Raw genomic sequence first — 138,656 nt, 5'->3', positions numbered from 1 at the left:
GACCAGTTTTGTAAGAGGGATAACTCAGTGTGAAAGTACTATTTTATTTTTCTCTATAAAAACAGGAGTGCCCCCACTTCACTGCTAGAGGGTACTTCTACAGATCTGTTCCTCCCAGTGTTATGGGGAAAATCAGAACATTGAGGACTAGTTATGGTTATAGTAAATATTAATTATACTGTTAATTATGATTGTCCTTTTTGTTCAAAGAAAGGACATACCAACCTGGCTGGGAGTCGTATGCCCTGGGACCTGGGAGTCACCCTTGGAATGAGTTCCATCCTCATTCAAGAACTGCCCATTATCATGGAAGCATTAACCTTGTTGCCCAACCCAGCCTACATAGCTTATTTCCCCACATTCATAACCCAGGAAAGATAAAGTCACTAAAAGATAGAAAGCCAACATTACATTACAGCCACACAGATAGAAATCTCACTAGCTGAGAGTTTCTGGTGGCTAACACCCTGAGAGGGAGAGCAGGAAGAGTCCCCAAGATTAAGGATTCTTGGCAGCTGCTGGGCCATCCTTCAATCTCTGTCATGCGTTCAGCCTCACCACACATAACTGGGCTTCCCCAAAGCGGGACTTGCCCCATCTTTAAACAAATTAAACAAACAATAAAGAGACATAAAACATCAACAGAAAAATTCTTATACAGGCACACACAACACACTAAAAGTTTACACTACAGAATCCCCTGCATTAAGAACCACTAAAGCAGAGCAATGTCTTCTGTCCCTGGTTCGGGAACTGCCCCTCCCCAGAATCTCAGCATTCTCTCAATGGACTATTTCAGGGGAATGTATTCCCTAGGCCTAGAATTTCTGTTTCCCATCCTCAGCAGGACCTCTGTGACTATGTACTCAACCTCCCATGTTGGAGGTTTCTCGTACTCCCCGAGATCTGCTTCGTCCCTCTCTGGCCACTTCCCTCGCAGGAGAATGGAGCCACAGATCAGAACTCCACACTCACTTTATGTCCAACACACATCCCAGTCACATATACCTGACCTCCAAGGATACCCAATCACCAAAGTAGTACTCAGTCCAATTTCCCACCTTGGCTCATGCATGAGGTTACCTGACTGCCATGGTTCTTGCTTGGGCCCTTCATGCGTTGCTGGCTGACTCTCGATCCTGAGCTCATAGTCGGCCCAGAGGTAATGGCTATCCCTCCTCACCGAGGCCACCACAACTTGGCAGTGGGGTGCACTTCCTCAGAAGAGGGGTCCAATTTCCCCGTGGTGACAAATGGTATCTTGGACAAACCCCCAAATTGTAAGAAATAAGGCGAGTCCCCAAATTCAGGGGTCCTGGTAGAACACAAAACATACCCGGGAGCCAGGCAGCAAGGCAAATACCTTTACTCCTACAGGAGGGTGGCAGCACGTAGTCTGGTAGCATGCACCCACTGAGCAGGTGGTCTGCTCGGCTTTTGAATCCTGACACACATGACCTGTCCCTCACTCTTGATTGGAGCTCAGGCTCACCGTCCTTTGAGATTGGCTAATTCCAAGGGAGGGGTTGGCCTTTGCCATTTCAAGATGGTGGACCCCAGGGGAGCTGCAAGTCATGCAGTCCAAATGATGGCTGTCTAAACTGTTCTTTGACAGAAAGGATGACTTGTTTATTCTCACACTTAGTCTCCTCAAAACACCCACGGGTGAGCACATATATGTGCGTGAGGGTGAGTGATGGAGCTCTTTACCTGTCAGCGGTTAGGAGTGCCATAGAGTAAGGCCTGGCTACTGAGAACTGCCCACAGAAATTCACAAATCCAGTAAAAATTGCCCTGATTTCCAGGGGATGAAATGTGGCCCTGCAACATTTGATATGTTTAAATCATATCTACTCAGGCTTAGAGCAGCACCTAGGAATTATATAGACCTCTTTGAAATGTAAAGATGACTACAAATCTTCTGAACCTGTATTTTGGTTGTTTTTCTTAATCCCTTTCCAGAAACACTGACTCCTTCCCTCAGGGCAGTTTCCTGTTCTGCGTGGATAATCCCATCTGGAGTTTCCTGCAGAACCTTCCTGTTCATCTATGTGGTGTTCTCCATTATCCACCCACACAGGAGGTTGCATTGATATCTTCAAACTTTAAGTAACAGAAGGACACAAATATTAGTTTTCTCAGAAGTCGTTGTCTTTGAGAAAATCTGTGGGAAATCTCTTTTTTTCTGTTTCTAAATTATTTCGTTTTATTTTCTTTCCTGGGTTTTGTTGGGGAGCAGGGTGGGCCTTGTGTCCGGAGATAAGAGAATCAGCACTGAGATATGCTGATGTTAACCTGAGGGGGGGTCAGGTGCAGTTGCTGACAGTAGCCATGTGTTTGTTTGTTTGTTTGTAATATATTTTTATTGATTTCAGAGAGGAAGAAAGAGGGAGAGAGAGATAGAAACATCCACAATGAGAGAGAATCATGGATCGGCTGCCTCCTGAAAGTCCCCCACTGGGGATCAAGCCCACAACCCGGGCATGTGTCCTTAACCAGAATTGAACCTGGGACCTTTCAGTCCCCAGGCCGATGCTCTATCCACTGAGCCAAACCAACTAGGGCAGTAGCCATGTGTTTTATGCTCGTTTGTCTAAAGGCATGTATGAAGACAGCATGAACGTGACGTGCGCTAAGCCTGCCTCATCGCTTTGGCTGGGTCTGAATGACACTGTTGGGATGAACCTGGTTATTAAATAACTGGAAAGGAGCACAGCGAAGGCCAAATTTTACAGGAATGCCATTTGTGCAGCTTTGCCAGACAGCTGCAAGAGAGATGCAGGCCCAGTAAAGTCAGGGTGACCTAGGGAAGGTACCTGTCTGTCCGTCACACCTGGGAACAGGTCAGTGGCCAGAGCAGACTTGGCCACTGCAAGTGCAGGAAGATTGAGATACATAAGCACCTAAATTAAGGAATTCCCTCTCTTATTGCTCTTGCTCTCTTGCTTGCTCGGGCCTGACACCTGGCCTGCAGGACTCTCACGCACCTGCATTCGCCCACGGCCATGTGGACCCCACATAATGGACTAAGGACTACAATTAGCCTAATGCTACACCGGACCCAGTTCTACCATGGAACGGAAACTCTGGACACTGGCTTCGCTTTTAGCTCTGCTGAATCCCCAGCTGCCCATCTTCCAGGATGGTTTAAGGGAAATGGGACTTTGCAAACCTAGAGATGTAATTCCATGCAAATAAAGATCACTCATCCTCCCATGCAAGTCTCAGAAAATATTCTTTCTCGAGATATCATAAGAACCCAACCCCCAGCACTCAGTGCGGAGAGGGATACCCAGCTTCCACCAATAACATGAAGACAATGTTTGACAGAAAAAGAAAGTGTGTCTCATGTCTTGGGCACTCTGAGTCTCTGCATGGGCCAAATTCTCTCATTCCACTCTAAGGTTTTGGGGAGACCAGATCTGTACCCTTCATTAGCCAACCAGTGGGGTCTCAGTGGAGAAGGAGATTGGCTACGAAAATGCTGAATCATTGGTTTGAATGCTGAGAGTCACAGCCTGGCTGTACAGGGGTGGCTTTTGTATCCACCTCCTCCAAATGTTTGCTTCTTGCCTGATTGATGAGAGATCCTAAGACTCATGGCTGGTGCTCACTGAGCTGTCATCCTGCTTGGCTGTGTAGGCAGACAATACGGAAGTGGGGAATGGAGCTACTAGCATTAATTACCTGATGGAGAGCCAGCCTTCACGTTTTTCTGACATGTATTGAGTGGATAACAGAGAAAATCTCAAAAGGAATTAATGAAATAAAAATAATTTTACCAAAATTAATGAAAGCTCACATGTCTGCATTTTACCATCAATTTGATGGCATCCTTAGAAAATTAAATTTAACAGAATAAAATTGAGTATGGACTGTATAGTGGGGGTATTGTATCAAAGTTAAAAATCTCTGATTTTGATATTTGCATTGTGGTTGTTGGAGAATATCCTTGACCATAGGAGATATATACTAAAGTTTACAGGTATGGAGGGGTAAAGGGTTATAATGTCTGCCACTCACTCTGGAATAATTCAGCAAAATAATAATAGCGATAATATGAGAGAGAGCATGCATACAAATTTGGACAGATGTTAACACTCATAGAATCTAGGTGAAAGATATGTAGGTATTTGTAGATCCTCGCAATTTTTCTGTAAGTTTAAAAGTTTTCAAAATATAAAGTTAAAGAAAGCAAGGCACAGTGATTCCTCATCAAAGACATTTGATTGAGAACAGTCACACAGACAGATGCAATCAACTGGAAGAGGCTCCCCAGAGTGCCCGGTGCATGCTCTCTGGGCCTGTTTCTCTCAGGATTGTCTTGAAAGGTCCAAAGTACCTGTGGACAGAGGCATGGAGTTAAACGTTGTGTTCCATTAAAAGACTAAGAGTTCTCCGCCCTAGCCAGTTTGGCTCGGTGGATAGAGCGTTGGCCCGTGGACTAAAGGGTCCGGGTTTGATTCCGGTCAAGGGCACATACCTCATTGCAGGCTCGATTCCCGGCCCTAGTCCGGGTTCATATGGGAGGCAACCAATCAATGTGTCTCTCTCACACCCATCTTTCTCTCTCCCGTGCCTTCCATTCTCTAAATATCAATGGAAAAAGTATCCTTGGGTGAGGATTAACAACAAACAAAAAGACTAAGAGTTCTCAACCAACACACTCAGCCCATGAAGTGGGGCCCTATCTGCTCAAGGGACCACCTGGGCCAAAAGACACCATCCACTCTGGGAGCGGCTCTGCCTTTTCTCCTCTCCATGGAGAAGCCGCTCAAAAGCCTGCTCTTCTGGGCTGGCCTGCAGCTTTTATGCTATTTTTTGAAGGTTCTTTAACCCACCAGCAGAGTATAAACTGTGTATCAAAGGGATCGATGACTGCCAACTGTCCAGCTCCTTAACTTCTCTTATCTCATTCTTCAGCTTGTTGGCCTTCTCCTTTACCCAGAAAGGCAAGCTGTAGGGAGGAAACGACACCCTGAGTTTGCATTTGTCTGATGCAAAATTGATCAGCATAATCAGTAAGAAGGCCTTCAATTTAGGAGATCAGTGTCAAATAAAACACCATGCTAATTGTTCACCATTTGCCCCCGCCCCAAACCCAGATCTTTTTTCTGCCCTTCTCAGTCCAGGAAGCTGACCCCTGCAGCTGTCATTAGCTTGACTCCTCTCTGAGCTAGGCGTGGCTCATGAGAGGCACCAACAGAAGATGAGAAGGTGAGGAGACAGGGTGGGATATTTCTTACCTAATTCCTGCCCTGTGCCCTGAGATACCCCAGTTCTGGCAGCGGCCACATTCTCCACTGCCACAACTCCTTCTGAACAACCCTTCTACTCCCACTGCTCTGCAAACCATGATTCCTCCTCTTGCTGCTCAGACTTCAGAGTAGTAAAAGCTTCCCACTGTCAGGAGCCCCTGGTTGCGTCACCCTCCCAGGTGAGTTCTCGCAACTTGTTCACACATCTGTAAAGTCCTTCGTTAAGCTGCCTTCAGAATCCCAGCTGAGTGTGCCTCTGTTTTCTGCCGGGACCTCAGCTAATGCAAACACCCAGGGTCCTCCCGGTCTGTTGAGCTTTGAAATGACATATGCTGGGCTGGGTTGTGTGTGCAGCTATCAGGCAGTGAGACTCCTGGGATGAGTCGAAGCAGGGAGATGGAGAATGTTTTTATGTTTTGGTAGCTAGAACTTCCATTCTTTTAAGGAGAAATGTACCATGGGTGGGGGAAAGCCCTGATAAACCTGCTGAGGGTAGGGAAGTCCCTGCAAGGAGGAAGAGGAGTACCATGCAGACCAAGCATGTCAAACTCGCGGCCCCTAGACCGCATGCGGCCCACAACGAGTATTTTTTTTCTTTTTTTATTTATATTTTTTTAAATTGATTTTTTACAGAGAGGAAGGGAGAGGGATAGAGAGCCAGAAACATCGATGAGCGAGAAACATCGATCAGCTGCCTCCTGCACACCCCCTACTGGGGATGTGCCCGCAACCAAGGTACATGCCCTTGACCGGAATCAAACCTGGGCCCTTGAGTCCGCAGGCCGACGCTCTTATCCACTGAGCCAAACCGGTTAGGGCCACAACGAATATTTTTGCAGCCCAGCCAATATAACGGCATGTAAGAAACGTTTTAATAAAAATTTCGTAACTTAATTTTTACAATATCCTGTTATACATAACTAGAGGCCCGGTGCACGAAATTCGTGCATGGGTAGGGTCCCTAGGCCTGGCCGGTGATCAGGGGGGCCCCCGCTGGCACCCGCCTTGGCCAGCCTGGCACCACCTGCCTCTGGTCGCCTCCCGCTGCAGGGCTGGCCTGTGGGCTGGGGGCAGCTCCTGCATTGAGCGTCTGCCCCCTGGTGGTCAGTGCAGCTGTTCTGCCAGTAGTTCCACTATTCAGTTGATTTGCATATTAGGCTTTTATTATATAGGATTATTAATAACGAACTACAACGTTCGCTAATGACCGATTACTATAATCGTGTTGCATTCATTTCCCTTACATGCCTTATGCACAGGTGCACCATTTCTCTCCACTAATACTAGCAGCGAATATTTTAGCAGCCGATTGCCACGTCATTAGTCTTTACTGACTTGTTTGGTGTGCGCAACAGGAAATATTTTGCTTTCAGAGAACAAGAAAAATAGGTTTATTTGCGTTATGCTTATTGATTTGTGCAGTTATCCAGTGTCTGGTAAGTTAATGTTCAAGAAAAATATTAATTTTTATTAAAATGTTCTATTATTTTATGCCAATGATTACTCATTTATTTCAGCCCTTTGAATTCAGCATGTCTCTATCGAAATAAACCTACGTTTCTATGAAAATTGAAGCTTTTTTTTTTTTGAGGCCCACATAAACTTAAACCTTGTTTATTTGGCCCATGTTAGCCTTTGAGTTTGACATGCTTGATGTAGACAATAGATGGTCATCAAGGTTATCATTTAAAGCTATCACTTACAGACAAACCCAATTAATAGAAGCTCAAGTAAAACTAGCAGGACGAAAAGTAATATACTGACACTCTTTCTAGGCTGGAACCTTGCTTCAGTAAACAAAGTTCAGAATGGGACTAAGCAAAGATATGAGATCCGATGAATGATACTTTCTTCAAATACAGGAATACTCCAATGGCTTCCTCTCTGCCTTTTCACACTCTAACCATCCTCCCTGGCTGCACTCATTTAAGCATGTGTCTTTCATTGCCAACAATCTCTTATGTTTCAGAAATCAGCATCCTTGTCTTTTTGCTCCATATAACGCCCCCACACACACACATAGTGCATACCTAGCACACCACCTGGCATCTGGTAGTTTGTCAATCATATCTTGTGAGCAGCCCAGCTGTCAGAATCCACAGAGACTTGCCTCCAAGTGTCTCACCAGCAACCCTCTATACACACTGCCCTGCCTACCTGCTGGGATTCAAAAGGTCCCTGTGTGTTGGGTGTCTATGAGTTCCTCTATAGGAGAAAATAACAATGGATATTTTCATAAAGATCCTATATAATAAAAGCCTAATATGCTAAGTGTCCGGTCGTCCGTTCAACCAATCAAAGAGTAATATGCTAATGATATGCTAAGGATGCTAAGGCCGCTCAACCGCTTGCTATGATGTGCATTGACCACTAGGGGGCAGGCACTCAATGTAGGAGCTGCTCCCTGGTGGTCAGTGTGCTCCCACAGGGGGAGCGCCACCCGGCCAGAAGCCAGGCTCACAGCTGGCAAGTGCAGTGGTGGTGGCGGGAGCCTCTCCCACCTCCGCGCCAGCGCTAAGGATGTCTGACAGCTGGCTTAGGCCCACTCCCCAAGGGCCTAAGGACATCCCCCGAGGGCTCCCAGACTGTGAGAGGGCACAGGCTGGGCTGAGGGACCACCCCCTCAAGTGCACAAATTTCATGCACCAGGCCTCTAATAGGATAATAAAAAACAGGGTGGGAGAACTCACTTGGGAATTTGTGGAAGAGGCTCAAGTGGAATAAATGTATCATATTTCTTTTCATAAGGCACTCTGAAAAACAGAAAAGGTGGTCATAAAATGGACTTGCTTCTACAGCAAAGAGGTCAATACATCATTGTGTTCAATAAAATGTCTTATTTTCTCATTTTAATTGTCATCTATGGACTTCAAGACTGTAAGGGCCATAATTCCTATTTTATCATTTTTAGTGAAAATCATTAAATCAAACAGTTAATTTTTAATTGGTATTTTTAACGTAATACACCAACTGTTTTTCTTTTAATTTAATGACCCTCCCTTTTTCCTTAGTCACTTTGGTCTAAGTTTAGTTCCAAGTGTAAGTGAACCCAACTAGTAGTCACTAATCAAAAACCTGATTCAGTATGAAAATAGAAAAGTCTTAAAAGCTTTGGTAATAATAATAGGAATAAAATTAACAACCACTTTTTCTAGTAAAGATCCTATGTATAATTTTAATTATATACTCACATGTGCGCATACACTAGCGAACTACATATGGACATTTTTAAGAATTTTCACCAACCATGTTTTGTTGAGATCTACACTTTTTAAAATAGAATTTATATGTAGTAAAGAAAGATACAATTCCTTTAAACTTAACTATTTAGTTTACCCTGGTATTAGCATATACTTACAATGAAAAATTCACTGGTGGGAGAGTTGCTCCCACTTTGTAGAAGTCCTTACTCTGTTCTGGGTACATATATGGATTATCTCCTGGAGTTAATGTTGGGATTCCATTCCTGGGATCAATATCTGTGAACGATGTTTTTAAAAAATCATTAAAATGCCTAAAAATGATCTACAGATTTGCTTTAAGTATTGATGGGATGATGGAAATAAGATAATGTAGTGCTTTATTATGAGGTACATACAGGTATCTTAAAGTTCTGTTTATAATTGTCTTCCCTTGAGAAGATGACAAAAGTGTGAGCCTATGTTGGAGACATTTTCTAAAAGGTGTTATGATTACCTCATGAAAATATGGGAAAGAAGAACAGCTGAGTTTTGGATTAAAGTGAATGATGAGTCAGAGATATCTCTGTAACAATGAGCAAAAACTCTGACTTAGCCCTGCTGGCATGGCTCAGTGGTTGAGCATCAACCTAGGAACCAAGAGGTCACGGTTCAATTCCCGGTCAGGGTACATGCCCAGGTTTCGGGCTTGATCCCCCGTGTGGGGTATGTAGGAGGCAGCTGATCAATGATTCTCTCATCATTGATATTTCTATCTCTCCCTCTCCCTTCCTCTCTGAAATCAATAAATACATATATATATATATATATATATATATATATATATATATATATATATATATATATTTTAAACTCTGACTTAAATCTTTTCATCCCTGAGCATGAGAGCCCCGTGAACCCCTGAATCCTATAAAGTTTGAGAAGCAACTGTCTGGGGCCGTGCCTCTCAGGAGGAAGGTAGGTAATGAGAGTCCTGCTCCTCCTTCTACTTCAAGGACTGGGGCCGTGCTGCACCAGGAGGTGGCCTTCCCCGTGAAGAGGAGCCACACTGCTTATTCAGCTAGAACTATGACACCCAACTCAGCCCCTTCCAACACCCGGGAACAAGTACCAGATGAGTAATCACTGGAGCTCGAAAGGAGACAGCTGGTACAAGAGAGTCACTTAAACCACCTATCTGACACCAGATGCGAAAAAGAACAAGCCTGGACCGCAAGACGAACCGGCCTCGGGAGCATGTTACGGGCCCCAGACTGAAGTGGTCCGTTTGTCTGGGCGCATCAAAGCCCAATAAGACACGAACAGGAGTTTGCAGCCAAGAAAGTAAGGATTTATTAAGGAGATGGCACCATGCCCAAGAGTCACAAGTGAGCTAATGCTCAAAGACCTGGCTCCCCGATGGCTTGCAGGCGACGGATCATATAGGGGAAAAATCATCAATCATGGTGGCTGAAGGAGTTAGGATCATGGTCTCCACTGATGGGTTGAGGCTAGGGGTAATCGATCGTTGCATCTGGTCCTGATGTTAGCCATGGAGGTGTTCTTTCTGAACTTGCAAGGATTTGTTCAGTGAGATCTGTTCTGCTTTTCTGGGCGCTGAGCTAACAACTGAGGCCAAGACATTATCTTTTTTTTTTTTTTTAAGCAGCTCTCTTTTTTTATTAATTAGTTATTTATTTGTTGTTGTTAATCTTCACCTGAGGATGTTTTTCCATTGATTTTTAGGGAGAGTGGAAGGAAGGGGGGAGAGAGGGAAACATCGGGGTGAAAGAGGCACATCGATTGGTTTCCTAACGCCAGAGCCTGCAACTGAGGTACATGGCTTTGACTGGAATTGATGCTCTTTCCACTGAGCCAAACTGTCGAGGGCTAAGACATAATCTTTAGTTTGTCTTACTCTGTAGTCAGTAGACCCAAGACCTTGTTCCTAAGACTATTGGATGCTGACCAGAGCCTCACTGTCTTGAGGGCTTAATGAGTAAGCAACAGAGAAGGCGGTGGGTGAGTCAAGGCGCTGGGTGAAGCCAGTTTGAGTCGGGACAGGGTGGGGGGCGGGAGGAGGACAGATGAAAGAAAATAAGGTTTCTGGGCGGTTATAATTAGAAGCAGGGCTGGAGGCACGTCCTCTCTCTTAGCCCACACACCCAGTGAACAGGACTCATTGTCTTCCTTTTAAATGCTGGTTTGATATCACTCAATTCAACTGTATCTATGAGGCAAGCCAAAGGAAGAGCTAGGGAAGGTTTTTGATAAGCTGTTTCCACTTTCCCAGATTCCTCTCCCGAACTCAGAGAAGCCACCTCCCAACAGGTGGAAGTACTGGAGAATTTAATTGTTTTACCATTCTCTTTCAAAAGCCTTTTCAATTGCTACGATTCTTCATCTAAACTTACTAGCTCTTAAGAGTAATACAGTAGCATCAACCACACCCCTGTGTGGAGTGCCTGATGGGTATGAGGGCAGAGGGTTCCAAGCGGGAAGAGTGGAGTGACCCGCCCAAACCAGAGCACTGACACGTCAAGAGGAGGCGACAGCAAGGGGTGGTGAGAAGGGTTGGGACTTTGGAGTCAGTCCTGCCTGAGTGCAAATTCAGTGCTGCAGTTTCTAGTTCTGTGCCCTCCAGCTACCTATGTAACTTCCCTACGCCTTGTTTATAAATTGTCTTTCAAATGTCTACTTTGCAGAGTCATCGTGAATAGTAAATGAGAATAATCTGGCCCCATAGTAAGCACGCAAGTAGCATTTGTTATTATTATTGGAAATCAGGACTAGGCTAATAGCACCCCCCATTTGACATCTGTTTTTTAATTTGGAAAATACAATTGCCACCTAGCAAAGGTATAAACCTTTGCCTAGGGAAACTTATCTATATGGGGAAATAAGACGTGTATTTAACTTTAGGAAGTTAAATAACATTGTATTAGGTGGTAAGTGCCATATACTATAGGATAGTAATCCTAACATTCTAGCATACCTCAGCATCCCCAAGGGAACTTGTTAAAAATTCTGCCTCCTAGATCCCAACCTAAGAAATTTTGTCTCAGAAGATCTGGAATTGTTCCCAGAACCAGCATTTTTTAAAAATATATTTGTATTGATTTCAGAGAGGAAGGGAGAGGGAGAGAGAGATAGAAACATCAATAATGAGAGAGAACCATTGACCAGCAGCCTCCTGCACAACCCCCACTGGGTATCAAGCCTGCAACCCAGGCATGTGCCCTGACAGGGAATCGAACCCTGACCTCCTGGTTCATAGGTCAATGCTCAACCACTGAGCCACACAAAAATCAGCATTTTTTAAAAATATATTTTTATTAATTTCAGAGAGGGAGAGAGAGATGGAAACATCAATGATGAGAAATAATCATTGATTGGCTGCCTCCTGCATGCCTCCTACTGGGGATTGAGCCCACCGCCTGGGCATGTGCCCTTGACTGGAATCAAACCTGGGACCCTTGAGTCCGAAGGCCGACGCTCTATCCACTGAGCCAAACCAGCTAGGGCCAGCATTTTTTAAAACAAGCTCTCAGTTGATTATGATACAGGTGGTCTGAGGCCAACTTAGAATCTACTACATTTCACAAGAAAATGTCAGCAAGCAAAAAAAGAACCAATGGCTTGTATTCAAGTATAAGATGTTACTTTTTGGGAAAATCTTCCAAACAACACCTCTGAGATCATACGCTTGTTTAAGTTATCTATAATAATAAAAGGGTAATATGCTAATTAGATCTGACGGACAAAGCCAGAGCCGGAGGGAAGCCTGTGCTGGCAGCTGGGGGAAGGAAGGCCTACTCTTGCAGGAATTTCGTGCATTGGGCCTCTAGTTAGGTATATTATGGGATCTTGATATAATTTCTGAGTATTCCACAAAAACAGGTATCAGCCCAAAGTGCTGGCCACTGTGTATCAACAGCTGATGGATCCATAATACATTGTGCTTGTTTATGCTTTCAGGTAAACCAGCCAATCTCCTAGCTATAAAGATGTGCAGGAGGTAGAAAATGGACATACACATTACAATTAAAGATCCATATCAAGGAGCAAACTGAAATCAATAAAAAATATATATTTTTAAAAAGGCCCTGGTCGGTTTGGCTTCGTGGATAATGAATCAGCCCTCGGACTGAATGGTCTGGGTTTGATTCTGGTCAAAGTTGCAGGCTCGATCCCTGGCAGGGATTGGGGCACATGCAAGAAGCAACTAATTGATGTGTCTTTCTCATACCAATGTTCTCTCTGTGTGTCTCTCTCCATCCTTTCCACTCTCTCTAAAAATCAATGGAAAAATATCCTCGAGTGAGGATTAACAACAAAAAAAGAAGTCATTGCACAGTCACCTTAGAAGAAGTAATCAAACTAAGACAAATCAGTTATCAGTTTACAAGAAATACACAGGACAGAGGAACCTGCTAAATATATCAAGGGATGTAATCAGCTAAATCCTGGCTGTGGCAAACTCTTGACTAGGGATAAATAACTGAGTTTCCTCACCAGACAAATTGCAAGGGAAAAAAGGAGGGGGACCTATATATTATTTAATCCTCACCTGAGGGTATTTTCCCATTGATTTTTAGGGAGAGTGAAAGACAGAGAGAAATACCAATGTGAGAAAGACACATTGATTGGTTGCCAGGCCAGGGAAGAGTCTGCAACCTAGGTATGTGTCCTTGACCAGAATCGAACCCAGGACCCTTTGGTGCACAGGCTCTCTATCCACTGAACCAAACCAGCTAGGGCGAAACCTATCCTACCTAATAATAGACAAATATGCAAATTGACCGTACCTTCACTATGCCCGCGATTGGCCAGGAGGCGCGGGGGGGCGGAACTCGGGGGGGGGCCGGGGAGGCCGATTGGGCCAGTGGGATGCTGAGCTTGTGTCGCCAGTGGCGGCTTGAGCTCAGCGTCTGCGCCATGGCTGTGCTGCGACACAGAAGGGGCCTCTGGGGCAGCGAGCTCACGTCCCGCCGTGGACCATCAAAAGTGAGGGAGCTGGGTGCCTGTCCGCTCAGGCACCAGGCCTTTCAGAAGCCTCCGCTGTGCCGAAGGCTTCTGAAAGGCCTGGTGCACTAGCGGACAGGCACCCAGCTCCCCCGTGATCGAAAGCGAAAGCGTGTAGGGGACCCTACACGTGCATGATTCAATCATGCACTGGGCCTCTAGTATATTAAAAGAGACTTTTAAACTAATTGCAAAGTGTGAACCTTATTTAGATCCTAATTGAGACAAACTATAAATATTTTTTAAATTATGGCATTTGTGAAGCAATTGGATATTTGAACACTGAATATTTGATGATATTAGTGAATTGTTGCTGTTTTTTTAAGCTATGAGAAGGGTATTGTGGTCGTGTTAATAAAAATAATCCTTATTATTAGAGGTATATACGATATTTACAGATGAAACTATATGATGTCTAGAACTTGTTTTAAAATAATTCCTGGGGGAGAGGGGTAAAATGAAACAAGGTTAGTCACATGTTGATCATTGTTGAAGCTAAGTGATGGGTACATCTAGTTACATTATGCTCTTCTCTCTACTTTGGCACATGTTTGAAAAAGTCCTTACTAAAAAGTTTTCCTTTTTAATGAAGGTAATCAGGTTAGCACTGGAGTAGGGGGAAGAAAGATGTTGTATTTAGGGAGGGGCCTCTTGGAGGCTTCAAATATAAAGATAATATGCCATTTCTTAAATGGAGTGAGAAGCATATACATGTTTTGAAATTTTATTCTATATAGTCAAAAAATATACCCCAGTATTTATTTATTTTTAAACATCAAAGGAAGAAAAGAAAAGGAATAATCACAAAATTTAGGATAATTTTGAGTTAGGAGGGAAGTGATGGGTTGGGGTTAGGACTTGGATCATACTGATAATCTCCTTCACTTCTTAAAAAATATGTTTTTACTGATTTTGAGAGGAAGGGAGAGGGAGAGAGAGATAGAAACATCAATAATGAGAGAGAATCATTGTCATCTGCCTCCTGCACGCCCCACACTGGGGATCGAGCCCACCACCCGGGCATGTGCCCTGACCAGGAATCGAACCGTGACCTCCTGGTTCATAGGTCGATGCTCAACCACTGAGCCATACCGGTCGGGCTCCCATTCACTTTTTTTTTTAAAAAAACTTTAATATATGATATCACGCTATGTTTAAACTTCCACAGCTTGCTTCTTTTTTGTTGTTGTTAATCCTCACTGGAGGATTTTTTTTCCATTGATTTTTAGGGGAAGAGAAAGAGAGACTGATGTGAGAGATACACATTGAATGGTTGCCTCCCCGTCGCGCCCCGCCCCCCCCCCCCCCCCACCAGGGCAAATGAACCTGCAACCCAGGTACGCGCCCTTGACCGGTAATCGAACTCGCGACCCTTCGGTGCGCTGTCAGACGCTCTACCACCGAGCCAGGCTGGCAGGGCATCCCATTCACTTTGGCTATATACTGTCACTGGCCCAGTTCTGGTCAGTGAGACATGAGTGGAAGAAAGTCTCCTAAGGACCACATGGTAAAACTTTTCCTTCCTTCTAAAAGGGGAAGGAAACAAGAGAGTTTCCTCTTTTCCTGGTCGTAAATATAGACATGATGCTTGGAACGGCAACAGTTATCTTGTGACCATAAATGATAGGCATTTTTTATAAGACAAAACCCAACACTATTAAGAATGACAGTGCCTAAAGACAGAATGGGCCTATGTCTTCGATGACATTACTGGGCAACTAGACCATACCAGCCACCTAGATTTCAAAGCTCCTTGTTAGATACCTAATAAATATCTTATGACTTAAGCCTCTGATAATTTGGCTTTTCTCTTACTTGCAGCCAAGAGCATTCCTAAGTAATATACACCTAAACTTGGTCCCTTCTTGGTTTTTCTCAGTTGTTTCAGATTTAAACCAATTAAGTAAGTCCTTCTTGTTCTCCCCTATGGCTGCATCTCAGTTGGGAGTGGGAAGCAGGGGTGTGCACAGCAGGCTTACATGACATCGGGGCTTTAGTGGAGGCTTTGGGTCCTGGGCTACTGTCTGCACACCACACTGGTGTCTGCTGCTCGCCTTACCTCTGCTCCTCTCTGAGAGCTGGCATTTATTTCTGTTGTCCACTCAGAGCCTCGGGAAGCCATCCCCTCCACAATTCATCAGGTGAAGCATAAGTTTATTCTCGTAAGATCCCTGGCTTGACGGTTCATGCTGCATTACACTGTGGCCTCCCGGCATCCCAGGGTGAGCTCTCCTGGCTTGTTCTCTCTCTTCCTCTCATTCCCTCATTCCTTCGCTCTGTCCCAACCTCCACAGCCTTCACAGGGCACAGAAAGGCAGCTATTCTTCCGCACCTCCTGGGTGGGTGAGCCCTGAGGCTGGCTTTCTGTCCATTCATTGCTGCCCACAGCTTTCACTACTATCCAGCTCAGAGTCAGGGAAGATGCCACTTCCCTCTGAGGCTCGAGGTCATCCCCCAGCCACACTCTGAGCAGAAGACCCCGCTGTTTTCATGTTCAGTCACCCACTAGATTTTGATCTCAGGAGTTGGGCTCCTCAATGTCCCCCTATCAGTGACTACCCTCCTACCTCCTCTTAGTGTGGCTTTTCATGTATTCTCTACATAAACAAAATCCTTGGGTTTCAAAGCTATTTGTTGCTGATATGAGTTTTAAAAGCCTATTTTAAAACCCCAAAATGAGAACTTTCTATTTCTTTCTCTTTGTAGTCCTGCTACAGCGATTCTATTCATCCCTGAAGCTGTGGCTGCCTCCCACACTGGTATTTCTGTAGAAGAGTGTGCCATAAAAGGTCTGTTGGTACTCAGCAACACTTTAGGGTCTTTAATAAATTATGGGACACAGAACTCACCAAGTTAAATGGGTAGATAGATATGCTCATGACAATGACCTTTAACTAAATAAGCTATGAAATAATATACACTTCAGGCTAAGGTGTATGGGATGTTTTTCTTGTGAAGAATATAAAGTACAGTGTAAATGCATGTGACAGACAGCATCTAACTGAAACATACATGCTTTTCTTCAAACTTCCATGAAGGTTTCTATTAATAAGTATCTGAGAGAACTTATCTGATGGCTGAAATGTCACATTAGCATTTCATGAGATTCAGAGAAAAACAAAAATGTGGATCAGCATCTGCTGTGAGTTCTTTGCTGAAAAGTGCAGCCTGCCAACCATCCCCTTCACTTGCCCATCATCCTGGCTGCACTAGGCTGGCACGGCGGCCTCCCCCAGCCACGAAATGCTGGGCCTGCAGCATTGCGACTCCAGGGTGTTTTCAGGCACTGCACAGTTAAGGTCCAGGGGGACAACATTACCATATTTCTTCCTCCCAAGGCACTTGTCTACCGTCCTCTCCGCTAGAGACCTCCTGTTGCCGAGGAAGACCCCCTTAAAGAAGCACTGCTTTCCAACGTGGTAGGTGTGGATGTTGCTGCTGAGCCTCGGGTAAAATGTCCACTCAGGACGCTGCCCGTCTTCTGCAAGACATCAGAAAGCCTCCCATTACCACCGCTGCCAGCCCCAGAATGCAACGGGGTGACAAAAGGTCGTGAAAACTCCCCAGGCACCCTCTGGCTGTACACCCTCTATCCACACGCATCATCCCTTGGCCCTCCATCAGGGCAGGTTAGCCGCTGTGGGACTAGACACGAAAGGAAGGGAAGTGGAGCTAAGAACCAGGTTTCTGGGCGGTTATAATTAGAAGCAGGGCTGGAGGTAGCTATTTATTTATTTTTTCCTTTTTTAACTTCTTTTTTATTTAATTTTTCCTTTTTAACTTTTCCTTCAAAAATGAAGCCAATTTTTACGGCTGGAAGTGATGTATGGGTTGGGGAGCTCAGAGACAGTTTTACAAGCACCTATGGTCCAACCTTCCCTCTGATAAGCGGGTAGGAAGAAGAGAATGCCCACCAACCCGGGAAGGGTGGGCCAACCGGGGCAACTTAACTGGGTGGAATAAGGTGTTGGCAGCAGCAGTGGCATAGGCATGCACGACAGTGACCCTGGAATATGTGTACATGCGATTATGGCAAATGAGAAAGGCTGCCGTGAGACCTCAGGCAAGTTACTGAACCTCTCAGCGCCTTTGTCTCCTCACTCTATACTTTTCCTATAAAATTGCTAAAGGGATTTTACACAACAGAAGATCCCCTGAAAGCTCTATGGTTGCCTGAGAAGCACTTGGGCTCTGTGGTTGCCAAGAAAGAACAAAGGCTTTGGAAGCAGGCAAGTTTGGGTTCCGATCCCATCACTCTACTCCCTCGCTATGTGGACTTGTCTGGGTCACTAACCTCTCCAAGCCTCAGTCTCCTTCTGTATAAAATTACGAACCACATAGGTCTATATGTATTGACACAGAAAGAGCTTGAGGATCTATTTACTTTGAGTGAAAATCATTTGTGTACTATTCTCTACTAGTGAAAATATGGTCGAATACTACCGCCCATATATCTATACATGCAAACATATACATTCCACATTTTTGGAAGAATAGTGTATATATTAAACTCTTCACAGCTATGGGGCAGAATTGGGATATTGTTGGAGAACACTGGGGAAGCGGTTTCTTTATATATTTCATATATTTATTTTTTATCCTTACCCAAGGATTTGTTTTATTGATTTGAGAGAGAGAGAGAAAAAAACATTGATGTGAGAGAGAAACATTGATTGCTTGCCTCCCATGCGTGCCATGACTAGGGATCGAGGCCACAACCGAGGTATGTGCCCTGATGGGGAATCAAACTCGCAACCTTTGGTGTATGGGACAATGCTCCAACCAAATGAGCCACCCAGCCAGGGCTATCTACTTTATTCTTTTAGCATTTTGATACTGTTCTTCTATGGTTTTTATATAAAGGCATCTTATTTTGGAAGAACGTGTAGTGATGTTTTTCCCCAGCATAGCTGTTGTGAGAGTTAGAGATGAAGCGTGTCAAATGCCTGGCGCCTAGTGGGTCTTCAGTGCATGACGCCCAACAGTATGGCGGACTTCTGGACGGACCCTGGGCTTGGAGGCGCGTGGAGGAGGATCTAGGGCTCACTCACTTGTCTGCGGCTTTAGCAGGCTACACTCCTTGAGATATTTATCCTTTTGGATTTCAGGCAAAGAGGTTTCAGAGGAGTGGTCAGAATGTGAGCCGGAGGGTTTCAGGTCCAAATCTGCAGCAGGGCTGGCAAGGAAGCAGAAGGGTTAGCGTCTTCCAGGTGCTCGGGCTGGTATTTAGAACCTGATCTTGTATATCTTACACTAGAATTACCCTCACTTGTGATAATTAGGCCTACCCTTCCATACACACCCATGGGCATATAATTTATTTATTCACAATTTGAGAGACTAAAACATATTCAAAGTTGCATGCTTAAAACAGTTTGGTGGGTTCTCAAAAAATTTAATATAGAATTACCATAAAACCCAGCAATCCCACTCCTGGGCATTTAGGGTTTACCCAAAAGTATTGAAAACAGAAGCTCAGTTGGTTGGAGCATCATCCCATACACCAAAAGGTTGAGGGTTAGATTCCCCATCGGGGCACGTACCAGATTACAGGTTCAATCCCCAACCGGGGTGCATAGGGGAGGCAACCGATCAATGTTTCTCTCTCACATTGATTGATCTTTCTCTCCCTCTCAACATATCCTCAGGTGAGGATTTAAGAAGAAGAAGAACTGAAACAGAGACTCAAACAGATATATGTGTACAAATATTAATTGCAGCATTATTCATAACAACCCAAAAGTAGAAAACACTCAAATGTCCATCAACAGATGAATGGATAAACAAAATGTTGTGTATACATACAATGGAATATTATTCAGACATGAAATGGAAAGAAGTTCTGATATATACTACACATAGATGAACATTAAAAACATTATGTTAAGTGAAATAAACCAAAATACAAAAGGACAAATACTGTATGATCCCACTTACATGAAATATCTAGAATAGATAAATTCATAGAGAGAGAAGGTATATTTAGTACCAGGGGCTGAGGAGAGGGGAGAATTGGTAACTACTGCTTATTAGATACAGAGTTCCTGTTTGGGGTGGTGAAAATATTTTAAAAATAGTAGTAATAATTGTACAACATTGTAATTAATGACACTGAACTGTACACTTAAAACAGATAGCCCAGCCAGGTTTGGCTCAGTGGTTGAGCGTCAACCTATGAACCAGGAGGTCACGGTTCAATTACTGGTTGGGACACATGCCGGGGGTTGCAGGCTTGATCCCAGTAGGGGGCATGCAGGAGGCAGCCAATCCATGATTCTCATCATTGATATTTCTCTCTCTCTCTCTCTCCCTCTCCCTCTCCCTTCCTCTCTCTGAAGTCAATAAAAGCATATGTTAAAATAAATTAAAAATGGATAAAATGTAAATGTTCGGCTATGAATATTTTACCACATTTTTTTAAAAAAGGGACAATGTACTGATACATGTTACTACATTGATGAACCTTGAAAACATGGTGTTAAATTTTAGAAGTTAGACACCAAAACCCACATATTGGTGGTCCCATTTATATGAAATGTCCAGAATAGGCAAATCTGTAGAGATAAAAAGTAGATTAGTGGTTGCCTAAGGCTGGGGGTAGCAGACAAAAAAAGATGCATGTTCAATAAAACCATTAAATGGAAATTAAAAAGCAATAACTATAAAAAGAAGAGGAGATAATCAAAAGCAAACCTAGATTGAAATGGTCCCATAATAACGGAGCAGTACGTTTGGTACTGAGCCTCTTGGCAGTTGAAAGGACCTACAACAAGGTACTGTGGGTGTCAGCAGAAAAGGCAGCTGGTGTAAGCAGCTTTGCATGGGATAGATGGCCTTGGCCAATGTTTTCAGGTATCTGTTATCAAATCATAGGCTCTTTTTTCATAAGATTACATCACCCTTGTATTTGAATAGTTTCAAAGCAACTTCATATGCTTGTGTTTGCTCCCTACTAACAATCTTGTGGTGCAGGTTGGGCCAATAGAATCATTTCCACCTAAAAAGAAAATGGACCTTCAGAGAAGTTAAGGCTAAAACACACCTAGGAAGGGTCAGAGCTTGATCTGCAGTCTCACTCTAGACGATGTTGCCTAAAAAATCATAACAAACCCTAGTACAATAACTCACAAGTTTTAAATAAACATATCTTTGAACTTTGGTAGTGTGCAGATAGAGAAAAAAAAAAAAACAAACACAAACAAACCAATAACTCAGAACCCTTAGTTCAGAACATCTGATCAGTTTGACATTGGGATAAAATAAATCTCTCCTAAATATTTTTGAAAAGGCTTTGCTGAACAAATTGCATAAAAAGATTGCAAGGATAAAGGAAACTTTCTAGAAGAACTTTAGAAGTATTCACCTACTTCGTTTGCTGAACAAACATTTATCTGAATACAGTTTGTGGTGGGCAGTGTTCTAGACACTGGGGATCCAAACACAGTCCCTGGTCTCAAGGAGCTTAGAGTCGAGGGGCAGAGGACATGGACAGATAAATAGATGATGGTGGAAGAGTGAGTAAATACAGCATGGGAAGAAATAGGTTTTAAAAAGAATAGTATAATATGATCTTAATTGTGTCAAATAAATGTATATTTATATGAATAAGAAAGAAATCTAAGTTTTATTCTTATGCATATTAAAAGCATCACTATCTATCCAAGCGATCGTCCAATTGTTCGACTGGTAGCTATGACATGCAGTGACCACCAGGGGGCAGACAATCAATGCACAGGCATGGAAACGTGGAACAGACTGATGAATCTTAGAGAGGTTTCGGGACGGGGGAGGGGAGGAAGAGATTAACCAAAGATCTTATATGCATAGTTGAGGCCTGGTGCTTGGATTCATGCACCCATGGGGTCCCTTGGCCTGGCCTGCAGGGATTGGGTGAAACCGGCAATCCAACATCCCCCAGGGGTCCCAGATTGCGAGAGGGTGCAGACCATGCTGAGGAACCCCACCGGTGCACTGTCAGGGCTGGGGAGGGACATGGGAGGTTGGCCAGCTGGGGAGGGACCGGGGGAGGGCTCCAGGGCATGTCCAGTCTGTTTCGCTCAGTCCCAATCAGCCAGACCCCAGCAGTGAGCTAACCTACCAGTTGGAGCATCTGCCCCCCGGTGGTCAGTTCACATCATAGACTGGTCGACCCGTTGACTGTCCGCCCCCTGGTGGTCAGTGCATATCATAGTGCACAGTTGAGTAGCCTTAGCATATCATTAGCATATTACTCTTTGATTGGTTGAACAGATGACCAGATGACCAGACACTTAGCATATTAGGCTTTTATTATATAGGATTATTGATATCAGAGAGGGAGGGAGAGGGAAAGGGAGAGGGAGAGAGAGAGAAGAGAGAGAAACATCAATGATGAGAATCATTGATCAGTTGCCTCCTGCATGCCCCACACTGGGGATCAAGCCTGCAACCCTGGCATATGTCCTGACCAGGAATCAAACCGTGACCTCCTGGTTCCTAGGTCAATGCTCAACCACTGAGCCATACTGGCCGGGCTATTGTGATTTTTTTTAATGCTGGTTTTATATTTTCAAAATTTTTACAATGAATCGAAATTACTTTCATTATAACAAAATTTGTGAAAATAAGGTTTTCAAAATTTTTACTGTAGTCCTGATTGGTTTGGCTCAGTGGATAGAGCGTCGGGCCATGGACTGAGGGGTCCCGGGTTCGGTTCCGGTCGAGGGCATGTACCTTGGTTGCAGGCTTGATCCCCAGTAGAGGGGGTTCAGGAGGCAGCTGATGGATGTTTCTCTCTCATCGATGTTTCTAACTCTCTATCCCTCTCCCTTCCTCTCTGTAAAAAGTTAATAAAAATATATTTAAAAAAAATTTTACTGTACAAGATATATACATAGAGAAAAATACACAAAACATAAAATATAAACATACCATTATAAATAATTATAGAGCCAACATCCAGGACAAGAAACAAACAAAGCAAGGCCAGCCCTCCCCGCCTGCTCCCCAGAAGCCATCGGAGTGCTCCTTTCCCAGAGAGGACCCTCATAGTAATCATTTCTTTGCTTTTCTTTAAGATTTACCACCTATGTGTGTACGTATGTGTTCCTAAAAAACATAGTTTCGTTCCACCTGCTTTTGAACTTCATAATAGCAAGCACTTGCACAGCACTGATTATGTGCCAGGGAGTCATCTAATCACTTGCCCAAATTCACACAGATGCTAAGTGGTAGAGCTGGGATTTTAACCAAGTCTGGCTCCAGAATCCATGTTCTTTCCAAAGATGTCAAGCTACCCATCAGACTGTTGGCTCCCTGGTCAGAGATGGATGGCTCTTCCCTGGATCCTTACTTACTCTGGGTGAGCAGACACACTGCAGGGGCCCGGAGGCTCACTGACACTTGGACCTGTGACAACAGGAGACGAGGGGCTGACCTTTTGGCCAGAGGATGTTGTGTTGTGTTGGCAAAGCATCCCTTAGATTCCAGAGAATCCTTGTGTTTAGTACCTGCAACACATAGATATCACCATTTGATTAATTAATGACAATACTAGTACTTTCCACTCTATCTTGTTCCCTAGATTGTAATTTTTAATTAAAAATGTTTAATGTTGACATAATTGCAGATGTCCCCCTTTTCCTTGCCTTTTGCCCACCTCCATCCCCTCACCCCCCCCCAACCTTTCAACCCCTTGACCTTCACCAAACTATTGTTCATGTCCATGGGGTATGCGTATATGTTCTTTAATAATCCCCTCACCTTCTTTACCCTGTCATCACCACCACCCTCTCCTTGAGCACCGGCTAGTCTGTCCCATGTATCCATGCTTCTGGTTCCATTTTGTTTGTCAGTTTATTTTGTTCATTAGATTCCACATATCAGTGAGATCACATGGCATTTGTCTTTCTCTGACTGGCTTATTTCACTTAGCATAATACACTCCAGGTCCATCCATGCTGTTGCAAAGGGTAAAAGTTCCTTCTTTTTTTAATTAACATTTTTTGAACACATATTGTGTACTGGCTATTATGTTAACATCTTACACACATTTTCCCTATTTAATTCTCATAACTACACACAGACGTAGGTATTGTTATCCTTCCGTTTTACAGATGAGGAAACAGAGGCTCAGAAGATTAAGCAACTTGCCTAAAACCACATAGAAAGTAAACATCTTGGCCCAGATTTGATCACAGTTCTTATGACAGCACAGTCTGAAATCCTAACCATTATGCTATATTACTGGCACCTCCACATAGTCCACTCTGAACTAAGTGAGAGAGATAAGATCTGACTTGAGCTATATGTCACTGTACGTTTACTGAGCATCTCATTACCATTCTCCAAAGGATTTGTTCATGGAAAGACTAATGAGTATTGCTGGGGATCAGAACCCAAAGAACTGTCCTCAGACACTCCCATGGGTTTCCCCTCACACAGTCGTGTCATCTTTCATTTATATACACAACTTTCCCACCAGACTGTGTCTTAGCCATCGTAGTAGCTCAGAACACAGCCGGACACAAAGTAGATGCTCCTACCCAGCACTGCATTCCACCCTGTCCTAAGTCTTGATTCCCAGCTGCACAGTATTCCCCGCATTTGCTGGTCATGAGAACCACCTTGGGGTCCTTGTTCGGTAATATGCAGATTCCAGGGCTTTGACCCAGACCTTCCAGGAAAGACCTGGGAATCAGTGTGTTTAAGAAGCACCTCAGGCCCTAGCCAGTTTGGCTCAGTGGATAGAGCGTTGGCCAGCGGACTGAAGGGTCCCGAGTTCGATTCCAGTGGAGGGCGCATGCCCTGGTTGTGGGCTCAATCCCCAGTAGGGGGCATGCAGGAGGCAGCCACTCAATGATTCTCTCTCATCATGGATGTTTCTATCTCTCTCACCCTCTCCCTTCCTCTCTGAAATCAATATAAATGTATTTGAAAAAGGAAGCACCTCAGGTGTTTGATTCTCTGGGCCAGCCAAGTGTGGGAAGAACATACTGTTCTGGAACATGCTGTGGGGCCCAGAGCAGCTGCAAGGACAGTGAAGGTGTGAGTAGTTGGGATAGAATGGAGCCCAGTGGAGGGTTGAGAAAGGAGCAGAGCTGTGAAAAGGAGAGCAAAGTCCACAGAAGCTAAAGGAATAACCACCCATATACTGAGCCTCAAAAGTAGTGTCAAGAAATACAAAATATTCCACACTCTCTGACCACAATGCAACACAATTAGAGATCAATAATAAAAAGACAGCCAAAAGCATCCATAAGCTTGAAACTCTCCCTCTCCCTTCCTCTCTGAAAGCAAGAGTTAATAGTGATGACAAATTATGAGGTTGTTGTTTTTTTAATCCTTACCCAAGGATATGTTTTTATTGATTTTTAAAGAGAGAAGAAGGGAGAGAGAGAGAAAGAGAGAAACACTGATGTGAGAGAAACATCAACCACACACGCCCTGACCAGGGATCAAGCCAGAAACCTTTTGGTGTATGGGACAAAGCTCCAATCAACTGAGCCACCAGACCAGAAACAACCTGAGTTTTTATGAATGTATAATATTAAAATAAATAGCTGAAGATAAAAAAATAAATGGGCAAAAGATATGACTGGGTATCTATATCTATAACTATATCTATATCTATATCTATATCTACTAGCAGCCCGTTTGCACGAAGATTCGTGCAATAGACCTTCATTCACCTGGCTGCCTGCACCAGTTTTCTGCTGGCACCGGGGACCCAGGCCTTGGCTATGGCCACCTCCTTCTGCCTTCTTTCAGGGTCGGGGCTTGGCCCCGGGCGGCGGCCTTGGCTCGGCCGCACCCAGCGTCCCTGCTAGGGATCGTAGGAGCCGACCCCCTGGTCGTTGCCTGCGATCCGTGCAGGCTCCCGCTGGTGCCCAAGGCCGGGAAAGCCTCCGCCCAAGGCTTTCCCGGCCTTGGGCTCCGCCACACCCCTGCAATGGTTTCCTGGTGGGCGTGGTTGGTGGGTGTGGCTTGTGGGTGTAGTGAAGGTACAGTCAATTTGCATATTACTCTATTATTAGGTAGGATATAGAACCCTAATATGCAAATAAACCAAACTGCGAAACAACCAGTTGCTATGACGTGCACTGACCATCAGGGGGCACATGCGAAACATGGCAGGTGCTGACCACAGCGGGATGGTGGAACAGGTGAGGGGGGTGGCGCCAGACCAAGGTGGGGCGCCGGTCGCTGTCATCAGGGCGAGCCTCTGGTGGTTACTGAAAATTCTTTGCTCCCGTGTGCCACGGTCCCGCCCAGTGCTCGCATGCGCAGCCAGTGCTGGAGCTACCGCTCACACGTGCTGTTGGCACCTGGTGCCGGCCCCAATCGCTCAGTGCCATCAGCAGTTTTGAGCTGTGGCCGCTGGCCCCGATCGCCCCTCAGGGCTTCTCCACCTCCCCTGCTCCTGCTCCCTCTCACACCCGCTGCCAGCAATAGCCCAGCTCGCACCCGCAGCTGGTGCCAGAGCCGCCGCTCAAACCACTGCCGGCGCCAGGCACTGGCCCCGATGGCTTGGCACCACCAGCAGGTGTGAGTGGCAGCTGCTGGCCCCGATCGCCCCTGAGGGCTTCTCCTCCCCCTGGTGCTCCTGAGGGGCGATCAAGGCAGCAGCTACTGCTCCCACCTACTGACTGTGCTGGCCCCGCTCCCACCTGCTGCTGGCGCTGGCCCCAATTGCTCTGTGCTGGCAATGGGTGAGAGCAGGGCCAATGCCATCAGCATGTGGGAGCAGCAGCTGAGGGCGGAGCTGCCGGAAGATAGGGGACTGGGGGCCGTGATGGAAGGGGCCAGGTGGGGGTGCGGAGGATGGGCCGAGACCTGCCCCTGTGCCCACCAGAGCCTTGTGGCCCACAGTTCCTTTCAAAGTGCACGAATTCGTACACTGGGCCCCTAGTTTCATTAAATAAAATACACACACATACATAAATTTGGGGGAAAGTTTCATCTTTCCTAATAATCAAAAATCTGAATTTAAAATGAGATACTATTATTTGCCTTCAGTTTGCAAATACCCTAGGTCCGTGGTTGGCAAACTGCGGCTCGTGAGCCACATGTGGCTCTTTGGCCCCTTGAGTGTGGCTCTTCCACAAAATACCACGGCCTGGGCGAGTCTATTTTGAAGAAGTGGCATTAGAAGAAGTTTCAGTTTTAAAAATTTGACCCTCAAAAGAAATTTCAATCGTTGTACTGTTGATATTTGGCTCTGTTGACTAATGAGTTTGCCGACCACTGCCCTAGGTTGTTCCCGCTCGGAGAAATGGCATTCTTGTACATTGCTGGTGGAAACATCTCCATCTTACTAAGGAGCCTTTGGCCATAGTGTCCTCGGAAGCCTATGAGAAGTGCACTTTTGACCCAATGATTCTACTTCTAGAAACATATCTACGTAAAAGGTACAGAGTTTATGTATAAGGATGCAGAAAGAACCGACACATGTAGGGAAGAAATAAGATCAAGGGCAGAGATGTCCTCTCAGTTGATTCTCATATGTAAGTTCTCAGTTATTTATTATAGCACTGACTTATGATAATTTTGCCCATAGGCTTTAACAGCTGTTGCCTTTTCATAGCATGTAAACACTTAATTGTACATTTGCCACTAGAGGACTTGAAAGTTCACCAAAGCAAGAATTGGTTGCTACAGATGGTATCAGAGGGGTCCCTTCACAAGTTTTTTTGTTTTGTTTTGTTTTGTTTTTTTATTTTAGGGGGGGGATTTGAATGTATTACATAACCCTGAGCAGTGAGCAGTAAAATCACATCTACCGGTTTAGCATATTTCCTTGTTTGCTTAAGAAGTTTTGTTTTGGCAACACAAGTGGCCTGTGGCGTGGGTGGACCTGGAGAGCACTATGCTAAGAGAAATAAGCCAGTCGGAGAAAGATAAATACCACATGATCTCACTCATTTGTGGAATATAGTGAACAGCATAAACTGGTGAACAAAAATAGATCCAGAGACAGAGAAGCATTGATCAGACTGTCAAACCTCAGAGGGAAGGCAGGGGGTGGGGCGTAAGAGATCAACCAAAAAACTTGCATGCATGCATATAAGCATTACCAATGGACACAGACACTAGGGGGGTGAGGGTATGTGCTGGGGGGTGGGAGTGGCCAGGGAGAAGTCAATGGGCGGGGGGGGGGGGGAATTATATTTAATAGCTATGTACAGGGCAGGGGGGGGTACTTGAAATATCAGGGGGATCACTCTGTAAAGTATATGATTGTCTAACCACTATGTTGTGCACCTGAAACTAATACAGAATAATATTGAATGTGAACTATAATTGAAAAAAAAGATGGAAAATTGTATGTTATATGTTTTTCATCATAAATAAATAAACAAATAAATAAATAAAAGAAAGAAAGTGGCTGCTATAACAGGGAAGACATCTGACAGACAAGGACAAAAGGGCAGTCTCTTTGCTAAACTGGCAAACAGCACATTCTACAGATCCAACTGACTACAGGATCTTTCCAGAAGTAACTCAGCCTCAAACATGACCTGGAGACGCTTAAACGTGGCCTCAAGCTGCCTCTCCACCTCTGCTCTGGCAGAAGAGTCTGAGCCTTCCCACTCCAATACCGATGCTGCCGTGTGTAGAGGCACATCCAGTAACGCTGAGCAGGTCAGTTACCTCTCCATGCCCAGCTGCCAGGGCCTGCACCGCCTCCTATCCGGCTCCTGAGGCTGGGGTGAGGAACAAATAAGCTTGGGTGCATCCTTCTTGAAAGGGTCACCATTTATCACGACAATTGCTATTCGACTGCGGTAAGTATCCAGCAAGACATAAGATAGGAAACCTTGGCAAGTCGCTAAAACACTATGAGATGAAGAAAGACACTGCAGCCAAAGGACCAAGTGATGGCGCTGGTGACTAGAAAGGAACTCAGGGGGGAAAGGGGAGTTTGGAAGAAGTTCTGTCTCTTTGGTACCACCTCTAGAATTCAGAATAACTATTCTTTAGGCAGGAATAACACCTTACATAACCAAGGCTCTTTCACACACTTGTCATCTCAGCTGATTTGCACAATAGCACTGTCTGGAAGGGAGAAAATAATACATCAAACCAAGTTAGCTTAATGTGGATACTCTTTAACTAAACATTTGGTGTCCCACCCCTGCTTATCTGCTCAAAAATAACCCAAGGATCTAGGACAGTGGTGGGTTTTTGTGTGTGTGTGTTTTTTAAATATATTTTATTGCTTTTTTACAGAGAGGAAGGGAGAGGGATAGAGAGTTAGAAACATTGATCAGCTGCCTCCTGCACACCTCCGACTGGGGATGTGCCCACAACCAAGGTACATGCCCTTGACCAGAATCGAACCTGGGACCTTTCAGTCTACAGGCTGATGCTCTATCCACTGACCCAAACCGGTTAGGGCAGGGACAGTGGTTTTTAACCCTTTTTTTTTTTTTTTTTTTTAAATCACAGACTCCCCTGAGAAGTAATGAAAGCAATGGGCCCTCTCTGCTGGAAAAATGCATATACACCCACAGTTGTGTATTCATCTTCAACTGGTTTTAGGAGCCATGCATTCCTGAACCCCATGAGCTCTGGTGGGGTCTCCTAAGTGGACATACCTACAGAGCAGAAAGGGAAGCCATGGATCTGTGGTTTGGAGATCTCAGGGTCGAGTGTCCCTAACGCAGAAACATGGAGCACCTCTCTATCCCTCCTTAAAACAATAGCTCCCTCCTTAACCCAGATCCACCTGGAAACTATAGAGAAGTCTGGAGCTTAAAGTTAAGATTGCAGAACCCTTTTCTCCTCGCTGCCCTAGGCACATTGCAAGGAATGATTCCACTTCCTCCTGCCCCACTGGCCCCACGTGTAAGTGGTTGTGGTGAGTCCTAGCGCCCTCCTCTCCCTGCACTTGTAAAGGAGAATGAAGAGAGCACAGACCTGGCTCTGGCCGGTTTGGCTCAGTGGATAGAGCGTGGGCCTGGGGACCAAAGGGTCCTGGGCTTGATTTCAGTCAAGGGCACGTGCCTGGGTTGTAGGCTCAATCCCCAGTGGGGGGCACGCAGAGGCAGCCAATCAATGATTCTCTCTCATCATTGATGTTTCTGTCTCTCTCTCTCTCTCCCTCTCCCTTCCTCTCTGAAATCAATACAAATTTATTTTAAAAACCAAAGAGAGCTCACAGACCTGGATACAGAAGACCAGGGACCAAGCTAAGACCTGATGGGGAAGACAGACTTTACCATCCCTTTTTGCAACACACAGGCCACTCACCGATGACAGGTAAATGTCAGCCTGGGCATATACTCGCTCTGAGGTGTCTGAGAAACTGGCTGTCCTGCTCCATGGTACTGTTCTCTCCAGGCAAACGTGTCCCCAAACATCCTCCTCAGCCTCAAGAACCAATTGTGGGACAACCATCCATTATTTAATGTAAAATTTTCCCTAGCGTGGTCATAATTTCTACCTGTTCTGTCCCATCCAAAAAAAACAAAAACAAAAACAAAAACATTGCCACAAATCTACTAATATTTGAGCCAAGAAGAGCATGGCTTTGGAGACCAGAGGACTCCTGTCAAATCCCAGCTTCACCATTTATTGACTGAAGCACTGGGCAGGCCAAAGCCCTGGCTCATTTGTACTCATTTGTAACATACTCCAGGGGCTCTGAGGTCCAGAGAGGTCATTTAGGAGACTCCACTTTGATGCTGTTCTCTGTCTTATAGACGTTGGGTTAATAGACATAAGCTACTGCACAAGGAGGTGGGGGTTTGGGTTTTTATGCCCCCAAACTAGCCTCCTGTACAACTTGAAATGGTGTCTCCTGGCTTTAATATACTTGGACATGACGATCAAATCCACACACAGCCCTCCTCATTTTTAAAAACTCAAATGGGTCCCCTCTCCACCGGGGTCATGCCGGAGTCTCCTTTCTCTTGAACCTTCTGCAGCTCTCCCCTGCAGGTCGCTCTGGAGCTGGAGGGGAGATGACAGCCCCATGGGTCATTTCCCCTATATGGACTCATCTATGCACCTGTTGATTTTAAATATTTAAAGCAACCTGGAGTCGGGCTGGGTGTGGCTCAGTGGCTGAGCGTGGACCTATGAACCAGGAGGTCAGGGGTTGATTCCCCGCTGGATTTCGGGCTGATCCCCAGTAGAGGGCGTGCAGGAGGCAGCCGATCTATTATTCCCTCCCATCATCGATGTTTCTCTCTCTCCCTCTCCCTTCCTCTCTGAAATAATAAGAAAGAAAGAAAGAAAGAAAGAAAGAAAGAAAGAAAGAAAGAAAGAGAGAGAAGAGAGAGAGAGAGAGAGAGAGAGAGAGAGAGAGAGAGAAAGAAAGAAAGAAAGAAAGAAAGAAAGAAAGAAAGAAAGAAAGAAAGAAAGAAAGAAAGAAAGAAAGAAAGAAAGAAAGAAAGAACAACCAGGAGACAAAGATACCTTTGTAAGAAAGGTAGCCATCAAAACAAACAGAAACTCCGCGAGCCATTGAAAGTCAAGAGGGCAGGGCTGGCCTGTTAATCAGAGCTTCCCTGGTGTTTCTCAGTTTGGATGTCCCCCCCACCCACCCCCAGCCCCTACCCCCGGCTCTACGCAGGGAAGAGTCCAGGGAACATGCCCTGAGATCAACTCACCAACTGGCAGCCGAACCGCCGAAAACCTGGCGAGGAACCGAGAGCCAGAGGCTGGAGGGGACAAGGCTGCCGCCTGCACCTCCACGGAGGCGCGTTCCGGGGTTGCCTGGACACCCGCCCCCGCAGCGCGCGGCAGGCAGCGCGGGTTTGCCCTACGCGGGGCTCCCCGGCCCTCCTCCCTCTACCTCCCAGGGCTCAGTAGGCCTGGCCATGTGCTGGTCTTCTGAAATGGCAAGAACCAGAGGCTCCAGCCACGGCGGGGCTCCAGGACCCCTGGAAAAGTTGTTCAGTGTTTCCGGACTTAAAAAAAAATAAAAAATTGTGGCTCTTCTCCGGGCCATTTCATTGGAACTGTAGCCTCTGGTGGCAATGAAGGATGAGCCCTTCACAAGGCTTGCCCGATGCCCGCTTACAATGGGCGTTGGTTAGACAGGATCACCTACCACTTCCAAAGCGCCTTTTCTGGGCCAGGCGCCCTGGCGAATGTTATCGTCCTTGGGCAGCCAGCTGCGTTTTTCAAAATAGAAAGCAGAATTTGAGCAAGGGCTTGCTCAAGGTCACCAAGAAAGCAGCTTCATTTCCAAGTTTCCTCACTCCAAATCTACCGCTCTTTCTATTATACCAACTTGAATTTATCTTACTAATCCTTCCCAGCATGGAAAGCTTTTCTCCAAGTCTAGTTTAAGTCCCTCAGATTCAGATCTTATTTCTCCCTAGATGCAGTGAAAAAACTGACACCGTGTTTTCATTTTTAATAACAATTTTTTACAAATTGTAAAATAAGTGTTCATTGTAGTAATCTTGGAAAATATAGAAAAGTCGTTTTAAGCCCTGGCCAGCGTGGCTCAGGGGTTAGAGCGTCGGCCCACGCACTGGAGGGTCTTGGGTTTGATTCCTGGTCAAGGGCACATATCTCAGTTTCAGGTTCTTTCCCCAGTTGGTACAGGAAGCAACCAATGGATGTGTCTCTCTCACATCAATGTTTCTCTCTGTCTCTCTCCTCCTTGGCCCCTTCCACTCTCTCTAAAATATCAACGGGGAAAATATCCTCCAGTGAGGATTAACAAAAAGGAAAGAAAGGAAGAAAGGAAGAAAGAAAGAAAGAAAAAGAAAAGAAGAGAGAGAGAGAGGAAGGAAGGAAGGAAGGAAGGAAGGAAGGAAGGAAGGAAGGAAGGAAGGAAGGAAGGAAAAAGAAGAGTAATGTTAAGACCATAGTCCCATAATCTAGATAAGCCACTTTTTCTGGGTATCTGTTGCTGTGTAAAAAATCACCCCCAAGCTATCAATTTTATCTCCTGACTCTGGGAGTTGGTAAGCTAAGCTAAGCTGTTCATGCTTGGGCCTCTCATGTGGTTGCAGTCAGAAGGTGGCTTGAGTTTCCTCATTCAGTCTGGTGACTTGCATTCGCCAACAGCTGGGACCTCAGCTGGGGCTGTGGCCAAATCACCTACACATGGCTTTTGCGTGTGCTGTCTCACAGCATCTGGCATTCCAAATAGGAGTATCCCAGGAGGACCAGGCAGAAGCTGCATTGTCACGGATGCAGGGAGACGAAAACTTGACCACACGTCGAAATGGGAGAATCAGGGTCACATTGTATGAAGAGCCTAGGGTATGGGGGGCCTTGTTATGGCCATCTTAGGAAATACAGTCTGCCACACCACTACTAACATGTAGGGGCTCTTGCCTACCTGTCCTTTGTCTGTGCATATAAATATTAACATAATTGGAACTAAACTACAGATACAATTTCCTCTCATGTTTTTTTATTTAACACTAGAAGCCCAGTGCACGAATTCATGCATGGGTGGGGTTCAGCCAGCCTGCCCCAATGGGGACCCATCGGGCCAGGCTGCCGTGGGCGGTTGGCCAGTTGGCCCCGCCCCCAATCAGGGTGTTGGGGGCTGATTGGGGGCAGGGCCGGATGGGGGGCAGAGGGACCGATCAGGGCCCAGATTAGGCTGGTTGGCTGCTGCAGTGCTCATCATTCTGGTCGTTCCGCCCTTCTGGTCACTGGGCTTTTATATATATATAGATTATATTCAGGATAGCATCTCATTAAATTTTAAGAAAGAAACACATTTTGTCTGTTTAATGATCTTATCCCATGGCAAAAGTGGTAAGTTTTGTAATAGAAATGTTAGCTGGGCAACAGCATTGTTATTAATGGCATGACCCAAGATGCTGCAATGCCAGGAGGGCAGAGATTTGTGTCTGTTTTTGTTACACCAAGTACTCAGCACAGTGCCTGGCACATATAAGCACTCAATAACCGTTTGTTTAATGAATGAATAAATGGATGGATGGGTGGGTGGGTGGGTGGGCAGATGCTAAAATGGCCTGAACTGAGATCCTCCGTCTCCTGTTTGCATCCTCCTGGGAGGAAAGAGACCAGGTCCCTAACCTGCATCACCAGGATCCAACCTGTTAGTCCGGGGATTTCAGGGCAGGTGGGCGAATCCCTGAGTGGAAAATCTCTGTGAGTCCTGTGAACTGTGACTCATAAACCTCCCCTTGACTCTGCAGCTTTAAAACCTCCTGGGCCACTGGGCCTTCAGCCCTTAGGCAAATTTTAGATGCCTCCTGCACCAGGCCTGCTCAGGCAGCGGCGGGAGGTTTGGCGGGGCACTGGAGCCACGTGAGGGTCCTGGTGACCTGCGGACCTCGGACCTCGTGCTGGGCCGCTGGGTTGGGCGTCAGAGATGAAGGTGGGAGGTGCTGGGTGTGTCCAGAAGCCCAAAGCCTCCTCCCCTCCTGAAACCCTGTGGGTCTCAGGGAGGGTGAGCATCACCTGACTAGAAGGTCTTCTCCAAGATTCCCTTCCACGTGGCTCAGCGCTGACGGCTCCTCCCTCTGTTGTGCGCCCTGACCAAGCCTGGCCTGGAGGTCACCGTGGAACCCGCACAGGAACAGAGGGGTCTGGGGCCCCTGAGGTCAGCCAGACCTTCTCTAGGGCCTTAGGGCCCTGCTTGCAGCTCAACAGTCTGAGATCCTGATGTGGAACTTTGGACTCCAGGGCCACTACTCGTGGAAGGGGCAGAAAGGGAACAGCGGGGACCAGCTATAACCATAAGAAATATTAATCATGCTCTGTGAACCATGATGGCTCTGTTCTGATAAGAGAAAGCACATTCTAACCTGGCCGAGAGCTGTATGCCCGGGACATGGGAGCTAACATCGGAATGCAGTCCATCCTCTTTTCCGAGAACTGACTACCCTTATGGAAACATTTACAACCCTGGGGCTGAAACAATGTAGTCCTGGAGGCGCCTGCACTTTGCAACCCCCAGCCCTATTGCCTACTTCCCCAGGCCTGTGATTCTTACTTTCCCACGTAATCTTTGCCCTTCTAGCCAATATCAGCAGCTGGCTTATGGGGAGGGGTAGAGCAGACTTTTGGGGATGACCTGCTGCTCTCCCATACTGCCGGCATTACTGGAATAAACGCTCACATATGATTCAACCCTGTCTCTGCTGCATTGGCTCAAGTAGCGACAGGCAGCCCAGACCCATTGGTTGTCCGGTTACACCAGCACACACAGGGTTGATGTGCCTAAGTATTACGATGAACCATATACAATTGCTGATTTTGTAGGCCAAAAATGGTTGCATATAGGCAATTGCATGATTCAGCCTAATGGTAAAAGGCACATGGTTCTGGCAGGCTTCATGGCAAGGTCAGCAGAAGGTGCGTTGGACTTAAGCGCCCATTGACCCCCTCTGCCTGTGGGACCCCACTTCGCCTCCGCTGACCCAGAGCTCACCTCTGAGAAGGAGACCCCACAGGAGGCAAGGTGGTGGAAGCAGGTGGGCGGGCAGGCTGTTGCAGGCTTGGGACAGGGTCGGTCAGCTCTGATGCCTTCTGCTACCCCAGACCCTTGAAAGCAGCTGGGGCAGCTCTAAGAATGAGGTGCCCAGGGAGTCGAGAAAAACAGACAGCAGATGGGGAATGACATCAAACCACCCTGTTCCTTTTGGGCCTTGGCCAAACACAAATTGCCAGCCATCGAGAAACTGGAGACTGGGAGGGCAGTCTTATTTGATGGCTGAGCGGTGAGGGACAAAGCCTGGTTTTTGGTAAACTATAGGAGTTGCAAGCTAAATTGGGGAGGGGGCGGGGTCTTAAACACTACCTCTCCCCTCAACAGTACTGCAGACAGCCAGCCTCTACAGGGGAGCCCCTTCCTCAATGTCAAGAAAAAGTCACCACAAACCCGCATTTCACCTGCTTGTCTCCTCAGCACACACCAGAGGGCAGTGTAAGCCAAGACATGGGAAGGAAACGGTGGCAGGCGATTCTATTGAGGCATCACAGGGATTCATACAAAGAGGGCGCTGGGAAAAGGGGTGCTGAGCGGATTGGTGACTCAGGATCGCCTTTGAAAACCTTCAGCGGTAGGCAGAGGGGGTCTTGCAAAGATGTGGAGAGGGAGCATTAGCGACCTCAGAACTTGCTAACATCGCCGGCTCCCAAATCCTCAAAGGTCCTCACCGCCAGTTCAGGACAGGCAAGTTCCCAAGCACCTCCTATGTGCGCGTGCTAGGGGCAGGGATTCTAAGGTGAGTAAAACTCTGTCTCTTCCCACTGAGTACCTATGCTATGCCAGTCTCTTCACATTTATTACCTCATTTAATCCTACAATAGTAAAGTGCTATAAGAATCATCCTCATTACAAATGACAAAAGAGACGCAGAGGGGTGAAGTACTAGTCCGGTTAGCAAATGGCAAAGTTGACGTTTAAACTGAGTCTCTCTAGATTCAGAGCCTGGGCCCTCACCGCTGTACCAGAGCCTTCCCCCTCCCTCTCAGCCCCTCCCACCTCCCACGCATTACCATTACCCTCCTCTTTCCTAAGCAACGAAGGCCCTTTCTTTTGCCTCTATAACTTGTTTCCCAAGCCCATTTCTTCTATGGATCACTTCTACCTCTGTGACTTTCTAAATGAACTTTCTCACCGGTTTGGCTCAGTGGATAGAGTGTCGGCCTGTGACTGAACGATCCTGGATTTGATTCCAGTCAAAGGCATGTGCCCGGGTTGCAGGCTCCATCCCCAGTAGGGGACATGCGGATTCTCTCTCATCATTGATGTTCTTCTCTCTCTCTTTCTCTCTCTCTCTCTCTCTCTCTCTCTCTCTCTCTCTCTCTCTCTCTCTCTTTCTCTCTCTCCCCTCTCCCCTCCCCTCTGAAATCAATAAAAATATTTTTTGAATACATAAAGTTTCTCTCATAGTTTGATTCTTGGCTCTGAATTCTTTCCTAGCCAGCACTCAAGTACTGAGGCTGCTGAACCAAGGTCTGGTCTGACCCCACCGGTCTAATACATGGTGCCTTTTTCACCAACACGTTTATTACATTTTGCAACTACCAAGCTTGAGAAGACCATGTCTTTCCTGCTGGAGCCCTAGTGCTCTAGGTGGGTTAGTCTGATGAGATGGGAAAGCCACCGTCTGGGGAGGAGGGCCAGGCCAGAAGGGACTCACTGGATATGAGAAGCCAACCAAACAGAGGAGGCAAAGACATTCCAAGACTTGTAGCCCGAGGGCATCCGATCTCGGAAAACGGACCTCATTGTACATTAGTTCCCGTGTGCGCTAAAGAGGAAAGAGGGGTGACTGGAAATGGTTAACTTGGTTTCAGCCAACTTGAGACGTTGGCATAATAATGGAAATAGAATACACTTTTCCTATTTCCTGGAATCGGTACCTGGGGCTCAAAGCTGAGGACAAAGAGGCATTAAGTAATCCATATTCTAAATAGAACATTCCAGTGGAGGGCCAGATTCCTCCTAGGGCCTATTAAACGTCTGCCAAGTCTCTGAACATTGCTGAATATTTCTTACTTTTCCAGGAAAAAAAAAGTAAATAAATGTTGTGGTGACCTTCAAACCAGCCAGGACTGTGAAGATGAGCATGATGGCATAGTGGGTACCAGCGCAGGCTTCACAGCCAGACCCCTTAAGGGTAGATCTTGCCACTTCCATTTACTAGCTGTACATCCCTGGGCAAGTTAGGCTCTGTGAGACTCAGTTTCCTCCTCTGCAAAGGAGGATGACATTAGCACCCACCTCACAGGGCGACTGGGCAGATTAGTGAGGAAATACATATAAAGCACTTAGAATGAAATGCAGATGGCAAGAAGCCAGGAAGTGTGTGCTTTTGTTAAGAGCATTTCCTTCTATGCTGATTTATATCATAATGAAGAACAAACTCAAGTCTGATGCAAGAGAAATGTATTTGGCCTGTTCTCTTGGGGAATGGACAAGGAGAGAAAACAATAGAAGCAATGTTCTTTTTTGTAGGCTGTTGAAGAGCTGGACTAGAGGCCTTTGGGGAAGGGGTTGGGTCATCCACCCGGCCCTGCTCACCACACGCTCTGAGAGAAGGGCTGCTAAATCCCCTGGGTGCTTGAAGCAGGACCGGGACAAAGAGCCCCCAAAAAGACTGGCTTTAGTAAGCAAATAGGGAGGACTGCCTCCTGGGGCCAACGGGCTCCTCCACACAAACAGCCCTGGCCAGTGTTGCTCAATGGGTTGAGCACTGTCCTGTGCAGGAGGCAACTGATCTCTCTCTCTCTCTCTCTCTCTCTCTTCTCTCTCTCTCTCTCCTCTCCCTCACCTTCTCCCTCTCCTTCTCTTTCTCAAACCAAACCAAACAAACAAAACAAAAAACCTCTAAAGAAAAATGGGAAAAGGCTGGGCAGGGAGCCCATTGGTCTGGAAATTCTCCCTTGGGAAGAAGTGTACAAGATAGAACTGGAGCAAATGTATAAAATGTATACAGGCCCAGCCGGCATGACTCAGTGGTTGAGCATCAACCTATGAACCAGGAGGTCATGGTTCAATTCCTTTTCAGGGCATATGCCCAGGTTGCAGGCTCAATCCCCAGTGTGGAGCGAGCAGGAGGTAGTTGATCAATGATTCTCTCTCATCATTGACATTTCTCTCTCTCTCTCTCTCTCTTCCTCTCTGAAATCAATAAAAAATATTTTTAAAAGGTAAAATAAATAAATAAAAGGTATACAGCAGATTCAGAAATAAATGCAATTTAGGGTTCACAGACCAGTCTGCCTAAAAGTACCCCGGCTGAAGCCATGATGAAGGTCACCTGATCCATTTTACAATCCGCAAGTGTGACAGAGGAGTCACCTTGGTTGTGGTGGCAGAGCCGATTCGAACGTCGCAGTGCCACAGCCCACGCTGGGGGAGGATGGGCTGTCCTGCTGAGCTCTGCTCCTTCAGGTCCTCCGCCACCTTTCCCCACACACAAGCATACGAACACACCGACTTCCTGAGGAAAAGAAGGAAGAGAAAACAAAAGCCAGCAGGTCGGCTGATGTGGGCTGAGGAAGAAGGTAACCAAAGGCGGAGGACTGCTTTCTGCTCAGGGCATCACCGAGAGTCCAGGACTTGGTCAGGTTCCACTCCACTTGGTGGGGCTCCTACCTTTATTAGGTATCTAGGCTCAGAAAAAAACAAGACATACCAATTTCTCCCTGAACAGCAGCTATCAGTTCTCATTACAAAATGGCAGCACAGTTCCTGACATTAATGTATGGAGGGCTTTACTAGGTGCCAGACCCTCACTCTCAATTCCTCATGGCCAGGCTATGGGGTAGGTACTGTGATTTCCATTATCTCCAAATCTCAGTCTGGAGATTAATTAACTGCCCCAATGTCACAAGACCTCACAGAGCCCAGATCACAGCATGAGTCTGCGCTGTGGAGGGCTGGTTCCCTGTGCTAAGAACTTTTTTAAGTTAGGGAGCATCCAGTGAGCGGCTAGTGGTGCCAATACCCCTTCACAGAGTTCTGTCCTTAGATCTCACATACTCAGTCTTCTCATTGTTGCTCCAATGACATCGGCCTAGATAAGCCCCCAAACTGGAAGTCTAGGATCCCCCGCCCCTAGGAATCAAGTTTCTACCTTCTAGACCAGGGGTGGGGAATGTGCAGCTCGTAGGCTGTATAGGGACCATGAAATCATTTGGTCAGGCCTGGCCAAGGCATTAGGAGTGAGCTAATTAAATGTTTGTCCAAACATAGCAGGCTGATTTTTAAGGTGATAATTTTGTATGGCCCATGAATGATGTTATAAATATCCAAATGGCCCTTGACAGAAAAAAGGTTCCCCACCCCTGTCCTAGACATTGGCACCACTGAACAAAGACACCAGAAAGGCCCAGTGCTCACCACAGGCACAGAGGAAGGGTGTGTGTGTGTGTGTGTGTGTGTGTGTGTGTGTGCGTGTGTGTGTTGATCCTCCTACATCTGAATGCAACTGCAGTATTCCTCTCCACTCATCTCCCCTTCGTCTTCTTCTTCAAGCCCTTCCCTACTTTCTCTATGCTCAGACCCCACCATCACTTCCTTCCTTATTCCTACATCATCCATCTACTTCACTTACCCTTTCACTCTCTGCTTCTGCATTTTGGTCTTTGCATTAGTCAGCGATTGCCATAGTAATGCTCTGTAACAAATTTCCCTAAAACTCAGTGGCCTACAATAAGCATATATTTTGATTACTCATGGGTCTATAGGTCAGCTCTCATCAATCTACTGCAGGTCAGCCTGGCTTGAGGGTGCAGCTTAGATTCAAGTTTGTTCCCTGAGACTTGTTTCATTCTCCTGGGGTCAGCAGCTCCCCAATGCGTTCTTCTCGTGTCGTGTGGGATAAGCACAAGAGGGGCGAGTGAACTGGCATACCATCACTTATACCCACATTCTGTTGGCCAAAACAGGCACGTGGGAAAACCCAGAATCAGTAAAGTGAGGACATATATTCCATCCACACCAGTGGGAGATAATTCAAAGTCACGTGGCACAGTGTGGATGTATAGCTCTAACACAGGGAGGGTGTGATAAACTGAGAACAAGAATGTAATCCAATGAATTTCATCCATCCTCAGCAGTTCCTCCAAAACACCCAGGATGTAGGAGGCAGTTGGTCCTCGTTGCTTTAAAGTGGAGGGGAAAACAGCCCCCTCTCCAGTCTTCTCCAACTCCTACGATAAACACGTGGTCATTGTTTCTGCCCTTTGCTCACTTGTTCACTCTGCGGGGCTTCGGAGAGATGAAGACCTCGGCTGCAGGACTCCCCCCTTCCAATCCTGTCCCCATGCTTCTCATGCTCCGGAATAAGGCAGGACGTGTTCTTCCAAAATGCTGCAACCTTTTCAAATTTCTATTCTGCTTTTCCATTTTCCAGAAACACAGTAACCGTATGTGCCTTTCCCCCGAGATGAAACAGACCTTTAAGAGTTCCAGATGTCCCTGGCTCAGCTAAACAGATTCAGGTTTAGGGGAGGGGTCAGGGCAGGACAGGGGCAGACCTACACACTTAACACATTTCTCTTTTAAACACTCTTGGATATGAAACCCTCGTGCTTAGGAAGCAAGTCTTTCGGAGCAGATGAAGAAGAAACATTGGAAAGCATCCCTGTTGGAAGCAGCGTCCTTCAAACATGTTTTGATTTATACTGGGATGGCGTCCATCCACCAATGAGCACGAAACTGAAACCACTGAAGGGGAAGGATCCACTTATTCCTGGGGTGGGCCAGAGGGCTTCGCTGTGAGCTCGGCAGCTCCATTCCCTCACACTGGAGACAGTGGTCTGACACTGAAACTTTAGCTGCAAAGTGGTTTCTCATGGCGATGACAGGAAATGAGAGAAAAATCCATAAGGACGTCTTCAAGGCACCATTGCTGGCTGGGGACTGTCATCACACAGCTGGACATTAATGAATTTAAGACAAATAAAAAGAAATGGAAGACACATGTTGCCTCAGGGCCAGAGCCAGCCCACTTCATATCAAAAGTCCCTGGCGTAGTCCAAGTCATAGAGACAGAAAGTAGAATGATGATTGCCAGGGGCTGGGGAGGGAGGAACGGGGAGTTTAATGGGTAGAGTTTCATTTTGGGGTGATGGAAGAGTTCTGGAGATGGATGGTGGTGATGATTGCACAACAGTGTAACAGTACTTAATGCCACCGAACTGTACACTTAAGATGGATAAAATGGTAAATATTGGGTTATGTATATTTTACAATAAAAATTTTAAGTCCCTGACCACCGAAAAACCCTTCCAGCTGTGTGCACTTTTCAATGACAAGGTTTTGTTTGTTTTTTTTTCCATTTTTTTATTAAGGTATTATATGTGTACATATCTTAACATTGCCTCCCCCACCCCACTCCCATACATGCCCTCACCCCCCAGTGTTTTGCGTCCATTGGTTATGCTTATATGCATGCATACAAGTCCTTCGGTTGATCTCTTATCTCCCCCACCTCTCCCTAACCTTCCCGCTGTAATTTGCCAGTCTGTTTGATGCTTTACTGAATGACAAGGTTTTTTAAAAATATATATTTTTATTGATTTCAGAGAGGAAGGGAGAGGGAGAGAGAGATAGAAACATCAATGATGAGAGAGAATCATTGATCGGCTGCCTCCTGCATGCCCCCTACTGGGGATCGAGCCCGCAACCTTAACCAGAATTGAGACCCTTCAGTCCATTTGGCTCTATCCTCTGAGCCAAACCAGCTAGGGCAAATGACAAGTTTTAAAATGGCAGAGAAGTAAATGTGCAAATGAGACAGAAACAGTGCTGTGAAGAAAATTAAACTGGGCAAGGAGATGGAGAATAAAGCGGGCAAAGGCAGGGCTCAGGACACAGGGATTGCCAGACTAGGTTGTGGATTTCATTCTCTCGCCTAAGAACATCAGGAAGCAATTTTATACTTCTTTTTTTTTTTTGCAAGAAAATATTAAATTAAAACTCAAATAACTAGTACAGTGTGCCAAATAGTTACTGCTCAATATATTTATCTATTAAATCAATGCGGACAATGTTAACTCACTCAGGCTAAATAGAAACCTTCTCGTTTATCATTGAAATTTCATTTCAGCAACATTCAAGGGCTTTTGTTTGGGTATTTTATTAATTCCATTTTTAGTATCTTTTTTTCATCTGATCACAAAGTTTTGCATGAAAAACAAATGTGATTAATCTTTGTTAAAAGTCAAATAAAAATATGTATAAAAAATGTATCTATGCATATGTATATACATGTATATGTATGTGGGGGGGGGGAATAATTTTCCTTAAAATAAAATCATAGATAAGTTTTTACAAGTCCATGACCATATACTGCTGGAATTTGACTCTAACTTAGGACTCAGCTAAAATCAGACCAAGATCTTAACTTTGGGGACTAAAAAGATAAGCAAAAATTTTGGGGTGAGCCCCCAAGGAAGCCAGCCCCTAAACACAGTTCAGGGGAAGAGTTGTCACGATTGGCCCTACTCCATCTTTTCTTGCTTCTCCTCCGTGTTCTGCAACTCATCAGCTACCCCAGCGCCACAGTCTGAACTCTTTTCCCGAGTTAATACTGTCAGGGGAAAAGACAATGTCAAGCGTCTTCCAGGCATCAATATTTCTGCAAGAGTTTTCCAAAGCAATTAATTACTGACTTCCTCAGTCCACCAAGAGCCATCTAATACCTTCGATTTATCATTCCCACAAGCCCCTGCTCAGGCCATCATCCACAGAGCTGACAACCCGAGTTAAATAACTTGCCCGTTATCATTCAGCCTGTCATTGGGGATGAGGGGGAGTGGGAGCCAACTCGGCTACTGTGAGCACTGTTTTATTTAATTACCTGAGCTCCTAGCTACTGCTTCAGCTTTACCACTACAAAAGATGAAATAAATGATACTATTAGCTAAGTAAAACATGGGAATCACCGTCAATAATATTGTAATAACTATACTGGAAATAGCAGGAGGAACACTATGTGAAGCACTGGTATATGACTGTCTCACCACTATGCTGTACACCTGAAACTAATACCAAATGTAAACTGTAACTGAAAAAAAAGAAGCCTAGCCATTGTGGCTCAGTGATTGAGTGTCGACTTATGAACCAGGAGGTCACGGTTCGATTCCCGGCCAGAGTATTTGCCCAGGTTAAAGGCACAATCCCCAGTGTGAGGTGTGCAGGAGGCAGCCCATCAATGATTCTCTCTCACCATTGTTTCTATCTCCCTCCTTTTCTCTTGAAATAAATAAAAATATATATATTAAAAAAGAAAACTGAACTATTAAAACAAAGACCCTGTTAGCTGAAGACCCTTTGATTCCTGGATGATATTCCTAGATAATATCTGCTCACCCACAACTCAAGAGGGCACACTGGTCACCCTGTCCCATGGGTGGGAGGAGCTTATGACAAGAAGGAAAGCAGAAAGGGGGGGAACTTGAGATGTTAGTTTCATGGGACACATTTCTCAAGACACAGAAGCCTCTGAGGGCTTTTCAGCTCCGGTTTCTGCACAACACAAGTCCTCCTCTCTTTAAGGAAAACTCAGCACCACCAAGAGCTAGGACACAAGCCAGCAAGGCTTCTACTCAGCCTTAGGACTCTACTTGGATGTCCCTCCACAGAGTCTTCCCTGATGCCCCAAGCTGGGGTTGAATACTGTGCCCACGAGCGTTGGTCTTTCCATATCCACATGTCCTCTGTGTGGCCCTGCTCATGGACTCTATTGGTCTTGCCCGGCACATAGCAGCCATTCCATAAATACCTGTGGAACGGAATTGAATTTACCTCTTCTCCTTATAACACCAACCTTGTTCGACCAGCATTTAGAAAGTTCCAAATAATTAAAATTACCCCTATTAGGCCTCAAAGCTTGTTAGTGAACCCTTTCTAAAATGCTTTGAATATTGCCTTGATCTGTTAACAAAATACAGCAAACATAATATACCCTTTCCTTGATGTCCTGTGTCCATTCATCAGCTTGTGAGTTTGGCTGCTCTAAGGGAAATTTAAAATGGCTTAAACAGCCCAGTGTGGCTCAGTGGTTGAACATCAACCTATGAACTGGGAGGTCACAGTTGGATTCCCAGCAGGGGCACATGCCCAGGTTGCCAGCTGGATCCCCAGTGTGGGGCATGTAGGAAGCAGCCAATCGATGATTCTCTCTCATTATTGATGTTTCTATCTCTCTCCCTCTCCCTTCTTCTCTGAAATCAATAAAAATATATTTTTTATAAAAAAAATAAAATAAGAGTGCGGAATCTCAGAGGGAAGGCGGGAAAGGGTGGGTGGGTGGGAGGTAATGCACAAAAGACCTTGTATGCATATATGCATAACCCATGGACACAGACAATAGGATGCTGAAGGCCGGGGCGGGGCAGGCTGGAGGGGGCCAAGGAGGGATAAAGGGGGACATATATAATACGTTCAATAATAAAGAATTATTTAAAAAAAATAAAAACAAGCAAAAGTAAAGTAAAATGTCTTAAACAAGGGAGTTTGTTTCTCTCTCAGGTAACAGTGCAGAAACAAATAGTCCAGGAGGCCCATGGTGACTCCACAGGGTCAAGGGCCTGAGCCCTTTTCATCCTTGGCTGTTATCCTTGGCTATTCCCCTTCTCACCCCCTGACTCCCAAGACCACATCCAAGGCCGTGGAGAGGAAAAGGCAGAAGGGCAGAGCTTATCCAACCTGGCACATCTCACGTCCGCTCCTAGTCCAGCGGCCTAAACATAGCCACATGGCCACACCAGCAGCAAGAGACTCAGCAGTCATGGTCCATTTAAAAGTTGTCGGCTTAATTACTAAGAGAGAGATGGGGGAATTGAACATCGGGGCTAGCTTATAGTGTCTGCCACCGCCATCTTTATAAATCTTTATCCTGGTGCAAAGCTGTTTTGGTGGTTCCTTAAAGGACAACTGAAATGTGCGGGGCTGGCTCGTAGCAAGGACCCAGACTGCCTGAGCTTACAGGTCCTCCACCTCCTCCATCACCACGAGGCTGCCAGTCAGTCTCTAAATGTTATGATTATGCTTGCTTCTGCTTAGTCAGAAAGTCAAATATCCAAGCTTTTCAGATTTATGTGTTACACACACACACACACACACACACACACTCACTCAAATGGGATGAAAGGAGAGATGGTTAATAAGATAGGCTCTGGATCAAATTACTGCTCTACCACCCACTGTCTGTGTGAACTTATGCAAGTTACTTAACCTCTTTGTTTCTTCATCTGTAAAACGAGAATTATAATAGTAACTTAACTCACTATGTTGTTGTAAGGATTAAATAAATTACTACATATAACGCATGTTAGCTGGTGCACGGTAAGTGCCCAATAAGGGAGAACTGCTATTATTCATATAAAACAAGTTACTGATTCCACAGGCCCCGAGGGTGGGAAAGACCCTCCTTTGAATTGAGCTTGTTGAGCTTTCTGGCAGCACTTTGCACTGCTCGCTCCCCCGCTCTGGGCTGTGTTCCAGATGGAAGCCAGAGGGCCAGAGAAATGGAGCCATTGTAAATTGGAATCAACTTGAATTTTGATATGTTTTATCTCACTCACATCCTGCATGCATTTTTAATAGCATCTCAAAGACAAGAGTAAGCTGATAACACATGAAAATTGCATTAATGTTAGGATTCCTAATTCTGTGTTTACTTTTCCATTCTCCAGACATCCTTACCGACAGACAGAGGCCCATTTTAAGAGGGGATAATGGAAGTCTGGGTTCTAATTGATTAGATACTGCTTGCAGGAGGGCTTCTCATCATGAGCCTCCAGATCAAAGCCAGAGAGACTATCTCCATCCCTAAAAGCTCAAACAGCAAGAAAGAAGGAAGCCGCAGGGAAGGCAGATCCTCTGGTGAGGGAGCTAATTGGATTCCCATCACGTGACGCCTGCTTTGTAGAATCTGTTCTGGAAAACAATGCTCTTCTGCATCCCCAAATCCTGTGTGAAAGGAGAAAGATGTGATGATAAACTTACCTGTAGAATAAACAAACGAAATAAGAAACAGAGCAAAGAGAAATAAAACCAATATCGAAATAATGACCGCTGGCAGCCACGCGTCTGCCCTTTACCAGAGCCCCGTGCGTGACGTTCACTGAGACACAGAGTCTCTCTTTCTCACTGCGTGGTGCTGATCTCCATAACTGAACTTCCATTAATCAGGGAGTGCCACCGCCTTAAAATTCCCCATTTTTACTTCTTCCAAGGAGCTGAAGAGCATTGTTTCATGTTATTGTATATTCTCTCTTTTTATATCTCATTTATTCCATTATGAACAGGAAATTTATTTACAGGGGTTGCAAAATCAAAAATGATAAAAAGGTGTCCAGGAAAAGCCTCCCTCCCACCGCATCCCCCATCGGGCCAGGCCTTCCGCCCCCGCACTCCCCCAAACCCAACAGAATCCACTGTTATTGCTGGGGAGCCCTTCCGAAGCTATACAAGCAAATACAAGCACGTGTTCTTTCTCCATCTCTTTGTGCACACGCCCTCACACCATTCTGCATGCTCCTCTTTTCACTTTTGGAGATCTTTCCATAGCATTGCATACAGAACTTCTTTATTCCAGATTCTCTCAAGGAAGGAAAAAATACCACACAGGACCCTCAGCCTCGGTCAACTCTGATGAGAGACTGGATTGTTCCTGGTGCTGCCCCTTGGAAAGCTGCTCACACACCTCCGCCAAGAAACAGGACTGCTGAGCTACAGGGCGGGGCTCCTGGGCCTGCTCTGTGTACATCTTACCTCCTCCTCCCGCCCTCCCAGCACCGCAGCATCTCAGGCCCCCGCCTGGAAAGTGTTTTCCGGCATGGCACACCCCTGTCATTCACACCACACTTCAGTGAAGTGGCTCCCTCTCCGGCTTTTTTATGATACACATGCACCTCTGAAGTTAAAAAAAATAATAATAATAATAATAAATACTCCTTTTGAAAAGTCAGTGAATAAGTGATTTTGTTCTGTGAAAAAGTGCCCAACAAGTTTCCCTCACTGTCTAAAATGAACACCTCTAAATTCATCCTATTTCTGATGCATTTCACAGTAAGTTACAAATAGCAGAACATTTTATCTCTAAATAGTTCCGCATGCATATCATTAACTAGACTGAGTATTGGTTTAAGCTTTTTTTTAATTACACACCGTGAAATGTTTTGACATGAGTTTTGACAAACGCCTACAATACGTTGGTTAGCCAGGGTAATGATGTTTTACAATTTTCTATCTGCCAATGTGGAAAAGACTGCTCGGCTAGGGACTGCCGCTGAGATGATGAGAGAAAGCCCCATCGGACCCAACGTTAGTGACAAGTGCAGACTTGCTTTAGCTCCGACCAAAGGTGCATTGTCAGAATCGAGTCTGCAGAAAAAATCCACTCTCCAAAGTCAAAAACAGTCCCATGTGCCCGCTGGGAAAGTAAACGGGAGGCATGAAAAACTCAGGATTATAGTCCAAACAGAGCCCATATGGGACCATAAACTCTGAAAAGGGTCTGACAAAGAGCCTGAGTACTCAACTAGCTATCTATCTCTACCATCACTGCTTCTACTTTCTCAGCACCTCCCACTCCCCAACCATGGGCTGTTCTGTGTACCTCTGACTCCTGTGTGCAAAGGTGTGGTGTTAACTCGTGGAAAATACCTATGGGATAACTGACTTAAAATGTCACAACCTAATTCACTGTGTCATGTGAAGAATGCAATCTGTTAACAGAAGCATGGAGTCTAGAAAGGAGACCACGGATCCAAAAGGTGAGTGCCTCCAGCCCTGACCAGGGGAGCGTGTGCTATGTCCAGCCAAGATGAATCTGCCAGTCCGATCTGCAGGCATGTAACTGGCCACCCAAAGTCAAAGATATCAGCCACGAAGCCATCCCCCCACGCATGCCTCTTGTTATGTTGCTTTGCTCCCCAAGGAAGCTTCTGAAAACATTTGTTCCTCACGCCCACAGGAGAGATATTGCAATGACCATCTGCCCCACACATCTGATCCACTTGGTACTTCCATGTCTCATCATTCTGGACTGTGTAGTAATTTCCTGTGAAGTGGGCTGGCATGATTTAGGTACACATGGGATACTCAGATGTTTTAGTTTCTAGACCTGCAATCCTGAGAACCAAACCCTGAACCCTGGTGCTAACATGCCATGTGGAGATCCTGCTCATGTGACCAGTTGAACTCTCCTAGCTCACAATTCTACCTTAACTCTCTAGAGTCTTAAGTGCCTAAAACAACAGAAAAACTAGTAATTTAGGTAATCTCCTGCCTAGAGATAGGTCCATCCCACACAAACGTTCAAAGGTGGATTCTAATCGTCTTTCCACTCTCCATCACTGGTCCCATTGATCCTTTTACTCTTTCCCCCTCCACTCACTGACCTACTCCAAGATCCTAGTTCTAGGTCAGTTGGTTCTAGTCAGTTTCCCCTGAGGCCTCTGAATTGCTAAAGGGGTCCTTTCAGCCCTTTAGGTCCCACGCTCTCTAAAGGAGTCTTGGTCAGAGGCAAAAATTCTCCAAAACAAAGAAAATCTCCCCAAGAAATACGTATTATGAAAACTCCAAACGTAAAGAAAAGTTGGAATAATTATTAGTAAACTCATATATCTACCACCAAATTCTATAATTGTAAAAATTTTCCTGTATTTGCCTTATCACCTATCAATCCATCCTGTTTCTGATGCATTTCAAAGTAAGTTGCCAATACCAGAACACTTCACCCCTAAACATGTCTATCATCAACTAGACTCTGTATTTGTTTAGGGTGTGTTTTCAAATGTATTTTCACCATTTACTCTTTTTTTTTTTTTAGGTATGGTAATGTAATTTTATTTTATTTTTATTTTATTATTTTTTAAATTTCTTTATTGATTAAGGTATCACATATTTGTCCTCGTCCCCCCATTTCCATCCCACCCCCCTCCCCACACATGCTTCACCATTTACTCTTATCAAAACTAACTCTTCTTGCAGGTTCAGGTTTTTTTTAATTACATACTATGATAACACCTCACATCTATTAGGATGACTACTATCAGGAAAAAACCCACGGAAAATAACAAGTATTGACAAGGATATGGAGAAATTCAGACCCTGGTACACTGTTGGTGGGAATGTAAAATGGCACAGCCATTGTGGAAAATAGTACAGTGGTTCCTCAAAAAATTTAAAATACACTGTCTCCCCAGGCCCCCTGGGGCACCATCCCTCCTTCCCAGAGTAAGAGGGTTGCGGGAGAAGGCAAGGCAGACAGGAAACATCTTTGCACTAGGACATGTCACTCACTCACGTGGCCCTGCAAGTCACTTCCCCTTCTCTGAGCCTCTAGCTCATTATATGGGCAGGGGAGGTGTCAAACTAGGTCCCCTGGAGACCTAAGGCTCCAAAGCAGTGCAAAGGCCCTGGGGCTTAACTCTCTGATTCCGTCTCCCAGCAGCTCCCTATCTGTCTTACATATTGAACTTCTGCATAATAGTTCCCACAAATAAAGTCTTCTCAGCTTAAAAAAACAACACCTAAAACCTAGGAGACATTGATTCCCTTCGGTGCTCTGTTTTCCCGCAAACATTCTATCTTCCAAGGCATTATATAATTTATGTATTATGTTTACTGTCTGCCTCCCCGCTTGGGTCACTGAGATGTTGGTCTGTTTGGTTTACTTGTGTATCACTGATGTAGCACAGAGCCTGGTACAGAGTTGGCACTCAATAAATACATGAATGAATGAAAAAAATTTTTAATAGAATTACCATATGATCCAGCAATTCTGCTTCTGGGTATATACCCAAAAGAACTGAAATCAGGGTCATGAAGAGATATTTATATACCCATGTTCATAGAAGCATTATTCACAGTAGCTAAAACCCAAGTGTCTATCAGCAGATGAGTGAATAAGCAAAATGGGGTATATACATGCAATGGAATATTATTCAGCCCTAAAGAAGGAAATTCTGACATATGCTACAACATGGATATTATGCTTGAGGAAATAAGCCAGACACAAAAAGACAAATACTATGTGATTTCATGTGATACTTAGTCAAAAAACATAGAGACAGAAAGGAGAATGTTGGTTGCCAGGGGCTGGAGGGAATGCAGAGAATGAGGAGTTATTGTTTAATAGATATTGAGTTTCAATTTTGTAAGATAAAAAGAGTTTTGAAGATGGGTGTTGGTGATGGTTGCACAATGTGAGTGTACTTAATGCCCCTGAAATGTACATATAAAAATGGCTAAGCCCTAGCCGGTTTGGCTCAGTGGATAGAGCATCAGCCTGCGAACCAAAGGGTCCCAGGTTCGATTCCAGTCAAGGGCACATGCCTGGGTTTCGGGCTTGGTCCAACCTGTAGGAGGCAGCCAATCAATGATTCCCTCTCATCATTGATGCTTCTATCTTTCTCCTCCTCTCCCTTCCTCTCTGAAATTAATAAAAATATTTAAAAAAAGACCAAAAAAAATGGCTAAGATTGTAAATTTTATGTTGAATTTTACCTCAATAATAAAATTGTAACAATTACATACCATGAAATGTTCTGACATGAGTTTTGACAAATGAATACAATAGTGTAAACCCAACTTCTATGAAGAAAGAACATTTCCATTACCCAGAAAGTTCCCGAAAGTCCATCCATGCCCCTAACCTCTAGAGACGGCCACTTGTTCAAAAATCATGTTAAAAATCTGATCCAAAAAACAGGTTGGTTTTCCCTTTCCTAAAACTTTATAAAAATGCAACTATCAAGTATTCTTCTATATAAGGCGTGTTTCACTCAACATGTTTTTGAAATTCATCCATGCTGTGTACATGAGTAGTTTGTATTTCTACATTACTAAGTCCTATTTCATCATATGAATATACCACAATTTGTTTATCCATTCTCCTGTCAATGAACTGGTGGACTGTTTCAAGTTCTTGGCTATTATAAGAAAAGTTGCTATGACTATCCATGTACACTGTTTTCATTTATTTCGGTTAACTATCTAGAAGAAGAATTGCTAGGTTATGGGATGACGTAATTCTTGGTATGATTAGATTTAGGTCTACCGCTTAGCTATTTGTCTTGTTTGTCCCATTGTTTTCTGTTCCTCTCTTCCTCCTTTCCTATCTTCTTTTAACTAAATATTTTTTTAAAATCTATATTTTTTTTCTTTCAGAGAGCAAGGGAGAGGGAGAGAGAGAATCACCAAGTGGCTGCCTCCTGCACACCAACCCAGGCATATATCCTGACCAGGAATCACACAGTGACCTCCTGGTTCATAGGTCGATGCTCAACCACTGAGCCATGATGGCTGGGCCTAAATAGTTTTTATAATTCGATTTTAACTTCTCTATTGGCTTTATAACTATACTTTGCCACATTTTTTTTATTGAGATGAAATTTACATAATATAAAACTAGCCATTTTAAAATAAAAACAATTCAGTAGCATTTAGTACATTCCACAATGTTGTGTAATCAACACCTCTATCTAGCTATAAAACATTTTCATCTTCCCAAAATAAAATTCCATACCCATTAAGCATGACTATCCTCTCCTCCTTCAATGCCTAGCAACCACAAATCTACATTGTCATTGCTGATATACCTATTCTGGACATTGGATATAAATAAAACCATACAGCATGTGGTCTTTTTGTTTGGCTTCTTTCATTTCGCATGTTTTCAAGATTCATCCATGCTGTAGCATGTGTCAGTACCTCACTCCTTTCTAAGGCTGAATAAAATTCCATTGTACGCATAAACCACATTTTGTCTCTCCATTCTTCCATTAATGGACATTTGGTTGTTTCCACCTTTTGGGTATTGTGAATAGTGCTGCTCATTGCATTATTTTTCAGTGATTGCTCTACTGCAGCAATTTTCAAGTGTTTTAATTTCAGAACCCCTTTATACTCCCAACAAAATACTAAAGACCCCCCCAAAGAAAGCTTTTATGTGAGAGAAACATATAATTAAATTCAAAATTCAAAAACATTTCTTTTTAATTTATTAAGTAAATAATGAATCCATTATATGCTACCATAAGCATGTTCTATGAAAAATATATTTTCAAAAAAAATAGTAAGAAATAGGGCACTGTTTTACATATCTGCAAATCTCTGTAATGTCTGGCTTAAAAGGCAGATGGAGTCTCATATCTACTTCTGCATTCGGTCTGTTGTGGTGCGTTGTTTTGGTTGGCACATATGAATAAAAGCCAACCTCGCATAGATATGAGGTCCTCCCCTTACTTCCTGAGGTATAATATCGCAGACCTCCTGAGTGGGGTTTGGGCTCCACCAAAGTCCTCGCACCACACTTTGAGAACCGCTGTTCTAGGGGTTACAATGAACTTTTCAGAGAACAGCTACAGCAGACACTACACCACTTCATGTAAAATGCAAGAATTTTGAAACTATAAAATTCCACTTCCATCCCCATTCTTTACGATACATTACATAACATAAAGCACAGGGGCAATAAGTAGACCCATGGAACTGCAACATTCTTTTGCTTTAAACAGTTCCATGTGTTTTAAACGGAGGGAAATGACAGCCTTTTCTACTCATCCAGCTATCATTTCCTATGTTCTTCATTCGCCTAAAGGCTCAACTTTCTATCTGGCGGCATTTCCCTTCAGCCTGAAATATGTCCCTGTGGTGCATTCCGCTGGCAATAAACTCTTTTTGTCTTCATTCTTTTTTTTTTTTTTTAAGATTTTGTATTGATTTTTAAAATAAAAGGCAAGGCTCTGACATCTAAGGATGGATATTTGAGTGGTAAAACTATAAAGCCCCGAAAAGTTGTGATCACTACGAAGGTCAGGGGAGTGGCCACCTTTGCCAGGAGGAGGGTGGTTGGGCTGAGGGCAGAGCCATAGCGGGCTCCTGAGGTGACGGCAAAGTCCTTTTCCAGACCTGGTGGTAGATACTGAGACGTTTGCCTTCTAATAATGAAGCCATACAGTCAGTTTGGTTGACTTTTCTACATCTGTGTTTTATTGTGAAAAAAAAAAACATTTTTTCTTTAACCTGTATTACAGGGGTCGGCAAACTTTTCCCAACGGGCCATAGAGTACATATTTTAGGTTTTGCAGGCCAGGAGGCAAAATCGAGGATATGGTGTAGGTACTTATTTAACCATGACGTAACCACTTAATAACGCATAAAGACAAACCCAAACCCAAGCATTGCGACCCTCGACGGTCCAGTAATCCTTGAATTTCAGATCCCAGGTTTCCGTTCCTGAGTCTCGCCATCCATCCACGGGCCGGAGTCGTAGCCAGGTTCCCGCGGGCGTCACGCCCCTCGGCGTCTCTTAGCAACAGGCAGACACTACGGGGCGCGGCGGGGGGGGGGGGGGCGGTGCGGCGGATGGGAGCGAGCACGCGTGCGCACCAGGAGTTCTCGGCTCCTCCCACCCGCTCGGGCAGAAAAGGGAGGGCCCTCAGGCACCCACGCCCTAGGCTTGGACGCAGACCAAAGTCTGTGTCCCGACCCTCCCCCCAAGCCCTCTACCACCTGTCACTCAAGGTGTGGTCCAGCAGGCTAGGGGCGGCAGCAGCATCACCTAGAGCCTGCTGGAAACACAGAATTTGCACCTACCTCCAGGCCTACAGAATCTCAGTCTGCATTTTTAAGAAGATCCCAGGAGATCCCCATCCTTAGTAACATTTGACAAGTGTGGCTTTTACAACCCAGATAAGGCAAAGCCATAGATAAATATTCACCTCTAATAGGTTGAACTTTTAACCTAGACGCTAGAAGGCAGGCTTAATGATTTAGAAGAGGAAGTTCCCAAAGCTGAGTTCTCTATGCTCAGTAAGGGTGAAAATTCCATTGTGTCTCCTCTGACCATCAGTCCAGGACACAATGCATCACTGACCTCAGGTTCCTGCTCTTAAAGCCGATGGGGAAATCTGGAGGGACAATTTCCATTCCCAGAGTAAGGGATAAAGAAGAAAGAGAGGGTTCAAATAGGCACCTGGTAACTGCAGAATAATTAAGTCAAATGACAACATAAGGATAATCCCAGACCCAGGGAAGGCAGCATCCAAACCCAACTGAACGTCTCCCAGGAAACAGACCTCACTTGCATTTTTAAACCTTAAAATGAAAATCCTACTAAGTCAGTGGGCAAGTACTCCTGAGAGAAGTTCCCAGTCAGTAACTTCCCAGTCTGGTAAGTTCTCTCCATATCCATCTATCTTGGGAAACTGCAGACCTTGAGTTTAACTTCCTCATCAGATGACTGGCAAATCAGAATAGACACATTCCAGTCCTAGAAGAACCGCTTTGCTTCACTGGGAAATATTAAAAAGAAGAAAATGACTTACCAAAGAACACAAAGAAAATAAAATGGTCATTTTTTTTAATGTATTTTTATTGATTTCAGAGAAGAAGGAAGAGGGAGAGAGAGAGAGAGACAGAAACACCAATGATGAGAGGGGATCACTGATCGGCCACCTCCTGCACACCCCCCACTGGGGATCGAGCCCACCACCTGGGCACGTGCCCTTGACTGGAATCGAACCCAGGACCTTTTGGTCCGTAGGCCGACGCTCTATCCACTGAGCCAAACCAGCCAGGGCTAAAATGGTCATTTTTTAATGACAAGGATGAAATAGTAAGATGAGGAAAAAACCCTTCTTCAAACAGAGAACAACTCAAAAACACATTTCTAAAAATCCATGATACATAGTACAACATGGATGAATCCTGAAAACATTATGCTATGTGAGTGTAGCCAGCCACAAAGGACCACATATTGTATCGCTGCATTTATATGAAGTGTTCAAAAAGGGCAAATCCACAGAGACAGAGAGTAGATTAAATGGTTGCCTAGGGCAGGGAGGGGTTGGGGGGTTAGTTTAATGGCTAAAAAGTACGGGGTTTCTTTGGGGAATAATGAAAATGTTCTAAAATTATTTGAGGTAATGGTTGACAACTCTGTAAAGTACTAAAAGCCACCGAACTATATACTTTAAATGGGTGAATTGTATGGTTTATGAATTATATTTAAATAAAGCTGTTTTTTTTTTGGGGGGGGGAGCCATGGCTCCACACTAAATCCACATTAGTCTAAAAACATGAAGTTCCTACTATAATGCAAAACCTTTCTGGGCAAAATCTGAAGGTGGGAAAAAGTTGACATCAGGTAGAGGCCCCAGCTAGATTTCCCTAGCAAAACACTCCCATCTTAGTTTGGGGAAGAATTTCACAGTCTTGTCTCAAAATCATCAGTCTCATGGAAATCCCCATCTGGCTTTAGGTTCCTGTTTCAAAAACACTGGAAAAACCAAAACAGGCAAAACGCACTTTCAAAACAACACCTTTAATCTACGTGGGCAAGGGAAGAAACAGAGGATCCTGGGGCAGATCAGAAGACAAAGTTAAGAATTCACTATCATTAGAGAAACTCGAGTCAAAAAAAGACTACACATTTCCCAAGGGAGTTGTATTTCAAAAGCCCCTAAACAACATAACTCACAACAAATGAAGCCAAAGAACCCATCTGATGACTGAGGCCTTGTGAGTGATCACACTGACCTCAGTTCGCCTACCCGTATTGGGTTTTCAGGGTGGCAAAATATCTTCTCAACCTGTTTAATTTCTCAAACCAAGAGCACAGAGAGCAGAGGGTATCCTGAGAAGCCCCATGAGGACCCTGGGCTGCATCCACAAGGGCCTGTGGTCACAGCTGTCACCATGGAGAGAAAGACAGAAAGGGGAGGTGGAACAGGTATCTCTTACCCTAAAACAAAACACACATAACCCTTGGGATGCTTAGGGAGACAGAAATCTCTGCAGCTATTGGCCAACAGCTTAGTCCTGCCCTGACCAACTGGATTCTCTCTAATCCCCAGGAAAATAAATTAAAAGACCAAATGTCATTAATCAATTAATAATGAAGCAGATGCTGTTTGGCTTCTGTCTCTCAGCTAGACTCCTGTTCTAAAGGATCTGCTTCAGTCCCTGAGAACAAAACAGCCATTTCCAAAGCCAAGGACATGGAACCAGCAAGTGCCTAGACAATGCCTGACACATAATAGGTATTCAATAAATTTGTTGAATGCCTCTAGAATGAATGCTGGTATTAATTCCCTTGGCACTCTTGCCTTCTTCTCTCAGCCTGGAGACACACACACACACACACACACACACACACACACACAGGTCAATCCATGCCTGTTCACTGAAACTCCATTTGCATGTAACCTTGCAAAATTAATAAAATTAGCAATTATTGCTACAATGAAGATTTCTAGAGGGCAGGGATTTTTATTAATTTTGGTACTAATGTTCCTTAGGCGCACAAAACAATGCCCGGCACATCATCACTGGCTCCCGATGAATATTTGTTTAATGCCGAATGAATTATAAGAGCCTACAAGCAAACCCTTCACAACCATTTCCAGATAGGCGGCAGAGGCTGCCTCGAGTCCTCCCACCGCCAGGAGCCGCTGTGGGAAACGCCCAGCTTCCTTCCCACTTCACCTTCTACCCCCGCGGTGCCCTTTGACCCCGTGAAGTCTCTGCCCCGAGTTAAGATGGCGGCGGCGGTGGCAGCTGCAGTCAGAGGACTGCGGCGGGCCATTCGAAGGTCGCCCTCGTGGCGGGGCCCCAGCCGCCGGCCGCTCTCCTCCGAGCCCCCTCCAGCCCAGGCGCCGGCCGTCCGTGACGCCTTCCTGAGCTTCTTTCGGGACCGCCATGGCCACCGACTCGTGCCGTCCGCTTCCGTGCGGCCCCGCGGCGACCCCAGCTTACTTTTCGTCAATGCCGGCATGAACCAGGTTGGGGCGGGGTGTGTGATTTTTTTTTTTTTTTTTCGCGAGAGAAAGGCGCTACGGGATTGGGCAAAAGAAGCAAGAGGCGGAGCTCGTAGCTTTTGGGGAGAGAGGGCAATGGTTGGGCTGTGAGCGATCGTGGGCGCGAGTTAGGGTTTGGGGAAGGCTCGACCTGGGAACTTCTAGTCTGGGATTGAATTGTAGGCCCAGGAATGGTGGGTGTGGAGTCCCATGGGGGCAGATGGTGGAGGAAGTCTGGCTTCATTCTTTCAATAAAGATAACAATCATTACATGGATGTGGTGTGGAGCACATGCTCTGTGCTAGACTATGTTCTCTAAGCCCTTGACTTTGAGCACTACTTACCCTCCCTAGACTTGCTTGTCTTCATCTGTAAAATGGGTGGGAGGCGGGGAGAGCGGGGGAGTTGGTTAACTTCAGAGGGTATGCCGCCGTTGTGGGGCATGCCCAGTGCCCTGTGCTCTCAGTTTTGTACCCTGCAGTTATTGGCTGTGGTTGAAGAAGCTGAGATGGAGGATGCAGCCATTCATTGTCCCATTTCCAGCCACCAGCACATTCCTCCTCCTTTTTTCTTGCCTATTTTACAGTGGGGGTGACCAGCCGTGTGTCCGATCTCTGTTTCATGATTACCCCATGTCTCCCCCCCCCCCCACACACACACACACAAGAGATGGGTACCCCTAGGCTCCCAGGTTGCCCCCCTGGCCAAGACCACACTGCACTCTCGGGGGCGCAGTCAGCCATCTCTGTCCTCACTCCCCATATTTCTCTTCTCATGAGGGACTTGGATATCCCTCTCCTGCTTCTTCACGTGTTCCAGTTCAAGCCAATCTTCCTGGGCACCGTGGATCCACGAAGTGAGATGGCAGGTTTCCGACGTGTGGCCAACAGCCAGAAATGTGTGAGGGCCGGAGGGAGCCACAACGACCTGGAGGATGTGGGCCGAGACCTCTCCCATCATACCTTCTTTGAGATGCTTGGCAATTGGGCCTTTGGGGGTGAATATTTTAAGGTGAGTCTCCAGGAAGTCCTGGAGTTAGGAAAGGGTCAGCATTCAACCAAGAAGGGGGTTAAAGTTAGTCCTCTCTCCACTCCTAGAGTCTGCTTGGGCAGGGCCTCATGCCAGACACAGAGGCAAAGTGCAACATGAACGAGTATAAGAGGAATGTGTCTCATTTCTCTAATTGGATTGTAAGCTCCTTGATGGCCAGGACTGTGCCCCCTGCCTAATGGCTGATCAATAATTGTTGTATGAATAAACAGACAGTAACACTAAACCCCAGGCGAGAGTGGCTAGAGGATTTCATGGAGAAGGTGAGACTTGGAAGAAAGGAGGATTTGGAAGCTTTCTGGGCAGGAAAGAACTCAGAGTTTGGTCATGGTTTGTTTTAGAAACAAGGTGGGCAGTGGAAATGGTTTTGTCTCAAGACGAGGGCTGAACTCGTGTGGCTGGATTGACACGTTAGTGGGGCTTTCTTCTCACCCATCTTCCTCTTCACCCCATGTGGTTTCCACTGCAGGAGGAGGCTTGCAGCATGGCCTGGGAACTGCTAACTCAGGTCTATGGGATCCCTGAGGACAGGCTATGGGTCTCCTACTTTGGTGGTGACCCCAAGGCAGGGCTGGACCCAGATCTGGAGAGCAGGGACATCTGGCTCAGCTTAGGGTAAGTTCACCCTCCCTAATGTCCACTCCTGGAGGGCAGGAGGCCTGGAAAATTGACACTGTCAGCATAGGCCTTTAGAGTCGCAGCATATCCCAGGAGACCCTGGGGTCAGCCCTGTTCCTCCTCTTGCTGAGCTTGACGGAGAGGCGCTCATGGCAAAGAGGGTCCGGCTTTGGGGTTTGCTGTCTCCCTACCACCCACCTGGCTTTCTTTCCAGGGTGCCTGCCAGCCGTGTGCTTTCCTTTGGACCACAAGAGAACTTCTGGGAGATGGGGGACACTGGCCCTTGTGGGCCCTGTACCGAGATCCACTATGACCTGGCTGGAGGGATGGGTGCCCCCGAGCTGGTGGAACTTTGGAATCTGGTCTTCATGCAGCACAACAGGTAATGGGGTGCTGAAGCAGGAGGGGAATCCCCGGCTGGAAGTGGAAAGTAGCAGTCAGGAGACCTGGATCTATTTCTTATAAAAGCACACGCTTAACTGGCACTTACTATGTGCCAGGCACATTTCTAAACACTTTTCAGATAATAACTGATGTAATCCTAGTCTTTGCCCATAACAGTTTAAGCTAGTCACTGCTGCCCTCTGGCCTCTGCTCTCTTATCACATGATAGAGTGGAACTTGATGGTCTCTAAGATTTTCTTCCGGCCTTGACATGCCTCTTTCTAAGGCCAAATAATTCTGTCCCAGAAAGGGAATGTCGGGGTCCAGGCAAGGCCCCAAGGGTCAGGGGGTGGTGGTGAGGGTGGAAACCACCCTTTATGAGAAGGGACAGGACCCAAGGCCATCATCCCATCATCGTCCGTGTTTGTGATGGGGTGGGGGATTATACTGCATCTGGTTCCTCCCTCCCTCAGGCCCCTTAGACCCCTCCTCATTCCTCTGTGCCTCTTGAGCCTCACACCTGTCTGTAATCCTGTGCGGAGCCTCACCCTGTTCACCTTCCCTGGCCAGAGAAGCAGATGGAAGTCTGCAGCCCCTGCCCCAGCGGCATGTGGACACGGGAATGGGCCTGGAAAGGCTGGTGGCTGTGCTGCAGGGCAGACGCTCCACCTACGACACTGACCTCTTTTCCCCGCTGCTCAGCGCTATACACCAGGTGAGCCTGCCTCTTCCCTTCCAGAAGCCTCTGGCCTGCTCGCCGGTGCTTTTGGAATCTGGCCTTCATGCAACACAACAGGTAATGGGGTGCTGAAGCAGGAGGAAACACGTGACTGGAAGTGAAAAGGTGGCAGTCAGGCGGCTGGGGCAGCTGTACCTCTAGGAGTTGGCTGGCAGTGGGGGTGACCAGCCGTGTGTCCGTCACCCTCCAGCAGGCTAGCTCAGACTGTTCATCACAGTTCAGCAAGGTCCCAAGGAGAGCAGAAGCACAGGCTCTTGAGGCCTGGGCTCGAACAGCGTCATTTCCACCGTATTCTCTTGACCAAAGCAAGTCGCAGGCTGGCCCAGATTCAAGAGATGGAGAAACAGATGCTCTGTCTTGATGGAAAGCAACTGGAAAGTCCCATTGCAAAGTGGCATGCTCACAGAAAAAGGAAGGATTGTGGCCATTTTGCAAACAGGCGACCCCGGAGAGGAAAGCTAGAGTCCAATCTTATGGGACCTAGAAGTCCCAAGTAGGGATTTTATTCTGAGTGTAGTGAGCAGGGCTCTCAGGGGAGGAGCATGCTGTGACTGACACTTTTTTTTTAAATATATTTTATTGATCTTTTACAGAGGAAGAGAGAGGGATAGAGAGTTAGAAACATCGATGAGAGAGAAACATCGATCAGCTGCCTCTTGCACACCCCCTACTGGGGATGTGCCCGCAACTAAGGTACATGCCCTTGACCGGAATCGAACCTGGGACCCTTCAGTCCGCAGGCCGATGCTCTATCCACTGAGCCAAACTGGTTTTGGCATGACTGACACTTTTAAAAGAACACTCCTGCTTCTATGTGGAGGGTGAGCTGGAGGGAGGCAGGAGTAGAAGCTGAGACACCAACTGGGAGGCGACTTCATAGTCCAGGGAAGGGACAGTAGGGCATGGCGTAGGCCGGTCACAGTGAAAGTGGAGGAAAGCAGGCTGATTTGCGAGATCTCATGGAGGGAGCAGCAAAGGCCCCACTGATGGAGTGGATGTGTGTGTGGCGGGGGGGGGGGGGGGGGGGGGGGGAAGGGGAATGGGGGAAGGGGAAGAAAAGGCTGGCTCCCAAGTGTTTGACAAGCAGTGAGGTGAACGGCAGGACTGTATTGAGGGGGCAGCTCGGGGAAGAGACAGATGTGGAGCTGCAGGAATCGAGCACTCTGCTCTGGAGCACATGCACACAGCGTCCACCGTCCCTCCGTGCCCCCTAAGCCTGGAGAGGCAGGTGTGGGTCATGGAGAGCACCTGTGGTCAGACCGGCCTGGCTCAAAGCTCAGGGCTGCTCCTGGTCAGTTGTGTGGCGCTTAGATCCTCCGGGCCTCTGTTCCTCTGACATCGAGGACAGTAATACCTCCCAGAACAGGGTGTTTGGGGGATTAGACATCATGCCAACCGAACACGCAGTTCTGATAGTAGGAATTCAGTAAATGATCACACCTGTGATTATTGTTAGGGCGAATGTGGGCCCCTTGAGGGCAGTGTCTGAGTCCCGTTCATCTTTGAAGCTTCTTCATCCTGGCTATTCCAGATGTAGTCGACTTTAGGGGTGATGAAGAGCATCCCACCCGGGCCAGGTCGGGCAGGGCAGCAGCCATGTCCCCTCTCCTGCTTTCCAGGGTTGCGGGGCCCCCCCTTACTTGGGCCGGGTAGGGGCAGCAGACGAGGGCCGCACAGATATGGCGTACCGCGTGGTGGCTGATCACATTCGCACACTCAGTGTCTGCATCGCCGATGGCGTCTCCCCTGGAATGTCGGGCGCCCCGTGAGTCTGGAAGGACTACAGAGAGGGGCAGGTGCAGCTGGGCTGGAGGGGAGGGAGGGAACAGAGGTGGGTCGGGTTGAGATGGCAGGAGGAGCCGGAGAAGGGAAAGGGCTTTGGGGTGGGAGCACACGCCGGGTCTTGCCCTCCCCAGTCTCCAAACTACTGACCAGGGGCTGCTGGGGGTTCACATCTGGGCTCTGAACCCTCCAGGCTGGTTCTTCGTCGGATCCTCCGTCGAGCCGTGCGGTTCTCCACAGAGGTCTTGCGGGCACCACCTGGCTTCCTAGGCAGCCTGGTTCCGGTGGTGGTGGAGACACTGGTAAGGACAGCGCTTCCGCACTCCTCTGGGCCTCCTGGCACTCGGGGAGCCTGCCGCCCAGCGTCCTGTCAGCAGCTGAGAAAGCTGCCGTTGCTTACAAAAGCAGGGAGCCTTCAGGAGGCCCTGCCCCTTTGACCGTGGGACCCCTCTGCCTGTGTCCCCACCCCACAGGGAAGCTGACTCCCCATGTGGGTCCCTCCCCTGTCCATCAGCCTGTCTGAGCCTCTAGAACAGGTGTCCTCAGGGAGGCCCAGGGGCAGAGGGGGAGAGCGGCTGGTAGCCTTCCCCTCACTCTCCTCAGCCCTTTACCTCCTCCAGGGAGACACTTACCCGGAGCTGCAGAAGAACTCGGCCCAGGTACTGGACTCGGGTGGCGGAGGGACGGGCTGACCAGAGAGGTAGAGAGAGGCTCTCCCTCCATCTCTGTCATGCCCGCCGTTCAGATAGCCAACCTGGTGTCGGAGGACGAGGCAGCCTTCCTGGCCTCCCTGCAGCGCGGTCGGCGGATCATCGAGCGGACCCTGAGGCGCCTGGGACCTTCTGACGTGTTCCCTGGTGAGTGGGCGCCTCGCCGAGGCGTGAGGTCCTCACGTAGGTGAGCCGGGCAGGCCAAGGAGGGAGCTCTGGGCCAGGCCTGTGCCTCGCTCCTCCCCTGTCCCTCCCCCCAGACTGCCCCCAACCGATGACAGTCCCTGCTGGGCCCGGTGCTGCAGGACAGGCATGGGTATGTGTACACACCATGCTTCTCCCCATTTCTCCACTTCCTCCTGCCTCAGTCTCTGCTTCCCTCCCCCTCTGACATGGTGGTTGCCAAGGGAGCACCCTGGGCTACCCCCAGCTCTGGCCTTGGAGCCCGAAGCCTGAAGGTGACCCGTGTCCTGGGCCAACCCAGTGTGAGGAGAGGGTACTTGTGCTTGGCACCTGGTGTGGTTGGAAAAGCCCTGGCCCTTCTCCCTCACTTCTCCCCCTCTGTCCTGCCCCTCCCCGCTCAAAACCCCTTGTCTTCCTTCCGAAAAGCTGACGTGGCCTGGTCCTTGTCAATGTCTGGCGACCTGGGGCTCCCACTGGACCTGGTAGAGCTGATGCTGGAGGAGAAAGGGGTGCAGCTGGACTCTGCTGGGCTGGCGCGGCTGGCCCAGGAGGAGGCCCAGGTACAGGCTGGGGCACCCCCACCAGGGTTCTGTTGGGACAGTCAGCCATTCCCCAGCCCTGAGTCCCTGGGGAGGGCTGCAGCTATTGAAGGAAGAGGAGGCTGAGCTAGGCACTGTCCTTCACCTAGGTCCCTCCCAGCCCCCGGAAAGGCACGCTGGTGCAGTGGGCTAAACAGGAGAGGGCACGGGGAGGCCAGCACAGTGTCCTGGGAGGCGCCTACAGGGGCAGAACTCGGTGAGGGGGGCCTGATCCTGAGACCCCGCAGGATGGGTGGTTCACCAGCCAACCCAGGGTCTCCCGCACCAGCCAAGCCCCAAGCGCTTATTCCAGAGGGGGCTGCAGGGTGCACAGAGCGGATGGCAGGGACAGGGCTCTTCGGAGGCTCAAGTCCCATTGCACGCTCCACGCAGCCCTTCTGTACATACACATACCCCTGCCTGTCCTGCAGCACCGGGCCCAGCAGGCCGAGCCAGTTGAGGAGCAGGGACTGCAGCTCAATATCCATGCGCTGGGGGAGCTGCAGCGCCGAGGGCTGCCCCCAACCGATGACAGCCCCAAGTACCACTATTGCCTTCGACCGAGTGGGGGTTATGGTGAGAGCCTGGGCTGAGCGGTGGCCATAGACTTTCCTGACCTTGATTGGGAGGGACAGGCAGATGGTTGCCCCTGTGCATTCCCCGGGGACCACCAGGGGTCGCTGTGTCCCTGAGCAGGACTTGGACCCTATCTCCCATTCCCACCCCCCCCTCCAGCTAGGTGCTCATTGGTTTCAAGTAAGGCACAGACCCACCTGTGTGTCTCAAACCCCTGCCTACCACTGATAACCACTTTTTGCCCTGGCAGAGTTTGGCACCTGCGAGGCCCAGGTGCTCCAGCTGTATACAGAGGACGGAACAGCTGTGGCCTCCGTGGGGGAAGGCCAGCGCTGTGGCATCCTTTTAGACAGAACCAACTTCTACGCTGAACAGGGCGGTCAGGCTTCAGACCGAGGTTACCTGGTGCGGGTGGGGCAGCAGGTGAGCTCCCCCCGTCCCTCCCCCCCCCCCCCCCCCACACACACACACAGGATAACTTCTGCAGGAGGCAGACCTGAGCCAGAAAGGGAGCCAAGCAGGGGGAAGGCTCCAGGCAGTCACTAGCCCCTTGGCCTCTGACCTTCCCCAGGATGTGCTGTTCCCGGTTGCCCGGGCCCAGGTCTGCGGAGGCTTCATCCTGCATGAGGCTGTGGCCCCTGAGAGCCTGAAGGTGGGGGATGCAGTGCAGCTGCACGTGGACAAGGTAAGGACGCCACCCCGCTGCTCTTGATATCCTGCAGCTCCTTTACTCTCCACCCCCCACTCTCACCCCGGACGCTGGGTGACAAAAGCGTTTCAGTCCTGGCGTCTAGGCTGCATGGAGAAGCACACGGCCATCCACCTGCTGAACTGGGCACTGCGGCAGGCCCTGGGCCCTGGCACAGAACAGCGAGGCTCCCATCTCAATCCCGAGCGGCTGCGCTTTGACGTGGCCACCCAGGTGAGCAGGGCACAGAAAGACAGGCTTCAGGTGAGGTGACAGGCTCAAAGTGAGAAAGGCTGGTGGTGTGGGGCGTCTGGCCAATCCGAGGGCCTGGTCTCCCTGTCATTCAGTCACTATAGGAACCTGAGTGGGTGTCATCCCATCAGGCTCCTCCAGCACAGCAGGGGATGTGGAGTCCTCCCTTCACCCCAGCCACCCATCTTCCTTGTTCCTGCTGTCACCCAAGCCATGCTTGCACAGAGGCGCTGCTCTCTCCCTTCTCTGCCACGCTGTTCCTTCTTTCCTTGTATATCTGGCTCAGTACTTCCTCCAGGAAGCACTCACTGACTAAATCCTATCCCACTGACTACTCCTGCATCTCCCCCATCCTATTCTAACTTCTCTTCAACTCGGTTGCCTTTTGTCATAAGCTCCCTGAGTACAGAGCCTCCACTTTCTGTTTTAATCCTCACTTGATGATATATGTTTATTGATTTTAGAGAGAGGAAGGGGAAGAGAGAGAGAGAAATAAACACCGATGTGAGAAACATCGATCATTTGCCTCCCCTTTGTGCCCCAACCTGGGATGGAACCCGAAACATAGGTATATGTGCCCTGACCGGGAATCGAACCCGCTGACTCTGTGGTGTATGGGATGATGCTCCAACGAACTGAGCCATCTAGCCGGGGCTGCATCAGCTTTTAATGCCTAATGAAAGGCCTGCAGCTTCCAATAGGCCCAACTCCCAGGTGGCTTTCTAAGGACAAGAGTTGTTTCTCCACAGTGTTTACTGAGCACCTACTAGGTGCTAGCCACTGTTCTAGAACGTAGGGGTGTCCAGGGAACAGTGATTGCTGCTTCATGCATCAGATGCAGTCATGGGGCTGACTGCCTGTCTGTCTGTCCATTTCCCTCCCACCCCACCAGGCCCCGCTGACCCCAGAGCAGCTCCGGGCAGTGGAGAGCACTGTGCAGGAGGCTGTGCGGCAGGACGAGGCCGTGTACATGGAGGAGGTGGCCCTGGCACTCACTGCCCATGTCCCTGGCCTGCGCTGCCTGGATGAGGTGAGTTGGGGGAGCTCCCTTGGTGGAGATCACCCTTCCCCTCCTCCCCCCCGCCCCCCCGCGACAGGCCAATTAGCAGACCTGTCCCCTCCCACCCACAGGTGTACCCAGACCCAGTGCGGGTGGTGTCGGTGGGGGTGCCCGTGGCCCAGGCACTGGACCCAGCTTCTCAAGCCGCACTGCAGACTTCGGTGGAGCTGTGCTGTGGGACGTGAGTCACCTGCCTGCCTGCCTGGCCTGGCCTGGAGCTGGGTCCTCACACTTCCTTGGTCTTTGGAGCTGCCAACTCCTGGTTTGGAGCTCAGGCTGCTCTTCCCTTCATAATCCCCCCTGGCTTCTCCCTCCCTCTGCCCACAGGCACTTGCTGCGCACAGGGGCTGTCGGAGACCTGGTCATCGTTGGGGAGCGCCAACTCACCAAGGGCACCACCCGCCTGCTGGCCATCACCGGGGAGCAGGCCCAGCAGGTCGGGCATGCCAGCAGGGCCCAGGAGGCGGCTGAGTGTGCATGGGGCAGGGCACATGCAGCTGATACGCTCAGGCTGGGGGATGCCCAGCAGCAGAACCAGTGCCCCTACATGTGCTCTGCTGGCGGCTGGCATGATCATTTGGTGCCTTGATTGGTCCTGATGGTTAAATATTTCGAATTTGGCCTTGAGCAGCAATAGGTTGAGAGCCTCGAAAGTCAGCCAACAGCCCTGACCATCCTGTTCCCTCCCTGCAGGCCCGAGAAGTGGGCCAGAGCCTGGCCCAGGAGGTGGAAGCAGCCACAGAGCGGCTGAGTCGGGGCAGCCGGGATGTGGTGGAGGCCCAGCAGCTGTCCAAGGACATGGGACGACTCATCGATGTGAGGGTCATGCCCACCATGGAGCTGCCCACATGCCCGTGCACACCCCAATCCCTACCCGTGTCCTTGTCCTATGCCCTTCCCCATGCCTCTCTGGACCCTTCCAGTCTCTCCCCAGCATTCCCGGGGAATGCCTGGGTGATGGTCTGCAGGGTGGAGTGGGGTGGGTGTGGTCTCTTCCCTGGCCCTGCTGGTCCCAGCCTCAGAGGCTGTGGCTCAGGGAGGGGCGAGGATGACGTACTGCTCTGGCCGTAGGCTGTGGACACCGCTGTGATGCCCCAGTGGCAGCGGCGGGAGCTGCAGGCCACACTGAAGGTGCTGCAGCGGCGTGCTAACACTGCGATCCGGAAGCTGGAAATAAGGCAGGTAGGAGGGGGTTTGGCTGCACCCATCGGGGCAGATTCCAGGCACACCCAACAAGGGTCAGAGACACCCTAGTGTGAACTGGCATGGGGATGGTGTCAGCTCCCTCTCCTGCCAGCTGGGCACCATTACCAGACCCCACTTCTCTGCCAAGCTATGTCTCCCAGCTGGTTCAGGCTCTCCCTCCGGAAGCTGACTGCTCCATTCAGCCCTGATTACTCCTTGACTGTGCATTCTCCTTCCCCCTGCCCCCTCTCCATCTGTACTCCAGCCTTCGTCCTCTCACCTTCAGCGACCTATTTGTCGGGGCCTGGAGCTCCAATGAAAGGGAGGGGGTGAGGGAGGAGAGGAAGGACACAGGTGGGACCCAAAAGGAGGCCATTCCAGGCAGAACCCCTGGCCCCTCTGTTCAAAGCTAAAGCCTTTGCTGGGGGAGGACGGGGGGGGGGGGGGGGGGGTGGGGGGAGGGAAGGGACTTCTGGACGGGGGTTCAGTTCAGAAGCGGGCCAGTTGCCTTCCAGCCTGACCTGTGCTGTCGCTCCCGCCCCCCAGGCTGCCCAGAAAGCACAGGAGCTGCTGCAGCGACACCCCCCAGAGGGGTCCCTGATCGTGGACACTGTTTCCACTGAGTCCCTCTCAGTGAGTATTGGGGTTGGGGGTGTCCTGACAGGGAGGTGGCTGGGAGTCTGGGACTACGGGTCACCACCTGCCCTCTCTTGCCCAGGTGTTGGTGAAGGTGGTCCGGCAGCTGTGTGAGCAGGTGCCAGGCATGTCCGTGCTACTCCTCAGCCCCCAGCCCCTGGGGCATGTGCTGTGTGCCTGCCAGGTGGCCCAGGTGAGCGAAGTGGGAGCGCAGCCCCTACCCCGCCCATCTCCTAGTCCAGCCCTCTGATTCCCCTCCTTTTGTTCCTCTCAGACAAGGGAGCCAAGGCTGGGTAGAGGTGATCTATGAGGACACCCCAAGACATATATATGGCCATCTTCTTGTCCCTAATGACCACACATCCCCACTAGAGAGCGTACCACCTCACTCCCCCTCCACACACATTCCCAACCCAACCCTCACCTCTCTTCACCCCATTCCCCCATGAGACTGGCTGGGGAGGCGGTGCTAATCACTGGCACTCACTCTCCAGAGTACATTGAGGGGATGGTGGCAGGGAGGGCCCCTCGGCATTGCTGCCCCTTCTGTTTCCGTCCCCAGAGTGCCACGCCAGCTTTCACAGCAGAGGCCTGGGCGCTGGCTGTGTGCAGCCACATGGGAGGCAAGGCCTGGGGCTCCCGAGTGGTGGCCCAGGGCACCGGAAGCACTGCTGACCTGGAAGCTGCTCTCAGTACAGCCCGAGCCTATGCCCTCAACCAGCTCTGACCCAGGGACTCACACAGACTAAAGAGACAGCTAAATGTGGCAAGAATCGGACGAAACTTCCCGAAGGAGCCTGAAGGAACCAGCACAACCTCCCTGGAGGCTGAGGGGAGGGCTGGGGACTGGAGGCCCAGCAGCTGAGCTGAAGAGGGCCACCCTGGGCTGGGTCCTGCCTGGGCACAGGAAATGTGGGCTGGCGAAGGCAGAGTGGGCCCAGAGACACACCAAACCAGGTGAATGCGAAAACACGGGCTGTCCTGGCTGTCATTGCTCATTAAAAAGTATTCCCCAGCCCTCCCAGCGTGGCTCAGCGGTTGAACTTCAACCTATGAACCAGGAGGTCACAGTTCGATTCCTGGTTCAGGGCACATGCCCAGGTTACAGGCTCTGTCCTCAGGTGCGGACGTGCAGGAGGCAGCCGATCAATGATTCTCTCCCATTGATGTTTCTATCTCTCCCTCTCCCTTCTCTAAAATCAATAAAATATTTTTTTAAAAGTATTTCCCAGAGGAAAGGAAGTTCCAGAAGGTTCTTTTGCTTAAAAAAGAATAGACTTTCCACTCCCAGCAACCTGATATGGGTGCCCATCACCAGTCTGACTCCTCACACTGGGCTGAAAGGCCACCCCACATCCATATCGGAACCACCCTCATCGCCACCATGCTGGGTCAGGCCATGCCAGCCTGTCCCGGGCACCCAGAAGGGCCTCCCCAGCCACTAGGATCCAGAACTGTCATGTGAAAGTCACTATCGCAGGGCAGTCCTCTCTGGTGTCATTTAGTTCTTTAACAATAAGTTATTGAAGGCCCTGGTGATGTGTTGATAAAGTGAGTAACAGGTACTGGTCAGTTGCTGAGAATGTGAGGACCAAACAGACAAAACTTCCTGTCCTTGCAGAGCTTCTAGAGGGAAATAACGGGCAATAAAGAGAAAGAAAAGGGTGTCAGCGGTGGTGAGGTCTGTGAAGGAGTGGGCTGGGGTCAGGATGGTGGCTGGTATTTCCTCACTGAGGTGCAACTGAAGAGCTGTCCCGGCTGTTCCCTCAGCCCATGCAGAGTCCCTGCGGGGGGGGGGGGGGGGGAGGGCAGGGGGGGGCGGCAAGCTGGAAAAGTGGCAGGTGATGGGGTCAAAAGAGTAGGAAGCAGAGTGACCCTCTAAATAACCTACACAGCATCTACCTCATACCTGAGCTGAAGCTGAAAATTGGCAGCTCAGCAGGAGGAAGCCAAGGGATACGAGGGCAGCCCTCTTTCCCCACCAGAATGATTCTATCCAGGACCAAGTCACATACTGGACCTCAGGGAACCCATCTTCAGTTCAAGGGCTCCCTGACTACCAAGTTCTGGGGCTGTTTAAAATTATTAGAGCAGAGAAGGGCCTCTGGCATCTTTTCTGGCATGATCTCTCCTTTTGAGGCACCGGTGACTTAATCACTGATGAGGGCTTGAAAGGAACCTGAATCCCTGGTGCCGGCCCCGCCCACTTGCTCAGCTCTGGAGTTGCAAAGCTTTTCCTCAAAATCTTGGCAACTGCAGTAGTTAGGAGTGGTGCTCAGGAAGGCCCAGCTGTTTACACGTGGATGCCAGGTGAGGCATGGTACCCACTTTATTGATGAGTTAACCAAGTTTCTAAGTTAAACTTATCCAGGGAAACCAACTAGTACCGTTGACCCTTGAACAAACAACATGGGGGTAGGGGTGCCAACCACCCATGCAGTCGAAAATCCATGCATAACTTAGATCAGCATGTGCAGGTTCCCAGCCACACATCAAAAAGACATAATCAGCCCTAGCCGGTTTGGCTCAGTGGATAGAGCGTGGCCAGTGGACTGAAAGGTCCGAGGTTCGATTCCAGTCAAGGGCACATACCTCAGTTGCAGGCTTGATCCCCAGCCCTGGTCAGGGGAGGCAACCAATCTATGTGTCTCTCACATCAATGTTTCTCTCCCTGTGTCTCCCCCCCCCCCCCCCCCCCCCCCCCCGCTTCCACTTTCTCTAAAACTCAATGGAAAAATATCTTCGGGTGAGGATTAACAACAAAAAGACATAACTAACCTGGCCGATGTGGCTCAGTGGTTGAGCGTGGACCCATGAACCAGGAGGTCACGATTGTTCAATTCCTGGTCAGGGCAGGTGCCTGGGTTGTGGGCTTGATCTCCAGTAAGCGGGGGTGGGGTGGGGGGAGGCGGGGAAATGCAGGAAGCAAATGATCAATGATTCTCATCGTTGATGTTTCTATTCCTTTCTCTCTCTGAAATCAAATTTAAAAAAAAAGGACATGAAATTAAAGCAGAGCTCCACCTCCCTGTGAAACTTCCCACCACCCTGGTTGCCTCTCCTCTCCTGAAGGACAGTTTCTTTTTCTTCCTAGCCAACCCCTGGAGTTAGTCATCCATGCCCCTAGGACACCACATCCTGAGGGGGCGGCAGGGGGGTGCCAGGCTTAGCGCTGTGTGCGGAGTGCTGTGGCGGCTGGAACCTTCCTGCCTGGTGCCAGGCATCAGCCTGTTCCCGTCTTAGAGAGGGTGGACGGGGCCGCTCTGCAGGGTGCTGCAGCCCACAGCTCTGCGGGTGCCCGTCACCCTCCTCAGCTTCCGGAAGAGACTGACAGCCGATGCTTCTCCTGGTCCTAACTCCCGCCACCCCCACCCCATTTCTACACAAAAGGCACCAGGAAGGAACAGCACTGCAGTCCAGGAGCCCTGCCCGGGGCTCCCACTCCTCACCTTCCCCCCACAAAAGCCCACCCGTTCCTAAACATGTCCCCCAGAAGCACAAAGCATGCCACAGGGCCAGCTTCCTCTGCCCGCACAGTGGCCGCACACAGCGCATTAGCCAGAAACCTCCTGGCGTCAACCCCGTGCCTCGGCGCAGAAGGACAACCAGCAAAAGACAGACAGCCCTGCGCACCGGCAAGGCACCCGGCGGAGACTGCGCACGCGGGCGGACACGCACGTGTGCACGCCGGCCCTGGACCCGCCCCCTGGAGACCTGGGGCGTCCCTAACGACCGGCGCAGACCGCGTGGAGCCTGCGGAACTGCGAGTGCCTGGGGACCAGGAGTCGGTGAGGCGACCTCCGGGAGAGAGGACACTCCACCCCGGGTCTCCCATATCGGGCTGAACTCTCCCTGCCCCCATTCCCGCCCGCGGGGCGCCCTCAGCCCGCCCGGGCCCAAAGCCCGCAGGCGGCCCCAGCCTGGGCTCCCACATTTCGCGTGGCAGGGGAGGGCCGCTCTGTCACTACAGGAGACCTCCTACCCCCACCCATTTGAGATGGGACCCGTGCCCCCTCCCCAACCACAGTCACTGTCTGCCACTTGGCCCAGAGGCTTAGGGTTTGCAAGTAAGGGGAGAGGGGTACCATGAGAAGGAGGAAGGGGAAAGTGGGGCATCGGGTAGGGCACGGAGGAGAGCAGTTATATGGACCCCAGTCTTCTCAGAGAGACCGACCCCCACCCCAGCTCCCGCGAGCTGCAATCCCTCCCGCAGGTCCAGGAGCTTCCGCACCCCCCTCCCTCCCACAGCAGGGCTGGTTTCCTTGGTTACCTAGGAGAAACCTGGGCCTCTGCACCCCAGGAGGTTGGGGAGGGCCGCTCTGACCTTTGGTGCTGAGCTTCCCCGTGGGGTGTCTGAGCCGCTGGTAGGGATGGAGGGAGGGGAGAGAAGCCACTGAGTTCTTTTTAAGACCACAGACCTAAGTGGCAGGAGTGAAAGAAGCGGCCGGCCCAGGGGGGTGGTAAGTGTGCTGTTTCACTGGCCAGAGACCAAGCAGGCTGGGCCTGGGCTCTGTCAGAGGAACTTTTTGCCCTCTTTTGTGGCACCACTAATTGGGGATTCTCAGATAGGAATTTGGGCATGACCCGGCCTGAGATAGGGTCTGACGTGGTGGGCGTGGGAAAGGTCAGGGAAATGTAGACAAAAGCCCAGGGCCCTGAGGACAGCCACCTGGGCCGAAGGAGAGGCTGCGTTTGATGGCACCAGAGGCACAAGAGAAGTGGGTGGAGCACTGGGGGCCCAATGGAGGGCTGTGACCTGTGACCCGTAGCCCATCCGAGTGTCCAGGGGCACAGAGGTGCTCATGGGCCTTCGGAGGGCCAGAGGCTGCAGCTGCTCCATTCAGAGGAAGGGAGGTGAGGACAGCTGAGGACCAGGGGCGTGGTGAGCAGGAAGGCGAGATGGCTTCCTCCAGCTTCTTCCACTTGCCCATGTGGGCAGGTGGGAGGAGCCTCTGCCCAAGTGGTTAGATGTAATGGGACTTCAGAAGCATGGAGAAGGTCCGAGACCTCCTCTGGGAAAGGGAAGGAGCTAGAGATTCAGGCTGTGGATCCGAGGTCTGTGAAGAATGTCCAGGGCTGCGTGAGCTGTGGGCAGGAGAGCACAGTGCTGCCGGATCCTTGTGGAATTCGCGGGCTGGCTTCCTCAGTGCCCCAGACTGGCCATCCACAGCACTTGTCCTGTGGACCTCCCGCTTTGCCTGGCTCATGAGCTCTCTCGTCTTGTCACCAGCGTGGAGGGTGGGGGTCCCCCTTCGGGGGCTGACCTGAACGGCCCAGTTTCCCTCACCCCCTACATCACTATCAGGCACAGGCTCTTTCCACAGAGCTGGAGCGTGGCCTTGCACCCTTCAGCCCCTACGCTGGGAACGGCCAGCCCTGGGCAGTTAGGGAGCAGCCCCCCATCTCACTATCTGTTATGCTTTTGTTCATGGAAGTAAAAGAGCTTCCATTTCAAACAGACATCAACGCAAGCCTTAGCTTCTCCACTTACCAGCTGTGTGAAGTTTAGCAAGTTACTTCATCTTTCTAAGTGTCTGTGTCCTCACTTATGAAATGGGGCTAATGATATTATAACAATAATAATAACCCTCAATAATAAATTTGAAGGTTCGGTAAATTTGGGTAAGACATCTAGCATCTTCATTTTAATATCTAACATGTATCTTGAGTGCTGGCTCTAAGGCCAGCACTATATGAAAAGCCTCATGCACATTAGCTCCTTAATCCTCTGGATAATCCTGTGAAGTAAGAATTACCATCCCCATTTATAGAGAAAGAAATGGAGGCTTAGTGGGGTAAAGTGACTTGCCCAAGGTCTCTCAGATGCTGGGGGCAGAATGGATGTTTGACCTTAGTCGGTGTAACGCCTGAGTCCTTAGCCCGTCGCTACACTGCCTCCTGCTGTGCACATGCTATTGAGAGCCTACAAGTCCTTGTCTGTATAGGCAAGGACATGGTTCCCAGAATGCTTGTCCACCAAACAGCCATCAAAAATGAGAACAACCCTGGCCAAACTGGGGCATCTCATCCCTTACATTACCTATCGAAGGCAGCTCTTAACACCTAACTCTGAGTTATGGCCTGAACGTGGTTCCAGGGTGGGGACCCGGGGGAGGAGGATTAGCCTTTCTCCAGGGATTGTGGTCCTGGGCTGGGTTGGATTGCTGTTAGAGGCATAGCATGGGAAGCCCAACAGGCCCATGAGACAGGCTCCAGGAGGTGAAAGGTCACTGGGCACGCCCCTGCTCTCTTCACCCAAGGGCAGGGTGTGCCCTTACATGAGGACACTCGATGGTGGCACAAGAGGCGCTCAGTGCTGGTGGCCCCACCCTCTCTGGAATGTCAGAGAGGATTCTTGCCCCAGAGAAGGACCAGAGTCTTGAACACGCTTCCGGCCTTCAAACTGGGATTCTCTGACGGCCTGTGGGTTCCCGCGGGTAGAAGGCTCCAGAGTAAGGTGACTGCTCTGTCACTTCTGGGGCTACCCTCTTTTTAAAATTTATATACAGAGAGGAACAGAGAAGAAGAGAGAGAGAGAAACATCAATGATGAGAGAGAATCATTGGTAGGCTGCCGCCTACACACCCCCTACTGGGGATGGAGCCTGAAACCCGGGCATGCGCCCTGACCGGGAATTGAACCATGACTTCCTGGTTCATAGGTTGATGCTCAATCATTGAGCCACGCCTGGGCTGGGGCTATCCTCTGTGGACCCTTGGGGGCTGTCTGGGTGCCCCTGGGCTCCTGGTTAATGCATGTCTACCCATCCCTGCGAGCTTCCAGGGAAGACAGTGCCACCTCCTACCACTCTCAGCTGAACACTGGCGATGCCCAGGCCAGAGTAAGGCCACCCTGTGAAGTAGGTGGAGTTATCTCCAGTCCCCTGCCCCTTGTCCTGTGAGCCCTCCCCACCTTCTCCCCTCTCAGTGGTACATTCCTTCCCCACTTCCTAACTTTGCTTTTGGATCTGAAACCCATTCACACTGAGGCGTGGATGACTGATAAGAGGATAAATCATTTCTGTACACTTAAACCGTCTGAATAATATATCAGATGACTTCTACATTTTTTTTAACATTTGCAACATTAGTGTCAGTATATATTTCATAACTTACTATGTTTGATGTAAAATGATGAGGTACATTTTTAAAAGGCAGCTCAAGGTTAACATATGAATATATACACAGGTATGTAACATTAAGATTTCGTTTCATTGAGGTGGGGGGGAGTGCATTTTAATGTAACAGGGATGAAAGCCTTAAGTTAGGGACCTGAAATTCCCACAGTAGGGAATTTCAAGGCCTGGTTGCTCTCCCCGCCTGGGAGGCCCTCCCGGACAGCTGCTCACTGGGTGAAGGTAGGAGTGAATGGCCTCCTTTCTGAGTGGAGAGGAGGAAAGTTCGGGGAAGGGGACACAGCAAGTGACTGTGAAAGAGCAGTGCATTGTGCTTAGAGGCAGCAGCCTGCCCTCAGGCCCTGGCCCCAGCCCTCCTGGATGTCCCAGGTCTGGCCCTCAGTTTATTCATCAGCAGAATGGGGCCACTCAGCCTGCCCTGCCTCCACTGTAGAGTGCTTGTAAGACTCAGGCGAGAGAAGAGCTCTGAAAGGAGCTGGTAACTGTTGAGCACCCAGCAGATGTTGGTTGCTGATACTGTCCTATGGCTGGAGAGATGGGAGGTAAGACTGGAGGCTCAGGATTTTCAGGGGAAGAGGCCACAGGAGTTCGATGTCAGGCCCTGTGTATAATAACCTGGGGCCTTTGGCCCTTTTCAGCCATCCCATTGAAATACTTCATCTACTGATTTAGGATTTTTCCCATAATTTAATTCACCAAATGGTGAACCTATCAAAATGGTCAGAACCAGGACCCTTTGTCCAGAAAGGGACAGAAACCCAACTCCCATCTTCAGCAAAAAGGACTTGTTAGAAGACACTGAGTTAGGTCCCAGAATTGAAGGAACCGTTAAGGAATCGGGCAGTTCTGGGGTCTCTGGGTCTAGGATTGGGGACCAAAGGCAGCCAGGTGCTCTCTGTCACCGCTCAGTCCTGCTGGCCTCCACCCGGCCTCATTCCCCTGCTGCAGACAGGACTTCTCCTTGGGAAGGGAAACAGCTGCCTACAGTAAGGGATCCCTATGTCTTTCTGTCTACTTCCACTCGGACAAACCCAAGGAGGATCTGATGGGCTTGCAGCAGGTGGCCACCCTGAGCCAATCGCTCTGACCGATGTAGGATACTCCTATGGGCCAGAATCTATTATCAGAAGGGGTAGGGCAGCCCCAAACAACAGCTACCTCACCTAATGCGGACCTCACACTGGCTAGGGACCAGAGATCACAACGAGTAGCAAACAGTCCCTGCACCCTGAGGAGCTCACAGTGTAGTGTGGCTGTGGGGAGAGAGTGGTCAATCAGATACTGAAGTGACACCAGTGCTGGGGGTCTGATAAAGGGAGGGACAAGAAAGGCTTCAGAGAGGAAGAGGTGCTTGAGCTCAGGCCCAAAGCACCCCTGCTTCCTGAGCTGAAATGGGGGGCGGGGGAGGCATTCCAAGCAGAGGGAACAGCATGAGCAAAGGCTGGGCAGCGTGAACGAGCTGATGCGTGCCAGATGCGGAGAGCGTCCAGTCGCAGAGTGCCTCCTCTGCTGAGTCGAGGAAGCCGAGCTGCACCAGCGTGCAGTGGGGAGGCCTGCCGTGGCAGCTGTGGGGAGGCCAGATGTGAGGGGACCACCCTGGATGGCAGATCCAGGTGCTGGGCAGCGGAAGCCACCATCCAGGCAGGCAGCGAGGTCCAGGCTGAGGCAGCAGCAGGAGGGAGACTATGGGTGCTGGGTTGGGAGGCAGCACCGAGGGGCTCCAACAGTAACCAGATGTCGGGGGCAGGAGAAGAGTGGCGACTCCCCGGCTTCTGGTTCAGGCATCTGGATGGCGAGGTAGGGAGCCAGGAGGAGGATTGGTTTGGAGGAGGCACTGACTTCTCTTGGGGGGCAGTTGAGTTTGAGGGAGCTGGGAGGCAGGCAGTGGGTCTGCAAGCCATCAACAGGAGTGAGGCAGGGCGAGTAGGCAGACCCTGAGGAACCTCACACAGGAGTAGGCAGAGTACGGGGGCCTGTGCTGGAGACTTTGGGAAAGAATGGAGAGAGGTGGGAGGGGAGCCCAGAGGGTGGCAGCCTTGCGGTGGTTGAGAGGGCAGGGGTCAAGGTCACGACCTGCCAGGGAGGGGCCACACCTTATTTCATCTTTATAACTTTAATAACAGGGAGGCAAGGAGTTTGTTCATATCCTTTTACATATACTTTGTTTTATATCTTATTCATGTTTTTTTAAAATATATTTTTATTAATTTCAGAGAGGAACATCAATGATGAGAGGAAATCATTGATCAGCTACCTCCTGCATGCCCCCTACTGGGGACCGAGCCCACAACCCGGGCATGTGCCCTTGACCAGAATCGAACCCAGGACCCTTGAGTCTGCAGGCTAACGCTCTATCCACTGAGCCAAACTGGCCAGGGCTATTTTATTCGTTTTTAATAGTAGATTTTTTAAAAATCACCTGGAACTAAAATCTCCCTTAGAAGAATCCTCTATGTGGGGAAGTCATTTGCTTGCCAAAAATACTTTTGTAATATCTCTTTTTGAAAAATCAAGAAATTACTAAGTGAAAACAATCAACTCTGACCTTACTATGAGGTCAGTGGTTTCCACATTTGTCTTTCAAGTGACATCAGAAGGGGTGGTATATGGAGGTGTCTGTGAACATCACAGGACGGTGGGGGCGCTGTTTCACACCAGTCAGGGAGGATGCGCTGCCCTTCCCTTTCTGGCGATGGCTCCGGGCTCTGGGACCCACCCTGGGACTCCTTCTGCATGTCCTGCCCAGAGGAGGCTGCAGGCTCCAAACAGCAGTGAGAGAGGTTAGGACCAGACCTCAGGAAGCAAGGCCGGGTCCTGAGACAGACAGGCGTAGTCAGTGAGGCTGGGCCCACCCAGTTCCTCAGGGCGCCCGCCCGGCCCAGGTGGGGTTGCCCAACACGTGGCCTCCCAGGAGGAAGGAAAGGCACCGCCTCCCAGGATGGGGAGGCCTGACGGTACTGTGAGTCACGCCTGGAGAGCCGGCTCCAGGGCAACGCCCGCTGGTCCCTGGGGCTTCCCCTGCCAGGCTGGGTCCTGCTCCCTTGGGGTGCTGCCAGGGTGTCTTGGGATGCACTGGGAGTGAGGGGAATGCAGAGTGCGTCAGGCCAGGACTTTGGAGGGAGCCCTGATGCAGGGCTGGTCTGCTGTCTGTCCTCCTCTCTGGCTACCGATCCTTCCATCCAGCCCTGACACAGCCACTGCCACCTGGAGATAGGGAAGGGCCTCACTCAAAGGTACCCTCTTGGGGGACCAGGGGGGCCCCCTCCGCAGCCTAGGACCCTGTCCTTCCTGGTGCCTCCGTCCTCCACACACGCCCTCCAGTGCTCTTTTCCAATATTATCAATACTATTCGGATACTTTAGAACAATCCCCACAATGCCTGCGTAGGAAGATACTGTTTTACAGGTAAGGAGACTGAAACTCAGATAGGTTAAGTAGCTTGGCCAAAGGTCACACAGCAAGTCACCGGCAAAGCCAGAAATGCAAAGTCATGTGATGCCTCCAAGCAGCACCCCTCCTGGCCACACCCTCTGAGGGGCCATTACTCAGAAAGCACCAGCTGGTTACTCCACAATTCTGGACCCAATCTGTGACTTTGCATTTGATTTGCATAAGGATGTCACAAATACATAGATATCTCCCCTACAGCCCCCCCTTCTTTCTCCTTCTCTTTTTCTCTGTCTCGCTCACGTACACACACGGCCAGGCTCTTCCTCCTCGAGACGCCTGGCGGGCTGGGGAGCGCCATCTGGTCTCCTCCAACTGCCAAGGAAACCTTTGCTGGTTCAGAGTGTTCCTTCCCACCGTCACCACTCAGGGCCCCAGGTCAGGGAGCCGCGCTGAGGGGAGCCACCTGGAGGAGTTGCTGTGTGCTGGGCAGCCCCCTTTCGGTCTATAGTCTCAGGGCAGGGGGCAGGAGTGCACCAATGGGGGGAGGGTTCCCCAGCCCCAGATACATCCTCGGTCTTCTGTCTTCAGCCCCAGATTTAGCTGCCTTTTCACCTACCTCCCACGACTTCCTGCTGCCATCTGGAATGCTGGGAGGCTGGAGAACTAGAAGGAAGGCTGGGGTGGGGATTGAAGGGAGGGGGCCCAGAGCTCGATCCCTCAGAAGGGAGGAGGAAAAGAAGGTGCTGGCACCTTGGACAGAGAGTGGGTCCAGTGGGGCAGCCCCCTCTCCTCACTCTCTCAGCGGCACTGCCCAAAACAGTAGCCACCAGCTACTTCCGATTTAGAAGGAAACAGAAACTCCGATATGAAAAGATAAATATAAAATATCTCAATAATGTTTAGATAGTTGACATATTTAAACGATAATATTTTGGACATATTGGGTTAAATATAAAATTAATTTCACCTGTTCCTCTCTGCCTCTTTAATGTGGCGACTAAAAAAATTTAAAGTAGTATATGTGGCTTGCATTACATTTATTGGCCAGTGCTAGTCTCAACCCATCCTCCGGGCCAGGAAGTTGCTGTTCTGTAAATACTTACTGCAGGGAGCTGCTTTGAACCAAATGGTTCTTTATTATACCTCGGTCTTTTGGCAATACACGCGCCCATCCCTCACCCTCAGAGAGGCAGTACCATGTAGGGGTAAGAATGTGAACCTGATAGACTGAGTTTAGGTCCTTTCTTGTCTGTTTGTTTGTTTTTAAATATGTTTTTATTGGTTTTAGAGAAAGAAGAAGGGAAAAGGAGAAAAAGAAACATCAATGCGAGAGAGAAACATCCATCTGACCAATGACCTCTTGGTGCATGGGATGACGCTCTCAACCAGCCAGGGCACATTCTTGTTATTTTTAAGCTGTGTGACATTGGGCAAGTCAGTTAACCTCTCTGTGTTTTAGTTTCACGTCAGAAAAAATGGGAATAACACAAGTGCTTATCTCAAAAAGGCTTTTGCAAGGATTATATGCGTTAATGTGCACACTAAGAAGAGTGTCCAGCATACAGCAACTGCTTGTAATGGCCATATAGTTATCATTATCTAAAACATGGGGCTGCTCCTTGCTACAGTTCCATGTGTCGACGTATACTATGCCTCTTTGGGTACATTCCCTCCTCCCAATCATCTAATTGGTAACTGTTATCCTCATTTCACAGAGGAGGCATCTGAAACTCAGAGAGGTTTAGTAACTTGCCCAAAGCCACACAGCTAGTCATTGGGGTTTGCACCTGGATCTGCTCTCCTCCAGAGACTGACCCTTAAGAACCACTCTGTGCTCTCTCTCTCTCAATAAATGCCCATCAAGACCCTCCAAAATAACACTTCTACCCCCTCCTCTGGCTCCAGGTTCCCACCAGCATCAAAGACCTGCCAGTCTGAGAAACTTCCTGTCACAAGGCCATCCCCGCGGGGTCATCTGCCCCTGGGTTGCCAGTCATCAGCATGCAGGACATCCTAACTACAGCGTCAACCTCGGCTCCCACTGCAGGCCAACCCTTGAGCTCAGGCTCGAAGTTCACAAAGAGCTTTCTAACCCCCTGGAAGTCCAAGGGTCCGAATTATGGAGCCAATATGCATTTGATGCGCAGGATCATCGCTGAGGATGCTGAGTGGTCACTGGCCATCGTCCCCCTGCTCACAGATCTCTGCATTCGACACATTGTCAAGAACTTTCGGAGTGAGTCTGTTCCTGCCAGGAGCAGGAGGGGGAAGCCAGGAGCAGGGTGGATGGGGACAGCCTGGAGGAGAGGCCTCGGAGGCTGGGTCCTGGGCAGCCCCTCCCCTCCCACACAGAGTCCTCATCCCCACTCGGCACTTCCCTTTGACCCCTGCAGCCAGGACAGTGCCTCCTGCTGTCCCCACTTCCAGGCCCCACTAGACTCCTACCCGCAACATGCCCTCCATGCCTATGCCCTCTCCTCACCTTTCCCACTCTCTCCAACAAAACGCAGCCCAAACCTTAGCGACCTCCTCCTCCAAAAAGCCCTCCCTAGTTGACTGACCTTTCTTTACGCTCTTGGAGTCTTCCGTGGCGTGTATAGGTTCTGGTTTTTTCTGCCCTCTGTGCACTGTAAATGCTCATCCTTTTCAAAGACAAGTTGGATGGGGAGCTCGCTGAGGACAGGGCCATCACTTTTCTACAGCATCTAACACTACCTGACCTACAATATATTCCTTTGACTTGTTTGTTGTCTGCCTCCCTTCACAAGAAGAAGCGGCTTCCTCTGTTTCATTCACTCTTGAACCCTCAGCAGTTAGAATTGTGTGGCACATAGTAGATGCTCAAAAATATTTTTATTTTATTTTATATTTATTTTTATTTTATTTATTTATTTTTTATTTTATTTTATCTTATCTTATTTTATTTTATTGTGAAAGAGAGGGCTAAGGGACTGCTTGGCTTGAGAAACCAAACATCCCCGTTTGCCTGCCTCCTCAGGCTTTTATTGTAACAACAGCTTGAACTAAAATGAACTATTAGATACTATCAGTCAGGTGAGATCCTTGAGAAGACACACGTGTCTGCAGTGTCCTTTAAGCAAGGACGTCTGGAGACTAAGCATAAAGATTCCAGTAAACACCCGGGGGCTCAGACTTGTTTGAAAAAGCCAAGGAGGGGCGGTTGTCTTCAGCCAACTCCTGTCCCATGCCTCCCCCGTCTCCCCCTGCTTTGTTTGCTGGATGCAGAAGACAGAGGGAGGTGGTGAGCTTTCTGCTTTGAAATGTCGGGGTCCTTGAAGTGAGTTCACTGCTCTAGTTCCAATTTTACAAATCAGCCGCCATTTTTAATCCTTCAAAAAAATTTTTTTAATTTCTTAATGAATGAATCAAACCAGGTTGGGAGCCTCTGAAGTCAGGGATTGTCTCCTCCATCAGACTAAGTGGTGACTGAGGGCTGGACTGAGGTTCTTCCTCAGACTGGGAGCTCCCTGAGGCCAGAGGCTACCATGTCAACTTTCAGGGAAGGCGGACCCCCAAAGCCAGGGGCTGCGTCTTCCCCTCAGATGGAGCCTCCCTGAGAGTAAAGTCTGCCTCCCCTCTCCCCCCTCCCTCCCCCCTCCCTGAGGGCAGGGGAGGGTTTCCCTTGCCCCAGTGCCCCCAGGCAGGCCCAGCCCAGGGCCCCACGGGTGGTGTCCCCCACACGGTGACTCCTGCTTCCCTCCCTCGGTTCCCAAAGACAACCCGATCCTGAAGCAGCTGCTCCCGGAGCACCAGCAGAAGGTCCTGCGCCAGCTGCCCCCGGACCTGCCGCTGGCCGTGACCGCCAACCTGATCGACGACGAGAACTACTGGCACCGCTGCTGCGAGCAGCGCTGGCCCGTGTGCCACCTGGACTGCCACGGCGGCAGCTGGAAACGCCTGTTCTTCGAGCGGCACCTGGAGAACCTGATCAAGCACTTCATCCCGGACACCACGGACCCCGCCGTGATCCTGGACCTGCTGCCGCTCTGCAGGAACTACGTGCGCAGGATCCGCGTGGACCAGTTCCTCCCGCCCGTGCAGCTCCCGCCGCCGCCGCGCAGCGGGGACCAGTCGGACTCGGGCAGCGAGGGAGAGGTGGAGGAGCCCTCCATGGACCACTACCAGCTGGGCGAGCTGGTGGCGGGCCTGAGCCAGCTGGAGGAGCTGGACCTGGTGTACGGCATCAAGGACTGCGGCATGAACTTCGAGTGGAACCTCTTTCTCTTCACTTACCGCGACTGCCACTCCCTGGCGGCCACCATTAAGGCCTGCCACACCCTTAAGGTACCATCTGCCCCTCGGCCTTCCCCCCGTTTCCATTCTCAGCATCTCTCTGACCCCCTCTCACCGTCTGTGCCTCAGCTATCCTCGTCTTCCTCCGATCCTTTTCTTAGTCACAGATCGAGTGTCCTTTTATGCACCCTGCACCCAGCTGGGTTCTGGGGATGCAGAGATGAGCGAGGCACTGCCCTCCCGGTTCACCAGCTATTTATTCCTTCGACAAACATCTGCGCTCCGGGCCCTGTCCTAGGTGCTGAAGATTCCGCATCCAGCAAAATCATACCATTTGTGCCCTCTAGAGTTAACTGTCTAGTGCGGTGAAAGACACTAATCAGCAATCATGTGAATGTAAAACTGCAACTAGGATATTTGCCAGATTTAGAAGGAAAAAAAAAAACTACAAAAAAAGGGCGTCCAGTTAAATTTGAATTCCAGATACATATTGAATGATATTTTAGTATAAATAGGTACCAAATATTCTAGTTGGAAGAGGGAGAGCCTGCCAGGAAATCAGAGAAGGGAGACAAGGGGACACCGCATTGTGTCACCAAGCCAAGGGAGGAGTGCGTTACAAGAAGAGAGGGTGAGCCTGGCTGGTTTGGCTCAGGGGATAGAGTGTCGGCCTGCGGACTGACGGGTCCCGGGTTTGATTCCTGTCAAGGGCACATGCCCTGCTTGCAGGCTCAATCCCCAGTAGAGGGGCGTGCAGGAGGCAGCTGATCAATGATTCTTTCTCATCGTTGATGTTTCTATCTCTCTCTCCCTCTCCCTTCCTCTCTGAAATCAATAAAAAATATTTTTTTAAACAAAGGAAGAAGAGAGGGTGACCAGCAATGGGGTGGAGTGGAGCTGAGGACTGGACTTAGCAAATGTGGAGGTTACTTGCGGGGAGGGGGTAGCTCTGTCGGTGGAGTGCCAGGAGCAGAGGCCAGATCGGAGTGCTGGAGTGGTTTACGGAGACAGTGGGAAGTGAGGAAACTGGATGTCTGTGACCAACTTTTTCAAGAACTTGGCTGTGAAAGGGGAGGAAGTAGAGTAGAAATAGATGAGGGGGGTGGGTTTTCTTAAGAAGAAATTTGCGTGTGTTTAAAACCAATGGAAATTTCCATCCAATTGCAAGAAATGGGTTGAGTCCAGGACAGAGGGTACAGGTTCATTGACCACGGAAGGTTCCTGAGAAGGCAGGAGGGTAGGATCCAGGACTGAGGTTGGGGCGGTTGGCTCTGGCCAGAGGGAAGAGCAGGTGTGGTGGGATGTTGTGTTCGGTATAGGAAGATGAGGGGTTCCCATTCAATGGCTGAGAGGCAGGAGGACATTTACCTGCTGAGAGGAGGCTTTAGGGTGTCCCCTGAAGTTTGAGGAGGCTGGAGAAGGTTGAAAGTGTTGTAGGTTATGAGAGAATATGTTGGCCAGAGAAACAGAGTTGAGTGAGCACACAGCATTGAGGGCTATTGGTGGTTCCAGCGAAACCAACCAGTTCTGTCACGGGACATTTTCCATCATGTCAGTTGCCTGGGCACAGACATGCAGAAAATAAGAGAGTGGGCTGGACCCACGCTTGGAGCTTTGCCAGGTAGATGCAATGAAAAGGTGAGAAACAAAAGACTCTAAGCTGGCTAAGAGGGGTGGAAAGAAAGGAGAGGACTAATGGATAGGGAGGGAGTGAACAGGCCAGCCATTCTGAGGTCTCAAGTAAGAGGGAGGAGCAGAACAGTCAGTGAGAAGGAAAGGGATGGGGGCTCCCCTCTCCCATATTCATAATGCTAACCCTTCACCCGTTCTTTTATCTTTTTACTTCATCCCATCCATTTCCTGGTTTTCACCCTCCCCACTTTTTCCTGGTTCTTACCCTGAGTTCCTCTCCTTCCTATGGTGGATCTTAGCCAGCTGAGTAGGGTCCAGCAAGGGGCTGCTGGGTCAAACAGGCCTGGATTCAAAACCTGCCTCCACAGCTCAATCACCGTGTAACTGGGCAAATGGTATGTCCACCCTATGCCTCCATTTTCTGCCTGCAAAGTGGAGAGAACTCATTCTACCTCACTGGGATGCTGAGGGTGAGAGATAATGGTTCTGACATGTTCTAGCAGCATGCCCGGCACATAGTAATTTCTCAAGAAATGGTAGCCTTTTCCCCCTCCTACCTGCCAGCAATTCTGCACCACTCTGCCATGTTAGGTAGGCCAGCCAGGTAGCCAACACAAGGTGAGCAGCATCTCAGGCCTCTACTGTAGAAGGTAGTCAGGCAGGCAGATTGTCCCTGGCTACCAGTTGCTATGGACCCTTTACCTGCCCACAGATCTTTTTTTTTTTTTTTTCTGCCCACAGATCTTTAGGCTGACCCGAAGCAAGGTGGATGACAACAAGGCACGCATCCTAATCCGCAGCCTCCTGGACCACCCGGCCCTTGAGAAGCTGGACCTGTCACACAACTGCATCGGGGACCGTGGTGCGCGTGCGGCCGCCAAGCTGCTGAGCCACAGCCGCCTGCGTGTGCTCAACCTGGCCAACAACCAGGTGCGCGCGCCAGGTGCCCAGTCGCTGGCTCACGCCCTGGCGCACAACACCAACCTCCTCTCCCTCAACCTGCGCCTTAACTGCATTGAGGATGAGGGCGGCCAGGCACTTGCCCACGCCTTGCAGACCAATAAGTGCCTCACCACGCTGCACCTCGGTGGTAACGAGCTGTCTGAGCCTACGGCCACCCTCCTCTCCCAGGTGCTCTCCGTCAACACCACACTCACCAAAATCAACCTGTCCTGCAACCACATCGGACTGGTGAGCCACCGCTCCTGGGGGAGGCAGGGCCAAGGAGAGGCCCTGGGCCTTGGGGGTGGGGGGTGGAATCCAACTGTCATGGGGTACTTACATGAAGTGATTGTTAAGATCACAGCCTTACCTAGTTCAAATTCCAGCCCTTCCATTTAGCCTCCATTTTCTCATCTGTAACACGGGGATAATAACAGTGTCTACCTCAAAGCGTACTGGGAGGATTAAATTAGTTATACTGTAGATTAACCTTTGCAGGCACTGGCTAGGTCTTTAGTAATTGCTATCTGTTACTCAGGGTTATGGACTATGCTTGGTACCCAAGATCCATTGTTTTCCTTTCGTCCTCACTGTTACCCGGTAAAATGTGTATTCTTAACCTCACTTTACAGATGGAAAATTGAGTCTCAGAGACGTTAGTGGGTTGCCTGAGAGCAACCAATCAGTAGGAGGTGGCAAAGCTGTGATTAAACCCAGGACTGATCAAAAGCTGGGGTTCTTTCCAATAGACAAATGTCTCTCTAATTTCCTTAAGTCTCAGAGTAAGAAATGCAATTTATATGAACAGCTGGTGAACATATACAAGAATATAATATAATTGAAATGTACTATTACTGATTGGTATATCTGCTGATGTTTTCCTTTATCGTCTACCTCATTTTTTTTTTTTATAAATGCTTCTGTATTACATTGACTTTGCAACAAACACACTATTGGGTCACAACCATAGAACAGCAGCATTCTGCCTCCCAATATGAAATTCTTTCACGTTGGGCCCAGCCCACCCACCCCAGATGGGGGAGGGGGTAGCTCTGTCAGTGGAGGGCCAGGAGCACTGAGGAGTAGTGAAGAGGGCCCTCTGTGTACTCCCCTTAGGGCCCTGCATCTTCTACCAAGCCCCCCAAGGAACAGTCTTGCTCACACTCACTGTCTCCAGAGGGGTGCTCTTGGCTGCAAGTAACAGAGACCGTAGGCAGCAATTGGCTTAAACAAGAGGAACGTTCATTATGTCCCATTATCAGAAGCCCCAGGGTTGGGGGTCCTGGGGTTGGAAATCCCTTGGCTCGGTGCCAGCCCATCCCAGTCACATGTCATGGCCTCTCTGGGCTCCTCGTGTGGCCCCAGGATGGCTGCTGCAGCTCACAGAGGACAGAATGGAGTAGAAAACGGCAGCGTGCTGCACGAATACGCCAAGTACTGTTCTGTGAAACTTCTGTTCCAGTCACATCTCTCTATAAATATGCATGTGAGTGCGTGTGGTCCTGGGTGGTGATGTGAAAATACGACCCTTTCCCTGTGCTCCTTTCCCAGGATGGCGGGAAGCAGCTCCTGGAAGGCATGTCAGACAACAAGACCCTCCTGGAGTTTGACCTGCGCCTGTCCGACGTCGCCCAGGAGAGCGAGTACCTCATTGGCCAGGCCCTCTGTGCCAACCGCGAAGAAGCCCGCCAGCGGGGCTTGAATCCCAGCCACTTCACGGCACCACTCACTGCCAAGGGCCCCGAGAACCCTGTGGGATAGGATAGGGGACAGCGCTGGGGCAGTAAGCACACCTGGGTCACTGCCCCACCCCCACCCCGCAGTTCATGCCCCATGATGCCTGCTGCAGAGTGTCACACTGGTCCACAGGGAGTGGGGGAGACCACGGAGATCCTGGGGGTGTAGTCAAAGGTTGAGTGCATGTATACATAATGTTTCCTATTAGGATTAGGATTTCCAGGATGTAAGCTCCCCATTCTATATAGAATAATAAATTTTCATCAAGAACCTGAACAGTGCCCAGCCAGTATGGCTCAGTGGTTGAGCATCAATTCCTGGTCAGGCCACATGCCCAGGTTGCGCATTCGATCCCCAGTGTGGGGTGTGCGGGAGGCAGCTGATCAATGATTCTCTCTCATCATTGATGTTTCTATCTCTCTCTCTCTCTCCCTTCCTCTCTGAAATCAATTAAAAAAAATTTTTTTTTAAAAAGGGTTGAGTGCAGGAAGATGTGAGGAGGGGGACGGACCTAAGGTAGGGGGAGAAGGAGTATTAAATAGGACCCAGACCACAACCCAGGGAGAAGGTATTACTAGAACCCCTGAAATAAATGACTTCTTCCAGGTATAAGGAGAGGCAGAGAGAACTCGGAGGGTCTGTGCCTGCCCAGACTCCCCATGGGGCCACCCATGACCCTGACCCTCATCCCCACATCTTCTTTACTGAACAGATCTTTGACCTTTTAACCTTCTCCCTCTCTCTCTTTCTCTCTCTCTTTCTCCCTGTCCCAAATCCTGCTACAACAGAACTTTGGCCTGGCTCTTCCATCCTCGCCCCTGCAGATCCCACCTCCCTATTACTAGACTCTGCTTAAGTAACCCAGTCCACAGGCCATGACATCCCCTAACCTTCCCCACAACCTGGAAAGAGGGAAACAGAGGTGACAGGAGGGACTCAGCTGGGCCTCCCCAGAGAGCTTCTCATGGGGGAGGGAGATGGTGGGGGAAGTGCCACGCTGGGAAGGGAAGTCAGTGAGTCATCCGAAACTTTATTTTCCACCAGTTTGATTTGTACAATCTTTGCGCTTGGAAATCCATGACAGAAAGGCCACAGTGTGATGCACCCAATTGACAGAGACCTGTCTTCCCAGCCAGGCTCAGCCCACCTCACAAGCCCTTGTGCCCAGGACACATGGAGCCTTCCAGGTGACCTCCAGGAGTCCCCATCACTCTGTGGCTGCCCACCCTGGAGCCACGCCCACAGAAACCACATCCACCCAGGGGCCCACGAGGGGACCTGACTGATGGCTTCAGGCTGAGCCCCATCTCCCATCCTCCTCAGGCTGAGGGACTCCAGAACCTCCAGATCTGTTTTCAAAGGGTGGGCCATGGGCTGCAACCACAGCCTCAGGGTGCCTGCTCTCTGGGGACTCCTTCCAGCAAGCAGGCGCTGAGCAGAGCACCAAAGGGGGCTTGGGAGTGACTGCACATGTGTGCCTGTCCGGGCAACCTAGAGTCTGTCTGTGCCTGACACCCTCTGACAGTTCCAGAGTGCAAATGCGTAGGTGTGAGGGTGAGTGTGTGTGTGTGTGTGTGTGTGTGTGTGTACATAGCCACAGCTGCTAGCAGAGGTTCTAATTAGAGAAACAAGAACATTCAGTGTAAAGTTTAATTTTAGAGAGTAATTAATTTTCTGGTTTTCCTTTTCCCAGGCAATCAATAAAGCTACCAAGGAAATAGACCAAAGAATTGGTTTCTAAGTCTGTGCGTGTGTGGGAGGTGAGGCTGTCTGCGTGAGACCTGGGCAGAAATGGTCAATACAGGCAAAAGTAATAACAGGGCCCCCCGTTACCTCCTCCCAGCTTTGACTCAGTCTCAGAAACGAGCCTGAGGGAGGAGGAGCTGAGTTCCTCCCTCCTTGGAGCCAGGAGGTGGCCAGGCTGCCGCCACACAAGGGCAAGACATGCCAGCTGGCCAAGAACTGGGGCCTGAGGCCACAGCTCACCATCTGTACCTCACAGATGTCCGCTCAGAGGAAAAGGGGTGCTCCAACCGCCAGGCCCCCGAGGAGCACAGACTCGGGGTCCAGGCGGGTTCAGTGCTGGCAAGCAGGTAGGCACCGCTGCCCAGGGAATTATAACGGCAGCTGTTCCCTCCTGCCCAAGCCTCCCCTTCGGCCTCCTCTCCCTTCCCATTCAGTCATCTCCACAGGAAAATAAAGCTCAACCGCAATGGGCCACAGACTGTGGTGGCCCCACAATCTGTGCCTCCCAAGTTCCCCCCAGAAAAGGAGGGCAGGGGAGCCAGAGATGTTGCATAGGTGGAGGCCATGCCTTGGAGGCTGCAGGCCCAGCCTGGCTGAGGGAGATGGGAGAGGCTGCAGGAGGGGAGGAGGAAGCTCCGATGGATGGCTCCGGAGAAGTGAGAAGCGTCAGGGGTGAGCAATGTCAGGTGTCCCCAGGGTTATCCTCTCCAGCTTGAAATATGAGCTCAATCCCTAGCCTCTAAGTCTGCTGTGAAAACTTCAGCCGGGAGAGTTGGGAGGGTGGGGTGGGAGGTTGTACACAGACATGCACACTGAAAAGCACATAAGGGTGGGGGTGTGGGGAGTGAAGGCGACATCAGAACTCTGGGGGAACCAGATGTGGGGCCAGGGCCCTATGGCGATGATGGCGGGACGCGCCTTTGAAGAACCTGGGACACAGCAGGGCTTCTTCAGCCCACAGGAGAGGGGAGGGTGAAGGGGGTGGGCAAGATTTAGAGAATCCCTGGCTCTGACCTGCCACGGGATTGAGTGTTTCTCCAACTGGGACTTGTGACAATGTCCTCAGCCCTGCAGAGGCAATGTGTGGGCACCCCCAAAGACACACCCTCCCTTGGAGGTCCTTGCACTCCGCCCTCCACTGCCCTCTCCTCTGACTCCCATCTGCTTCCAGAGCGCCCCCATCACTCAGCTCCATCTCCCTGTCTCCCGGGCTCAGTCATTCACCTTGTTTTCCTTTTCCCTGGCAATGTCATTCACCAAACAGAACGCTGTTTGGGTGGGATCTCACCCTCTCTGCAGGGGGGCCCTCCCAGAAGCCAGGGGCAGAGGCTGCTGCCCAGAGGCCTCAGAAAGGACCGAGGGACACTGTCCTGCCCCTGGCCCCTGGCAACAGCTCTCAGCGCCAGGGAGCAAGAGGGGAGGGACGAGAGTGACATCTGTGTGGGGAGCAGTCTCTCTGGGACCCAAACTCCAGGGGCCCAGTGAAACAAACAACCGTGGTGGGAGTGGCAGAAAGGGAACCCCGGTCTCTGGGGCACACGCCAAGAGGAGGGTAGCAACATGTCCAAGGTTTTGAGATGGAGTATTGGTTTTGAGATGGGGGCTGACACCTGGCCGGGCCTCAGACCCACTGAATTCATTAGCTGGTTGGAAGCCAGCCGGGCTGTTCACCAAACCACGGCCCCTCAGTAGAGAGTGGCCCTGGGGAGCCAGGCAGCGAAAGGAGAGCCCCAAGCCCCCTTCCTCACAGCCTCTGAACCTCCCCAGCTGCACAGCAAATGCCTCTCACTTGAGAGGAGGCCCAATGCGGGTCCCACAGCACAGTGGCCACCTAACAGTCAGAAGATGGTGGAAGGGCTGGGCGGGATCTGGAGTGCCTCTAGGGAGGAAGGGGTCCCCTTAGGAACCCGGAGGCGGGGCTGGAAAGAGCCGACTCCGCCCCAGTGGAAATCTCCAGGAACCGCCGGCCCCTCCCACCCATCTTTCTCCTTATGTACAGGGAAGGCGGGGGTCTCAGCCCCATGGGTCTGTCCCGCTCACCCTTGCCTCCCTCCACCCGCTCCGTGCTCAGCACAGCCTGCCATCACCGAGACCCCCCTGCCACAGGCAGGGACGCAGTCCGGCAGGGGCAGCAGGGAGGACGGCGGGCTTTTCGAGAGCCGGTGGTCACAGTGAGGTCTCCACGCAGGAGCCGTGGCGGTGCAGCGGCCGGTGGCTGTGGCCCAGACACCCCTCCTGCCGGTGCACGATGAGAACCGGAAAGTAGAGGGCGTCGTGGTAGGGCGGAGGCGGCCCGGCCTCCTCCTCGTCGTCCTCGTCGTCCCCCATGCTGGCCTGGCTGGACAGCCGCGTCTGCTCGGTGGGGCAGCTCGCCTCGTTGACGCTCCCGCTCCGGCTGCGCCACAGGCAGCTGCGCCGCGAGCCGTAGAGGCGACCGAGCGAGAAGCGGCTGCCGCCGCAGCCCGGCCCTCCGCCGGGCCCCGGGCCGGCCCGCGGGCTGGCGCAGATGCTCAGGGCGCTGCGCGAGAAGATGGACGAGCTGCTGACGGCGCGCTGACAGTGCTCGCAGCTGCGCCGGTAGGGGGCCACGCCCGCCGCGCCCGGGCCGCCCACCCCGCCGTAGCGGCAGGTGGGCGCGTAGCCGCCGGCCGCGCCCCCGGCGCCGCGCGCCGCCAGCCCCGCCAAGTCCATGAGCACCGCCTCCGAGTAGCTGGGCACGAGCTGCTGGTTGGAGCGGATGTGCCACTCCAGCTCCGTGCTGTCCACCGTGTTGACCCGCGGCAGGCGGTGGGTGAGCGGGGGCAGCAGCTCGTCGCTGGGGCTCAGGCCGCCGCCCGCGCTGCTGGCGGAGCCCGGGCCCTCCAGGCCGAAGAGCTTCTCCACGTGGTAGTGCGCGTAGGCCGTGCGGTACTCCGCCAGCACGCGCAGCGGCCACGACAGCGTCAGCAGCGCCGCGGCCCAGAAGGCCGAGGAGCAGGCGTACCACGGCGGCCGGGCCGGGTCCGGGAAGGCCACCATGAACTCGCGGAAGTCCACGTTCTTGAGGTGCATGCCCTCGCGCGCCTCCATGTAGTCATCCAGGCCCTCGTTCTCGGCGAAGAAGCGCGCGCGCTGGCACAGGTAGGCATTCTCGGCCTCCACGCTGGCGAAGCTGAAGCACTTGGTGAAGCGCAGCCGCGTGGCGGGCGCGCCCTCCAGCCCCACGAGCGCCTTGGATACGTCGCGGACCCCGCAGCGCGCGTAGTCGAACTCGGCCTCCGCCACGTGCGTGTTGACGCGTTCGTGATAGACCTGGGGCGCCGTAGGGGAAGGAGGTGGGAGTCACTTGTCTGCTCATCCTCGCCCGCCCCATCACTGCTCTTGTTGCCTGGTCAGACCCTAAGCCTATCCGGGTTTTGATCCCGGTTGGAGCCGGGTAGGATCCTCTCAGGCGTTTTATAGAGAAACGGAGGCCCTCAGTTTAATTGTGAGTTAGAGATGAGGGCAGGAATCGACCTCATCCCTACCAGTGTGCGTTCTAATTGTAATTAAACTCTGCTTCCTTTGGCGGTCACGCCCTGGCCCCCAGCTTGCCTGGCCCTTTTGCCTGTTTCCATCGTCCCACACTGTCCCCTCCTCACCACAGCCTGCCTGTCCTGCCTTTTACAGCTGTGTTTCCAAATGGGCCCCAGAGGCGCTCCCTATCCAAGGCCTTTGTCTCTGGCCTCCCTGTTCACACCTTAGCAATCACGTGTCCCCCTCCTGATTCTTAAGGCCCCAGGCTGCTTCTGCTTACCCATCCCAGTACTGACACTGAGATCACCCTCATCTGGGAAAATCTCATCCTCCTCTTCCTCCAAGTCTCTTTAAAAAAAAAATGTTTTTATTGATTTCAGAGAGGAAGGGAGAGGTAGAGATAGATAGAAACATCAATGATGAGAGAGAATCATTGATCAGCTGCCTCCTGCACGCCCCACACTAGGGATTGAGCCCGCAACCTGGCATGTGCCCTGATGGGAATGGAACGGTGACCTCCTGGCCTCCTGGTTCATAGGTCAATGCTCAACCACTGAGCCCCCACAGCGGGCCCTCCAGGGCTCTTGATATGTCTACTCCTGGAGGGCCCAGGAGGTGCTGATGGATTATCCCCACCTCTACCACTATCCATGTGGCCGCCCATGCCTACCTCCACCTTTTTGCCAGCTGACCCCCACCTCTGGGAGCCTTGGACTTGGGACCTAGGGCCCTGGGCTTGAGTCTAGCACTACCACTTAGAAGCTGCAGACCTTAGTCAAGTCCCTGAGCTAAGGCCTCCTTACCTGTGCAAGAGGACTTGGTAGCAACCACCGCACTGAACAGGTGAGGGCATGCTGTGAGACTGCGCATATGAAGCGGTCTCCACCATTAAGCAATACACAGTATAGACCCTGGAGCCAGACTGCCTGGGTCCAAACCTCAGCTCCCTCACATACTAGCTCTTTGACTTTGGGCAAATTACATAACCTATCCAAGCCTCGGTTTCCTCATCTGTAAAATGGGGATAATAGTTAACTATCTCATTGGGTCATTATGAAAGTTAAATAATTTGATGTTTGTAAAGTACTTAGAGCAGCCTGCCTGCTGGTGTTTGCTGTTATTATGATAGTTGTTCCTGCCCTCCTGTTGCAGTGCCCACCAGAGCTCACTGCTGCCTCTGCTCCTCCCCCTGGGGACAGTCAGGCACAGTTGGAGCAGATGTGCACCCTCCTCCCATCGGAACTGACCAGTGCTCCCCTCCAGCCCCTCACCTGGGTGGTGGTGTAGGCGTCTCCGTTGCGGTATCGAGTGACTTGGCGGGTGCGGCGGACGTAGTGGTAGCTGATGGCCTTCCACCAGATGCAGGGTGTGGCCTGCTGCATGCGGCCCACACGCTCCCGGACACTGCTTACGTCAACACGATGCTGCAGCTCATGGCGGGCTTGGCAGTGCCAGCACTCCACCAGATAGACCGCGTACAGCATGAGCAGGAAGGCCAGGGGGATGTAGACATAGCCGTTGGAGCAGGGGCTGTCATGGTACATGAGGCTGTTGCCCTGATAGGCGCTGCTGAAGGTGAGGCGGGTCACCGTGGTGACGTGGCACCAGGCCACGGCCCCCAGGCAGCCGTACATGAGCAGGGAGAGCAGCAGGCACTTCCAGTGGGACTCACGGCAGAGGGACTTGGTGAAAGAGGGCTGGATGGGACGCTGCTACTCAGAGGGACAGGAAGAGGGGCCAAGATGAGAAGGAAGTGGGACAGGGGCAGGACCCAGAACAGAGACGGATGCAGGGATGGCGGGGCAGAGGCCAGCATCAGAGATGACGGGCAGAGACCGGCAGGGATATGGAGAGAACATGGGAGACCGAGAGGGGAGCCAAGGACCAGAGATAAGCATGGAAGTGACCCAGAGTGAGCCGCGGGGACAGGAAAAGGGAACAGAATGCCAATACAGGGAAGTGCAGAGAGACAGACACCCCAAGAAGCAGGAAGAGGTCAGCGCCAGAGATGGAGGGAGGAGGCCCAGGTGGCCAACACAGATGGATAGGATGGCACCCGGAGAAACAGAGTCCAAGGACAGATGCAAAGGCAGCAGTGGAGCAGGAGAGAGTGGATGGGGAAGACAGGGGAGGACAGACAGGCGTCAGCGAAGGCAGCTCCCCAGCCCGGCCCCCTTCCAGATGCCTCACTGATACCACCTTCCCACTTAACGGTGGGGCCCTCACTTCCAGGCTTCCGGTCCTACGATCTGGAGGGCCCCTCCTCTCTGGCCCATCCACCTCCATGTCCCTCGCAGACAATTAGCCTCACACCTCCTTTGGGGAGGCCCCAGGAAACCTCAGGCCCTGTACCCTTCCCCATGCTCTGCGCCCCAGGCCCTCTGTGAGTCTCCCTCTTATACCCTAACACCCTTCCGCTGTCCTAAGATGGGAGGGAGGGGGCTGGCGTCCCTGCACAAAAGGCAGTCCCGGAGGAGATATCTAGAAGGGCAGAGGCATGGGGGGAGCAGGGGGGCGAGGGGATGTCGAACCGGGGCTGGGGGCAGGAAGGAAGACATTTGCAGCTCAGTCATTTGCCAAGAGAGGATGATTTTTGGTCCTCTGGGGGCCTGTTTGATTGTTGAAGCGCTTGGTGAGTTCTGCCCGACAGTCTTCCCCCTGACTTGTTTACATGTCTGGCTCTGCCACTAGACTGGGCATTCCTGAGGGCAGGGCCCCGTCTCTTTGCATCCTGGCGGCCTACCATGGTGCTGGCACCCAAAAGCCACTTAATAGATAGGTATTGAGTTGGATTTCTGGTGGTGCCTGGCTTTCCCACTCCTCCTCCCTGCTGTCTAGCTTTAGGAACCTCGCACACACCCGCCTGCTGAGATCCTGACTTATTCCCAGAGCCTGACCTGCAGGCTAGCCAGGGGACGGGAGAAAGGATGGGAAAGAAGGGGACAGCTGTTGCTGTCCGGGGGCCGTGGGCCCTGGACTTGGTGTGGAATCAAAGGAAAGATCTGGAAGTGTAGTGGGCTAGGAAATAGCACACAGCATAAACAAACCCGGTTAGGGTCCACGAACCTTTCGGGGAGCCTTGTCCTTGGGGTGTGCATCCGTGCCCCCTCCTGGGTGTGCACGTGTCCCAGTGAGAGCACACCTGACAGGGACCCTGCCTGCAGGCCCCTCTGCCTGCGCTGCTGCCCTGGCACGGTGTGCCTGTGTGTGCACGGGAGATGGGGTGCTCCTGGTACTCTCCTTAGTCTCTTTGTCTCCAGGTTCAGAGGACTGAAGAGTAAGGCCTCCAGGTAGGGATATGCTTAGTACCAGCACTGTGCAGGACCCCTGGTCTCAGGGTCCCCTGGGCGGGGGACTGCCTGAACAGTGGCAGAGAGAGGTGCACCCCCCCCCACACACACACACACACTCCTAGTGATGGGCTGGGGAAGGTATGGGGCGAAGGTGGGTGTCGCCTCTCTACACATTTGACCTTCTTAGCTCAGATGATACCACTACTTCCCCCTAGTATTCTCCTGCCTCTGTAGCCCCCACAAATCGCCCTTCCTGGCCTTCAAGATAGCATCCCCTCTGTGATCTAGGATCCCGGCCACTATCCCCACCCGGATCTGCCCGGGGTCCGCGAGGCCCCGCCCCTAGGCCCCGCCCCCTGCCCAGGACCCCCGAGCCCCGCCCCTAGCGCGGCCCCTTCCCCGCCACCACGGACAGCTCCCGCCGCCGGGTGGGGACAGCTACGCGGGACTGCGGCTGCCGCGGCCGGCTAAGGGGTGCGGGGCGCTGGCCGCGCTGCGGCGGAACCGGCGGGGGCCGCGCGGCGGGGGATGGGGGGCTAGGCTGCGGCCGCGCCCGGGGAAGGGGCTCCTCCGGCTCTCACCTCCTCTCGGGCGGGGCCCTCGTCCGCCGCCGCCGCTGCCGTGGGCTCCTCCGGGACCCCGGGGCCGCCACCGCCGCCGCCGCCTCCGGCGCTCTCTCCCGCGGCCGAGCCAGGGGGGGACATGGCGTAGAGGGGGCGCGTCGAGCTCAGGGCCTCCCGGGGGGCTGCCGGGGGCCCGGGGCATCCTGCGCGGGCCCTGGGGAGGGGGTGGGAGGGGGCGGGGCCCTCGCTGCTCCCCACCCCCCGCACGGGGGGAGGGGGTCTGTAAAGGGCACCGGGGGTAAGGGGCTAGGGGCTAGGGGTGGGCAGGCGGGCTGGGGGGCCGGGCTGGGGGGGCCGGGGCCGGGGGCGGGTGTCACCTTGAGGCCCGCGCGGCGCCGCTCCGCCTCCCGCCCGCTCCCGCCGCCGCCTTTTGTCTGAGCCGAGCTGAAGCCAGCGCGCCCCCCCTCTTCCTCCCAGCGCAGGAGCCCCGCCCCCAGCCCCCCAAACTCCGCCTTCCCCAAGCCTATCGAATAACCACCCCCCAAAGAGGAGAAGCAACAGGGGCTCCCCGCACCCCTTCCCCACTCCTAGCCCTACTGACCATGCTTAGGCGCGGGCGCGCGCGCGCACACACACACACACACACACACACACACACTCTCACCATCCTGGGAAGATCTATGAAAGTGAGTCTTGGAACCCTAGGAAGATTCTTATTCCCAGCTGGGTGGTAAAGGGTAAGGCAGGAGCCAGACCCAACTGAACCTGGATGGAATAGGGCGAAATGGAAAGGACTGGAGCTATGCGTGAGAAAGGACTAACAGAGGGCAGAGAGGACATTGGAACCAGCTTACACAGACCATCTTCCTTCCCGAGAAGTACACCCCAGAGAGCCAAGAAGTGTGTACATTGTCCTATGCTGGAGATCAGGACACCAGAGTTCCAATTTTTTTAAAATCCTCACCCAAGGATATCCTTTCCATTGATTTTTTTTCAGAGAGAGTGAAAGGGAGGGAGAGGGGGAGGGAGAGAAACATCTGTGAGAGAGAGACACACATCGACTGGTTGCCTCCCGCACGCATGTACCCCAATCATGGTGGGGATTGAACCTGCAACCCAAGTACCCGCCCTTGACCAGGAATTGAACCCGCAGCCCTTTGGTCCATGGGCTGATGCTCTAACTACTGAGCAACCGGCCAGGGCCGGAGTTCTAATTCTTAATCCTGGCTTTTCCACTAACAAGTGGTATGACCTTGGGCAAGTGCCTTCCCTTCTCTGAGCCTTAGTTCCCTCGTCTGTGCAGGGAGGAATTTGACCAGACAGTCTCTAAGGCTCTGACCTTCTCTGGGTGTAGGAGGCAAAAATCACAGACCACAGGCCAGGCTGAGTGACTGCACGTAGCCTACCCCACTATGCCATCCACCCACACTTCTTCTCCCTGCCACACCGAGGACAGGAAGAAAGGAAACTGACATCCACTCATTTCTGAATGCACCCATTCAATAAACAGGTATTAGGTGCCTACTGTGCGCCCTGTCTAGAAGCGAAACACACCATGTCCTACCCTCAAGGAGCACAGTCTAATGGGAAGCGGGGACCTGGAAACCAACCATTATGATAGAACATGGTCGATCTGTGTGCAGTCACTGTGGAATCCTACTGTGTGTCATGTGCTATGTTGGAGTCTTTGACATATAGTAGCTGTTTCCCCACTTACCTTTAGGAACTGAGGCAGAGGGAAGGTGAGTGACTTCCTCAAGGTAATAGTCACAGAGCTAGACTCTGGATCTTCCCCATTCAAAGTCCATGGGGATATGTGGGAGTAGGACGTTAGTGTGAGGCAAAGCCTGGATATCGGATCTTTGGGGATAGAGGACAAGCACACTGATCTGCTGGGGTCATCCGGCCACTCACTGGGGCAGAAGGGCCACTGCCTCCACTCTCTACACACTCACCCCCTACTCCTGGTCCTGCCTCCATTTTCCTACTGTTCCCTTACCCGGCGAGGTGAGGGTGACTCTCTGTCTGCCAATTGCTTCAGAACTACCCAGCCTGCACGATCCTCCCCGTCAGCGAGTCCATCCTCCCTGCCCACACAGGGGAGGGTGTGCCCCTGAAGAGGCAGGGGTTCTCTTTCTCTCCAGCGGCAGAGGAGAAATCTCACTTGGTGACTCATTCCAATGTCTCCCACCCCTGCTTTTTAGAAAGTCCTGCCTCACCGCTAACTTTGACCCTTCCGCTTCTGGTTTCATCCCCTTCCACCTAGTTCAGTCCTCGCTGTAGACAGAGCAGAGGTCCTAACCCTGACCTTTCCTAACCCAGGTAAAAAACCTCATGCTCCCCATTTAGTTGTTATACCCTTCCCCTGTCCCCCACCTCCAGGGCCGTCCCTTTCTCACCTCAGGGGGGGGGGAGGGGGCTGTGAAAGAGAGCTAGCCCAACTCCTTTTGGCCAACCCCAGAGCTCCTAAGAGATTTAAAAACAACCTCCCCCCACCCCGCCATTCACACACATTACTTTTCCTTGAAAGCCCAGGGAAAAGAGGGGTGAAGGGAGGGGGCTCAGAAGGAGCCAGCTGACCAGCTGGTCACCATGGCAACTGGGGCTGCTTCCAGAAGATGAGCCTGGGTGGAGGCTGGGAGTGGGAGAACAACTAAGAGAACTAGAAAACACCAACAGATAAAGAGAAGAGGATCAGAGGGGCCCAACCTCGAAGACTGGAGCCGAGGAAACAGAGTCAGGGCCCTGACCACACTGTGGCCGGAGTCAAAATCCCTTGACTATCTTTCCAGATGATACTGCGTGCTCCTTCTCCCCATTCCTGAAGTTTCCCCAGAAGGGCTTCCTGCCGGAGTGTAAGCTAGATGCTGGAAGCAGTGAGCGCCTCGATGCTGACCTCATGTGGCCAGAAAGGGGACTGCCACACACCTGTTATGGTTCAGAGCCAGATACAGGGCTGGAAAGGAGTAGGTTTTTCCTTAAATTCAACCTCTGTATGATGAGAGATGTGGTCACTGAACATTCCCTAGTTCTCCTGTCCTTGCAAAGGGCTCATATGCCCCAAGCCCTGCAGGCATTCATAAAGAAAAAAAAATTAGAAAAGGTTAAAAAAAATTTTCACTGAAAACAATGTCAAGCTTTGGATTAGGGGCAGGAGAGCCTGGCTCTGCACTTCGTTTGATCTTAGGAAAGTCAACTCACCCCTCTGGGCCCCAGCTTCCCAACTCTAAAATGGGGATAGTTCCAGATGTTTAACCCAAGTGGTCTGGGTCTGGAGTTTCTGACTACACTTTTTCTCCAGCTTTTGAGGATGGGAGAGGAAAATGTAAGGTAAGAAGTTGAAAACATCTGAAACTGCACTGACTCCGCGGGAAGGAGATGCCTTAATTCCCTTGGGCTTTTCCCTCATGGCTTCTTACAGCCTCATACTCAGCACAGTCTCCCTTTCTGGTCCTCCAGGGGGGTGGAGAGGAGTAGGCCATCTCCTCTCATCGGCTCTCCCCCTTCCACCCCCGTCTCCTCTCTCCTTACTAATCCCCTCCTCCCAGAGACTAGGTACTTCTCTGCTCCCCAGACCTCTTTCCTTCCCATTTCCAGTTCAAATGGAAACTTCCCTGCCCCTCTCCTCACTGTGTGCCCCCACACCACCCTCTTCTCACTCCTGTCTTCGCACAATCACTGTGTTGTAATTGCCAGGGGGCTTGGTGGGGCTGGTGGATATTAATTACTGTGACTGTGGTACTCAGTTTTGCTTCCAGCAGAGAGAACAGTGTCATACATGGAGGAGAAGCTCCACGTGTTTGTCAAATGGATGAAGAAGATGAGGTTGCATGGGAGAAGGCAGTAGGGAAGCTAGTTAGTAGCTGTCTACACTCAGCGCAGCGTTCTTCCCCCAATGCCAGAGACAGAAAAGATGCTCCGTTGGGACGATCTTCAAAAGGCATTGTTGGCCCGTGGTTGGTGGCACTTGGGGTAGGGGTAAGTCATGAGGCACTAGTTTGCACCTCAACATGTGGGTGCGGTTTGCCTAAGGCCTCCCTGGGCCCAGGGAAAGCAGGGATAGGGAAGGAGGAAGATGTGTTGGCACTGGAGCTGGAGCTGGGGCGGTCCCCCCAGCAGAGTGTGGCCCAATGTGCCTGGGGCCTCCCCATCCTGGCCCCACCATGAGGAAGTAATCTTCCCTGATAGATGGGGGTAACCAAGTGTTGTAACCACAAAGACCAGTGTTTCACCCCTGTGAAGAATGACCACTCTGCTTTTTAATTTTTAATATATATTTTTATTGATTTCAGAGAGGAAGGGAGAGGGAGAGATAGATAGAAACATCCATGATGAGAGAGAATCACAGATCGGCTGCCTCCTTCCTGCATGAGCCTGCAACCTAGGCATGTGCCCCAACCAGGAATTGAACCATGATCTCCTGGTTCATAGGTCGATGCTCAACCACTGAGCCACTCCAGCGGGTGCACTCTGCTTTTTTTAGACAACAAAAAAGCATGACCAACCTCCTTCATTTAGACAACAGTCTGCCTGAGAAAACCCAGTTTTGGAAAGCACATCCTCATGCCCAATTCTATGTGATCTGAGAAGTTGACACAGGAGACCCTCTACCCAGGACCCAAAGGGAGAATCACTCCTTTAAAGACAATGGAGCCCTAACCGGTTTGGCTCAGTGGATAGAGTATGGGCCTGTGGACTGAAAGGTCCCAGGTTCGATTCCGGTCAAGGGCATGTACCTTGGTTGCAGGCACATCCTCAAGGAGGCAGCTGATCGATGTTTCTCTCTCATCGATGTTTCTAACTCTCTATCCCTCTCCCTTCCTCTCTGTAAAAAATCAATAAAAATATTTTTGAAAATAAATAAAATAAAGACAATGGATATCCCCTTTCCCTACCCAAGCTTCTGGGCACTGGTAAAAGAGAAAGCAAGAGAAATGGAAATGGGTAGGAGCTAGGAAGCAGTGCATCCCGTCCCACCAACCACATGCCCGCCCCCACAAGATGTCTAATTTGTACAATTAATAAATATTTCTCTAACAACACACGAATGAATAAATGAATGAATGGAAACAATGAGTGAAGAAATGGAGGAAGTGAAGGAAGGAAAGAATGCATGGGATCAAGAATGGAAAAGAAGGGGGGGAAGTGAATGAATGAATGGACGGAGGGGTGATTGGATGGATGGATGGATGGATGGATGGATGGATGGATGGATGGATGGAAGGAAGGATGATGAATGGGTGAATTAACACACCAGTGAGTCAGGACCGGGTAACCCGGGACTCCGAGCCAACGCAGAGGGCGGGGTAAGGGGGATTCCGGAGGGCGGGGCCTGTGTCCGGAAGCGCCTGTCGGGGGCGGGGCCTGAGGGGCGGGTCGAGAGAGCGCGTCAGACTGGGCATCCCGGCTTCCCTGAGTAACCTCTGCGGCGGACCCCACCGGAGCTCCGAGCCTCTCCCACCCTTCTCGCCGACTCCTCGGACCCCAGCAGCCCGGGAAGGCGGCCACTTCAGGCCGGGAGCCCGTTCCGCAAGACGGACCTGCAACCCGGAAAGGCGGTGCGGCGGAGCCCGCAGCCAGATCCTGCTGGGACTGGGCCCCCGCGGGCCGGCGCCGCGGGCATGTCGGAGGCGCGCAAGGGGACGGACGAGTCGGATGAGAGCCAGTGTGATTCGGGCATCGAGTCTCTGCGCTCTCTGCGCTCCCTGCCCGACACCACCCCGGCCTCAGCCTCCCGGCCCCCGGGCGGCACAGGCCCCCAGCCCTGGACCCATCCTCCGGGAACCCCCAAAGAGCCCCAGGAGAAGGAAGACACCGATGGGGAGAGGGCTGACTCCACCTATGGCTCCTCGTCGCTCACCGAACCTTGGACCTTTTGCGGGTGCTCCGAGACCGAAAACCCACCCCCAGGCTCGCCGCTGAGTCCTCAGCAGCTGGAAGCGCTCACTTACATCTCTGAGGACGGAGACACGTGAGTATGGGGGCGAGGCTGGGACCGCACTCCTTCCCGACGCTAACTCGGGGCCTCCCCAGGAGCACCCCCTCTGTAATGCTCCCTCCAGGCACCTGACCTGGAAGTGGCATTCTCCACTCTCTCTTCCAAACTCCAAACTTAACTCTCAGCTCACTTTTGAGCTCCAGCCAGGCCCAGATCAGAGGACCGGGAATCATCTCTCTGCCCTCCCATTTGGAGGTGGGCAGAGCTGGCAGGGCCCTTACCAGGCACCTGGAATCTTGGAAACCTACCAGTAACCCACCGCTAGGAAGAGAAAATTTCCCTGACCAGTCCAGGTTTTTTTTTTTTTTTTTTTTTTTTCTTGCTGGGGGAGAGGGCATCCTTGCTTGCGCAATATCTGGAATTCCCAGCCCCTGACCTCAGAATGCCCTGTCTCAAGGAACAAGAGATGCCAGTTACAGGTTACCAATGGAGGCCAGGAAGCTAGGGGTGGGAGTATGGCCAGGGTACAGAGCTAACGCTGGCCCTGAGGAGGAGGGGGTGAGCCAGGTTGGGGCACTCTTGCCCCAGCAGACTGACAGGCGGCTGGCTGCTGCAGCTTACTTCCTCCTCTGCTGAGAAAGGGGAAGTGAGGGTTGGAGTCAGCCTTACCGGCACCTTCTATCTCCCGAGTCCCCCCAGTCCTCCGCACTGTCTTGTCTGACCCCCTTGCCTGCCCATTTCTCCCCAGGCCCAGGTGGGTCTCGGTGGGACTGGGTAGGAAGCAGTTGAAGGAGGAGGCAGTAGTGCAAAAGGTCAGGCCAGCTGAAGATTTGCCCCTCAGGAAGAAAAAACACTGTTAGGAGAGGGGGTGGCTGGAATTTGGGGGTTAGAAACAGAGTGGCAGGAGCTGGGGTCCCAGATCAGGGATGTTGAACCGGGAAGGAAGGATGTAGAAGGAGCAGGAAGTGTCTGTCCTTATCTGCTTTTTGGAAATGCAAGGGTCATAATGCTAGGTGACCTTTGACAAAGAGACCCAGTGGGCAGGAGAGGCGTGACCCCAGGCCTTTTGTACTTTGTGTATTCTGTGCCCAAATCATCAGCCCTCAGGCCCAGAGCCAAGATTTTGGGAGCTTCAGGTGAAATACCTATGGCTGACCTTTGACCCAGGGAGTGGGGGCTCCAAGTGGAATACCTGTGGCTGACCTTTGACCCAGGGCGTGGGGACTTCTGGTGTTGCCCTCCTTTGTTAGCCTCTCAGCCCAGCCTTTACCTCCTCTGGTTGGAGACAGGTGTGTCTAGAATGGGCAGGGGGAGGTGGCAAGACTCCCCAAAGGAGCCTCTTCCCTCGGAAGTGTCTGGGGTGTGGGACAGATGGAAGTGGCAAGAGGAAGTGGGAGGAGGGGAGACTGAGGGAGAGAGGGAGGTGGCTGCAGGAATGTGACCCAGAGAGCTGGTCCTGGCCGAGGGGATTTCCAGAGCGGTTCCTCCCTCCCTCGTCACTCTCTCCTGCTGCCTGCCGCAGCCGAGCCTTCCCCGCTCCTGCCCGAGCAGCCCCCTCCCCAGCCCAGACAGGCCTTGTAGCCAAGTTACCCCCAGTCACTAGCGTCCCAAGGCAGCTGTCCGGGCTGAGACCCTCCAGCTCTGGCTTTCATTTTCCCCACCTGATGTGGGGAAACCCCAGGACTGGAACTTCCCCTCCCAGCTGTCCTCCCACCCCTAGGTTAAGGCTCTTTGTCCCCCAACAAACACATACTTTCTGCATTGCACAGACCTCGCCTTGGAGGTGCACACAGAGTGGAGGGCTCTGGCCAGACCCGGCCAGTCTGGCTGGCTGAAGAGGGACCCTCTAGACTCACTCCCCTGTTGGGGGCAGCAGGACAGGATGTTGCACTCCTTGCTCCTCATTCAAGAGCTTCTGTTTTCTCTCCCTTGGCATGTGCAACATTGAGTTTGGGTGGGGGGAGGTGACCCCACACCTGCCGTCTCTGTACTCCCTATTGGGCTGGGGGTATGTGGGGAGCTCAGCCCTGGAAACCACCTCTGCACGACCCCAGCAGCTTTCAGTTTGGCTTTGGAGCTGCAGCTGGTCTGGTGGGGCCCTGGGGCCAGAGGGGAGTGGGGTGTGGGACAGGAAGCTCCTTGGCCCGTCAGCACCCTGCCCACACGCCCACTGAGCCAAGGCCCTTCTTGAAGGCCAGAGATGGGAACTTGGCGCCTCCGCCCCCAGGAATCTGGTTTCCCACACCAACCCTCACTTCCTGGCCCAAATTCTTACTTCCTGCACCTACCCGATGGGTGGCTTCTTAGAGATGTGTTCCTTCTAACCCCAGGACCCCAGCCCACTCTCTCTGACCTGGGTCCTGACACTAACCCCTGCCCTGCCCTCCAGGCTGGTCCACCTGGCGGTGATTCACGAGGCCCGCGCTGTGCTGCTCTGTTGCCTGGATTTGCTGCCCCAGGAGGTCCTGGACATTCAGAACAACCTTTACCAGGTGGGTGGAAAGGGTAGGCTGTGTCCAGATACCCATGTCTGCCCTGGCAGCCATCCCGAGCAGCCACACGAGTGACCTTAGGCTGCTTCCTCAGGAAACCATATGCAGACACTGAGCTAGAAGCCGAGGGTACAGACATGAGTAAGACACAGCCTCTGCCCACAAGGTGCTTGAGCCTGGACTAGGGACTCATGTCAACACAATCACACAGCATGGTGACAAGAGCTGTGATGCAATTACACAGCGGGATCCACTGTGTGTGGGGAGCAGCCAGGGAGGGGTTAATGCAGAGGTGGCATCTGCATGGAGCCTTAAAGAGGAGTGTGCCCGGTGGTGGAGCCTGCCTGGTGCCTCTGTCTTCTCCCCGGCCCCTCCCTGTCACCTAGCCCTTGGGGATAACAGAGGTTTCCCTAGAGGGTGAGAAGGTAAACCCTGACTCCATCTGTGCTTCCTCCAGGGGCTAAGGGGACCTACAAGAAGAGCAGGGGGCCACTTCCCTCACCCTGCCTCCAGGATTGGAGTCCCAAGGGCTTGGTGGGGGGCGACAGAGGGAAGGGCTTGGTAATGTGGCCTTGGAAGAGCAGGGCCATAGCCTCTATAAGCTGCCCTCAAGGAAGGTGCTGGCAGTTGTCAACTCCTGTGCCCACCTGAGCATGTCCCCAGAGGTGGGAGCATGCTGCAGTGGCCCTGTGACCCTCTGTTTGTGCCTACAGACAGCACTCCACCTGGCTGTCCACCTGGACCAGCCGGGTACAGTCAAGGCCCTAGTGCTGAAAGGGGCCAGCCGCATGCTACAAGACCGACACGGTGACACCGCCCTGCATGTGGCCTGCCAGCGCCAGCACCTGACCTGTGCCCGCTGCCTGCTGGAAGGACAGCCAGAGCCAGGCAGAGGACCACCTCACCCTCTGGACCTCCAGCTGCAAAATTGGCAAGGTACAGGCAGCCGCAGGGTACACAGGTGGAGAAGGGGACAAGAGACCAGGACCCCACTCTCAGGGAAGGAGCGGGGGGTCATACCACAGCTTGTCCATTGATGCACCTCCAGTTCTAAGTACATAGATACTCGGTACCTCTTTGCTGAATGAATGAATTTGATTTAGAATTTACTTAGAACCTGCTGTGTGCTAAACAGAGAGCTAAATCTTGCCTTCAAGGTATTCAGTTTAACAGAGATCATTCATTCATTCAACAAAATGTACCGAGGGCCTCTATGTGCCAGACACTATTCCAGGAGCTGGGACTGCATCTGTGAACCAAATAGAACGATTGTGATAGACAAGAAATATAAGAAGTGGGTTCTCTAGTAGGTTAAAAGGCAGTAAGTGCCTCAGGAAAGTGGCACAGAGTGAGAAGAACTGGAATGTGGGAGGTGGGGCTGTGTGATTGAATAGTGGTCAGGGAAAGCCTCGTGGAGCAGGGACCTTTGAGCAGACTTGTGGATCTGAATCTAGTTCTGTAAGCAGAGGAGAACCCAAGCCAGAAAGTAGGCAGCAAAAAGGTAGGGAAACGCATGGGAGGAAGTGGCCCTGGGGAGGGGCTGGGGCATGAGGATCCCAGAGACCTCTGAAGAAGGTGGCTGTGGCCAGGGTTTCAAAGCCGGCAGAGTTAGTTAGAGAGAATGCGGGAGGGGGGATGTTAGGGGCGGGTGCCTGTATGGGGGTGTCACTCAGCAACCTGACCCCTGAAGCATGAAAGTTTCAATAACATGACTCTGAAAAGATGGAAACTTTACGTTCCTTTCCCCTCAGACTTTTGAGGGGGTTTTTGGGTTTGGGTTTTAACAGCCCTGTGATCAGAGGTATTGAGTGGGCAGTGGGTCCCTTGGGGCCGAGGGGTAGGGAGGTCCCTGAAGAGTGGGAGAGAGAGAGTTGGTGGATGCAGATTAGCAGCCTCCGCATTCACTCCATCCTAGGCCTGGCCTGTCTCCACATCGCCACTCTGCAGAGGAACCAGCCACTCATGGAACTGCTTCTTGAAAATGGAGCTGACATTGATGTGCAGGTGAGGTGGCCAATCAGGGTGCTGCCTGGCCCAGTGTCTGCCCCGCCACCTGGTCTAGCCCTCGGGTCCACTCCCAGGCTCCGAAGCGGTGGCACACACCTTATCCGGGGCCTGGACCCAGCACGCTTCCTCTTGAGGGCCTTGGAAGACACCCTTCTTTTCCTCCAGGAGGGCACGAGTGGGAAGACAGCGCTGCACCTGGCTGTGGAGACTCAAGAGCGGAGCCTGGTACAGTTCCTGCTCCAGGCTGGGGCCCGGGTAGACGCCCGTATGCTCAATGGGTGCACACCCCTGCACCTTGCTGCAGGCCGGGGTCTCAAGAGCATCTCGTCCACTCTGCGAGAAGCAGGTGCCGACTCTCTGCTGAGGAACGTGGAGGACGAGACGCCCCAGGACCTGGCTGAGGATGTGATGCCCCAGGACCTGGCTGAGGATGTAAGAGGCACACACTCAGCTTTGCTCTCCAGTCCTTCGCACACCCTTAGCAGAGATAGGAGCTGTAATGGCTGAAATAGCCAAGGAGTTAGGATCCTGGGGGGGCAATCCACCATTCTGCCACTCACCAACCGTGGGATCTTGGGCAAGCTTCTGCCCCTCTCTCAGCCCACGCTTGGACTACGGCGAACGGGGAAGCAGGCCAGAGTAGTGCAGTGGGTGGCGGGGCCTGTGGGAGACCAGAGAGTCTCTGTCCGAGGGGCACTCCATTCAGCTTCAGGAGAGAGGTGCGGAGGAGGAATATGGTCCAGTATTTCCAGGTCTTGGGAATGTTTTAAGAGAGATGAAACCTAGATTTTCTGTATAGTCTCCATTTTTAAGTGCTCAATGTAAAAAAAATATTCAAAATATTTTGAGTACCCTTCCCCCACCCCAACCCCCCAGAAACTAGACCCACAGGCTGGATCACCTCCTTGGTCCTTCTTATCTGTGATCGTCAGGGATTTTCTTAGAGAGGGAGGGCTTGCCTAAGGCCTTGGGACTCTTGCTAGCCCAGAGGGATTCCCATTTGGGAGATTAGTAGGAAGATTTGTTCCCTCCTGTCCAAGAGTCAGTTGATGGGGAGAAAATGGCCCGATAGGTCTCCCCGGCTCCCTTTCCCCACCACTGCCTTTTCCCCCCCGGACCCTGATCTTGCTTCTCTCCATTCTCTTTCTCAGCCCTTTGCTCTTTTGCCCTTCGATGACCTAAAGATCTCTGGAAAGCCACTGATGTGTGCCGACTGAAGCCAGGGCAGGGTCTGGGGCCCTGGAGGCTTCCCATCTTCCCTTCTGGAAGCTGGAGCCATGGTTGCTACAGTTTGGGCCCAGGCAATGCGCCCTTCCGGAGTCCTGGGGACCGCTGGGCCAGCACAGTCCTGAGCTGAGAGGAGGGATCACAAGTGAGGGCCAGCCCGTCCATCCGGAAAGAAGAGCTTCCCAGGTGGACGGAGATTCTGGGAAGACCCCTCCCACCCCAAAGCCCCAGGCGTCCTGGGTGAAGCCTCTCTGGAAGATGGCAGGAGCTCTTGTTCCCACCCACGCCGGGTCACCCTAGGAAAACAAGGACTCTCCCGAGTGAGGAGAGACACTGAAATATGAGCGAGCAGAGCACGCAGAACTCCCATCTCACTGCTATTGAGAACTGTTGTTTAAAGACTTGACACAGAAGGCCCCGGACTGAGCCTTGGGGAAGGGGAAGTTTCAATAACATGACACTAAAACGGCAGAGACTTTAAAAAAGTCCCTCCCCCCCTCCAAGTTGTTTTGTGCGAATGCATGTCTGTGTGCACTGGGGATTTTTACACGGGCCTGCCCTGTGACCTTGTGGTGGAGGCAGGCAGAGAGGAGATGATCACCTGAGCAGGAGAGGACCTTGCTGGGTAGGGTGGGAGGGCTGACAGTCCTCAGGCCTCTGTCCAGCACAGATCCCAGCCCTTTCTGTGGAAATGTGGAGGGTGGAGGAAGAGAGAGAGAAGGAGAGAGAAATAAGGGCCTCACCACTGCCCTGGAGGTTGTGGGGAGAAGGGCTGGCCTTGGGAGGCAGACACAAGGGAGCGGTGGCTTTTTATGGGTTGTGTTTTTTCCTTCCTCCTATTCCACACACGTTTGCGGGGCCTGTTAGGTCAGGCCTTTGCTGGGGTGAAGACGATGGGAATAAATCAACACAGTCTCTGGCCACTTGGAGCATATAGTCTAGTGAGTGGGGCAGCCATTACCGTCGTAGGTGTGTATTTCCATGTAATATGTAATCACAAGTTACAATGGATGCTATGAAGGAAACAAGCCCTGGGAAGGAGAACAATGGAGTGGGTAGAGGGCCATACTTTGGGCGGTCAGGGGAGGCCCCTGAGTGTCCTCTCAACCCAGACGTAAGGATGAGTAAAGGGATGGGGGGAGAGGCGAAGGAGGGGAACTGAGAGCCGGCCAGCGCGGCTCTACCCGGGAAGGGTGAGTGGGCGAGGCGGACTGGGGCCGGGTCAGGCAGAGCCTTGAAGGACAGAACTGCTGGCCCATCCAAAAAAGACATCTTCCTGTCGGAAAACGGTAACACAAGGGGAAGTGCTCGGGTCAGAACCTCCCTGTCCCGCCCCTAAGACGGCATTGCCTCCCGCGCTGGTGGGGAGGCCTAGGGGCGATGACGAAGCAGGGGGAGGCCTGGGCCTCCGACTCCCCCCCCCCCCCCCCTCCACCTTCGCGCAGGGCAGCAAACACCCAGGCGTCGAGTCCGTCTCCCTCCGGACCGCGCGGGGGCGCTGTGGCCCGCGGCAGCCCGGGGCGCTGCGTGGTCGGGGCGGGGGGCGGGGGGCGGCCGCGGGCAGAGGGAGGCGGGAAGATCGCGGCACTTCCGCTGGCCGCTGGCTCGCTGGCAGCTTCGGGAGGCGACGGCGGGAGCGGAGGGAGCGCGCGGCCCGGGGCTTCGCATTCCCCGGCCCCCCTCCGCCCCACGCGGCGCGGACCATGGTTGCCAGGTGGGGGTCTAGGGGGCGGCAAGGCCACGTGACGGAGCCGGGCCACGTGACCGCTGCTCGGCCGGGTGGGCCGGGGTGGTTCCCAGCTGCCGGGGCGGTGGGCTCGCCGAACGCTCCGCGGAGCCCGCTAGGCCGGCGGGGGCGTGGCGGGGGCTTAGGCTCTTTGGGGGAGTTAGGGAGCGTCAGGCGGAGGAGTTGGGGAACCCCGGCGCTCCGGAAACCTGGAGGGCGGGGTGTAAGGAGGGGGCGCCGCCGCCGGCCGGAGCAGCTGGCGACCGCTGGAGGGAAACAGAAGGAACCTGTGTGCCCGCAGGGGCGGGTCCGTCCCCGGGGAGGGAGGGAGCCCTGCCTGGACGGCGCCGGCCCCCCAAGGAGAGAGAGGCTCTTTGTCCCGGCTGGGCTGCAGCGGCGGGGGGCGGGGAGATGACTCCGGGCCCTTCTCCAGTGTGGTCCCCTCATCACCAGTGGGTGATGAACTAACTGCTCCCTAATCCTTATGTCCGCTGCCCCCGCAGGTGGTGGGCAGTGGTGGTGCTGGTTGCCATCCCCTCCCTGGGGGCAGGTGGGGAGACGCCCGAAGCCCCTCCGGAGTCATGGACCCAGCAATGGTTCTTCCGCTTTTTGGTGAATGCGGCTGGCTATGCCAGCTTCATGCTACCTGGCTACCTGCTGGTGCGGTACTTCAGGCGGAAGAACTACCTTGAGACAGGTGTGTGGGCCAAGGGTGGGGAAGTGTGCTCGGTCCACATTAAAAGTGTTGGCCAGCTGTCTAAGCAGGGATGTGGCTTGGAGAGGGAGGGAGGGAGGGAGGGAGGGAGGGGGGCGGACAGCAGCAGGGCAGACTGGCTGCTCTGGAGAAGACCGGGGCTTGACTGTGTGTGCCTTCTTCAGGCAGGGGTCTCTGCTTCCCTCTGGTGAAAGTGTGTGTATTTGGCAATGAGCCCAAGGCCTCCGATGAGGTTCCCCTGGCTCCCCGGACAGAGCCGGCAGAGACCACTCCTACGTGGCAGGCCCTGAAGCTGCTCTTCTGTGCGGTGGGACTCCAGGTAGGTAGGCAGGCGGGCAGGCTCTGCTTCTCTTCCTGCGTTGGGTCACGGTGGGCAGGGTCTCTGGAACCAAAGTTCTCACCCTTCCAGTCCCAACAGTGATGTAGTTGGTTGTGTGTCCCCCTCCTAGGGGCACACTGTACCACCATCTTCTTAGAAGTGATTGGAGAAAATGCCCCCCCCCCGCCCCCGTGATTTCTACTGTCCTATTATTACACTTGCCTCTGCAGTGATGTGTTTCATATACTGTACTGTAAACCCACTGATGAAAGTTTGGGGGGAAGCCATTCAGCCTTCTCCCACACCGCATCTGAGAAGGGGTGCCAAGATACTGACCTCATGGCATTTTTGAGGGACACTGCTAGTTCCACCTCCTGTAACATGTTAAACTGATAGATGTCCATTCTTGCCTGCCTGAATTGGTTGGAAATGGTAAATATTTGGGATGGAGTCAGCCCTAACAAACCCTACTGTGGGGACAGACAGGGTCTGGGCAGTTCTAAAGCATTTGTTGTGTTTCACATACACTTGATTCCCTACAAGATAAATCCAGGCTTGACAGGGAAAGGGAAACTTCACAGAGGAACCAGATTATGTACGCTGTCCTTTAAACTAGCGGTCGCCAACTGGTGGTCCGTGAGGTCCGAAAGGTTGGCGACCGCTGCTTTAAACAGCCTTCCGAGGAAGAGGGAGGTTGATGAAATTCTTCTCCGCCAACCTTTTCCTTATTTTGTCTGTTTTATCTCCACCCTCCCCCATCCAGGTGTCTTACCTGACTTGGGGAGTGCTGCAGGAAAGAGTGATGACCCGCAGCTATGGGGCCACCGCCACGTGGGCAGGTGAGCGCTTCACAGACTCTCAGTTTCTGGTGCTAATGAACCGAGTGCTGGCATTTATTGTGGCTGGCCTCTACTGCCTCTTCTGCAAACAGCCCCGACATGGGGCGCCCATGTACCAGTACTCCTTTGCCAGCCTGTCGAATGTGCTCAGCAGCTGGTGTCAGTATGAAGCTCTCAAGTTCGTCAGCTTCCCCACTCAGGTGCTGGCCAAGGCCTCTAAGGTGATCCCTGTCATGCTAATGGGAAAGTTGGTGTCTCGGCGCAGCTACGAACATTGGGAATACCTGACAGCAGGCCTCATCTCCATTGGGGTCAGCATGTTTCTGCTGTCCAGCGGACCAGAGCCCCGAAGTTCACAGGCTACCACACTCTCGGGCGTGATCCTTTTGGGAGGCTACATTGCCTTTGACAGCTTCACCTCAAACTGGCAGGATGCCCTATTTGCCTATAAGATGTCATCAGTGCAGATGATGCTTGGGGTCAACTTCTTCTCCTGCCTCTTCACAGTGGGCTCCCTGCTAGAGCAGGGGGCCCTCCTGGAGGGGACCCGCTTCATGGGGAGACACAGTGAGTTTGCTGCACACGCCCTGCTGCTCTCAGTGTGCTCCGCATGCGGCCAGCTCTTCATCTTCTACACCATTGGACAGTTTGGAGCCGCAGTCTTCACCATCATCATGACCCTCCGCCAGGCCTTTGCCATTCTCCTCTCCTGCCTCCTCTATGGCCACACCATCACTGTGGTGGGGGGGCTGGGGGTGGCTGTGGTCTTTGCTGCCCTCCTGCTCAGAGTCTATGCCCGGGGCCGCTTAAAGCAACGGGGAAAGAAGGCTGTGCCCATTGAGTCCCCTGTGCAGGTTTGAGGGACCAAACTGGCCAAGTGAAGGAAGATCCTTTCACCATACCTTACCATACCGTTTTCCTCTCCTAGTGTGTAGCTTCTCACAGGTGGCTGGCTCAAGGCAAAATGCAAGCTTTCCTCAGTATCACAAACCAGCTCTGCGTTAGGGGTAGGGAGGCCAGGCGGCCACCTTCCCTTTTGCCTTAAGTCACCAGTCCTCTAGGACTCTTGAGCCCCAGGGTAGGCAGTTGTTTGGAGAGGGGCGGAAGGTGGAGGTATCTTCCAGAAACCCCCTGAAGTCTTGCCAGGTTAGCTCTGCCACCAACCTCACCAGTGCTTGTCCCCTCCCCTGAATACCCCTTTACAGACTCCCTCCCAGACACCTGCATTTCTTAACTCTGGTGATTGTAAGCAGAGTGCTGCTTTCCTAGGGTAAGTGAAGGTGGTGCTGTGCTAGGGGAGGGGAGAGCCCTGCCCGCACCACCACCCTCTGCTCCTGGATCCCATGGCTCTGCTCCGAGCCAGTTGCAGGTTTTGGTACTTGGAAAATGTAACTTTCTGCTCTCATAATTTTATTTTTATTAAACTGCTGCAATGGACTTGGTCCTATATTTTGGTGGATGGCGTTAACATGGTAGTTCTCTTCAGTGTTGTGCGACTTCAAGATGGTCCTCAGTAACATTGATGTACTACGATTTATCACATAACCGGTACTTCTGATGGCAAGGGAGGGATAGAGCAGCTAAGGGAACTCAAAAGGAGCAAAACTGTATAAAACGGCATCTTCTTTATTTTGCATACTTTAATTTCAGAACAAAATAAAAAAAACCACAATACATAACACATCCAAAACTATGTCAAATAAGAGAAGAGAGGGCTTGAGGCCATTGTAACCTGCCTGAGGAAAAGACAGGAGAGGGAAAAAGCCACTAAACGTCAGAGGAAACCAGGTGGGCTAGGGCCACGCAGGGCTGCTGGGGGAGCCATGACTACACAGAGGACGCAAGGTCTGCAGGTAGAAACTCCTAGTCTACTTCTTCCATGCGAGAGGCATCCTCATCGCCCTCAAGTGGGGGGATCTCATCAGGAACAGCAGCACTGGGTTCTTCAGCTGTCACTTCATCTTCATCAATGCCTAAAGTGGGAAAGAATGTCACAAGAGATTTGAACCAAGTAGCATCCAAGTCAAATCTGTCCATATAAGCAGTTCCCAACAAGGGTACTCACCTAGGCCTAGCTTGATCATGCGGTAGATGCGGTTGGAGTGGGTCTGGGGATCCTCAAGTGAGAAGCCAGAAGAGAGCAGTGCAGTTTCAAACAGCAACACCACAAGGTCCTTGACAGCTTTGTCATTCTTGTCGGCCTCCGCCTTCTGGCGGAGAGTCTCCACAATGGGGTGGTCAGGGTTGATCTCCAGGTGCTTTTTGGCCATCATGTAGCCCATTGTAGAGTTATCCCTAAGTGCCTGGGCTTTCATGATCCGCTCCATGTTAGCTGTCCAGCCGTAGGTGCTTGTCACAATGCAGCAGGGTGAAGACACAAGCCTATTGGAGATTGTCACCTAAGGGCAGTCACAAAAACCTTGGGTTTATATTAAATTTTAAGGTAAAAAAGTTTTATTATCAGAAAAAAATGCTCTATCTTTGCCAAATTTTAAGGAAACAGCAGCCTTAAACCTGCTTGCTTAAGAGAGCAAGAGGTAAGATGACTAAATTAGGTTGCCTAAAATCACCAAGTGTGTAGCAACACAAGATTCTGAGGGAAAACAGCCTTGAAGGCATTTATTACAAAATACATCAGTCCCAGAATTGCTTACCTTCTCAACCTTCTTATCCAAGATTTCTTTCATAAGTTTGCAGAGGTTCTCAAACTTGGCCTTGCTCTCCTCCATCTTCTTTTTCTCCTCTTCATCCTCAGGTAGCTCCAGGCCCTCCTTGGTAACTGAGACCAAGCTTTTCCCATCAAACTCCTTGAGCTGCTGCACACAGTATTCATCGATAGGCTCTGTCATATACACTACCTCAAAGCCCCGCTTCCGCACTCGTTCCACAAAAGCCGAGTTAGCAACTTGCTCTTTGCTCTCACCTGTAGGGTTATTACTGAATGTGAGTCAAAGACCAAAAAAACTTCATACCAGTTCCTAGGCCTCCCCTAAATGTCTCCCCCAATCCCTACACCTCTACTTAGGAGGCTCTCATTAGACCCAGGCTCCAACGCACCAGTGATATAATAGATGGATTTCTGGGTCTCCTTCATGCGAGAGACATATTCTGAGAGAGAAGTCATTTCATCTCCAGACTGGGAGGTGTGATAGCGCAAAAGCTCAGAAAGGCGTCGCCGATTAGTTGAGTCCTCGTGGATTCCAAGCTTTAAGGGTGGAAAGAAAAAAAACCTTACTTGAAGATAACCTTACTCTTTATGTGAATGAAAAAACAAACCCCACATGTAATTATAAAGAATGTAAGCATTTGCTGCCTCTTTACCTTTAGGTTTTTAGAGAACGCCTCGTAGAATTTCTTGTAGTTCTCCTTGTCTTCTGCCAGCTCAGAGAAGAGCTCAAGGCACTTCTTAACAATATTTTTACGAATGACCTTCAAGATTTTACTCTGCTGGAGCATTTCTCGGGAAATGTTCAGGGGCAGGTCCTCAGAGTCCACCACACCTCGGATAAAGTCTGCAATCACAAAGAAACGAAAGCTCAAAAAAAAAAGCAGGATAACATTTTTTCCTCACTGAATCTTCACTTGCTGTTTGAGAATCCTTAATTATCTAAGGTAAGGCCTAGCCAGTTTGGCTCCATGGATATGTGGGCCTGCGGACTGAATGAAGGGTCCCAGGTTCCATTCCAGTCAAGGGCACATGCCTGGGTTGTGGGCTTGATCCCCAGTGAGGGGTGTGCAGGAGACAGCTCATCAATGATTCTCATCATTGATGTTTTATCTCTCTCCCCTACTTCCTTCCTCTCTGAAATCAATAAAAATATGTTTTAAAATATACTTAGTCCCTCTGAAAACGCTGAAGGCCTTATAGGACTTACCCAACTAACCACATTAGGGCAAGAGGATACTCACTGAGATACTCTGGTATCAGCTCATCACAGCTGTCCATTATGAACACACGGCGGACATAGAGTTTGATGTTGTTCTTCTTCTTCTTGTTCTCAAAGAGGTCAAAGGGAGCCCGACGGGGGATGAACAGCAATGCCCTGAATTCCAACTGACCTTCTACAGAGAAGTGCTGAAATTTGAGACAAGCAAACAGTACATTTCAAGGTTAAGCATAAATTTTAGACCCAACACCAAGCTATCAAAATGTTTGGAACAAAGATCTTTCCTAAGCACTAGAGCATACTCACAGGGCAGCCCTAATATCCTAAATGAATCTAGAGAATAGTCAGGTCCAAACCCAGGTGTAAGGCTACCATGGACACAAAGAGAGGTCACTGAAAAGGATGCAATCTCTCCACCCTAGAAGTGTCACAAGTAAACTCATGTTGGGCCATGACATTCACAGTTCACAGCTACCAACAAGTTGGGCAAGTTCCATTTGTCTAGTATCAGCCACACCCTTCTACCTGCTCTGCCTACTGAGCCAGCATACAGGGTTTCCTCACCTTGACTGCCAAGTGGTCTTCCCAGTCATTGGTAAGGCTCTTATAGAACTCTCCATATTCCTCCTGGGTGATGTCATCAGGGTTTCTGGTCCAGATAGGCTTGGTCTTGTTCAGTTCTTCATGATCAATATACTTCTCCTTAATCTTCTTTGTTTTCTTTTTCTTATCCTTAGCACTATCATCCTCCTCATCTGAGCCCACATCTTCAATCTTGGGTTTCTCCTCATCATCTTTATCTTCCTCTTCTTTCTCCCCTTTCTCTTCCTCTGCTTCATCATCACTGATTTCTTTCTCTCGTTCCTTCTCCAACTGAAAGTACCAAAGACAATAGGTTAGAGGACAGAACACCAGGGAAAGGGGAAAAAAAAACACGCACCACGCAATTCTCCAAAGGAGTAAGCACCATGCATGTGAGGGTTTCCAGCCCGTACTCACATAAAGAGTGATGGGATAACCTATGAACTGCGAGTGCTTCTTCACCACTTCTTTGACCCGCCTCTCCTCCAAGTACTCTGTCTGGTCTTCTTTAAGGTGGAGGATCACTTTGGTGCCCCGGCCAATGGGCTCACCTAGAAAAAGGCCATCACAATGGAGTATAGATAAAATGAAACTAAATGCAGAACTGTAGTGAAAGGTAACTGCTTCACAGGTAGGATACTCTAGTAACGCTTTCCCCAGAATGCTAACCCAGTACCTTTATAGGAAAGCCAACCTACCATGGTCAGCCCGCACAGTGAAGGAGCCCCCGGCAGAAGACTCCCAGGCATACTGCTCATCATCGTTGTGCTTTGTGATCACAACCACTTTCTCTGCCACCAGGTAGGCAGAATAAAAGCCAACACCAAATTGTCCAATCATGGAGATGTCTGCACCAGCCTGCCAAAAAGTTTTTAAAAAGCCAAAGTTTTAAAAAAATAGCAAGCCAAAGAATGTGGATAAAAATACAAATGACGTGCGCCTAGCTGAAATACCACATACCTGAAGAGCCTCCATAAATGCTTTTGTACCAGACTTGGCAATGGTTCCCAGATTATTTATGAGATCAGCTTTGGTCATGCCAATGCCTGTGTCCACCAGAGTGAGGGTACGTTCCTGGGGGTTGGGGATGATGTCAATTTTCAGCTCTTTACCACTGTCCAACTTGGAAGGGTCAGTCAGGCTCTCATAGCGTATCTTGTCCAAGGCCTGCAAACACAAATTATAATTTATACAACTCCATCTCTTCACCCAAGGCAAAAACCAACCCATTTTTCCTGTTTTTTACTCCCACATAGCCTTAATTCTGATAACCCCGTAACTTGAGGTTTAAAAACCGCATGCAGCCCTGGCCAGTGTGGCTCAGTTGGAGTGCTGCTCCATACACCGAGAGGTTGTGATTCTATGTTCTCTCAAACATAGATGTTTCCCCCCCCCCCACTTTCTCTAATATCAATAAGCATGTCCTGGGTGAAGATTAAGTAAAAAGATATACAGGCGGGTACAATATCCCATCTACCCACATAGAGCAAAGACAAACGTTTTTGTAATGCCAGATTTATCCCCTTCCATAGTAGACCCCACAAAATACCACCCCGCCCCCCACCATCCATGAAGATGCCTCAAGCACTCACATCAGAAGCATTACTGATCAACTCCCGCAGGAAAATTTCCTTGTTGGAGTAGAAAGTATTGATGATGAGAGACATTAGTTGAGCAATTTCTGCCTGAAAGGCAAAAGTCTCCACCTCCTCCTCTCCATGGTGCACCACTTCCTCCGGCATCTAAAATAAGAATTACAAGGAGCATGACCGCCCGAATTTAAGACTCAAGTTCACCCCAATCACAATGAAAACATGGGAAGAGTTACTTCAAACTGCTTTGAGCTGGGTACTATCAATTTACGAGCGCTTCAGGGGCCTTTTCTTCAAAGATTTCAGGCTGTAAGGTTAGTCGGGAACCAACTGACGGGAGAAAGCTGACCTGGTCCTAAACAAAACACAAGGTCAGGTTTCTGGAGGCCAAACTACTGAGTGGTCCATGGACCAAAAGCTTCAACATCACCTGGCACCTTGTTAGAAATGCAGAATACCGGCCCCAACTCACGTGTCTCGAATAAGAATCCTAGGGAATTCAGGTGCATATTTAATGGTGGAAATCACTGACTACAGTTCTATTAGCTTTTCTGGTACCAGATGGGGAGAAAAAAAAAAACCCAAGGTCACTAGTTTTACGTTAAACGGCAAGGGTCTGAAACTGCTCCCCCGTTAGGCATGTGCTACCTCACCGGGTAGGGGAGGGTAACCCGAGATACCGGCGGGCTGCCCGCCCGGGGGGCCATTAAGACAAAGAACCAATAAAGCAAAAGCTCAATCGTAACCTTTCAGCACCCGAGACTGAAATACCGGGCCAAACCACACACAGCCAAGATGGTGGCCTGGGTCCGCCAGGCCGACCCTCCTCACTGATGGACAACCGTCGCCTGGGAACACGCGAGGAGGGGGCGCCACTGCGCAGCCTCCCTACGCGCCCGAGCATCCGGGCACCTGGGCGGGGCGTTGGGCTCCAGAAGCTTCCAGAACAATCTCAGCTCTCAGGGAGCGGGGAGGGAGGTGGGAGCCCATGAATATCCCAGGGCCCGCCCCCTCCCCTCCTCCATCCGGACTGCAGGAAAGATCTGGAAGGAGGATAGGCCAATGGAGGCCTAAAGCGTCCCTAGCCGCGGACACTCACGCACTTGGGAAACGCGTCCGATAGGAGCGGCGGCGCAGCCAGGGCACCAGCAGGGTGTGCTGAGTCACCCCGGGCGCGCACACCCACCACCATCCTGCGGACCCTCCAGAGCCCGCAGCCGCGTCCGGAAATGGAGGGGAAAGATGGCAGCGCCCCAGGCCGGCGCGGCCACCACGTGCAGCTGCCCACTAACCCCAGCCCACTCTGCGGCCCACCTCGGCCAGGGCTTGTCGCCGAGTGGGGGAAACCCCGCCGCCTAAACACAGAAGGGAAAAAAGCGAGCTGCAATCGGGGGCCCACTTCCACCCCACCTCCCAGACAGGCTGCTCGGCACAACTAAACCGCGGCTTTGGGAAGAAGAAACGAAAACAACCCTAAAGGGCTCTCAACACAGGAAAGCCTGAAGGAGCGGGCTGCGGCTGTACCTTGAAAGGCAAGAGGTCCAAGTACAGGAGAGACTGTATTCGGCTCCCAAACCGCAAACTGCGTGCGTGCCGGGATGACTCAAGAGAGGGGCTGTGTGCCCCCAACCGCCCTATATAAGGCGAAGCACACTCAGCTACCCGCCCGCGGATCCATCCGCCTTAAAGGAGAACGTGTCAGCCCCGCACCTGCCGCCGCCCGCCCACCGTGACGTCATGGCCCAACGAGGTGAGGGCCGGCCTCGCTCGGGGCACCCGGAGCGGACGCACGCGTTTGTGTAGCTCCATCTCCGCACTTCCAGGCGTGACCCCACCAGGAGGAGAAATTGGGGATGCTCAGATGACATAAGCAGTGGACGTAGAAGCCAGGATCTCTCTGACCACCCTAAAAACCCGTGGGTCAGGCGCCTCCACGCATGAGTCCCAGCCTCGTGGGACGCTTAAAAAAGGGGGGATGGGGAGGCGGCAGATCACTGCGACCTTCGCTCCCAAGATCGACCTCCCTCCTATAATCTACCCTACACATTCCTACACCCTATGAGGGTAAGGGACCGTGCGGAATTCCAGACCAACCACTGGCAGCCCCCGGATCCCGGCCCGCTCGAAAGCTCGGGGGAGGGCCAGCCAGCCCTTCGCCGCGGGGCGTGACTTCGGCTGGGTCTGGTCACCGGCCTGGGCTTGGAGGGGGGAGGTGGGGGGGACTCTTTGTCCGCGTGCGGCGGAAGGAGCAACGGCGGCGGTGCTGCGTTATTTCTAGCAGTTTCCAGACCCGACTGGGCGATTCCGCCCCCCCAAGGCCCCGCCCCTCCCGCTGCGGCCTGGGCCGTGTCTCTGCGGCGGCCCCGCCCCGCGCCAGGGTCCCGGAGGCTGAGCGTTCCCCAATCCCGTGGACTCCGGGGAGCAGCCGGCGGACCCTCTTCGCTGCTCGCCGGACCCAGCCAGCCTAGCTCTTCGCGGGGGTGGGATGAAGCGTAAGGTTATCGAGGGCCCCTTCCTCTGCCCATCCGTCACGCAGCGTCCGGCTCTGCGGGCGCCGCCTGCTTGGAGCGGAGACCGGGATCTGGGTCGCTACCGGAGGGACCCTCCCAGGCTCTGCTGCACCGGAGCCGTGCAGTCTTCCTATGTGAGCACCTAGAGCTGTTCCTCAAGCTGGTTTCTTTCCTTTCGTCTTCTCTCTGCAGCTGCTTGGAGCTGGGCAGAGCCTGGTTGGCAGGGCCTCTTGGAGGCCTCCAGAAGGGGCCGGCTAGAGAGTGCCCACTGCATGTGCCACAGCCAATGGCTTTCTTCAGCTGGGGCACCTGAGCCCAGGCCCTGCGCCTGCCCAGCAGCTGCAAGACGCCATCCCTCTCTGTTGGGTCTGATCAAATAATTGAATCAACAACCCCTCCCCTGGGAACTGACGTTTAGATCACAATCGACATTCCCTTTCCCTTAGGGGCTTAATCACAAGGAACTACAACAGCCTGTAATTATTGGAATCGAGAGTCTAGGTCAGTGGTCGGCAAACTCAGTCAACAGAGCAGGAGCCGCAGTTTGCCGACCACTGCCTTAGACCACATTCCACTTGGGAAGACCATTATGCTCCTCCTCCAGATCTTCCCAAGCTCTGGGCCCACCCAGAGCATTCACCAAAAAAGCCCACCTTGAGTCCTTTAAAATCTCTTGACTCCCTGTCCCTGGGTGCTGGCGCCGTTTGGGGGCTCAGCCCATCTGGTTTTCCAGATGACCTAATCTATAATAATAAAAGTGTAATATGCTAATTAGACCAGACAGCCGGACCACCTTTTGGACGAAGCCGGGGCTGCGAGGGCCGAACCCCTTGCACGAATTTTGTGCATCAGGCCTGTAGTAAATTTATAATTCTTTACCCACTTCAGCCTCGTGTGTTCCTCCTTCAGCAACCCTAACACTCTCCAGGCTCTGCCATTTCCATGCCCTCTAGCTGACAAGCTGTCCTTGCCTTTCCAGGGCCTCTTGTTGGAAGCCAGCAGGACCCACCGCCCCTCTAGAAGAGAATGGCCACTCCCTGCTCTGTAGACGTCCATCAAACTCTCCTCGGGCACACTCTGTCCGGCCCTGGAATGCTGGGGAGGGTTCCCCCACTGCCACCTCAGCCCTTCACTCGCCTTGGTGCCCAATCTTCCTTTCTTCCTGTTTTCTGTGTTCATGTGTTGCATTCTAAAGAACAAAGGACCCTTGCTTTCCTTGCCCCACACTTCAGACCTCATCACTCCTGCCACCACCACCCCAATTTCATCTCTCCTTACCCATCTACGTCATTATGGCCTGTGAGCAGCCTGAGGTTGAGAGATGTCAATGAGTGTGGGAAGGGGCATGGTGCTGCTGCCAGGAAGGCCCCACGATGCTCTGTTTCTTTCTTTTTTTTTTTTTAACAAAAGTTTTTGTTTTGTTTTGTTTGTAATATTTTCTTTATTGATTTCAAAGAGGAAGAGAGAGAGAGAGAGATAGAAACATCAATGATGAGAGAGAGAATCATTGATTGGCTGCCTCCTGCACGCCCCCTACTGGGGCTCAAGCCAGCAACCTGGACATGTGCCCTTGTCCGGAACAGAACCTGGGACCTTCAGCGGACAGGCCGACGCTCTATCTACTGAGCCAAACCGGCTAGGGCCAAGATGTTCTGTTTCTGATGGAAATCTCAAACTAGGAGCATCATCCCTCAATACACCCTCTCTCCCTCTGGGCAGAAGGGCCTGGCTAATTAAAAATCTGCCCTTTGATCTAGCTGGTTTGGCTCAGTGGATAGAGCGTTGGCCTGCAGACTGAAGCGTTCCAGGTTCGATTCCAGTCAAGGGTACATGCCCGGGTTGTGGGCTCGATCCCCAATAGAGGGCGTGCAGGAGGCAGTCAATCAATAATTCTCTCTCATCATTGATGTTTCTATCTCACTCTTCTCCCTTCCTCTCTGAAATAAAAATATATTTTAAAAAAATCTGCCCCTAGTTCACAAAGAGCCTTCACAGTATCTCAGAGTCCTGTGAAGAGGTCAAAGTAAGGCTGCACATTTTATGGACTGGGAAAGAAATGCTCCAGGGTGGGTCAGCTCAGAGCCTTTGCTCCACTAACTCCCTTACTCCCTGCTCCAGAAATGTAGTGGGAATGCTGTTTGCCCTCTCATGACCCAAGTCCAAAGCAGAGCAGGAATCAGTCCTGTGGATCCGGGTCAGGACCAGGGACTCCTCAGGGATTTCCTAATGGGAAAATCTTAAATCTTGCACCAGCACAGAAATTCTGCCTTCTCTCTGGAAGCCTTCTGAGATGACTTCTCCCACTCACTGACACTCACTAAGCCCCCACTGTGAGCCTGGGGGTGCAGAAACACATAAGGACAGAGAGTCCTCAGCCCATGGGGGCTGCTGCAGGCTGAGGGTGAATCATAGCAGCGTGGGAGAAGATAGGAGACTCCCAGCTCAGCGTAAGGGAGGAGCAGGCTTAGGGCTATGGTTAGCCAGGCCACAGCATAGGTCTACTCCCAGGAGAGAGGAAAGCATGGCTAGGCACAGGACCCCCTGAGGCAGACAGGAGGCGCTGAAAGTGGCCCTGCAGGCAGGGGTCAAGTCACAGAGGGCCACAGATGCCAGGCTAAGAGGTTCTGACCCTAACTTGGAGTGAGAGAAGCCACTGAAGGTTATTAAAGACGGCTTAAAACCCCCAGATCTCCTGAACCCTATCCTCAATAGCACTTGGAATGCTTGATGTTCCCAAGATACCCATTATTCCTGGCCTCAAAGACCCAGCCCAACCTTTCACTATTGGAGGGCAGCCAGATGAAGTAAGACAAGCTGTCGCCTGCAGCTGATAGGCCTGTTGCTTGTTTTTGTATGGCCTGTGGGTAAGAATACTTTCTACATTTTTTAATGGTTGGGGAAAAAAAAATTTTAAAGGTATTTTGGCATGTGAAAAGTATCAACTTTGAATTTATGTCCATGAAGTTTCACTGAAACACAGCCACACTCGAACTCACTTGTTTACATGTTGTCTTGGACTGCTTTCATGCTGTAAAGGCATGGTTGGTAGTTGAGACAGAGACAATACAGCTTACAAAGTCTAACGTATTTACTCTTGCTGTGTCTGGTTTGGCTCAGTGGATAGAGTGTCGGCCTGTGGACTGAAAGGTCCCAGGTTTGATTCCGGTCAAGGGCACTTGCCCGGGTTGCGGGCTCGATCCCCATTAGGAGGCAGCCAATCAATGATTCTCTCTCATCATTGATGTTTCTATTTCTCTCTCCCTCTCCCTTCCTCTCTGAATTAAATATAATAATAATAATTATTATTATTATAATAAATATAAATATTTACTCTTACCTTTTCCAGAAAAGGTTTGCAGACCCTGATCTAGCTGAAGCTAGGTAAGGTCTTGGAGGGAGCATAGAGACTCAGCCTGGGCAGAGGTCTCTTGCTGCCGTTCGGATGGGAGCTGTAGTTGGGTAGCACCAATGCCTTTCAGGGGGTGGCCAGGGAGGCCCCTGAGGGGCACTTTGATAAGGGGCAATGCATGAACAAAGCATCCAGGGGCATTGGGACCTCAAGAATAATATAATCGTGGGAAGTAGCTCTGGATCCTTAACTTCTGGAACAAGCAGCCTCCCATGCTCAGCTCCTGCCAGATGTTTCAGTTCTGGTCCTTCCCAGTTCCACGGGGCGTACGTCTCTGAATTTCACAGGGAATGCCTGAACCGACATTCTCACAAGCCAGTGAATAGACTTGACGTTCAGATACATTAGACAATTGAGCATGGTCATCCTGGGCTCTGTTTGTTTGCCTCAGCTTCTACATTCTGCTGGGACATAAGGAGAGAGAGAGACTTGTTGTTCCTCTTATTTATGCATTCATTGGTGGGTTCTTGTATGTGCCCTGCCGGGGGCTGGAAACTGCAACCTTGGCATATGGGATGATTCTCTAACTCAGTGGTCGGCAAACTCATTCTCTAACTCATTAGTCAACAGAGCCAAATATCAACAGTACAACGATTGAAATTGCTTTTGAGAGCCAATTTTTTTAAACTTAAACTTCTTTTTAATGCCACTTCTTCAAAATAGACTCGTCCAGGCCGCGGTATTTTGTGGAAGAGCCACACTCAAGGGGCCAAAGAGCCGCATGTGGCTCACGAGCCACAGTTTGCCGACCACGGCTCTAACTAACTGAGCTACTCAGCCAGGGCTACTTTTTAATTTTTCAATTACAGTTTACATACAATATTATATTAGTTTCAGTACGACATAGTGATTATATATATATATATATATATATATGTTTTTATTCATAGCAGCTTAATTTGTAATAGCCCAAAACTGGAAACAACCCAAATATCCACTAATAGTGGAATGGATAGAAAACAACTGCAGTATCCTGGTTATACATTTATATAGACTACAAAGTGATGACCCAATGAATACAGTACCCATCTCACACCATACATACTTATTACAGTATTACTGACTGTATTCCCTATGCTGAACTTTACATCCCCGTGGCTTTTTTTTTATACTGGTAATTTGTACATCTTAATCCCTTCCCCTTTTCACTTATCCCCTCAGCCCCCCTTCCATCTGGCAACCATCAAAATGTTCTTTGTATCAATGAATTTGTTTCTGTTTTGTTTTTTTAGTGTGTTGTTTTTTAATTCCACATATAAGTGAAATCATGTTGTCTTTTTCTGACTTATTTCACTTAGCATAATACCCTCTAGGTCCATCCATGTTGTCACAGATGGCAAGAATTCATTCTTTTTTATGGCTGAGTAGTAGTCCATTGTATATATGTACCATCTCTTCTTTATCCATTTGTCATATCAATGGACACTGACGTTGCTTCCATTTCTTGGCTACTATAAACAATGCTGTGACCCAATATAAGGATGCCTATGGCTTTTTAAATTGGTGTTTTGGGCTTCTTCAGATAAATACCCAGAAGTGGAATTGCTGGGTCCTTGTCTCTTGAAAATCTATTCTGTCTAATGTAAGTATTAATATCCTAGTTTTTTTTATTTCCATTTTTATGAAATATCTTTTTCCATCACTTTACTTTTAGTCTGTGTGTGTCTTTTGGTCTGAGGTGAGTCTCTTGTAGATAGCATATGTAAGGGTCTTATTTTCTTATCCATTCAGCCACCTTTTGGTTGGAGCATTTAAACCATTTACATTTAGAGCAATTATCGATATTTAGTTATTGCCATTTTATTATTCATATTTTAAACTCCTTCTTTAAAATTAAGACTTTATTTTATTTATATATTTATTTAAATCATCACCCGAGGACATGCTTAGAAAGAGGAAAGGAGAGAGAGAGAGAGAGAGAGAGAGAGAGAGAGAGAGAGAGAGAGAGAGAGAGATCACTGTGAGAGAGAAACATCAATTGGTTGCCTTCTGACTGGGGGATCGAACCCGTAACCCAGATATATGCCCTGACCGGAATCAAACTGGCAACCTTTTGGTGCACAGGGCGACACTCAACCAACTGAGCCACTCCAGCTGGACTCCCCTTCTTCTTAAAGTCCTTTTAAGATTTTTTATAATACTGGTTTGGTGGTAATGAACTCCTTTAGCTTCTTCTTGTCTGGAAATTTACATTATTTACTTTTTTTATTTTTAAAATTTCTGCCATTTTCTACTTTCTTTGGGTCAGACTGTTCTTTTTCTACTTTCTTAATTTTAATACTTAGCATACTCAGCCTTTCCCTTTTTTCCAATATAAGGAATTAAGGCTGCAAATTTCTCAATAACTATTTTAGCTATATCCCACAGTTTCAATTTATAATGTTTTTATTATAATTCAGTTTTAAGAATTTTCTAATTCTCTTATGGTATCTTCTTGATCACTTGAAAGTGTTTTGCACTTTAACAGACCCCTGATCTAGCTAAAGCTTAGAGGTCTTGGAGGGAGTATAGAGACTCAACCTGGGCGGGGCCTCCCACTGCTTCTCAGACTGAGAATTTTCAAATTTTTTAATATTATTCTTTAATTGTGTTGTAGACATACAATGTGGGGTGCATAATACTGGCTCTTTTGTGTTTGAGACTGCTTTTGTAAGCAGAATATAGAAAATATTTGTAAATGCCCCATGCATGCTTGAGAACAACATATATTATTTTACTGGGTAAAGGTCTAAATATGTTAAATCTATTAAATCAAACCAGATAATTATGCTGTTCAAAACAAACAAACAAACAAACAAACCACTTAGAGACTCCACGGGACATAGCTTGGAGAAAGGAGAGTCTGAAGTGGGGGAGATTGGACAGGGTGCGGAGGAGGGGTGGTATACACCTTTTCTGGGATAGAATGATAGAATGTGGGGGCTGAGAGGAGGGAAGGGGTGCCACTCTAGGTTGGAGGGGTCAGGAAGTCTGTTTTGGGCATGTTGTGGGGCACCAAGGAGAGAAGTCCAGGAGGCAGAGGCTGATGGCTAAAGTCATGGGCTCTCAAGGAGGTGTGGTGAGGCTAGAAATTGTGATCTAAACCATTCTGGAATTGTAAATCGAGTATCTTTGGTTTGCTCTATTAATACACATATGACTGTGTCTTGACTTTTCAAGGGTGTAGTATCAGTGGCCTAAGGAGTGTGACTCAGTCCTGCCCCTGTCAGCCCAGCCCCCAAAATGTGTGTCCTCTTCCTGCCATCATGCCCACCAGGGTCCCTTTTTGTTTTGGGTGTTTGTCAGTGTTCCAGGCCCCCTTCGATGAAGAAAGTAAAACTTAACCCCAAATCAGTTCAGCCCAGAGCAGATTCTAGGCAGGGGAAGGTGCAGGAGGCACCACAAACAACCCTGACCTACTTAACTGCTCTATCTGCCACCTGTTCAGCACCACACAAGTCACCCCTCCATGTGCAGGTCTAAACTGACTGGATTTCTGGGTCATTCACTGGCCCGGTGCCTGCCGGGCCACCTGCACCCAGATAAGGGTCTAGCAGTGCTACTGGGAGGGACTGAGGTTTGGTGTCAGGAAGGACTTTGCTGGTTTCACCTGGGAAGGATGACATGGGCGTTCAGGATTCTAGGACGCTTGGGATCCCTGGGGATGTGAAAAGAGACGACGACTCTGGAAGGTTTTGGAGGCAGGGGGGAGGTGCAGCAAAGCCTACTTTGCGGGCCGCAGGATCACATGAGGCCTTGTGTCTTTCCATCTCCCCACTGCCTGGGAACTCTCGTGTGTGTGTGTGTGTGTGTGTGTGTGTGTGTGTGTGTGTGTCAGAGACATATTTATTTGGTGCTTTGCAGTTTACAAAGCATTTTCCATCTTTAACCGATTCAGCCTCGATTTTCTGGAGTAAAATGGGCATAGCAATAGTTGGCATTTCAGAGGGTTATTGAGAGATTGTAGGCGATAAGGTATGATTAAGACAGTGAGGGAGGGGTTGGGGGGGCAATGGGGCGATAAGGACACATAGGTAATACCTTAATCAAAAAAAAATAAAAAAAGCAAAAAAAAAAAAAAAAAGACAGCGTGATAGGTGAAAGTAATAGTTATTATCTCAAAGGAGTTTCTCAACCGGAGAGGAAGTGTGACTGCCCCCGCTTTACAGACGAGTGTATGTGCCCGGCGCCAGGTCACTCAGACTTAAGGGACAGTGAATGGAGTGGGCCTGATGACCGTCTGGTCTCCTCCGCCAGGGGGCAGATGCGGGGGCCGCGTGGGAGGGACGGAGCTCCCGCCAGGGGGCGCGAAGACTGGTGACGTCACCCTCCTCCTGCCGTCCCGCGCCAGACCTGGACCCAAGTGGTGATTCGAACTGGGAATGGCTGCGGTCGGGGAAACGGGGCCTGGTTCTGGAAGCTTCCTGGAGCTGGAGGTGCGGGGCTGGAGAACCAGCGGCGCGCGGGGAGGAGCAGGGAGCCGCTTAGGTGGGCGGCGGGGAGCGCCCCCCGCTGAGGCCAGCCCAGCACTTGGCGCCACGCGCCTCTAGGGCCCTCGCCCTGTCCAGGCTCTCCCGCACAGACCCCCTTCATTCCCTTAGCAAGGCCACAGGCACGTCGCCCCGTCTCCCTTTCTACCCCGCTCCCTTCCTCTCGAAAGTCAATAGAAATGTTTTTATATTGATTTTAGAGAGGAAGGGAGAGGGGTAGAAACATCGACCCTGCTGCCTCCTGCGCGCCCCCTACTGGAGACCAAGCCCACAAACCCGGCATGTGCCCTGGCCTGGAACCAAACTGGCCAACTGTTGGTGCATGGGTCCACGCTCAACCAGAGCCACACGGGAGGGGGCGGGGGCGGGGGCCTGTCACCCCCTTTTAAGAACAAGGGGCTGGGTCACAGAGGATAAGTGATTTGCCCAGGGTTCCAGAGCTGGTACCTGGCAGCCCTAGGCTCGGAAGCCGAACCACCCCACCACGCCATGGAAAGGCCTGGGAGAAGGCAGATGCTCCACGTTCGTGGGGCCCTGCTGACTCATTTAGCACTCGCCCTGCAGTCTGGAGCCAGAATGCCAACTGGCTCCTGGACAGGGGGCACCAGGACTGCCAAGGCTTCAGAGGGCTCTGAGTGAGCACATCCTCTCAGAGGGGACCCGCGTAAGTAAGCCAGGTCACGTGGAGACAGCCCAGCTAGGACACAGGCCACTGATGGGGGCGGGGGTGGGGTTGGGGAGGGGGGCATGAGCTCTGCCTGTCTGAGGTGCCCGTCACCACACCCGCTGCCAACTTGCCTCAGGAACCAGACAGGCCTCACTGCCAGCCCGGCCTCCCTGTCAGATCTGCTGTCTGGCTGACCGCCCTCAGACCTCCCCTCTCCCAGTCTCCAGATGTTTCTTTCAGGCAGGGTCTGCTGGCCAGAGAGCAGGGCTCTCTTTAAAGTGACTGCATTTCTCTATTTACATCCATTTTGGATCACTATTATAGTTTAATATTCTAATAATTTGTTCCCAGTCATTGTTTTCCTGTCAAGCCACCCCCCCTCATTATACTGCCCTCACCATCCTCTTTCCATATTCACTTCGAAGGATAGATACACAGATACATTCATCAGTTAGACCTGAGGCTGACGGCTCATTTTACTGGGAGTCCTGGCGTTTGGAAAGTTTAAAGCCCCCCTCCCTCCCCAATTCACCATGTAAGATTAAACTGGAGGGAAATTTCTGTGTTGGAATGGCAGCCACCCCAGGGAGGACAGCAGCTGAACACAGACTGATACCTCTGGCAGAAATGCCACCTAGAAGGTGAGGACCAGCACAAGTCGTGACAGAATCAGGAATACCTGGCAGATTCTCCCGCTCGGACCTCCCCACCTCACAGGAAGCAAAGTTCGAGGAGGAAAGTGATGAGGCCCAATAAAGTCCCACAGGTGGGGCAGGAGCAGGGAGGAGGGGAGGGAAATCTGTAATACTTTCAACAACAAAGATGATAAAATTAAATTTAAAAAATGTTTTTAATCCCACAGACAGTTTTGCGTGCAGAGCGCCCACTTGTGGTAGGAGCCATCACTGCAGTTGAGCAGGCAGGAGACCTGGGAGTTGCTTTTTCTAATTCCTACCTACCCCCCTGTTTTTCAGGTGAAAACACTGAGGTCAGGAGAATGGAAATGAGTGACAATGCAAACTTCTTGTCATTTGCATTAGAAAACCTCCTGCCCTCCTGGGAGGAGTCTGAGACAGTGTATTTTTTGGAAAAATATTCTAGTAATTTTCATCAACATCAACATAAGTACCTGAAGAGGAAAATGACTCCCCTAAAGGTCTTTTCCTCCTTCAAACCACGGCTGGGCTTGAGGAGCCTACTTAACACCCGTCTCTACCCCATGGGCACAGGCAGTGAAATGAGAGCTACCCCGAGCTGGAGTCAGGTGTGTGGAGACTGCGTGAGAGGAACAAGCAGATGCACGCAGCACACATTTTTGAATACCTCTGGGAGCCAGGTCCTGCACTTTAATAGAGGACTCTAACCTGAAAAACACGATAGTCTGGTGGCTCAGTGGACAGAGCGTTGGCCTGCAGACTGAAGGGTCCCAGGTTCAATTCCAGTCGGGGGCACATGCCTGGGTTGTGGGCTCCATCCCCAGTGTGGGATGTGCAGGAGGCAGCCGAGCAATGATTCTCTCGCATCATTGATGTTTCCTATCTCTCCCTTTCCCTTCCTCCCTGAAATTAAAAAAAATATTTTTTTAAAAGATACGTTGCAAAATTACAACAGTCCTGAGGTGCAGAGGGGGAAGGAATGACATAATCTGGCTGTGGTGGTGGAAGATCTGGAAATGCTTGGCACGCTCCAGGGAGAGGGACCAGCATATAACGAAACTTGTTTTCAGATTATCCTGTGACCACGTGTGGGATGGGTTTGAAGGGGACCTGGGCAGGAGTCCTGAAAGGCCAGGCATGAGGGGGTGAAGGGACCCAGGGAATAAACAGCGCCCCTGAAGGGCTGATGGTGCTGAGGAAGGAGCCCAGTGGGACTCTCAGGTTTGGGTCCGATGGGGAAATCGGGAGAGAGGGAGGGTGAGAAGAGCGTAGGTTTATCTCATCGTTGCCAAAGGGCATTGCAAAGACTGGGGAGTCCTCGGGGAACTCCTCACTTTTGAACCTGATAGAAAAGAAATACCTTGTTTTCCACCAGCCTCAGATACGCTCCCTGGTTTCACATGGAGTACATGAACTCCAGTGCCCCCTACAATCATATACGTAATTGCTCTTTAATGAGGCCCGAAACCTTCCATTCAATTAGAAATGAAGCCCTGGCGGAGGTGCCAGCTCTGTAGCACCTGCTGGTCAGGGATGAGTGAGCAGGCTGGGCTGTGCAGGAAAACCTCCTGCCCTTCTGGGAAGTCTGAGGCATGTGCTGAGGACCACGGCCAGTGAGGTGGGGAAGGAGGGTCCACAGTGGCCAGAGCTCTGGCCTCACTTTGTCAGGGAGAGTCATCTTTGAGAAGGGGGCTCAGTGGTATGGCCCCCTCCACTGGGACATGCTCATGGTCCCACACCATCCCACCCCTCCTCAGGCCAGAGTTTGAGACGAGAGGGGCAGGGCCCCGCTTCAATGAAAGGACACATAGGCCCCTTGTTCCCCAGGAAGTCTGAGCTTTGGCGTCAGGGCAGAGTGCCAGGCAGGGGAGAGCCCTCAGGCGCAGCCTGTTCTTGCTGGGAGGTGTGGGAGCACAACCAGGAGCCGGGTGGGAGGAGTCGGGGGGGGGGGCGGGGGCAGCTGGCCAGTTTTGCAGAACGCATTCCCGGGATTGAGCAGTGAGGACGGAGTGGAGGGGGTGATAGCGAAGATAACAGAAAAGGTGGGTGCTGTCTCCATCCCCAGTCTTATGGCAGAAGGAGTGAAGCAGCACAGAAAAATGGCCTTTCCTGGTCTCAGCCAACAGTGTGGGTGTCCTGGCTCCAGGCCTGTCCCTCCTCTGTGGCCCCTGCAGGGGACACTGCCGCCCCTCTGAGGTTAAGAGGACTAACCCTACCCCCACCCCCAACCTTGGGCCAGGCCTGGTGTTGGCCAAGACCCAGCTGGCTCATGCTCATCCCCACAGACGCAGGCTGCCATCCCTCTACCCCCTCCAGGGCACAGAGCCATGGGGGGGAAAAAAAAAGATTTATTTAATCAGAGAGCCTCTGAAGGCACCTGGTTTCTGTTGAGTATAAAAAAGGCAGTAAAATAGCAACTGTACAGGATACATGATAGTTAGACACAAGGCAGGGGGAGCAGGGGAGGGGCAGGGAGGTTGGGGGAGGAGGTGCAGGGAGAAGGGAGGGGTGCAATATCAGACTGGACCTTAGAACAGACAGTCCTGGCCCCTAGCCACCCCTGGTACAGACAGACAAACATACAGACACATAGACACACACACTCTGAGCCTAGGAGCCTCTTCTCTCTGCTCAAGTGGGAATCAGAGCCAGATGTGGGGGGATTCGAGCATATGCAGGGACTGTGTCCCCTCCCTCGACCTTGACCTGCATGCCCACAACGTCCCTCTGTCCAACTGTCCACCCAGAGGCTCCCTCCTCGGGCCTGCACACTGGGCCCAGCACAGGCCATGGGAAAGCAGAATTCAGCTAGAAGAGAAGACCTCCAGCTCACCCCTACCCATCCCTGAAGGACAAGGAAGGGGCAAGAGCAGGCGGCCAGCGCAGCCCTCCGTCCATCCGGGGTCACACGATTGCCCGGAACAGGAAGGCGAAGACAGCCCCTAGCGCCAGGCCCAGCGACAGAAAGAAGGCCATGATGGCTCCAGCTGTCTCAGCCTCAGCCGGCTCCACTTTCCTAAAGGAGGGAGGCAAGGCTACCTCAGGATGGCCCCTCCTCCAGCCCCTCAGAGCATCAGCGTGGGGAGACTTGCCTGAGCACCCGGTTCCGCCGACCAACCCATCCTACCTTCCCAACCCCAATCTGCCTTTTCCCTCTTGGGGGGACATGTCCTGGGGGCTGTCTTCCTCCTGACCTGAGAGCCCCCTCCCCACCCCAGCTAAGTGAGCCTGGGCACCCCAACCCCGCGCTCCCGACCAGGACCAGGTGCCCCTCCCTGCTTGGCTCCTCAGCCTGGAGTCCTGAAGCACCAGGATAAGGGAGTCCCCTTTGCCCTTCCCCCCTCTGTTGAGTGTCCCCCATTGGAGCGTTAGGCCCCGCCCGACACTCACTTGGGCCCAAAGCACATGCAGAGACTGGCGAGGTAGCCGTTGGAGAAGGCGAAGGCGGCCATGAAGAAGGTGAACCACGCGTCGTGCTTGAAGATCACAGCCAGGTACTGGCGGGGATGGACGTTGCACAGAAGCAGCAGGGGCACGAACACCAGCCGGGCCAGCACCAGGCTTGGCAGCCAGCGGCTGTCCTTCCCAGGCTGTGGGGACCGGGCAGTGCCTCAGCCGGGCCGGCTCCCAGGCACACCCAGGCCCCCAGGGCTCCACAGGGGCCCCTCGGGATCTGCACTGAAACCTCAAAGCCGGGTTACCCTTATGGGTACTGATGGGGAAGGGGGCAGAGTGGAACCTTCTGGAATGCTGGGAATGTTCTCCATCTTGACCTGGGAGGTGATTACACAGGGGATGGACATATAGACAGTAAGCTGTACACTGAAGACTTGTACACCTCACTATACAGAATGTCTTGGTTTTATAAAAGCCTGGTTCCCTCGCCACCATACTTTCTTGGTGCCCTTTTATGGGGCTCAGGGTGGACGCTTCCCTCTCACCTCTCCCCGGGGCTTGGTGCCCTCTGCTTCCACTTACCCACATGGTTATGGTTGTGAGGCTCCGGCCCAGCCAGTCGAAGACATTGAAAGTCAAGAAACAGGACACGGGAATGAAGTAGTGTTCTGGGAAAGGAGGAAGACACCAGGGGATGGTGATTAGTCTGGAGGCAGACTTAGCAACCTTGACCCTCCCTGGGCCTGAGTGTCCCCAGGGAAGGGCAAGTGGACCAGGAGAGACCAGCTGGGGAGATGGCAGCCCAGGTCTCTTTTCCCCACTCCCAGTCCTGCTAGAGCCCGTCCATCCCCACCCCGGAGCCCACGGGGTCCTCACCCCAGGCGCTATTGCCTGCAATGCTGGACTTGACATCAGAGGTAACAACAGGGAACAGCCCGATGGTGACCGTGAAGTTGAAGCAGACGGAGAGAGCTGGGACTACAATCTGGAGGAAAGGGCCCCAGGTCCAGTCTTCATGGCAGCCATGCAATTCAGAACGCGCGCGCGCGCGCGCGCACACACACACACACACACACACACACACACACAGGAATCTAGGAGAGTGGCCAGAAAGGGATGGGATGGACTGTGTGGGGGTGGGGGGTGGGTGGGGGGAGCGAGGAGAGAAAGGGTGAGGGGTAGAGGGCACGCACATTTTTGAGGATGGCCCGGACTGAGGGGCTTTTGTTGTGGGGCTGAGATTTGGGGGCTGAAACTCCAAACTCCTCTTTGCCTGCTCTTGACGCCTCTCCTGGGGGTGACAGGTTGTGGAAGGATTTCCAAATTGCAGGAAAGACAGAGCAACAGGAAATGACATAAACATTCCCCAAAAGGGCCGGGGTTAGGTGGGGGTGGACACCGCCCTTCACAGTGCACAGGGCACCCTAACGCCTAGCACAGACCTCGAAATCCTCACAGTGCCAGTCCCTGTGTCCCATCCTCTCCCAGGAGCCTCCGCTCATGCTACACCTTGTCCCAGAATCTGAGATTGCTTCCCACTCAGGACCTCCCCCTATTTTAGTTCTCACAGCTCTTATTTCCCAGTGTCCCCTCACCCCACCCCTGGTCCCTCTGGCCGCTGCCTCATCTCTGCCCGTAAATACAGTGCACCCATCCCTGCCCTCTGTGCTCGGCTGCCCCCTGCCGGGAGGCCATGCTCCATCCCAGCTCCCTCGGGCTATTCAGACCTTTACTAATGAGGTCCAGCTTGGTCTCCTGCTCTCCAGGCCCTTCGAGCTTGAGCTGCTGGTAGTAGCGGTAGAATTCCTACCAAGTGAGGAAGACAAAGGTGGACTCAGAAACGGGATCTCCAGAATCTCTGCCTCCCCCAGGTGTCAGCCTCAGAACACCCGTGGTCCAGAGCCCTGGGCTCCCCAGACCCCAACCCCCCTTTCTCCTTTCGCTCACCAGCCGGGGCAGTCCCAGGTAACAAATGATGGTCACAATGATGACCCCACAGGCTGTGATGAAATAGCCGAAGGCACTTTCTGACAGCGCTGAGCCACCTGGGGTGGAGGGTGTCAGTAGTGAGACAGGGCCCACCGCCTTCTCCACGCAAAAACCAGACGGGCAGACACGACGGACGGCAAGACTTACTGGCGATGGCGCAGATCATGGCCACTGAGGCGAAGATGCCTGCCAGGCCCTGGCCACTCATGATGGGGGCCGTGTAGTGGGCAGGCAGGAGGCCAGCCAGACCAAACAGGCTGCCCTGCAGGATGGCACCGAATGCTGGGGGAACAGGGTGGGCATCAGCAGGGGTGCGGGCAGAGTGGGACTCACTTCCGCCGGGGGCTGTTGGGGCTCAGGGGAAAACAGGTTCCTGTAGCTCCTGCTTTACTGCCTGTGGGTCTTGCTGCCCAGTGGCCCCTCTCTCCGCCCCTCACTCGAAACCCTCAGGCGTCTGAGCCTTCACTGCCCACGGCATCCATTCCTCTGGGGGTTGGAATGAGCTCTTCTCTGCCGACGGCGGGTCTGAAGGAAGGGTGGGAGAGGTGGGAAGATCCCTGCCCCCGGTCCCCTCCCAGCCCCGCTTACAATTAATGAGCATGATCTTGACCATGGTGATGATGAAGAAGGGCAGGGCGTCCAGGTGCACCCTCACCAGGATAGCAGTGACCAGGAACACCAGCAGGATGGCCACCAGGCTGCCCAGGATCCGAACGGACTGGGGGATCCTGCGGGAGAGGCCCAGGTGGCGGAGAGGCGTGGTGAAGGCAGGGGCTCAGCCCAGGGTGCTCAGGAGGCAGCCAGGGGTCAGGCTGGGCCTGGGCGCTCACCGCTGATGCAAGAAGGAGTTGAGGCAGGTAAAGATCAGCAGGGGTAGCATGGCACACAAGGTCATGACATTGTTGAAGATGGAACTCAGGTAACTCCGACCCGCAGAGGGTACCGCGGGGGTGGTTGACACCTGGATGTCCCTGCTCAGGTCAGCAGTGCCCAAGGACACGTTCTGGGACTGGCCCAGGCGGTTTGTGAAATACTGTGGGGGTGCAGGGAGGAGTGTTAGAACCTCCCTCCCTGTGCCCACGAGTACAGATCCAGGCCCTACCTGCCCGGTGGACATGCCCCCTGGAGCCCAGTCCCCCAGTCTCACCATAGTGGCTGTCATGAAAAAATTCCAGGGGAGCAGGGTCCCCAGGCCCAGCATGAAGAAGACAAGCCAGACGGCTTTGTACCTGGGGAGGGGAGAGGAGAGAGGAGCCAAGTGACCCACCAGCCCCCCCCTTCCCAGATCAAACTCGGGGAAGCCCGTCCCTCCTGCCTTCAGTCTCTCCAGCCATCCTGGGGCACAGGGCATCTGTGTTTGTGTCCAAGCGCATGTGTCCTCCTACGTGCATGTGGAGGGGGAGGTGTCCTGGGAGAGGGAACAGGGCCCAGCTGTGTCCAGAGGAGGAGGAGGAGGAGGAGGAGGAGGGACACAGGCTGAAGGACATGACTACAGGACGGTGGTTCTCAGCCCCCGAAGACTCAGGGGACCCTGCAGGCTTGGGAACCAGTGTGATCCACACATCTGGAGGTGGTTTTGGAAATCCTGCTCTACAGGCGGGGGGTGGGGGGGTGGCGGGGAGTGAGAAGCAAACAGCAAGTGTCTCCCGCCCCCGCCCGCAGGGCTGGCTGGAAGTGATGATGCAGCCTGGCCAGGGACCATGCGGCTCCCCAAAGAGAATTCTGAGGTCAAGAAACTCCCAGACCGTTCTGGATCTAGTGAGGCAGGCAAGGTGCCCGAGGGCAGCTGGGAAATGAGGAAGCTGTTTTTTCCAGGCCCAGACAGAACCGGCTTTGTAGGTCACACCACCCAGGCCAGGCCAGGAGGTATCCGGCCACTGAATGTCATCTGGGCCCCAGAGTGTAAATAAGTGCCATCCCTGCTTTTGCCAGGTCAACCCCAAGTCCTACACCTCAGGGCCTGTCTGGAACGGGCCAGCTTCTCCCAGGCAGCCCTGGGTGCTCCCACTATGGTCTTCAGATGTGTCTGCCATACCCTCCCGACAGCCAACAGCTGCTTTCTTCACAGATGGCAGGGACAAAGCCCCGGGCAGTGAGGGCAGGTCTGGCCAGAGCGCAGTGCCTGGACTCACGCAGGGAGGGCCTGGGTGAGCGCCCCAACTGGGCAGGTCTGAGTCATTACAACTGCAGTCCCCAGCTCCCTCTTATACCCTTGAAATAGAGAGCTAAGGGCTTGGTTCAGAGACCCAAAATGAAGCGAGAAACTCCCAGTCAAGGTCACACAGGAAAGGGTTGGGGGGGGGGGGGCAGGATGAGTGCAACAGGGGACGGAGATGGGAGTGGTGAGGCTGGGAAGGGGCAGGCAAGCAGCCTGGGAGTAGGGACGAGGGAGGGCAGCAACCTGGGGCCTGTACTTACCGTCTCCTTCCATTCTCGCCGATCCAAATAAACCTCACCTCTTTTTACAGGTGGGAAATGGTCCCAGGGGGCCAAGTGCCCAAGGACCCACCGCCAGAAACGGTCTAGTTCTGTGGCTTTTGGCACAGGAGGGAGACAGAACGGGAGGGAGAGGTGAAGGGGTGAGGAGCTTTGGACCTGAGGCATGGCTTCATCAACCTGCTTGGGTCCCAGACTCCTAGGAGGAGTTGAACCAAGCGACAGCCTCTTCCCCCAAAACACATCCGCACGACCACACGGGCGGGTCTGACTGGAGGGAGTCACAGGCCCCAGAGGTGCAGAAGTGAGAGGAAGGTCAGAGCAAGGACCGAGTGCGCCAAGGTCATGTGAGATGGAAGCAACCCTGAGGGAGGGGCCGTTCTGCCAGATGTGCTCTGGAATGAGGGGTGCTGCCAAATGTCTCCCCGTGGTGGTGGTGGGGCCGGAAGCTGCTGGCTGGCTGGAGAGCAACAGTGGAAAAACTGACAGGCCAGGGAGGAGCTGTCACTCACCCACCCTGACCCTCCCCACAGACACCCCAGTCAGCACCCAGCATGGCCCCCACCCCTGATACAGACCTGACTCACAGCTATCTGGCTGGAAGGCCAGTCAGCAGTGACAACTCCAAATTCCAAAGGACACGCCACCCAGACCCTAGAGACCCATTTCCACACCCCTGGGTCCCCAGCCCAGGTCTCCCCGTACCTGTCCTGAGGCTGGTGACTGGTTGTCATGGTGACCGCGGCCTTGGTTTTGCCTGGCTGACTGCTCTCTCCCTCTGAGGCTTGCTTGGGGCAGAAGCAGTGTGAGGCCTTGTCTCCGTCCTGTCTCCCCCCTCTTCAGACTCTTGGGGTGTAGGAGCGGGCAGGGCAGACAGAGCTTGAAAACCCGGATCCCAGCAGGACCCCTCCTGGCCCTGCCTCTCAGGACTGCTCAGCCTGACCCCTCTGGCCAGTCCCGTTGGGCCCCCCTGCCTGCTCAGGCTCTACCTGGCAGCAGGCCTGGCCTGGCCACTGTCACTGCTATTTTTACCCAGCAGCAAAGCCGTTTGTAAGCTGGCAAACCGGAGGGTGGGGAGCAGGAGGGAAGGAGGAGGACGTCTGATTGAGAGGGAGGGAAAAGACAGGCAAAGGCAGGGGAAGAGGATGAGAGGGGTCAGGGACAGTGACGACAATGGAAGGAGGGACAGGGGGAGGGAAACAGAAAGGAGACAGAGTGGAGAGGGGGAGGGGGGCACCACTAACATCTGCAAGAGCAGCAGCCACAGGGATGATGGCTGGGGCCAAGCCAGCGGCCTGCCCTCCCGCCCTCCCTCCCGGGGAGCCCCTGGACTCATGGCTAGGGTGGCTCTGGAGAACCTGTCCCCTCCTGGAGGCGCCCCACACTCCAGCCTCTCTGCTGGTGGCACCTGAACCTTCCTTTCCAGCCACTGCCCAGGGGCTTCCTAATTCCTGGTCAGTTTTCCAGGAAAACACTTTCCGATGGGTGTGGGACACAGCCTTTTCCACAACCTCGCTTGACCCCTCCCCTGACCCCCAGTCCTGGCCCGAGTCACCCCATCCCCCACTGGTTCCTCTCTCACTCCCAGGCCCCTTCACTCTTCCCCTTTCTCAAAGCAAACTCGCAGGGAAGATTGGGGGGTGGGGGCACAGGCCTGACTAACTGCATAGTCCCAAAGCTCCTACCCGCCCCCTCATGTCCCTCTCCTGCTCCCCCCTTGTGTTATTTCCTCAGCTGGGACCTCTCTGGCACCAGCAGATACAATATCCTGGTCACCGCCCCCCAAGTGAGGGCTTCGCTTTGGAGCCAGGAGGACTGGCTTCCCCCATCGCCCGCCTGGGCCTGCACTCACCAGACGCCCAGGCTTGTCAGCAGAAGGGACAGAGCCGCGGAGGCTGGGCAGTCCCTGGGGGGTGGTCCTAGCTCCCGCGCAGGCAGGCCTTGTCCATGGGCTCCTCCTGGGTAAGGGTCCAGAATGAAGACAGTGGCACAGGGCATATGGGGAGAGAACCACCCCCACCCCCGCCTTGCTGTGGGAGGAAGCTGCCCCATTCTGAGAAGCCTCACACACACCCTCAGCCAGGGAGATAAAAAGCCACCCTGCAGCTGGGGAGATAACAGACCCAACAGTCTCAGCAGGGGAGCTGAGGGAGTGGGCCCACTCACAGGTGCAGCCGGTGCTCTGGGTCCCAGGCCAAGACAGACCCCTTCAGGGACCCCATACCCTCCACGGGCTTTCCTACCCATCCCGGGAAGTCACCCGCACCTGGGTGGTGGGACGGGGAGGGGAGGGGCAGACCCGCACATCTCCATCTGGAGGCAGAGGGCTTTTTCCGTCCACCCTTTCCACAAATATTTACCAAGGACCTTTGCAGGCTAGCCAGGCCCTGTTCTAGGCACTGGGGGTAGAGTGGTGAGCAACTTTATACATTTTCTGGAGGGATGAGGGCAAGAAGGGGGAGGAGGGAATGGACAGAGAAGGCTCAGGACTCAGGTTTTCT

The 138,656-nt window shown here is 51.2% G+C and overlaps 8 protein-coding genes across 15 annotated transcripts in view; 4 read left to right on the top strand and 4 right to left on the bottom strand.

The window, feature by feature from the left end:
* SPATS1 (spermatogenesis associated serine rich 1) overlaps positions 1-31,142 on the bottom strand; it is a 37,140-nt gene extending 5,998 nt beyond the window's left edge. Inside the window, exons 1-8 of one of the 3 annotated variants that reach the window (XM_054722238.1) lie at positions 31,060-31,142; positions 22,798-22,950; positions 18,514-18,638; positions 16,782-16,943; positions 8,617-8,737; positions 7,949-8,011; positions 4,842-4,957; positions 4,209-4,342 (exon numbers count right to left, since the gene is read on the bottom strand). In XM_054722238.1, the coding sequence (XP_054578213.1) occupies positions 4,314-4,342; positions 4,842-4,957; positions 7,949-8,011; positions 8,617-8,737; positions 16,782-16,943; positions 18,514-18,638; positions 22,798-22,916 (735 nt within the window). In that variant the 5' untranslated portion in view covers positions 22,917-22,950; positions 31,060-31,142 and the 3' untranslated portion in view covers positions 4,209-4,313. Of the gene's footprint in view, positions 1-4,208; positions 4,343-4,841; positions 4,958-7,948; positions 8,012-8,616; positions 8,738-16,781; positions 16,944-18,513; positions 18,639-22,797; positions 22,951-25,131; positions 25,154-31,059 lie in introns of those variants that run through there. The other 2 variants (XM_054722236.1, XM_054722237.1) reach the window with 2 other exon arrangements.
* Positions 31,143-56,386: 25,244 nt separating this feature from the next.
* Positions 56,387-68,314, top strand: AARS2 (alanyl-tRNA synthetase 2, mitochondrial). The gene is made up of 22 exons (XM_008153228.3): positions 56,387-56,656; positions 57,491-57,682; positions 58,191-58,336; positions 58,554-58,721; positions 59,294-59,438; positions 61,082-61,227; positions 61,438-61,546; positions 61,865-61,903; positions 61,990-62,101; positions 62,564-62,697; positions 63,147-63,291; positions 63,542-63,714; positions 63,863-63,976; positions 64,073-64,213; positions 65,124-65,261; positions 65,363-65,472; positions 65,619-65,727; positions 65,985-66,107; positions 66,363-66,473; positions 67,023-67,109; positions 67,195-67,305; positions 67,675-68,314. The coding sequence occupies exons 1-22, from the start codon at positions 56,414-56,416 to the stop codon at positions 67,837-67,839; spliced, it is 2,961 nt and encodes a 986-aa protein (XP_008151450.2). The 5' UTR covers positions 56,387-56,413; the 3' UTR covers positions 67,840-68,314.
* A 2,512-nt stretch (positions 68,315-70,826) lies between these two features.
* Positions 70,827-86,471, top strand: TCTE1 (t-complex-associated-testis-expressed 1). The gene is made up of 5 exons (XM_008153229.3): positions 70,827-70,900; positions 79,543-79,873; positions 81,374-81,942; positions 84,265-84,714; positions 86,017-86,471. Exons 2-5 carry the CDS (start codon positions 79,639-79,641, stop codon positions 86,224-86,226), a joined length of 1,464 nt encoding a protein of 487 aa, XP_008151451.2. The 5' UTR covers positions 70,827-70,900; positions 79,543-79,638; the 3' UTR covers positions 86,227-86,471.
* Positions 86,472-90,114: 3,643 nt separating this feature from the next.
* TMEM151B (transmembrane protein 151B) lies at positions 90,115-95,440 on the bottom strand. The gene is made up of 3 exons (XM_054722543.1): positions 95,318-95,440; positions 92,715-93,155; positions 90,115-91,239 (listed from the first exon to the last, which is right to left on the bottom strand). Exons 1-3 carry the CDS (start codon positions 95,438-95,440, stop codon positions 90,115-90,117), a joined length of 1,689 nt encoding a protein of 562 aa, XP_054578518.1.
* Positions 95,441-100,707: 5,267 nt separating this feature from the next.
* Positions 100,708-107,880, top strand: NFKBIE (NFKB inhibitor epsilon). The gene is made up of 6 exons (XM_028127972.2): positions 100,708-101,270; positions 103,627-103,729; positions 104,443-104,665; positions 105,645-105,733; positions 105,902-106,168; positions 106,888-107,880. The coding sequence occupies exons 1-6, from the start codon at positions 100,921-100,923 to the stop codon at positions 106,951-106,953; spliced, it is 1,098 nt and encodes a 365-aa protein (XP_027983773.1). The 5' UTR covers positions 100,708-100,920; the 3' UTR covers positions 106,954-107,880.
* Positions 107,881-108,608: 728 nt separating this feature from the next.
* Positions 108,609-112,004, top strand: SLC35B2 (solute carrier family 35 member B2). 2 transcript variants are annotated; one of them, XM_028127970.2, is made up of 4 exons: positions 108,609-108,677; positions 109,193-109,386; positions 109,569-109,723; positions 110,487-112,004. In XM_028127970.2, exons 1-4 carry the CDS (start codon positions 108,667-108,669, stop codon positions 111,420-111,422), a joined length of 1,296 nt encoding a protein of 431 aa, XP_027983771.1. In that variant the 5' UTR covers positions 108,609-108,666; the 3' UTR covers positions 111,423-112,004. The 2 variants fall into 2 exon arrangements, with proteins under 2 accessions (XP_027983771.1, XP_054577700.1); XM_054721725.1 differs by lacking the exons at positions 108,609-108,677; positions 109,569-109,723 and having other exon boundaries at positions 109,306-109,386.
* A 164-nt stretch (positions 112,005-112,168) lies between these two features.
* HSP90AB1 (heat shock protein 90 alpha family class B member 1) lies at positions 112,169-118,247 on the bottom strand. The gene is made up of 12 exons (XM_008153232.3): positions 118,148-118,247; positions 116,624-116,773; positions 115,992-116,198; positions 115,730-115,889; positions 115,449-115,582; positions 115,014-115,322; positions 114,472-114,637; positions 113,884-114,074; positions 113,620-113,767; positions 113,217-113,485; positions 112,628-112,961; positions 112,169-112,535 (listed from the first exon to the last, which is right to left on the bottom strand). The coding sequence occupies exons 2-12, from the start codon at positions 116,771-116,773 to the stop codon at positions 112,426-112,428; spliced, it is 2,178 nt and encodes a 725-aa protein (XP_008151454.1). The 5' UTR covers positions 118,148-118,247; the 3' UTR covers positions 112,169-112,425.
* Positions 118,248-130,632: 12,385 nt separating this feature from the next.
* SLC29A1 (solute carrier family 29 member 1 (Augustine blood group)) overlaps positions 130,633-138,656 on the bottom strand; it is a 13,528-nt gene continuing 5,504 nt past the window's right edge. For 4 of the 5 annotated variants that reach the window (XM_054722034.1, XM_054722037.1, XM_054722035.1 and 1 more), the window contains exons 2-14: positions 138,008-138,113; positions 136,861-136,943; positions 134,867-134,948; positions 134,550-134,752; positions 134,308-134,447; positions 133,867-134,001; positions 133,678-133,775; positions 133,458-133,536; positions 132,924-133,021; positions 132,607-132,715; positions 132,313-132,398; positions 131,725-131,924; positions 130,633-131,350 (exon numbers count right to left, since the gene is read on the bottom strand). In XM_054722034.1, the coding sequence (XP_054578009.1) occupies positions 131,239-131,350; positions 131,725-131,924; positions 132,313-132,398; positions 132,607-132,715; positions 132,924-133,021; positions 133,458-133,536; positions 133,678-133,775; positions 133,867-134,001; positions 134,308-134,447; positions 134,550-134,752; positions 134,867-134,948; positions 136,861-136,889 (1,371 nt within the window). In that variant the 5' untranslated portion in view covers positions 136,890-136,943; positions 138,008-138,113 and the 3' untranslated portion in view covers positions 130,633-131,238. Of the gene's footprint in view, positions 131,351-131,724; positions 131,925-132,312; positions 132,399-132,606; positions 132,716-132,923; positions 133,022-133,457; positions 133,537-133,677; positions 133,776-133,866; positions 134,002-134,307; positions 134,448-134,549; positions 134,753-134,866; positions 134,949-136,860; positions 137,002-138,007; positions 138,114-138,656 lie in introns of those variants that run through there. The other variant, XM_008153236.3, reaches the window with a different exon arrangement.

This window comes from Eptesicus fuscus, chromosome 10 (genome assembly GCF_027574615.1).
Source record: "Eptesicus fuscus isolate TK198812 chromosome 10, DD_ASM_mEF_20220401, whole genome shotgun sequence".
Lineage (NCBI taxonomy): Eukaryota > Metazoa > Chordata > Mammalia > Chiroptera > Vespertilionidae > Eptesicus > Eptesicus fuscus.
Note: the sequence above shows the minus strand (reverse complement) of the source record. Positions and strands in the feature narration are given on the sequence as shown.

Excerpts from the sequence above, each read along its gene's own strand:
- AARS2 (XM_008153228.3), top strand. The coding sequence starts at position 56,414 with ATGGCGGCGGCGGTGGCAGCTGCAGTCAGAGGACTGCGGCGGGCCATT. Across the intron at positions 58,337-58,553 it reads GACATCTGGCTCAGCTTAGG|GGTGCCTGCCAGCCGTGTGC; the intron begins GTAAGTTCACCC and ends CTTTCTTTCCAG. Across the intron at positions 61,547-61,864 it reads CGGTGGTGGTGGAGACACTG|GGAGACACTTACCCGGAGCT; the intron begins GTAAGGACAGCG and ends TACCTCCTCCAG.
- TCTE1 (XM_008153229.3), top strand. The coding sequence starts at position 79,639 with ATGCAGGACATCCTAACTACAGCGTCAACCTCGGCTCCCACTGCAGGC. Across the intron at positions 79,874-81,373 it reads CATTGTCAAGAACTTTCGGA|ACAACCCGATCCTGAAGCAG; the intron begins GTGAGTCTGTTC and ends CGGTTCCCAAAG. Across the intron at positions 81,943-84,264 it reads AGGCCTGCCACACCCTTAAG|ATCTTTAGGCTGACCCGAAG; the intron begins GTACCATCTGCC and ends TTCTGCCCACAG.
- TMEM151B (XM_054722543.1), bottom strand. The coding sequence starts at position 95,440 with ATGTCCCCCCCTGGCTCGGCCGCGGGAGAGAGCGCCGGAGGCGGCGGC. Across the intron at positions 93,156-95,317 it reads AGGGCCCCGCCCGAGAGGAG|CAGCGTCCCATCCAGCCCTC; the intron begins GTGAGAGCCGGA and ends CCCTCTGAGTAG. Across the intron at positions 91,240-92,714 it reads ACGCCTACACCACCACCCAG|GTCTATCACGAACGCGTCAA; the intron begins GTGAGGGGCTGG and ends ACGGCGCCCCAG.
- NFKBIE (XM_028127972.2), top strand. The coding sequence starts at position 100,921 with ATGTCGGAGGCGCGCAAGGGGACGGACGAGTCGGATGAGAGCCAGTGT. Across the intron at positions 101,271-103,626 it reads ATCTCTGAGGACGGAGACAC|GCTGGTCCACCTGGCGGTGA; the intron begins GTGAGTATGGGG and ends CCTGCCCTCCAG. Across the intron at positions 103,730-104,442 it reads TTCAGAACAACCTTTACCAG|ACAGCACTCCACCTGGCTGT; the intron begins GTGGGTGGAAAG and ends TTGTGCCTACAG.
- SLC35B2 (XM_028127970.2), top strand. Across the intron at positions 109,387-109,568 it reads GAAGAACTACCTTGAGACAG|GCAGGGGTCTCTGCTTCCCT; the intron begins GTGTGTGGGCCA and ends TGCCTTCTTCAG. Across the intron at positions 109,724-110,486 it reads TCTGTGCGGTGGGACTCCAG|GTGTCTTACCTGACTTGGGG; the intron begins GTAGGTAGGCAG and ends TCCCCCATCCAG.
- HSP90AB1 (XM_008153232.3), bottom strand. The coding sequence starts at position 116,773 with ATGCCGGAGGAAGTGGTGCACCATGGAGAGGAGGAGGTGGAGACTTTT. Across the intron at positions 116,199-116,623 it reads TGATCAGTAATGCTTCTGAT|GCCTTGGACAAGATACGCTA; the intron begins GTGAGTGCTTGA and ends TTGTGTTTGCAG. Across the intron at positions 113,768-113,883 it reads CGTTCTCTAAAAACCTAAAG|CTTGGAATCCACGAGGACTC; the intron begins GTAAAGAGGCAG and ends CCACCCTTAAAG.